The sequence below is a fragment of the Coregonus clupeaformis genome, chromosome 16, assembly GCF_020615455.1.
Source record: "Coregonus clupeaformis isolate EN_2021a chromosome 16, ASM2061545v1, whole genome shotgun sequence".
NCBI lineage: Eukaryota > Metazoa > Chordata > Actinopteri > Salmoniformes > Salmonidae > Coregonus > Coregonus clupeaformis.
The window spans coordinates 56,238,888-56,383,066 of record NC_059207.1 but is presented as its reverse complement, the minus strand read 5'-3'; the positions used below and the strand labels follow the sequence as shown (position 1 = coordinate 56,383,066).

The following is a 144,179-nucleotide window of genomic DNA, read 5'->3' as shown; positions in this document are numbered from 1 at the left end:
AAGAAGATAGTGTGCAAAATCCAGACATAAGAGATTGCCGCGAAAGAAACAAAGTGTTGTAGAGGAGACAAATGTCCACACAGGTGAGAGAAGGTACCATGCAATTTGTTTTACTTTTGGATACAGTATAATGCTAGCTGGATAACACCACAACTAGGTAGCTAGGCCTAGCTATAGGCCTAAACCCTAAATGCTAGAAATCATGATAGTGATGATAGCACAGTGGACCTCTGTAGCTCAATTGGTAGAGTATGGCGCTTGTAACGCCAGGGTAGTGGGTTCGATCCCCGGGACCACCCAAACGTAAAAATGTATACGCACATGACTGTAAGGCGCTTTGGATAAAAGCGTCTGCTAAATGGCTTATTATTATAGCACAGATATTGCAGGAAGGTTTCTATACCGTCTCTGATGATAGCTAACTAGTAGGCTTATTGTAGAGTTTCTTTGCTAAATTATCATACATTCTGCTTCTCTACCACAGATTCCCACAAGGTCTCAGACGCCAGGATGGGAAATGCTTAGAAGAAAGAAACAGATGAAGACACAGACGTTGTCGATTTCCATTGTTACTTGTAATGTTAAAAAGGGGAGAAAAAGGCAATCCTGTTTTCTCTGAATTGGCTAGCTAACTGCATCTTCGAATCACCTAATTATTTTATGTTATTGTATCACAATGCAGACACAGGAGGTGGACTAACACCAAAGGGCAGATCGAGGGCAGGCAGAGGTTTGTAATCCAAGGCAGAGTCAATAAGGGACGTAACGGCAGGCAGGTTCAGGGTCAGGACAGGCAGAAAGGTTGGAACCGGGAAGATTAGAAAACAAGAACTTGAGAACTGGAGAAACGGGAAACACGCTGGTAAGACCTGACAAAACAAGATGAACTGGCAACCGTCAAACAGAAAACGCAGGTATAAATACACAGGGGATAATGGGGAAGAATAGCAGACACCTGGTGGGGGGTGGAGACAAGCACAAGACAGGTGAAACAGATCAGGGTGTGATAATACCCACCCACCCCTCCTCTAGGGGCGCCACCTGGCGTCCTACCCGGGCACACACCTGGTTGACCGGGGTGAGAGCTGGGTCAGGATGTTCCTAGCGGGGACCCAGCACCTCTCCTCCGGGCCATAACCCTCCCAGTCAACCAGGTACTGGAATCCCCTGCCCCGAGGTCGAACATTCAGGAGGCGCCTCACCGTGTACGCCGGATGGCCGTCGATGAGACGGGGGAGAGGGGTGGGAATGTAAACAGGAGACAAAGGGCTGTGAGACACATGGAAAGTGGGATGTATACAGTGGGTGCGGGGCATCCGAAGACGAACAGCAGTGGGGCCAAGGACTTTAGAGATGGGGAAAGGGCCGATAAAGCGTGGGGAAAGTTTATGGGACTCCACCCGGAGGGGCAGATTTCGAGTGGAGACCCATACCCTCTACCCGAGATGATAGCCGGGGTCCGGTGGCGGGCTCTCTTCCAGGTATGCTGACAGCGGTGGACGAACATCTGGGCAGAGGGTATGCGGACTTCTTCCTCTTGCTCTGGGAAGAGCTGAGGCTGGTAACCCAAGGAACACTCAAAGGGTGAGAGACCAGTGGCCGAGCAGGGAAGGGTGTTGCGGGCGTACTCCACCCACATGAATTGCTGGCTCCAGTTGGTGGGGTTGGCAGAGACGAGGCAACGAAGATTCATCTCCAGGTCCTGATTGGCTCACTCTGACTGGCCGTTAGATTGGGGATGAAACCCGGAGGACAGACTGGCTGATGACCCAATGAGGGTGCAGAACGCCTTCCAGAATCTGGAAGAGGACTGAGGACCACAATCGGCCAGCCTGTCCTCCGGGTTTCGTCCCCAATCTAACGGCCAGGGGGAATGAAATGGGCGGCTTTGGATAACCTATCCACTACCGTAAGGATGGTGGTGTTGCCATCGGACGGAGGGAGACCAGTGGCAAAGTCCAGGGATATTTAGGCCCAGGGGCGGTGAGGAACAGGGAGTGGTTGAAGGAGGCATGCCGCAGCTTGCCACTGAGTCTTACTCTGTGCACAAACAGTGCAGGCGGCGACGAACGTGGAGACATCCGGAACCATAGTGGGCCACCAAAACCGTTGTCGGAGGAAAGCCAGGCTCCGGCGGGAGCCGGGATGGCAGGTGAGGTTAGAGGAATGAGCCCATTCCAGGACCGGGGACCGGGCAGAATCTGGGACAAACAACCGGTTAGCCGATTTCCCATTTCGTAGTTCCTCTCAGCGGGATTAAGACGATGGGGCAGGAAGGCGCAAGGATGCAACTTTTGGTCCTAGGCAGAACGCAGGGACAGGATGGCCCCCACTCCAATGTCAGAGGCATCGACCTCCACCATGAACTGATGGGACGGGTCCGGCTGGATTAAGATGGGGGCTGTGGTTAATCAATGCTTGAGATCCGAAAATGCCCGGTCAGCAGCTGGGGACCACGTTAACAGAACCTTGGGTGAGGTGAGTGCAGAAAGGGGAGAAGCTAGGGTGCTTTAGGCCCGGATGAAGCAGCAGTAGAAATGAGCAAACCCCAGGAAGCATTGAAGCTGCACTCTGGAGGTGGGTTGTGGCCACTCCACCACTGCTCTCACCTTGTTAGGATCCATCTGAATGTTCCCTGCAGTGATGACATATCCCAGAAAATAGATAGTGGAGCAATGGAATTCACATTTTTCAGCTTTAACAAACAACTGGTTCTCCAGGAGGCAGAGAACATGCTGTTGAGCCGAACGGGAAAGATAAGGATGTCGTCGGGGTAGACCAACACGAACCGGTTCAACATGTCACGGAGCATGTCATTGACTAGGGTCTGGAACACTGCGGGAGCGTTGGTCAGTCCGAATGGCATAACCAGGTACTCATAGTGCCCGCTAGCCGTGTTAGCCTCTTAAGGATCTGACCCTTTTTTATCAATTTTTGCCTAAAATGACATACCCAAATCTAACTGCCTGTAGCTCACGACCTGAAGCAAGGATATGCATATTATTGATACCATTTGAAAGGAAACACTTTGAAGTTTGTGGAAATGTGAAATTAATGTAGTAGAATATAACACATTAGATCTGGTAAAAGATAATACAAACAAAAAACATGCATTTTCCTATTTATTTATTTTTAGGATCTTTGAAAGGCCACAATATAATATTGCAACTTAGGCGCAATTTAGAATTTGGCCACTAGATGGCAGCAGTGTGTGTGCAAAGTTTCAGATTGATCCAGTGAAGCGTTGCAATACTGGATTATTTTGTATCAAGTCTGCCCAAATGTGCCGAATTGGTCAATTGATACATTTTCAAGTACATAACTATAAATAACATACATTTTGTATTACCATATCATTTTTGTAAGTTTACACACTACCAGGAATGTCATGCATGACAGATCATTAACTTATACACTAACTTTCACACATCTAGATGGCCGGATGGGGTGGGTGTGGAGCCAGAGACAGCAAGGGTTCAAACTGTAGATCCCAGTTCCTACATTTCAATATAAAAATGGATTTTATCAAACAAAACTATGCTACATTTTATCTCTGGGACCCTTAGGATGACAAATCAGAGCAAGATTACTGAATGTAAGTACTGTGATGTCACGAGAGGCTGTGTCCTGGAGGGACGTTACATTCCCCTGAGATGGCTGCAAACCCAGACAGCTATGGCTCCATCTGCTGGTATGGTCGGGAACTCCACCCCTCTATGGCCAATCTTCCCACGCAGCTGAAACAAATGAGGAGCTGATGAGCTGAAGGTTGGGAAGGGAAGAGACACAGTCTCCAAGCTGGGCTCTCTGGAGGACAAGAGTGCTGCACGTCCACTTCCATGAGGAATATAAGGATTTGGAGATACTTACCTTTGGGAAATACTCACCTTTGGATATATGCACCGGTGGAAATACGTGAGAGACATTTGGAAGGACTTTTTGCTGGGTTGGCCACTAGCTGCAACGTGGACTACAGTAAGGCTGGGGAAAAGTTATCTGAGCGAGTGAGAATTATGATTTTGGATGTGGAAGAGACATCCCTGAACTGTTAACCCTTAAAGAGCCACAAGAGAACAGAATTTTGTTATATTTTCGTTAATTTCCCAAGACCTATAATAAAATCCTTGTTTTGTTGGAACCTTGTCTCCTTGCCCTACTTGAGCAATCCCGCTGAAAGCTGTGTAGCCTCTCGTGACGTCACAGATGGTGGAGAATACGGGCACGCTCAAGCGTTAATAGTGCATGTCAGAGGAGGATACCGAAGGTTTGATCACCCAGTTTTCCAAGTTGGCCGTAGGCTCCCCGCCGACTGAAATGGAGGACATATTGAAAGCCCTTGTTGCTGGCCAGCAAGCCCAGATGCAAGCAAACGTGGCTCTCTTGGAGGAGCAAAAGAAAGCCAACCTTCTGAAGGCAGAGGAATTGCAGTTGCAGAGACAGAGGGTGGTCCAAAATACCCGCCCAATAAAGGCACGTGACTTTATATCTAAGATGGGAGCTACCGATGACATTGAGGCATACCTGCATGCATTTGAGGCCACGGCCACTAGGGAAGCCTGGCCCAAGCAACAGTGGGTTGGTCTGTTAGCCCCCCTTTCTAACCGGGGAATCGCTGAATGCTGTCCGGGACCTGGGCCCTGACCAGGTTACTGACTATGATGCCCTGAAGTCTGAGATCCTCAGCAGATATGGACTCACAAAGTTTGGTATGGCCCAGCGCTTTCACAGCTGGACCTTCCAACCAGACCAACCTCCTCGGGCGCAGATGCATGAACTTGTCCGAATCGCAAGGAAATGGCTGGATCCGCAGAGGAATACAGCAGCGGCGGTGGTGGAGGCCGTTGTGGTGGATCGTTACCTACGCGCCCTGCCTTATGAGGCAAAACGGTTCAGCAGTCAACAGGCCTTGACCACGGCTGATCTGACCGTGGAAGCTGTGGAAAAGTACCAGGCCACAGCGGAGATGCTGAATGCTTCCCGAAAAGACCCCAGGAGTGCGGCCCCACCACAAATGGGAAGAACCCGTCCAAAGGACCCCCAAGGTCTCGAACCCAGCCACGTCAGGACTTATCCCGGCTCCAGGGGGAGCCAGAAACCAGGCGGGTCCAAGAAGAGTACACCAGGAGGGGGAAACTCGACAGTGTTACCGGTGTGGGGAGATGGGACATATCTCCTGGCAGTGTGGGAAACCAGCCGATGAACCTATGCCCACTGCGGAGTCCTCCAGCTCAGCACCCACACACCGTTTTGCCTCGCTCTTGGGAGTCGTAGATGGCGGCCCAGATCGACCCCCCACCTGCCCGGTAACTGTGAATCACCATGATGTGGAGGCCTTACTGGATTCTGGTAGCCGGGCCACCCTGGTGCGTAAGGATTTGGTGGGCCCAACGTGTCTGACCCCCGGGGAAAGTCCTCCCAGTTTCCTGTGTCCATGGGGACACCAGAGAATACCCCATTACTGAACTTACAATGACCAGCACACGGGGAACCATACACACGACGGTGGGGGTGGTTGATTCCCTCCCCGTCCCTGTCCTAATTGGACGAGACTGCCCAGCCTTTTACCCACTCTGGAGAGAGTCTCAGGAGAGGATAACCCGAGTACCTCGGAAACGGAGAGGCAAGACTCATCCTGGGAAGGCTCCGGTGCAATCCTCCGAATTACTCACTCCCGCCCGGGCTCTGATAGGGAGGGCAGGTGCCCAGACCGACACAGAGACGGAGCGACAGAATCTGGACAAAGAACTGTCTGGTCTGGAAGGGGACCGCTGAGAGGTATCGTTTGTTAAAGCAACAGTTAGACATGAAGACAGAAGAGTTAGATATCCTCCAGGCTAAACTCCAACAGAGCTCCTTCCCTAAGCAACAGGAGGAGCTGGAGAGGCTGCGCAGGACCATCGAGGAGTGTGAGGAGACCCTGCGCAGTAGTAAGGAGGTCCAGAAGAAGGCAGAGGAGAAGTACAAGGTGTTGGAGAACAAGATGAAGAATGCGGAGGCAGAGAGAGAGAAGGAACTGAAAGCTGCTCAACAGAAGCTAAACTCTGCTAAAACCAAGGCTGATGCGTTCAGTAAGAAACTCAAGGAGAGACAACAGGAGGCTGAGTCCCTGGTCCTAGAGGTGGAGGAGTTGAAGAGAGAGCAGGCTGGCAAGCACCACGGCAATGCGGACGCCCTCTCCCGGCGTGATGCCTTCTTCGCTGCCTTTACCCCGACGAGGACGTCGGTCCCGAGGAGGGGGATGTGTGATGTCACGAGAGGCTGTGTCCTGGAGGGACGTTACATTCCCCTGAGATGGCTGCAAACCCAGACAGCTATGGCTCCATCTGCTGGTATGGTCGGGAACTCCACCCCTCTATGGCCAATCTTCCCACGCAGCTGAAACAAATGAGGAGCTGATGAGCTGAAGGTTGGGAAGGGAAGAGACACAGTCTCCAAGCTGGGCTCTCTGGAGGACAAGAGTGCTGCACGTCCACTTCCATGAGGAATATAAGGATTTGGAGATACTTACCTTTGGGAAATACTCACCTTTGGATATATGCACCGGTGGAAATACGTGAGAGACATTTGGAAGGACTTTTTGCTGGGTTGGCCACTAGCTGCAACGTGGACTACAGTAAGGCTGGGGAAAAGTTATCTGAGCGAGTGAGAATTATGATTTTGGATGTGGAAGAGACATCCCTGAACTGTTAACCCTTAAAGAGCCACAAGAGAACAGAATTTTGTTATATTTTCGTTAATTTCCCAAGACCTATAATAAAATCCTTGTTTTGTTGGAACCTTGTCTCCTTGCCCTACTTGAGCAATCCCGCTGAAAGCTGTGTAGCCTCTCGTGACGTCACAGTACATTATTTACCTTCAGAGGTGAATGTATCAAACCAGTTGCCGTGACAAGTTTTTTGTTGTTGTGCACTCTCCTCAAACAATAGCATGGTATTTTTTCACTTTAATAGCTACTGTAAATTGGACAGTGCAGTTAGATTAACAAGAATTTAAGCTTTCTGCCCATATAAGCCATGTCTTTCCTGGACAGTTTGCTGTTACTTACAACAGTCATGCTAATCACATTAGTGCACGTTAGCTCAACCGCCACGTATATGGGACACCGATCCCGTAGAGGTTAAAGGCTGTCTTCCACTCATCTCCTTTCAGTATCTGAATGAGATGGTAGGCGTTCCAATGGTCCAACTTCGAGAAAATGGTCGTCCCCTGGAGATGCTCGAAAGCCGAGGAGAGGAGTGGTAGAGCGTAATGTTTTTTTACCGTGATGTCATTAAGGCCCTGGTATTCGATCCATAGGCTCAGGGTTTTGTCCTTCTTCTCCACAAAGAAGAACCCTGCGCCAGCCGGGGAGGCAGAAGGACAAATGAACCCTGCAGCCAGAGAGTCCTCAATGTACCCTTCCATGGTCTTGGTCTCCGGACCAGACAACGAATAAAGCCGCCCCAGAGGCGGTGTAGTGCCCAGGAGGAGGTCACAGTCGTAGGGTCGATGCGGAGGAAGAGATGTGACGCGGGCCTTGTTGAAAACCTCCCGGAGGTCCTGGTACTCCGCGGGAACGGCTGAGAGGTCTGAGGCTTTTGCCAAGCCCACAGGAGAACGCTCAGGGGCAGGCTGCACTACCTTGAGGCAATGTGCTTTACAGAATGGGCTCCAACCTAGGATAGAACCCGTAGCCCAGTCGATCAGGGGGTTGTGCCTCTGGAGCCATGACAATCCCAAAACCACGGGTACATGAGGAGACTCAATGAGCAGAAACTGCATGGACTCACTGTGGTTACCTGACACTCGCAGGTTGATTGGAACTGTACTGTGAGTGACCCTGTCAATAGTGTCCATCCAAGGCTCTGGCGTCCATGGGAATGGAAAGGGGTTGTGTGGAGATGCCCAGCTCCAATACCAGGGTAGCGTCCATAAAGCTCCCGTCGGCCCCAGAGTCCATCAGTAACCGGAGAGATTTAGACCGGTCACCCCACAGCAGGATAGCATGGAGAGGTGTGCGAGTAATGGGAGATGGGAGACTCCCTGTATGGCCCACCAGCGTACTCGTACCTACTGATGAGCGTGGGCTTTTACTGGACAGGTGGATATGTAATGTCCTGAAGTACCACAATAAAGACCATTTTTGGAGCTCAGTCTGCGTAAACGTTCCTCAAGAGACAATCTTGCCCTGTCCAGTTGCATGGGCTCTGGAGGAGGCGAGTCGCAGTCCTCGATGATTCCCTGGGGAACTCTGTTGACATCGGATTCTCTCGGGAATGCAGGCGTCAGGGACTTCCGGGATTCTTCGGAGGAGAAGGGGAACCCGATCTTCCCATGGTGGCTCCTTGGAGGGAGACAGTGTTGCGGAGCTGGTCCCAGTCTGCTGGGTCAGTCAAGGCCAGTTCATACTATCACGACTCAGGATATGACCCATATGCAGACACAGGAGGCGAGTAGTTAGATTCTCAGAATATTTATTAACACTAAGGGGCAGGCAAAGGGCAGGTCGAGGGCAGGCAGAGGTTCGTAATCCAAGGCAGAGACAATAAGGGACAGAACAGCAGGCAGGCTCAGGGTCAGGACAGGCAGAAAGGTCGGAACCGGGAAGACAAGAAAACAAGAACCTGAAAACTGGAGAAACGGGAAACACGCTGGTAAGACCTGACAAAACAAGATGAACTGGAACAGACAAACAGAAAACGCAGGTATAAATACACAAGGGATAATGGGGAAGAATAGGAGACACTTGGTGGGGGGTGGAGACAAGCACAAGACAGGTGAAACAGATCAGGGTGTGACATTGAGTAGGCCTATATCTTTGTTTTTCTAATTAATCAAATTATTCATAAATTTATTTATTTATTATCATGTAAGAAATTAAAGGTATTTTTTTACATGTTCCAATAAAGTTCACTAAAGTAGAAGCTCATCTTTTTGTTTATTTTTACTTGGTAATGACTAGTAAGTAAGTATATCATAATTGCTCATAGGTAACTTTATATTTAGGTAATGTACTATGTAGGTACACAATACTTACAAGTCAGTACCCCTCAAGATACACTTCATTTTAACTAGCTAAATCCTGTGTAACACCTAGTAATTACATTGTATTTAGGCAGATATTACATGTACTCTGTGGTGTACTAGTGGGTTTATCCTCCCACTTGGATGGCAAGGAGGTTCAGGTTGTCATAATGGGCAACATACACATTAATTGTAAGCACATTATTTTATTATAATCTGGGATGACACCAGTATGGTAGACCCCAGTCAGTGAGGTTGACCTACATCTGATCTGTTTTTGTAAACTCAACCAAGTTAACCCAGATGAAACACTTTTGGGGTTAACTTCCTAGCAACAAAATGTGGAGATTCACGCATAGGTAATTAGAGCCTAGTGAGCCTCCAACATTTCTAATCTAGGACACCCAGCGCATCTATCCATGAGAGATCATATCCTTGACCGAGCACGCCTCCATTCTCATCGACAGGACTGTAGTGGAGCAGGTTGAGAGCTTCAAGTTCCTTGGTGTCCACATCACCAACAAACTATCATGGTCCAAACACACCAAGACAGTCGTGAAGAGGGCACGACAAAGCCTATTCCCCCTCAGGAGACTGAAAAGATTTGGCATGGGTCCTCAGATCCTCAAAAGTTTCTGCAGCTGCACCATCGAGAGCATCCTGACTGGTTACATCACTGCCTGGTATGGCAACTGCTCGGCCTCAGACAGCAAGGCACTACAGAGGGTAGTGCGTACGGCCCAGTCCATCACTGGGGCCAAGCTTCCTGCCATCCAGGACCTCTATACCAGGCAGTGTCAGAGGAAGGCCCTAAAAATTGTCAAATACTCCAGCCACCCTAGACATAGACTGTTCTTTCTTCTACCACATGGCAAGCGGTACCGGAGCGCCAAGTCTAGGTCCAAAAGGCTTCTCAACAGCTTCTACCCCCAAGCCATAAGACTCCTGAACAGCTAATCAAATGGCTACCCGGACTATTTGCATTGTCCCCCCACCACCCTTAGTTTTTACACTGCTGCTACTCGCTGTTTATTATCTATGCATAGTCACTTTACCCCTACCTACATGTACAAATTACCTTGACTAACCTGTACTCCCGCACATTGACTCCGTACCGGTACCCTATGTATATAGCCTCGTTATTGATATTTTATTGTGTTACTTTTTTTTTTAGATATATTTATTTTTTACTTCAGTTTATTTAGTAGATATTTTCTTAAGTCTATTTCTTGAACTGCATTGTAGGTTAAGGGTTTGTAAGTAAGCATTTCACTGTAAGGTCTACACCTGTTGTATTCGGCGCATGTGACAAATAACATTTGATTAGAAAATTTGATTTAATTATTATTTGTAATCATGCTAAAATGGATCATTAGATGTGCCAGTTCTACTGTGGCTGTTTCATGAGGTGAAAACTGCCAAATCCTTTTTGATATCAGCCTAATATACTGCAAATGCTCTGCAGCCTCATACTGCAGCTTTTCAGTGGTTGCTGTGTCCCTAACTAGTAGGAATGGCTCTAAAATAGTCTATTAATCTAGGGAATTGGGATAGAGAATAAATTGCCACTCTACATTCCATAATCCTAACTGATTGTGAAATTATGAGCAGCTCATCTCTCTATAAATGGTTCATGGGATTATCCCTGTTGGATACTACACCTCCCCTGTCCAATGAGTGGAGTAATGTTGTTTCATAACGTACATGGATACCGTATACAGATAAATGCAGTCATACCAGATCTAGGTAAAGACTGGTTTGAGAAATTTGTTGGAGGTTTCTAATCCTTTAAAATCCCATATGAGATTTCTCATAGGGGGCACCAACATATGTAGGGTTAGGTTAGGACTAGCTTTCTGTTTCTACAATCCCACCTGGATGTCTCCTATATTGTCCTACAGCAACAGAAGCCATATTGTTGTTGTTGTTTTTGTTCTTACTGTCTTACCTGTAAACCACATTGTGAAGGAGATGGTGGATAGATGGTCTCCGATGTCACAACCTCTAAAATATGCTCCTAGGAATCTGCCCCCATTTCCCTTTACAGTTTTGTTTTTCAATCGCTTTGGTGCAATTTTCACAAGTAATTTATGTGGTACATTTTGACAACCTTTTATATACAAAACTCAAAACAGATCATCAAAAAGGCAGTTGTTTCAAAACTGTAAGCACATTTTCAATTGACTAAGCACAACACACAAAGTCATACAGTCACTTTTTCACCTAACTTAGTGAAATACATGTTTCACATTGCAATACATGTTTATGTTAAGTAATTGCCTTTTACATTACATTATTGATGCGATTCTCTTCTCATCTGTTAAAACATTTTATGATTACTTAATCCGACTACTCTTAATCATTTAACAGTTTTGAGAAAAACCTGCTGATTTTAGTCCCACTAAGCCCAAACCAGATGGGATGGCGTATCACAGCAGAATGCTGTGGTAGCCATGCTGGTTAAGTGTGCCTTGAATTCTAAATAAATCACAGACGGTGTCACCAGCAAAGCACCCCCACACCATAACACCTCCTCCATGCTTTACGGTGGGAAATACACATGCAGAGATCATCCGTTCACCCACACCGCGTCTCTTAAATCCACAGCGGTTGGAACCAAAAATCTCCAATTTGGACTCTAGACCAAAGGACAAATTTCCACCGGTCTAATGTCCATTGCTCGTGTTTTTTGGCCAAAGAAATCTCTTCTTCTTATTGGTGTCCTTTAGTATTGGTTTCTTTGCAGCAATTTGACCATGAAGGCCTGATTCACACAGTCTCCTATGAACAGTTGATGTTGATGTGTCTGTTACTTGAACTCTTTGAAGCATTTATTTGGGCTGCAATTTCTGAGGCTGGTAACTCTAATGAACTTATCCTCTGCAGCAGAGGTAACTCTGGGTCTTCCATTCCTGTGGCGGTCCTCATGAGAGCCAGTTTCATCATAGCGCTTGATGGTTTTTGTGACTGACTGCACTTGAAGAAACGTTCAAAGTTCTTGAAATGTTCCGTATTGACTGACCTTCATGTCTTAAAGTAATGTTGGGCTGTTTCTCTTTGCTTATTTGAGCTTTTCTTGCCATAATATGGACTTGGTCTTTTACCAAATAGGGCTATCTTCTTGTCACGACACAACTGATTGGCTCAAATGCATTAAGAAGGAAAGAAATTCCACAAATTAACTTTTAACAAGGCACACCTGTTAATTGAAATGCATTCCAGGTGACTACCTTATGAAGCTGGTTGAAAGAATGCCAAGAGTGTGCAAAGCTCTCATCAAGGCAAAGGGTGGCTATTTGAAGAATCTCAAATACAGTGGGGAAAAAAAGTATTTAGTCAGCCACCAATTGTGCAAGTTCTCCCACTTAAAAAGATGAGAGAGGCCTGTAATTTTCATCATAGGTACACGTCAACTATGACAGACAAAATGAGAAAAAAAATTCCAGAAAATCACATTATAGGATTTTTTATGAATTTATTGGCATATGATGGTGGAAAATAAGTATTTGGTCAATAACAAAAGTTTCTCAATACTTTGTTATATACCCTTTGTTGGCAATGACACAGGTCAAACGTTTTCTGTAAGTCTTCACAAGGTTTTCACACACTGTTGCTGGTATTTTGGCCCATTCCTCCATGCAGATCTCCTCTAGAGCAGTGATGTTTTGGGGCTGTCGCTGGGCAACACAGACTTTCAACTCCCTCCAAAGATTTTCTATGGGGTTGAGATCTGGAGACTGGCTAGGCCACTCCAGGACCTTGAAATGCTTCTTACGAAGCCACTCCTTCGTTGCCCGGGCGGTGTGTTTGGGATCATTGTCATGCTGAAAGACCCAGCCACGTTTCATCTTCAATGCCCTTGCTGATGGAAGGAGGATTTCACTCAAAATCTCACGATACATGGCCCCATTCATTCTTTCCTTTACACGGATTAGTCGTCCTGGTCCCTTTGCAGAAAAACAGCCCCAAAGCATGATGTTTCCAACCCCATGCTTCACAGTAGGTATGGTGTTCTTTGGATGCAACTCAGCATTCTTTGTCCTCCAAACATGACGAGTTGAGTTTTTACCAAAAAGTTATATTTTGGTTTCATCTGACCGTATGACATTCTCCCAATCATCTTCTGGATCATCCAAATGCACTTCAGACGGGCCTGGACATGTACTGGCTTAAGCAGGGGGACACGTCTCGCACTGCATGATTTGAGTCCCTGGCGGCGTAGTGTGTTACTGATGGTAGGCTTTGTTACTTTGGTCCCAGCTCTCTGCAGGTCATTCACTAGGTCCCCCCGTGTGGTTCTGGGATTTTTGCTCACCGTTCTTGTGATCATTTCGACCCCACGGGGTGAGATCTTGCGTGGAGCCCCAGATCGAGGGAGATTATCAGTGGTCTTGTATGTCTTCCATTTCCTAATAATTGCTCCCACAGTTGATTTCTTCAAACCAAGCTGCTTACCTATTGCAGATTCAGTCTTCCCAGCCTGGTGCAGGTCTACAATTTTGTTTTTGGTGTCCTTTGACAGCTCTTTGGTTTTGGCCATTGTGGAGTTTGGAGTGTGACTGTTTGAGGTTGTGGACAGGTGTCTTTTATACTGATAAAAAGTTCAAACAGGTGCCATTAATACAGGTAACGAGTGGAGGACAGAGGAGCCTCTTAAAGAAGAAGTTACAGGTCTGTGAGAGCCAGAAATCTTGCTTGTTTGTAGGTGACCAAATACTTATTTTCCACCATAATTTGCAAATAAATTCATTAAAAATCCTACAATGGGATTTTCTGGAATTTTTTTTCTCAATTTGTCTGTCATAGTTGACGTGTACCTATGATGAAAATTACAGGCCTCTCTCATCTTTTTAAGTGGGAGAACTTGCACAATTGGTGGCCGACTAAATACTTTTTTTCCCCACTGTATATAAAATATATTTGATTTGTTTTGGTTACTACATGATTCCAAATGTGTTATTTCATAGTTTTGATGTCTTCACTATTATTCTACAATGTAGAAAATAGTAAAAATAAAGAAAAACCCTGGAATGAGTAGGTGTGTCCAAACTTTTGACTGGTACTGTATGTCTGTAATGTAAAAACATACAGTATGATGTATACTGTAATGTACTATTATGATGATCACTATTATGATTTGACTACACAGTAAGTGAAAGATAAATAATAGTATTGACATGATCAGAGATGTAGTTTACTCTATGTAACAAATGAATCCCCTATATAGTAAACATTTATCCAACATGAAGTTGATGGGAGGGGGTGGGGTGGGGTGGGGGGTTAAAACTGCTTTACTAAAATTGCATTGGTCAGTACAGTACTGTAATACTGTTATATATTAAATTTACATAGCAGTAGCTTATATCCAAAATAACAGTATTTCTTTGTATGTGACCCCAGTGGACATCAAACCCACGACTCTGGTGTTGCTAGTGCCATGCTCTTATGAACTGAGCCAAGTACAGGACCACTACAATAGATAAGTATGACGGAGTCATTACACGGGGCGCGATTCTTCACAAAATTGGATCTCAGGAGCGCGTACAACCTGGTGCGCATTAGGGAGGGAGATGAGTGGAAGACAGCATTCAGTACCACCTCAGGTCACTATGAGTACCTCGTCATGCCATACGGGTTAATGAATGCTCCTTCAGTCTTCCAATCGTTTGTGGACGAAATTTTCCGGGACTTGCGTGGACAGGGTGTAGTGGTGTATATTGATGACATTCTAATATACTCCGCTAGACGAGCCGAGCATGTGTCCCTGGTGCGTCGAGTGCTTGGTAGACTGTTGGAGCATGACCTGTATGCGAAGGCGGAGAAATGTCTGTTCTTCCAGGAGTCCATCTCCTTCCTGGGACATCGGTTGTCCGCGTCAGGGGTGGAGATGGAGATTGACCGCGTTTCAGCCGTGCGTAATTGGCAGACCCCCACCACGGTGAAGGAAGTGCAGCGGTTCTTGGGTTTTGCCAATTACTACCGGAGGTTTATCCGGGGCTTTGGACAGGTAGCAGCTCCCATTACCTCCCTGCTAAAGGGGGGTCCGGTGCGTCTGCAGTGGTCGGCTGAGGCGGACAGGGCTTTTAGACATCTGAAGGACCTGTTTACCTCGGCTCCAGTGCTGGCACATCCGGATCCCTCTTTGTCGTTCCAAGTGGAAGTGGATGCGTTCGGTGCTGTACTGTCTCAGCGCTCGGGTACGCCACCAAAACTCCGCCCCTGTGCTTTCTATTCTAAGAAGCTCAGTCCGGCGGAGAGCAATTATGACGTGGGGGACAGGGAGCTGTTAGCTGTGGTTCAAGCCCTGAAGGTGTGGAGGCATTGGCTTGAGGGGGCTAAACACCCTTTTCTCATTCTGACTGACCATCGTAACCTGGAGTACATCCGGGCAGTGAGGAGGCTGAACCCTTGCCAGGCAAGGTGGGCTATGTTTTTTACCCGATTTGTATTTAAGCTCACCTATAGACCAGGGTCACCGAACGCTAAGGCAGACGCCCTGTCCCGACTATATGACACAGAGGAGAGGTCCATTGAGCCCACTCCCATACTTCCGGAGTCTTGTCTGGTGGCACCGGTAGTGTGGGAGGTTGATGCGGACATCGAGCGGGCGTTACGTACCGATCCTACTCCCCCACAGTGTCCAGAGGGTTGTAAGTATGTGCCGCTCGAGGTTCGTGATCGATTTATATATTGGGCTCACATGTCATCCTGGTATTGGTCGGACAGTGCACTGCCTTAGTGGGAAGTACTGGTGGCCCACTTTAGCTAAGGACGTGAGGGTTTATGTTTCCTCCTGCTTGGTGTGCGCCCAGTGTAAGGCGCCTAGACACCTGCCCAGAGGGAAGTTACAACCCCTACCCGTTCCACAACGGCCGTGGTCTCGCCTATCGGTGGATTTTGTCACGGACCTTCCCCCTTCCCAGGGGAACACGACGATCTTGGTCGTTGTGGATCGGTTTTCGAAGGCCTGCCATCTCATTCCTATGCCAGGTCTCCCTACAGCCCTACAAACTGCTGACGCCCTGTTTACACACGTCTTCCGGCACTACGGGGTACCTTAGGATATAGTGTCTGATCGGGGTCCTCAGTTCACCTCTAGAGTCTGGAGGGCGTTTAGCCGTCACGGATTCAGCCGAGGCTGCTCCTCCTCCTTGCTCGGGCAGGCTTCGGCGTTCGTCGTCCCCGGAGTACTAGCTACTACCGATCGATGTTTCGGTGTTTGTCTTGTTTGGTCTTTATTGTTTACACCTGTTTCCCATTATGTTACATGGTATTCCCTTTTAAGTACCCCTGTCTCTCATTGTTTGTTGTGTGTGATTGTTTTCCGTGAGGTCGGCAGTTGCTCTTTGTATGCACGTATTGTTCCTCCCTGTTAGGAGGTTTTGTATGTTCCTTTACTGTGCTAGTTAAGTACGTCTGCCTGTAGCTCGGTGTCCTGCGCTTGACTTCGTTCACCGCATACACGTCACCTTGACATGGATTTAACAAGTGACATCAATAAAGGATCATAGCCTTCACCTGGATTCACCTGGTCAGTCTATGTCAATGAAATGGCAGGTGTCCTTAATGTTTTGTGTACTCAGTGTATGTCAGGCTTGAATTCGCCATGCCAAAAGGTTTTTCCCCAGGTGCATGAACAATGAGGACATTTACTGCGATGTCGATGGGAACCTATGGCCAAATGCTCAAGAATACCTGCTAAACATTGTTTCTTTCATTTATTTTATTTGATTACAATACACCTATGTTGTAATTATATCTCAACAATTGTCACGACTTCGGCCGAGGCTGCCTCCCCTCCTTGTTCGGGCAGGTTTCGGCGTTCGTCGTCAACAGCTTACTAGCTACTGCCGCTCCTATTCTCATCACTCCACTTGTCTTGTCAATCACACACACCTGGTGCTCATCCCCTAATTAGTCTGTGTATAAGTGTTCCCTCTGCCTCCTTGTCTTTGTGAGTGATTGTTCTATGTGGGCGGAGAGTAGCTCGGTTGAAAAACGCTCTCATTTATTTTGCCAGGGTTGATTTTCCCCTGTGTCATTACATTTATTGTATTTTCTGAGACTGTGTTTGGTCAGGGAGGATTGTTTCCCCTGTACCTGTTTCGATTGCAGATGTAGGCGCATTGTATGTCTGGAATGAATAAATCTGCATCCGGTTATTTTACTCCTGCCCCTGACTCCGTCCATCATTCACCACAGAATCACTCAACCGCTGATATGGAGTCAGCAGGAGAAGACCGCATTCCTGGAGTCGTGGCAAGGGTCCAGGAGCATTCCACGATGTTGGCCAGCTTGGGGGAAGCGATGGATCGGGTTCTTCAGGTCGTCCAATGCCTGGAGAGGAGAGGACCCGATCTGTCGAAACCAGCTGGCCAACCGGATCCAGCCACCTATACCCGGAGGGATCCAGATATCCCGGCCACCGGCGTTTGATGGGACGGCAGCGCGCTGTAAAGGATTCCTTCTCCAACTGGAACTGTATTTCTCCAGCATCAGGCCAGCGCCATTGGAGCGGGCGACGGTATCCGTCCTCGTTTCCTGCCTCTGCGGAAAAGCCCTGGAGTGGGCCAGTGCGGTGTAGAACGAAGGAGGAGCCGCGTTGGAGGACTACAGGGAGTTCGCTCGCCTCTTTCGGGCGGTTTTCGATCAGACGGGTGAGCGGCTGGTCCAGCTGAGGCAGGGGACGAGGACCGCACAGGACTATGCGCTGGACCTCCGGACGTTGGCAGCGGTGACCGGGTGGAACGAGCGGGCCCTGATCGACCATTTCCGGTGCCACCTACGGGAGGACGTCCGACGGGAGCTAGCCTGCTGGGATGCCATGTTATCGTTCTCCCAACTGGTGGACATGGCCATCCGGCTGGACAATCTGCTGGCAGCCAGAGGACGTCCTGGTAGGGGTCTGCCCGTTCCCACCCCGGACGACTCGAATCCCGAGCAGATGGAGCTGGGTGGAGCCGCCGGTCGAGAGAGCGGAGGAGGACAGCGACAGTGCCACTCTGGTCGCACGAAGGGACAATACACCTCACGTCGCAGTCAAAGTTATTTTGGGTCTGGAGGCGGTAGGCAGGGCACTCACGCATCACCCCAGGTATCGAACACCCACACTTGTTCAGAACCATTTGCGGCGCAGTGTACCCTATCTCCTTTCCTGATCACATGGTAGTTCCCCAGTGTAAGGCGCTAGTCGATTCAGGCGCAGCTGGGAACTTTATGGACAGGGCATTTGCACACCGTCAAGGCATTTCATTTGTTCCCCTATCCATTCCACTCCCCATCAGAGCCCTTGATAGTCGACCATTAGGGTCCGGGTTAGTTAAGGAGGTTACTGTACCAGTCACCATGATCACCCAGGAGACTCATTTTGAGCAGATCACCTTTTTGATTATTGAATCTCCTGCTTACCCCGTGGTTAGCCCTTCACAACCCCAATTTCTCATGGCCGCAGAGGGTTCTTACGGGGTGGTCGCGAGAGTGTCCGGGTAGGTGTCTAGGTGTTTCCGTTGGTGCAACCACGGTGGAAAGTCCAGACGGTAACCCCACCGTGCGCATTCCCCCCGAATACCATGATCTGGCGCTCGCGTTTTCCATGACTCAGGCGACTAAATTACCACCTCATCAGAATGGGGATTGCGCGATAAACCTTTGGGTAGACTCTGTACCTCCCAGGAGTCATGTGTATCCCCTGTCGCAGGATGAAACGGAGGCTATGGAGACATACGTCACCGAGTCCCTGGGCCAGGGGTATATACGTCCCTCCACTTCACCTGCTTCCTCATATTTCTTCTTTGTGAAGAAGAAAGATGGCGGTTTATGCCCGTTCATTGATTATCGACCACTGAACAAGGTGACGATACAATTTAGTTATCCTCTTCCCCTCATTCCTTCAGTGATTGAGTCAATGCATGGGGCCCGCTTCTTCACCAAATTAGATCTCAGGAGTGCCTACAACCTGGTGCGTATTCGGGAAGGGGATGAGTGGAAAACAGCATTCAGCACAACCTCTGGGCATTATGAATACCTGGTGATGCCCTACGGTTTGATGAATGCTCCATCCGTCTTCCAGTCCTTTGTGAACGAGGTGTTTCGGGACATGCTTGGTCGCGGTGTGGTGGTCTACATCGATGACATCCTGGTGTATTCCACTACGCGCGCCGAGCATGTGTCCCTGGTTCGCAAGGTACTGGTCCGACTGCTGGAGAATGACCTTTATGCTGCTGGGTCTGTTCACCTCAGCCCCGGTACTGGCCCACCCCGATCCATCACTACCGTTCGTAGTGGAGGTGGATGCGTCCGAGGTAGGGATAGGCGCTGTCCTGTCTCAACGCTCGGGCACGCCACCCAAGCTCCGCCCCTGTGCCTTCTTTTCTAAGAAGCTCAGCTCGGCGGAGCAGAACTACGGCGTTGGTGATCGGGAGCTGCTGGCTGTTGTCCGAGCTTTGACCTTGTGGAGGCATTGGCTCGAAGGGGCGAAACACCCTTTCCTCATCTGGACAGACCACCATAACCTGGAGTACATCTGGGTAGCGAGGAGGCTGAATCCTCGCCAGGACAGGTGGGCCCTCTTCTTCACCCGGTTTGATTTCACACTATCATACATTCCGGGTACGAAGAACGTGAAGGCAGACGCACTGTCCCGGCTGTATGACACAGAGGAGAGGCCCAGAGACAACACCCCCATACTCCCGGCCTCTTGCATCGTGGCGCCAGTAGTGTGGGCGATGGACGTGGATATAGAGCGGGCATTACGCACAGATCCATCTCCACCTCAGTGTCCAGCTGGGCTGCGGTACGTGCCTGCTCTTATCCGTGATCGTTTGATCTACTGGGCACACACGTCACCCTCCCTGGTCACCCAGGTATCGGTCGTACTGTGCGCTGCCTGACCGATAAATACTGGTGGCCTACCTTGGCTAAGGACATGAGGGTGTACGTCTCCTCCTGCTCGGTGTGCACCCAGAGTAAGGCACCTCCCAGCGGGTAAGTTGCAACCCTTACCAGTTCCACAACGACCATGGTCTCATCTAAGTATTGATTTTCTACATTTACATTTTAGTCATTTAGCAGACGCTCTTATCCAGAGCGACTTACAGGAGCAATTAGGGTTAAGTGCCTTGCTCAAGGGTACATCGACAGATTTTTCACCTAGTCGGCTCGGGGATTAGAACCAGCGACCTTTCGGTTACTAGCACAACGCTCTTAACCACTAAGCTACCTGCCGTTTCATCTTCTTCATTTTCTTACTGATCTTCCCCTCTCCCAAGGTAACACCACCATCCTGGTCGTTGTGGACCGCTTTTCGAAGTGCTGCCGCCTCCTTCATCTGCCAGGTCTCCCCACGGCCCTACAAACTGCGGAGGCCCTGTTTACTCACGTCTTTCGGCACTACGAGGTACCAGAGGATATAGTGTCCGACCAAGGTCCCCAGTTCACGTCTAGGGTCTGGAAGGCGTTCATGGAACGTCTGGGTGTCTCGGTCAGCCTGACCTCTGGATTCCACCCCGAGAGTAATAGGCAGGTGGAAAGGGTTATTAATCAAGATGTGGGTAGGTTCCTGCGGACCTACTGCCAGGACGGGCCGGGGGAGTGGTCGGTGTTCTTGCCATGGGCAGAATATGCCCAGAACTTTCTCTGCCACTCCTCCACTAACCTAACACCCTTCCAATGTGTTTTAGGTTACCAACCGGTTCTGGCACCAGAGCCAGACCGAGGCTCCTGCGGTGGATGTATTGTCTAATGTGAAAATAGTGTTACAGTACTGTATCAAATTACATTCAAAGGGCAAGTTTTTAACATGTATCTTGCATTTTATTGCTAGTGGATTACCTGGTTGTTAAAATAACTAAATTGAGAAGATATCATTATGTCTTGTTTTGGTATTTAAATCAATGTTCTCATGGTATTTCACAGTAGACATATATTTTGGATCAATGGTTGTGTGGCAAAATATGTCTTCAAAATAAATGAATGCACAATAAAACATTTTGAATATGAGACTTGCTGTGTTACAAGTGATACCAGTTTGGAGTTTTGTACTAAGAGTTTAGAAAATTCACCACATACTTGTGAAAATAGTAATATTTGAAAAAACTGTAATATTACCTTCCTGTCTATTCTGAGCAGACTGAGAACTGGCGAAGGTTAATGGATTTCCCGATTGATTCCAGCAAATGTTCACAAACGTGTCAAATGCTCACAAGGTATTTAAATTAGGCTGCATATTCCATTGTGCTGCGCCGTGTGACCGTCGGAGAGGAGAAGGGTGACATTGATGAACCATCTGCTCGCCGAGGATCACCGTAGGCAGCCGTACTGATGGACAGAGCCCTGTGCCTTCTGACACTCCGTGCTCTTGAAAATGCCAGCTCAGCAAATATTTGGTGTAATAATTATGTACCAACTCTTGTGAACCAGAACCAGCAGAGTACAGTGAGCCCTCTCCTCTCTCTGGATTACATAAAGAAAGGGAGAAAGAACATTTTCGGAAGTCTGAGTGAGAAAAATTGCTTGTGAAGGCTGGAGTATATTTTTGCACTGGTTCATGACAACACTGAACCTTTCAGGGTTGATTGTATGTGTGTGTGCGTGCACATGCATGTGTGGGTGTGCATGTACTGTAGGTGCGTTTTGTCAGAGAAAAAATGTTAGTATGCAGACTGAAAAGCAAGCAACTGTTTTAGCCTTCTTTATAATTTATGTCTGAGGTCCTTCAGTGGTGAGCAGTGAACAGCATAAACCTTCTCATATAAGCCTACGCTGAGAAAAATGTCTTATTACTCATGATCAAAGGGTGCTGTTCTGTGAAGGAGATGTGGAGAGAAACAGAATATGCATGAAGAATTGTAGGCAGGTCACTTTTATTGAATATTGGAGAATTTTCTGTCTGGACTGCGGATATTTATTCTTTGTTGTTGTGACTGCTTGTTCCTGTGTCTTTTAAGCAAGCTGGAGTAAATGAAAATAGGCTAAATATCACCATATTAGGCAATATAAACAACAAATAACTGCTAAAATTAGTTATAATGAAAATGCTATGACAAATGTGACTGAATTCAGGAAGGTGAGCTTATGTCAACATTTCAAGATTTGATTTTTTTTACAGGTATATCACGCTGCAGTTGGAGGAAACATGGGAAAGTTATGCTTCTTTTAAATTTGGTAAACGTGTTATGCCACTTTGCAGACAAGTAGGAGGAAAATTACCTTGAATGATTTTCACACTTTCTAGAGAGCTCTTCTTTATTTACGTCCATTCAGCATCGTTCACGCCCTCTTAATCCTTAACCCATCTCTTAAAAAATGCACATGTACTGAACAAAAATATAAACGCAGCATGTAAAGTGTTTCATGAGCTGAAATGAAAGATCCCAGAAATGTTCCATCCGCACAAAAAGCGTATTTCTCTCAAATGTTGTGCACAAATTTGTTTACATCCCTGTTAGTGAGCATTTCTCATTTGCCAAGATAATCCATCCACCTGACAAGTGTGACATATCAAGAAGCTGATTAAACAGCATGATCATTACACAAGTGCACCTTGTGCTGGGGACAAAAAATGTCACTCTAAAATGTGCAGTTTTGTCACACAACACAATGCCACAGATGTCTAAAGTTTGCAATTGGCATGCTGACTGCAGGAATGTCCACCAGAGCTTTTGCCAGAGTACTGAATGTTCATTTCTCTACCATAAGCCACTTCCAACATCGTTATAGAGAATTTGGCCGTACGTCCAACTGGCTACACAACCACCTACCACGTGTAACCACGCCAGCCCAGAACCTCCACATCCAGCTTCTTCACCTGCAGGATCGTCTGGAACCAGCCACCCAGACAGCTGATGAAACTGAGGAGTATTTCTGTCTGTAATAAAGCCGTTTTGTGGGGAAAAACTAATTCTGATTGGCTGGGCCTGGCTCCCCAGTGGGTTGGCCTGGCGCCAAAGTGGGTGGGCCTATGCCTTCCCCGGCCCACCCATGGCTACGCCCCTGCCCAGTCATGTGAAATCCATTGATTAGGACCTAACAAATGTATTTCAATTGACTGATTTCCTTATATGAACTGTAAATCGTTGAAATTGTTGCATTTATATATTCTTTCAGTATAAATGCATGAGTCAGCATGGCATTGTCCTCCAGAAAGTAGTCCCTCTATTATCCCCCTCCATTATCTCAGCCAGTCATGGATCTCCCTACATACACTGCGTATACAAAACGCCAGGCCCACCCACTATATGGCTAAATAATGTATTGAGTCCTCATGCTGGGCCTCATTGCCTTCAAGTCACTAGTATCACAGTCTCAAATGTGTTCTACTACATTTGTAACAAGTTAGATTTTCTATAACTCTCTCTCGCTTCCGGGTGAGGTAGATCAGGATTGGAGACAAGATCTTCACTTAATTTGCCACAGATTACATGCCCTCGGGCTGTTTAGCTAGAGGCTGTTTTGTCAAAATACTCCATGGATGACATTCAAATTCCACATCATTGTACATACAGTTTATGTGCATTTTGGATGTGTACTGAATATTGTACATAACAATGTTTCTTTATTATAACCACTGTCAAGATTAAAATAGCCATGTGAGTGTCGTTTCATTGAATATTCAGCCAATTTATCATACGCGCTGAAATCATCAGAATTCATAGATTGCAATAGCGCATTCGGAAAGTATTCAGACCTCTTGACTTTTTCCACATTTTGTTACGTTACAGCCTTATTCTAAAATTGATTAAATTGTTTTTTTCCCCGTCATCAATCTACACACAATACCCCATAATGACAAAGCAAAAACAGTTTTTGAAAATTATTTTTTAAAACTGAAATATCACATTAAAATAATTATTCAGAGACTTTACCTTTGGCAACGATGACAACCATGCCCATTCTTGGGTATGACGCTACAAGCTTGGCACACCTGTATTTAGGGAGTTTTTACCCATTCTTCTCTGCAGATCCTCTCAAGCTCTGTCAGGTTGGATGGGGTGCATCACTGCACAGCTATTTTCAAGTCTCTCCAGAAATGTTCGATCGGGATCAAGTCCGGGCTCTGGCTGGGCCACTCAAAGACATTCGGAGACTTCTCCCGAAGCCACTCCTGCGTTGTCTTGGCTGTGTGCTTAGGTTCGTTGTCCTGTTGGAAGGTGAACCTTCACCCCAGTCTGAGGTCCTGAGCGCTCTGGAGCAGGTTTTCATCAAGGATCTCACTGTCCTCCGTTCATCTTTCCCTCAATTCTGACTAGTCTCCCAGTCCCTGCCGCTGAAAAACATCCTCACAGCATGATGCTGCCACCACCATGCTTCACCATAGGGATGGTGCCAGGTTTCCTCTAGAAGTGACACTTGGCATTCAGGCCAAAGAGTTCAATCTTGGTTTCCTCAGACCAGAGAATCTTCTTTCTCATGGTCTGAGAGTCCTTCATGTGCCTTTTGGCAAACTCCAAGCAGGCCGTCATGTGCCTTTTACTGAGGAGTGGCTTCCGTCTGGCCACTCTACCATAAAGGCCTGATTGGTGGAGTGCTGCAGAGATGGTTGTCCTTCTGGAAGGTTCTCCCATCTCCACAGAGCAACTCTGGAGCTCTGTCAGAGTGACCATCGGGTTCTTGTTCACCTCCCTGACCAAGGCCCTTCTCCCCAGATTGCTCAGTTTGGCCGGGCGGCCAGCTCTAGGAAGAGTCTTGGTGGTTCCAAATTTCTTCCATTTAGGAATGATGGAGGCCACTATGTTCTTGGGGACCTTCAATGCTTCAGAATTTTTTGGTACCCTTCCCCAGATCTGTGCCTTGACACAATCCTGTCTCTGAGCTCTACCGACAATTTCTTTGACCTCCTAGTTTGGTTTTTGCTCTGACATGCACTGTCAACTGTGGGACCTTATTTAGACAGGTGTGTGCCTTTCCAAATCATGTCCAATCAATTGAATTTACTACAGGTGGACTCCAATCAAGTTGTAGAAACATCTCAAGGATGATCAATGGAAACAGGATGCACCTGAGCTCAATTTCGTGTCTCATAGCAAATGGTCTGAATACTTATGTAAATAAGGTATTTAAGTTTTTTATACATTTGCAAATTTTTATAAAAACCTGTTTTCGCTTTGTCATGATGGGGTATTGTGTATAGTTTGATGAGGGAAAAAAATAATTTCATCCAATTTAGAATAAGGCTGTAACGTAACAGAATGTGGAAAAAGGGAAGGGCTCTGAATACTTTCCGAATGCACTGTACATAAACCTTATTTGATCTTCCTGTCAGTTGCCCCGAGGCATGTCATACAAGTGGCATAATGTGTCTGCAGTTAATGCTAAAGAAAGATCTTGACGCATGCAGGGCATATGAACAAAGAAACAGTGGTATAGCTATTCCAAATTGGCTTTCAAATCAAATCAAATCACATTTTATTTGTCACATGCACCAAATACAACAGGTGTAGACCTTACAGTGAAATGCTTACTTACAAGCTCTTAACCAACAATGCAGTTTTAAGAAAGAATACCCCAAAAAATCACAACAAAATACAATATAAAATAATACGAAATAAAATAAACAAATAATTAAAGAGCAGCAGTAAAATACCAATAGCGAGGCTATATACAGGGGGTACTGGTACGGAGTCAATGTGCGGGGGCACCGGTTATTCGAGGTAATTGAGGTAATATGTACATGTAGGTAGAGTTATTAAAGTGACTATGCATAGATAATAAACAGAGAGTAGCAGCAGCGTAAAAGAGGGGGGTGGGGGTGGGGGGGGAAATGCAACTAGTCTGGGTAGCCATTTGATTAGATGTTCAGGAGTCTTATGGCTTGGGGGTAGAAGCTCTTTAGAAGCCTCTTGGACCTAGACTTGGCGCTCCGGTACCGCTTGCCGTGCGGTAGCAGAGAGAACAGTCTATGACTAGGGTGGCTGGAGTCTTTGACAATTTGTAGGGCCTTCCTCTGACACCGCCTGGTATAGAGGTCCTGGATGGCAGGAAGCTTGGCCCCAGTGATGGACTGGGCTGTACGCACCACCCTCTGTAGCGCCTTGCCTTGCGGTCGGAGGCCGAGCAGTTGCCATACCAGGCAGTGATGCAACCAGTCAGGATGCTCTCAATGGTGCAGCAGTAGAACCTTTTGAAGATCTGAGGAGCCATGCCAAATCTTTTCAGTCTCCTTAGGGGGAATAGGTTTTGTCGTGCCCTCTTCACGACTGTCTTGGTGTCCTTGGACCATGTTAGTTTGTTGATGATGTGGACACCAAGGAACTTGAAGCTCTCAACCTGCTCCACTACAGCCCCTTCGATGAGAATGGGGGCGTGCTCGGTCCGCTTATTTTTGCTGTAGTCCACAATCATCTCCTTTGTCTTGATCACGTTGAGGGAGAGGTTGTTGTCCTGGCTGTCTCGTCGTTGTCGGTCATCAGGCCTACCACTGTTGTGTCATCTGCATATTTAATGATGGTGTTGGAGTCGTGCCTGGCCATGCAGTCATGAGTGAACAGGGAGAACAGGAGGGGACTGAGCACGCACCCATGAGGGGCCCCCGTGTTGAGGATCAGCGTGGCGGATGTGTTGTTACCTACCCTTATCACCTGGGGGCGGCCCATCAGGAAGTCCAGGATCCAGTTGCAGAGGGAGGTGTTTAGTCCCAGGGTCCTTAGCTTAGTGATGAGCTTTGAGGGCACTATGGATAGCATTCTCACATAGGTGTTCCTTTTGTCCAGGTCTGAAAGGGCAGTGTGGAGCGCAATAGAGATTGCATCCTGTGGATCTGTTGTGGCGGTATGCAAATTGAAGTGGGTCTAGGGTTTCTAGGATAATGGTGTTGATGTGAGCCTTGACCAGCCTTTCAAAGCACTTCATGGCTACAGATGTGAGTGCTACGGGTCAGTAGTCATTTAGGCAGGTTACCTTAGTGTTCTTGGACACAGGAACTATGGTGGACTGCTTGAAACATGTTGGTGTTACAGACTCAGACATGGAGCGGTTGAAAATGTCAGTGAAGACACTTGCCAGTTGGTCAGCACATGCTCGGAGTACACGCCCTGGTAATCCGTCTGGCCCTGCAGCCTTGTGAATGTTGATCTGTTTAAAGGTCTTACTCACTTCGGCTACTATTAGACCTATTAGTCTGTGTAGATCTTTTTCAAATAGCTTGTAGAGGTCACACCAAAAGCATATATTGATGAACGTGCTTAGGGTAGGCCTACTCTTTATAGATATATCAGCTTTGATGACATTAGACCAGATAAACTTAGACCCCCACAAATGTAAAAAGCTAAAAATGAAATAGCTTTTAGAGGTCATCATAAAAGCATGTAGGGCAGGCCTATTTACGAAAGGTGTATGGGCACTCTCTTTAAACATATCAGCATTGGTGACATTAGACCTGGTGCCTTTAGCCCCCCACAGAGTAGAGAAATTAAAAAGAGAAAATAATATGAAAGACATTAGCCCCCCCCCCCCACACACACAGACAAACAAACACAGTGGAGCCAGCATGTCACTCACTCGGGTGGCGGACGCCAGTATCCCGTAGAGGACTGAGAGGAGTAATAACTAAATGTGGAGTACTACTGTACTGGGGCTTGAGATCAGGCCAGGTTTGACAAAGCACTTGGTCATCAGCCACAAACAATGAGCCTGCCTTGACACAGTAGGCCTGGGCCAGAAACGGACTGGCAATAGAGCTGGTCCATCTTTACGCAGTGGGCCTGTCTAAATTGGGGCTCTTGCACAGAACAATCATTATTTGACTAATAATGGGGGCCTCAAGGAAGAAAATGGGCCAGAGCGTGGGCCTGCCATCTGTTTAGAAGAAACTGAGGGAGAGACTACAGTCTACATACAGTGAGGGGGAAAAAAGTATTTGATCCCCTGCTGATTTTGTACGTTTGCCCACTGACAAAGAAATGATCAGTCTATCATTTTAATGGTAGGTTTATTTGAACAGTGAGAGACAGAATAACAAAAACAAAATCCAGAAAAAACGCATTTCAAAAATGTTATAAATTGATTTGCATTTTAATGAGGGAAATAAGTATTTGACCCCCTCTCAATCAGAAAGATTTCTGGCTCCCAGGTGTCTTTTATACAGGTAACGAGCTGAGATTAGGAGCACACTCTTAAAGGGAGTGCTCCTAATCTCAGTTTGTTACCTGTATAAAGGACACCTGTCCACGGAAGCAATCAATCAATCAGATTCCAAACTCTCCACCATGGCCAAGACCAAAGAGCTCTCCAAGGATGTCAGTGTTACGTTCCCCAGTTTCTGTGTTGTAGGTTGTGTATTTTCATGTATGTATTTCAGGAAATGGGTTCCTGAAATTCCCCAACAAGCAGCTGATTGGTCAATGAACATTGATGATTGGAGAGCTGACCCTGCGCCCTCGTCAGGACGCAGCTGTCTCCAATTACCAACTCCTTCTGAAGCTATATAAGCCCCAGTTCTGTTGCTCAGAAGAGGAGAGGGGAACCAGAATTGCTGAGAGTTATAGCATGTTGGTTGTTGCTAAGACATTTGGTATGTACTGTGTAGTTGTTGCTGTGAGAGCTGATTGAAATGTTTTGTGTTAGTTTGTTGCTCAGAGAGTATCTTTAATGTCCTGAGTTAGTTTTTTTTCTCAGGTTTTGTTGTGAGCCAGTTTGTATTATTCTGTTTCATTTGTTCCCAAGGGGGGAAGGGGAAGGCACCTAGGGAGTGCTTAGGAAAGAGGCCCGCGGGCATACATTACCCTTAGAAGTTGACTGTCTATGCACACTAGGAAAGACCTGGGCGGACCATCCCTTGTATTTTGGTTAGTGCACCAGGTGGTGCTAGTTAAGTAAGTAGTGGGTAGGCAGGTAAGGTAGGAGAGGGGGCTTTGATATTTACTTTCTTTGCTTTGGTTCCGTCCAGCCCCTTTTCCCCAAACTTACCGTGCGAAGGAATAAATTCCTGTTAACGGTATTCTCTGCCTTTTGTCATCCTTACTCACACCTACAGTCCCATTCCTCTTTCACACCACGGAGAGTTGAGTTGTAGCAGGGTGTTGCGTTCCCTCTTCCGAGAGGCGTGCGTAACAGTCAGGGACATGATTGTAGACCTACACAAGGCTGGAATGGGCTACAAGACCATCGCCAAGCAGCTTGGTGAGAAGGTGACAACAGTTGGTGCGATTATTCGCAAATGGAAGAAACACAAAAGAACTGTCAATCTCCCTCAGCCTGGGGCTCCATGCAGGATCTCACCTCGTGGAGTTGCAATGATCATGAGAATGGTGAGGAATCAGCCCAGAACTACACTGGAGGATCTTGTCAATGATCTCAAGGCAGCTGGGACCATAGTCACCAAGAAAACAATTGGTAACACACTACGCCGTGAAGGACTGAAATCCTGCAGCGCCCGCAAGGTCCCCCTGCTCAAGAAAGCAAATATACAGGGCCGTCTGAAGTTTGCCAATGAACATCTGAATGATTCAGAGGAGAACTGGGTGAAAGTGTTGTGGTCAGATGAGACCAAAATGGAGCTCTTTGGCATCAACTCAACTCGCCGTGTTTGGAGGAGGAGGAATGCTGCCTATGACCCCAAGAACACCATCCCCAATGTCAAACATGGATGTGGAAACATTATGCTTTGGGGGTGTTTTTCTGCTAAGGGGACAGGACAACTTCACCGCATCAAAGGGACGATGGACGGGGCCATGTACCATCAAATCTTGGGTGAGAACCTCCTTCCCTCAGCCAGGGCATTGAAAATGGGTTGTGGATGGGTATTCCAGCATGACAATGACCCAAAACACACGGCCAAGGCAACAAAGGATGGCTCAAGAAGAAGCACATTAAGGTCCTGGAGTGGCCTAGCCAGTCTCCAGACCTTAATCCCATAGAAAATCTGTGGAGGGAGCTGAAGGTTCGAGTTGCCAAACGTCAGCCTCGAAACCTTAATGACTTGGAAAAGATCTGCAAAGAGGAGTGGAACAAAATCCCTCCTGAGATGTGTGCAAACCTGGTGGCCAACTACAAGAAACGTCTGACCTCTGTGATTGCCAACAAGGGTTTTGCCACCAAGTACTAAGTCATGTTTTGCAGAGGGGTCAAATACTTATTTCCCTCATTAAAATGCAAATCAATTTATAACTTTTTTGTTGTTATTCTGTCTCTCACTGTTCAAATAAACCTACCATTAAAATGATAGACTGATTTATGTCTTTGTCAGTGGGCAAACGTACAACATCAGCAGGGGATCAAATACTATTTTCCCTCACTGTACTGTACACATAGGTGAAGTGTAATGTGAGGTTTCACTAGCTGTTGTTCACTATAGATCTTAAGGCAGTTTTGCTGACAAGATCCGAGGGATCTTTTTGTGGTATTATGGGTCATATATTTTTCACATACCTCATTCAAATAGTATAACAGAATGCTGTTGTACATGTTCATGAATGTTGAAAGTTGATGATGTAATATTTGAGTTGGCAGTGTAAGAGGAAACATGCCTCTGCTATTATTTAGGTTATGAATTATGTCATGGCGTTCATTAGATCATACACAATGTATAATACGGTCTCATATTACTATGTGCGAACGAATTCAGACACGGCCATAGGCCTACTATATGTTTGGACATGTCCATTATTACATTACATTCGTAAGCATTAGTCTGCGGAAGCAATATATGATTGAGTAGTCATGAGTGATTCTGGTTAATGCTGTTGAATTCTGTGTGATTATTAGTTATACTTGAGTGCCTAAAAATACCACATCAATAACCAACCAGCTATACGAAAGGATAACTTTTATTCATAATATATTCATACTTGTACACAAGTAAAATAAAATCCATATCTATGATTCCATTGCAATCTCTGTGAAACATTTAGACAGCATTATTTTTGCTACCCGTACCTATACTGTGATTAAAACATAACTCAAAACTGGGGAGAGAATAAACATTTGTCTTTACTTATAAACATAAAAAACATAACAGTACCCAACAAATGCAACACTTTTTGAATAAATAATGGAGGGGGGGGGGTGAAAATCTATTTTTCAACAAACAGACCCCAAACTTTCTTTGTGTGCGTTCAGACCCTCGGAATTAATGTGTATTTTATTTTACATTTTTTGTGGTCTGTCTCAGCAGTCACTGTCTCTGCAGTAAAAGCTTTTGAGACGGAAAAAGGAATAAGGAAAGTCTCCAAAGTGGTGTAGCTTAGACACGGTACACTACATATAGAACAAACAATTTTGGGCACTGATTTGTAATATACATTAGATCTGACATGTTCTGTAAAGGCATCCATTTTTGTTAACATGTTTATTATCATTAGTCCTTGTTACCCTGGCGACAGGTCCAAACCTGACTTCCTGGGTTATCAGTCTCTGGGCTGTTAGTGGAGGTCAGAGATCACTGCAGATAAATTCTGTATCATTGTCATGAGCATTAATAATAATCTGTGAGTCCCAACAATGTTTATTTAGCATGTGATCCCATCCCAGGCCCTAAGGTTCTAAGACATGACCAACGAGAACCAGAACCAGATTATGGACATGAAGAGAAAACTCAGCGCCGCCTGCATTGTAGATCCATGGCCTTTGAGACATTGTGCATCAGATTTGGGCTTTTTAGTGCACTTCTTTTTCTTCCTGGTTGGGGCTGTAGAAGGTTCCAGATCTTCCAGTTGGACTAAGGACTGGTCAAGGTTGTTGGACAAAGTCCCCAGAGGCCCGTCGTTGAGACTCTGCTTATTCCGGATGGTCTCGTTTTTTGTTCGCTCCTGCTCTCTGAATTTGGTCTTGGATATGTTCTCCTTCTCCTTGAGGGGGTTGTTGGTAATCTGGCGGCTGTTGTAGGATGAGGGGTCAGGGATGGTTTTCCCGGAGATAATAGAGGACTTATCATTATCTGGAAGACAACACCTGGGAATTCCATCTCCAAGAGGATTTTCCGTGGAGGCGAATTTTCCAGACTGCGGCTTGGAGCTGAAGAGCTGGGTTTGGATCTGAGGAGTTTCCACACACCCTTCCAGATCATCACTCTTCAGCCGTTTCAGGTCCTTCCCAAACAACTCCAGTGGGACGTTACACTCGAGCTCTGAGCTGGAGCCCTTGAAGCGTTTGAACCAGTCCCACAGGGTCCTGGCCCGACAGTCACAGACCCACTGGTTCCCGTTGAGACGCAGGTACTGGAGGGACCCCAGCGGGTCCATGGTCTCCCCGGTCAGCACGGTCAGGTTGTTGTAGAACAGGAACAGCGTGGTCAGCTTTCCCAGGTCACTGAATGCCCTTGGTTGGACGTAGATCACCCGGTTCTGGTGCAGCAACAGGCGGTCGAGGTTAATGAGGCCACGCAGCATGTGGTCTGACACGGTCTTGATCTTGTTGTTGTGCAGGAAGAGATAGGTGAGGTTGGCCAGGTCCAGGAAAGTGTCATCGTGCAGGGCCAGTAGGTTATTGTCCTGAAGGTAAAGGTACTGCAGGGAGAACAGTCCCCGGAACGCTCCGACAGGTAACTCCGACAGGCCGCACCTGTGCAGGTGGAGGGTGTGGAGCTTGGACAGGCCCCTGAAGGCCGTGGGGCTGATGATTCTCAGGTTACTGTTGTCCCCAATGTCCAGCTCCTCCAGCCGCTCAAGACCATAGAAGGCCCCGGCCTCAATGTGGCTGATGTTGTTGGAGTACATCCAAAGGACGGTGAGGTTGTGCACAGAGCTGAAGCTGGTGGAGCGGACCACGGTCAGCTTGTTGCTCTGGAGGAATATCCGCTGGCTCCGCTCAGGGATCTCGTTGGGGATGGAGAACAGTCCTTGCTGCTGGCAAGCCACGGTGGGCCGTGGCTCACTGTAACACACACATTTGACCGGGCAGCCCTCAGCTCCTCGAGGCACCAGGTTTAACCACACCACAAGGAACAGGAGTCGGCCCCCTGGAGAGAGAGAGAAGAGAGAAGAAGAGATGAGTGGGTCAGTTCTACAAGTACATAAAAATACTTCATCTTAATTTCAATGTAAATGTGATTTATAAATGGTTTGTAAATGTGTTTTGTAAATGTGAACACCTCTGCCTATCTCTTGATTGGATCTTCATTTTGCTTTCCTCTAAAGCAAAACAACAACTTTACAATATTGTTCCCTAATCTCCCTGGTCATTTTCTGCAATTAGACACGGGCCTAAGATTCAACTTCAATACATATACCTTCTCTCCAATCACCATTACAGCACTTTCCTTTACATTTACAGTAAGTCATCCCCAAATATTCTGCAGCATAAAAGGGCAGTGGAATACCCTCTAGGCCAGGGCTCTCCGACCCTGTTCCTGGAGAGCTACCGTCCTGTAGGTTTTCACTCCAACCCTAATCTAGCACACCTGATTCTAATAATTAGCTGGTTGATAAGCTGAACCAGTTTAGCTACAACTGGGGTTGGAGTGAAAACCTACAGGATGGTAGCTCTCCAGGAACAGGGTTGGAGACCCCTGCTCTATGCTCTCTTCTAGTCCTCTCCTAACTAGTGATGCAGTGTGTCTTTTAAAGAGAAAACCGTCAATAGTTATTTGCCCCTGGAGACCCATTTCCTCCTTGCTGCCAACGCAAGCATGAAGACCCGGACGATTGAGGAGAGGAGTCCCGAGAAGCTGATTAATTAAATATGGGTGTGTAGCTTTTAAGCAGAATTAACCAGCACTAACAGGGCGGACGGAACTAATGTTTGACATTTAGCCTGTCGCATAAAGATAAGTGTAGTGGGAGCCTGGACCCTTTCGTGTCTGGCTGAGATGCTGAGATCTTGGTGCTGGTTTTCAGGGTGGAGAGCAGACCTGGGTTCAAATTGTTTTTGAGATCACTTAAAATAAGTTATCATAGTTGTGTTTCTAATTGTTTCCAGAAGTAATCAATTTCCCCTTGCGTTATAAGAATGCAATGTGTTATCGCTAACCTAACACTGGAACATGCAGATATAGTACAGATACAAGTACAGCGATTTCACTAATTCATCAAATGCTGATCAAGATTTCAAAGTGTGACAGCAGGAGAGGCCAAATCCAATATGTCATGTCAGATGTCAGTGGCAGATATTGTCCAAATCTCCGTGAATCCAGCCCTAGCTCCTGTCCTAACTGAGGATTTCCATCCCCAGCTGCCACAGCCATCACTGGAATCGCAGACTCTCTGCCATGACAGGTAGTGAAGTACTGGAAAATGCATGAGCTTTACCCTCCTTCACTCACTCCCTCCCTCTCTTCACCACTCCGGTTTTTCCTCCCCTGCCTCCCTCCCTATCTCGCTCCATTTCTTTCCTCCCTCCCCTCCCTCCCTCTCCATCTCTCTCTTCATCCTCATCCCTCCATCCCTTCCTGTTCTTCATGCAGCAGTGGTAGCAGCTCATCCCTGGCTGTTGTTAAACGGGGGTTGTGGTGTGGCCTGACAGCAGCCCCCTGCTGCACTTTCCCTCCAATCTCCCTCTTCAGCCTTCAGTCAGACACAGTATGCCACCGGAAAGCTGTTAAGAGTTTCCTTCCACTACTCTTTATTTCTGCATCACAGCACTTTTCCCTCCCAGCTCCCAGCCACCTGCTTCTCTAACAATAGCAATACAAAAATGTTGTCACTGCAGTACGCTTTGTATCTCCTCGCCGTATCTCTGCTCGCTGTCTTACTTCCACCCATGCGTTGTATGTCGGAGACCTGGTTTTCTCAGTTCCTGGTATAATGTTCTCTTCATTAGCAATGTTGTCTTCATTAGCATCTTTTGAATGACAGTATAGTCTAAACCAGTCAGGTGTCAGGTTTTTTTTAAAACTAATTATTTCTTGCCTGCTGACTGGTTTCTTTATATACAGATGTAGGATATTAATTATAGCCAGTTTGCTACAGCAGGAAAATAATCCTGCAGTAATAGGAAATGTGAAGTATTATGTGGATTATAATTAATGGACATTGTTGTAGGGGTTGATACATTTTTCAAGTCTGAAATGTAAAAGTGGAAATTACAAACTTCAGAAGCCTTTTAAACCTCAAATATGCTACAAGTTTTAAGTTTCCTGCATTGCAGTAAAGTTGTCCTGCAACAGGGTGATCAAATTAAGATCCTACATCTGTAGGACTGTGTCAATTGCCTTGCTGTCAAACAGAATTAACAATCCAAAGCCGTTATTGCTCTCATCACGTTGACCCCTTGCACCTTGTTTTTACTGTGCTTACACTTCCATGTAATAACTGTGTTAACAACATAGTAGTTCCATAGGTTTTACTATGTAATTACATGGTAATAGGGTTGTTGAGGAATCAGTTATTACACAATTGAAACAAGGAATGTGTAATTACACATTCACTTGCGGAAGGTTATTTCACATGTGTAACTACTGATGTTATTACATTCTTGTTCCATTATGTAACTAATGTTTTGTAATTACACATTTGAAAGTCACCTGTGAATGACCATGTTAATAACTCGAACCCAAATCTGACCTTGTTACATGTAACTACAAGGTTGCACTACCATTAAATCCACATGTAATACCAGGGTTGATAAATAGGCTAGGCCCTAGTAACAACAATTGTAACAAGGCACGCCCTGTCATTAACTACCGGCCATTTTCAATTAGTTTATTACTATGTTATGGAACAAGCAACAATGTAACGTGAAGTGACATTTGAATTGCTTTGTAGTTACAATGTAACAACTTTTGCAGACAATAGGCAAACCAACAGAAATAAGGATACAGGAAAATGTTTTTTCAGTTTGAATTTTCTTTAATGGATTTGACAAAGATTCATATTCAAACTATTCAAATTCAATTCCCCATTTCAGACTCAAAGCAATAACTATTTTAGTTAGTAAAAATACAGGATGGTAAAGCTAGCTTGCTAGGATTTCCCCATCATTCACTAATGTAGATAGCTAGCTAGATGGCTAACTAGGCACTGGTAGCCTAATGTCAACACGTTTTCCAACTCGGTTAATAAACATTACTAAATCATCATAAAACTCATGAAACATTTCATGAAGTTTTACGATATCACTAATGTTCTCCTGTCTCCTAATTTCTCCTGGTTAGCCTGTTGTCCGCAAAGGTTTTTCATTTTAACTACAAAGGTTGTTACATTGTAACTACATAGTAATTATAAAGCTTATACCCTACTGGGTTTCACTTTACGTTAAGTTGCTTGCTCCTGGTTATGTACATGATGATGACAAGTATATCCTATGTAACTACATTGTTCTTACAATACACTTGATTTGGTATAGCCTTTGAGCCAGGTCATGGCACACATGTGGAATAACCTTCAGCAAGCGAATGTGTAATTACACTTTCCTTGTTCCAATTGTGTATTAACTGATTCCGCAACAACCCTATTACCATGTAGTTACATAGTAAAACCTATGTAAGTACTATGTTGTTAACAGTTATGAATGTGTTAGTTACTTAGTAATAGGGGCAACTTAATGTAAAGTGTTACCTGAATACATATATAGAACATTGTTATTGTTTTGGTGCCAACCTTCATATCACACAATCATAAAATGTAGCATAAATCCACAAAAAAACATTTATCTTAGTTTGTTTTGCCAGCTTTGGTTTCAACATTGAATCTCCCCTATCTGGTGTGTCTAAACACAGTCCAACACAACACAATGTCACAAATCCACATCTCCAGAAACTGGCATCCCACTTAAAAAATCTATTATGGTCCAACATCAATCTTAACTCTGTCTAAGATGAGCCAAGAACCTCTTTGTCTTACGGCGACGAGACAAAGTCGTACATCCTCCCAAGCTATTTGTAAAATGAAGCTCATTGACTTAGGCTCGCTTCTGTGTTTGAGAAGCAATTGTACTCACAAAAGGATGCAGAGGCTGAGTCCCAACTGGCACCCTATTCCCTATATAGTGTACTACTTTTGACCAAAGTGCTATGCCATTTGTGACACAGACAGAGAGGCAGACAGGGAGACAGAGGTGGAGATATGCCCAGACAGTTAACAACCTGGTGATGAACGGCAGACATCAAGCATAATCCTCACTTGTCTAATTGTATTATTTGCCAAAACAAAACAAAAAGACTGAACAATGTGGGAGAACCGAGAACACTCCAGATAATAGCGAGGGGTGAGAAGGGGTAAGGAGGACATAAGTGGGAGCAGCCAGAGAGCGCTGTTTACTTAGCGCAGCAGTGCATGACAAGCCTGACACCCTCCAGCTCATTTGCATACATCCCTGGCTGTGTGTGTGTGTGTGTGTGTGAACTACTTCCCTACTCCTCTACTCTAGCCCCATCCGTGGCTTTCTCTCAGCATGCTAGAGGCATCCTATCCCGACCCTGGCGGCACCTTGAGCACACACAGGGCATGCACACAGGGGATCCAGGGGTTCTGCAATCCATCATGCTGGCTTTACTCTGAAGAGGCCTGTATTGGGCCCGGATGGGTAACATGACAGTATTATCCCTCAGCTGAGAGGAGAGGAGAGTGGAAAGGAAGGGAAGAGAAGTGACATCTCTCTCTGAGATCACACGGTGCATCTCAAGGGATGCAATGGCCTCTTTCTTTCTTTACTCACACAACATTAATGATTGTTGTTTCTGTGTGGATTTCAACATGTTCTTAATATAGTCAAGATGTGTGTAAGTTAGGCTGTTTGTTGTAAATGCATTCATGCATACAAATGCAGCCTTATATCATGTAGAAATGAATAACTTAGATCTGTCATCTAGGGTGATGTGGTGTTATTTTCCCAAAGCACTGTCACAAAGTGGTTGTAAACCCAAGTGATTGTGTATGGTGATAGAGTGCATTAAAACCTCTTCCCTGCTGTCATTTAAGGACCTACATTTTGACTGAATGATGACCAGATTTGGAAAGTTGGTACCACTCCTAAATGCTTCCCCCCAGGAACATACAGGCATGGAACTACTGTTCCTAAATGTTTTCCCACATGAACATATGCAGGGATGGAACAGATGCACTCTTGTAACAGTACATAAAGATATGTGCATCCTGATCAACCAAGGGTGCTTAGGACAAGATGCAGTATAACTAGCATTGGAGTGGGAGTCACTGCCTGCTCTGTGTGTGTTTGTGTGTGCATATGTGAAAGTGTGTGTTTGCATGTGTATCTGTGTATGTGTGTGCCTGCGTGCATGCATGAATGTGTGTGTGTTTCTGGGGGACACCATGGTCTAGCACGCAGGTGTGGACACAATTAGCAGCGGGCAGAGGGACAGATCAGGGCCTGTCTGCCACACATCTGAAAAAAAGAAAGAAAGAAAGAAAGAAAGAAAGAAGGGAGCAACAGTGTGTGTGGCTGGGTGTGTGTGTGAGGGGAGGGGGGATGGGATGGGGAGAGGAGGATGGGCGCTATGTGTGGGAGAAGTGAAAATATGTAGACAATACCAGATTGTGAACTACTTCTGGCCCCAAAGCACTGTCTTTTCAGAGGCACGACTCTTCACTCGTAAAATGGGAAACAATACGAGAAAAAAATAATACAACACTGACACAATATAATCTAGGAAGTCACTGGGTGAAGGCCTCAAAGCACAGCATTTTTAGAATGCTTGTCATCATTTCTAAAATGGTCAACACAACGCCGAGACCAATTTAGAAAAACAGTGAGCAAATCACTTAAAGTCTGGGATGAAGTTATGAAAACCTGAGACCACTTGCCCTGTTTTGTAATTGGCATCCAACCAACATGCCCTCAATACAACCTCATGTCATCATGGTAAAATGGGAAGATAGTCATAGATGACATTGAAGTCCCTATGGGAGGTTTTTAGAGGTTTCTTCCATACAGTTCTCTCTCTGCACCCCCAAACCCAAAGCCCTTGCCACTTCGCACATTAATGCAAGTAATGTGAGCTGACAATAATGTAGGGGCCTCAGCTGAGAAAGTGTGGGGGTTCTAAACAAAAACCACACAGGAGCCATAGCAGAAGAGTTGGCCTACTTTGTGTTATATAATGTGGTTCGTCCAAATCCCTTATAGCCCATAGCATAAGGAGTAACAGCAAGCGTCATTCTGCATGGACATATTTTCTTCAGCTAAAGTAACTTAATTATGCCATGCACATAAGAATAACGTAAATATGCCAAGGGGAATAAGCAGCACAAATGCGAATGTATTTAGTGTGGTTGCCATCTTTCAGATGTTTGTGCATCTAAGAGCATCATTCTGCATGGGTATAGTTTTTTCTGCATACAATTACACTATATATACAAAAGTATGTGGACACCCCTTCAAATTAGTGGATTCTGCTATTTCAGCCACACCCGTTGCTGACAGGTATACAAAATCAAGCCCACAGCCATGCAATCTCTATAGACAAACATTGGCAGTAGAATGGTCTTACTGAAGAGCTCAGTGACTTTCAACGTGGCACCGTCATAGGATGCCACCTTTCCAACAAGTCAGTTTGTCAAATTTCTGCCCTGCTAGAGCTTCCCCGGTCAACTGTAAGGGCTGTTATTGTGAATTGGAAATGTCTAGAACCAACCACGGCTCAGCCACGAAGGGGTAGGCCACACAAGCTCACAGAACGGGACCCCCGAGTGCTGAGCCTAAAATCACCATGCGCAATGCCAAGTGCCGGCTGGAGTGGTGTAAAGCTTGCCACCATTGGACTCTGGAGAAGTGGAAACGCGTTCTCTGGAGTGATGAAACACGCTTCACCATCTGGCAGTTCCGACGGATGATTCTGGGTTTGGCGGATGCCAGGAGAACGCTACCTGCCCCAATTCATAGTGCCAACTGTAAAGTTTGGTGGAGGAGGAATAATGGTCTGGGGCTGTTTTTCATGGTTCGGGCTAGGCCCCTTAGTTCCAGTGAATGCAAATCTTAACACTACAGCATACAATGACATTGTAGACAATTCTGTGCTTCCAACTTTGTGGGAACAGTTTGGGGAAGGCCCTTTCCTGTTTCAGCATGACAATTCCCCCATGCACAAAGCGAGGTCCATACAGAAATGGTTTGTCGAGATCGGTGTGGAAGAACTTGACTGGCCTGCACAGAGCCCTGACCTCAACCCCATCAAACACCTTTGGGATGAATTGGAACGCCGACTGCAAGCCAGGCCTAATTGCCCAACATCAGTGCCCGACCTCACTAATGCTCGTGGCTGAATGGAAGCAAGTCCCTGCAGCAATGTTCCAACATCTAGTGGAAAGCCTTCCCAGAACAGTGGCGGCTGTTATAGCAGCAAAGGGGGACCAACTCCATATTAATGCCCATGATTTTGGAATGTGATGTTCAATGAGCAGGTGTCCACATATCTTTGGTCATGTAGTGTACTTCAATATATCACTTAGCAGTACAGAAGCTATTGTATTTAGATTAGTGTTGCCAGATGCTTAAAATGAGTCACTAGGTAGCTCATAATGGACTAGGCACAGATAATGGTCCTTTTTTATCATGGGACCTCCATTAATCAGAATTTAGATTAAGCCATCATAAGTAAACAGTTTAAAAACCATGCCCCTCCTTCACATTAGAAATGTCATCACTGTCTCGCATTTGGGCATTTTATTAGCAATAAAGCTTCAATTTGAAATCTGTGAAGTTGCCATCCCTGCAGGGTTGAGAGAATGCATTACCCTGAAATAAAAGAGAATGATTCACCACTGCATTTTCAGAGGGCTGTGCCACACTGTTAAGTGTTAGATTTGAGCTGTGATAGGTTAGGATGCTTTCTACCCAGACCTAAACCAAGCAGTTCCAATTAAAGTGGTTATTCACGATAAATGAAACCATGTCAGACCTCTCTCTAACATGATCTACTCTGTACGCAATCGCAACATCAGTCTGACAGGTTCATAATGTTACATTCTGTCACGATCGTCGATGAGAGAGGACCAAGGCGCAGCGTTACGAGCGAACATAGTTATTATTTAAACGTACACACAAACAAAACAACGAAAACGTGACGTCTATGGTACACCATGAAACCACACGAACAAAATCCCACAAACACAAGGTGAACACAGACAGTTTAAATATGGCTCCCAATCAGAGATAACGAGCCGACAGCTGATACTCGTTACCTCCGATTGGGAGTCATTGACCAAATAAGGGAAACACAAAACCAATGACCACCCAACCAAAACAAAACACAACCAAAACGAACACACCCTGGCTCAAAATACAAAGTCCCGGAGCCAGAGCGTGACAGTACCCCCTAAAGGCGCGGACTGCGACCGCGCCTCAAAACCCCAAATAGGGGAGGGCTGGGTGGGTGTTGCTCCTCGGAGGCGGCTCCGGCTCCGGGCTTGACCACCACCCTACTTCAATCCCCGCATAACGGCCCCGATCCGATCTGACCCAGCTGGCTGGATCAGGACTGACGACGCGCACCCCTGGCTTAGCGCGTGAGGCAGGAACGGACCGGACCTGGCTGACGATACGCACCCTAGGCTTGGTGCGTGGAGCCGGAACGGACCTCACCAGGCTGACGACTCACATCCCTGGCTTGGTGCGAGTAGCAGGAATGGGCTGGACCGGGCTGACGACTCGCACCCTTGGCTTGGTGCGATTAGCAGGAACAGACCGGACCAGGCTGACGACTCGCACCCTTGGCTTGGTGCGAGTAGCAGGAACAGACCGGACCAGGCTGACGACTCGCCTCCCTGGCTTGGTGCGAGTAGCAGGAATGGGCTGGACCGGGCTGACGACTCGCACCCTTGGCTTGGTGCGAGTAGCAGGAACAGACCGGACCAGGCTGACGTCTCGCACCCTTGGCTTGGTGCGAGTAGCAGGAACGGGCTGGACCAGGCCGACGACTCGCATCCCTGGTTTGGTGCGAGTAGCAGGAACGGGCTGGACCAGGCTGACGACTCGCACCCCTGGTTTGGTGCGAGTGGCAGGAACAGGCCGGGTCGGGCTGACGACGCACACCGTAGGCTTTGTGCGTGGAGCAGGGACAGGCCGGGCTAGGCTGGCGACGCACACCGCAGGTCTGGTGCGTGGAGCAGGAAGAGGCCGGGCTGGGCTGGCGAAGCGCACCTCAGACTCGGTGCGGAGCGCAGGAACGTGCCGGGCTGGGCTGGCGACGCGCACCACAGACTCGGTGCGGAGCACAGGAACGAACCGGGCTGGGCTGTCGACGCACACCGTAGGTTTGGTGCGGGGAGCAGGAATAGACCGGACCGTACTGGGGACACACACCACTGGCTCTACACCGGGATCTGGAACGGGCCGGACCGGACTGGCAACACACGCCAGTACCTCTCGCCGTGCCTCTACACCTACCATCCCCTCTTCTACCAGTGGCCCCGTAACCTGGCGGCCTCCTCTGCAACCCCGCTGGAACGCTCCATAGCGGCCTCCTGCTGCCCCGACGTCGTGAGCCCCCCCCTAAAAATTTTCTGGGGGTCTCTCCAGGCCTCCAACATTCTCTCCCATCTCTCGCTCCTCTGTCTCCAACCCTCTTCACTCAGCTCCTCCATGGGCTTGACCCAATCGAAGCTGCCACGGAGATCTATTAGCGATGGCTCTTGGACACGCTGCTTGGTCTGGTCTAGGTGGGATTTTCTGTCACGATCGTCGATGAGAGAGGACCAAGGCGCAGCGTTACGAGCGAACATATTTATTATTTAAACGTACACACGAACAAAACAACGAAAACGTGACGTCTATGGTACACCATGAAACCACACGAACAAAATCCCACAAACACAAGGTGAACACAGACAGTTTAAATATGGCTCCCAATCAGAGATAACGAGCCGACAGCTGATACTCGTTACCTCCGATTGGGAGTCATTGACCAAATAAGGGAAACACAAAACCAATGACCACCCAACCAAAACAAAACACAACCAAAACGAACACACCCTGGCTCAAAATACAAAGTCCCGGAGCCAGAGCGTGACACATTCTAGTGTTTTGCAGCAGACTGTTTCAGACTGGTACTTGTTTTATTCTTGTCAGTTAGAGACAGATTTTTTTTGTGTGCCCTAAAAAACCCAGCGGCCCACATTATCTACTCTCTCTGCAATCTCTGCATCCCCATGACAAGTTAATTATGGTACAATTCTAGTGTTTGGCACCATTTTAGATTGGCATTTGTTCTTAGCTTTTTTGTCTTGGGCATAGTTACACAGTTAGTTAGGCAATTTAGAAATGGTTTAAGCCCCAGCAGCCCAATAAAACAGTTGTTTGTGCTTAAAAGGCACTACAGTCTGACCTTTAACGTTATGTACTCCATCCACATCACTTGGACAGGATCATTACCGCAAAATTCTAGTGTTAGGCGTTTGGCACCTAGACTTTTAAGAATGGCACTTGTTTTCTGCTTGTTAACAACAGAGGCAAGTTGAGATGAACTCTGTTTGCAAAGGGTGTTAGAATTGGAGGAAAACAAATCAAACAAGGTTCTCTCTTACTCTCCACCTCTAGACTAAATCCCATCCACTTCTTAAATGATCCATTTACAGAGCATTGTGAGCGATAGACGGTAGTAGAAATTGCCTGGTAACCAAGCTGCTGCAAAGGGGGAACTTATAGGGGATTTTGATTATCTTCTAACACCTCTGGGTTTTTAACTATTTATCTCGAGCTCAATGCGAACTTCCAACCCCTTATAAGTACTTTAAAAGCTTGTACCATTCGCCATTGTCAAAGTTTCTTGCATTTTCCGCACAAGGCAATTAGTCTTCTGTATCATGCTTTTCAATGTGACTAGGGTTGCAAAGCTACCGGCAATTTACCAAAGTTAGTGGAATCTTCAGTAATTTTTTGTAATGAAGAGGTAATCTATGGCAATGTATGGTGACTTTGGTAATTTGTACCTGAATAACTTAGAAATACATATTAATGTACAGAATTCCTTTTTTTTAAATGGGTCCATATAGAATACCACAGTATGAGTCATAATACCTAGTGGTCCCATAGGGGATTTTAGAAATAAAAGAGAATGATTCTGTGAAGTTGTGTTTCGTGTAGGCTTACTCTGTCATGACATTATGATAACCGTGACAATCACTCTAGGACAATGTGACTTTTTTCAATATATTTGCCTGTATTCCCCCCCCCCCCCACCCCCCACCCCCTTCAAAAAAGAAGAAAATAAATGCTAATTAGCTGCCAATGTGGCAATCAGGCAAAGGTAAGAATCTCTGGATTAACTATCTAATGTTAGCTAAATGTAGTAATGAATAAATTGGCTACATTTCTTTAAATGGACAATTCTGTGAACTGTCTTGTGCAAGTTTTAAATTGACACAATACCTGTAAACAAAGGTGTCAGCTAGAGATTACATGCAGAAGCTTGCAGGGATTTGTAGTTTTGCATGATGTCTACTTTGACGCTAATTAGCATTTTTGAATCTGCGAGGAAATAGAGCCAAATGTATTGCTAAGTCACCTTGTCCGAGACAGATTTATATGGTTATCAAAACGTCATGCCAGGGTAAGCCTACATGAAACACAGCCCTTATTTAAAGTGTTTCTAAAGTCCCCTATGGGAAAAATGAATCGTGGAAAAACTATTGGAACCATTTCTCTGTTTGACTGCTAGGTTTTATGGGTATTATGACACCTCCACTGTGGGGCTCTATTGTCCATGAGTTTCTAGTGGATAGACCATATGGTTCAACAGGAAATTATTATTTTTATTCTCTTTGTGCACACTACAGATGCTCAAGAACAATGACGTGATGACATTGTACACAATTCCCGGGAACCCGTTTTGCGGCGTGCACAAAGAGAATAAAATAATAATTGTGGTGTGCATGTGGGCTGATTATGTTGGGCTCACCCCACAACATCATTGAACAATACTGTGCTGACCTGATCCCACCTCACACTTTAATCCTTAAGAGTCGATTGATCTGTGTGTCAATCTAATTAACATAACAAGTCGCCATCAAAATCTGTCCGTGTAGCTCTTTCCTGCAGTCAAATGACCAAATTGCCCTCTTGTGGCTCATGGGTGGAATGTTATTAATATTTTTCATTATTTCATACACAAAATAAAATATAAAGTAGAAAATACAGTGTTTCTACACTACCAATCAAAAGTTTTAGAACACCTACTCTTTCAAGGGTTTTTCTTTATTTGTACTATTTTCTACATTGTAGAATAATAGTGAAGACATCAAAACTATAAAATAACACATATGGAATCATGTAGTAACCAAAAAGGTGTTAAACAAATCAAAATATATTATATATGTGAGATTCTTCAAATAACCACCCTTTGCCTTGATGACAGCTATGCACACTCTTGGCATTCTTTCAACCAGCTTCACCTGGAATGCTTTTCCAACAGTCTTGAAGGAGTTCCCACATATGCTGAGCACTTGTTGGCTGCTTTTCCTTCACTCTGCCGTCCGACTCATCCCAAACCATCTCAATTTGGTTGAGGTCGGGGGATTGTGGAAGCCAGGTCATCTGATGCAGCACTCCATCACTCTCCTTCTTGGTAAAATAGCCCTTACACAGCCTGGAGGTGTGTTGGGTCATTGTCCTGTTGAAAAACAAATTATAGTCCCACTAAGTGCAAAGCAGTTGGGATGGCATATTGCTGCAGAATGCTGTGGTAGACATGCTGGTTAAGTATGCCTTGAATTCTAAATAAATCACAGACAGTGTCACCAGCAAAGCACCCCCACACCATAACACCTCCTCCATGCTTTACGGTAGGAAATACACATGCAGAGATCATCCGTTCACCCACACGCGTCTCACAAAAACACGGCGGTTGGAACCAAAAATCTCAAATTTGGACTCCCATTTCCACCAGTCTAATGTCCATTGCTCGTATTTCTTGGCCCAAGCAGGTCTCTTCTTCTTATTGGTGTCCTTTAGTAGTGGTGTCTTTGCAGCAATTCGACCATGAAGGCCTGATTCACACGGTCTCCTCTGAACAGCTGATGTTGAGATGTGTCTGTTACTTGAACTCTGTGAAGCATTTATTTGGGCTGCAATTTCTGAGGCTGGTAACTCTACTGAACTTATCCTCTGCAGCAGAAGTAACTCTGGCTCTTCCATTCCTGTGGCAGTCCTCATGAGAGCCAGTTTCATCATAGCGCTTGATGGTTTTAGCGACTGCACTTGAAGAAACTTTAAAAGTTCTTGAAATGTTCTGTATTGACTGACCTTCATGTCTTAAAGTAATGATGGATTCTCGTTTCTCTTTGCCGTTTTGAGCTGTTCTTGCTTTAATATGGACTTGGTCTTTTATCAAATAGGGCTATCTTCTGTATACCCCCCTACCTTGTCACAACACATCTGATTGGCTCAAACGCATTAAGAAGGAAAGAAACTCCACAAATTAACTTTTAAGAAGGCACACCTGTTGATTGAAATGCATTCCAGGTGACTACCTCATGAAGCTGGTTTAGTGTGCAAAGCTGTCATCAAGGCAAAGGGTGGCTATTTGAATAATCTCAAATATAAACTATATTTTGATTTGTTTAACACTTTTTTTGGTTACTACACCATTCCATGTGTGTTATTTCATAGTTTTGATGTCTTCACTAATATTCTACAATGTTGAAAATAGTGAAAATAAAGAACGCCCCTTGAATGAGTAGGTGTTCTAAAACCTTTGACCGGTAGTGTGTGTCAAATGTTTTTGTTATATTTCAAACCTCTTTGATGTATATAAAGTGTAATATTGGGATGCAATCTCAAAATGTAATGCAATTGAACTCTATATCTGACATGGTACAGGTGTCTTCTTTTTTTAAGGCCCATAACTATGTGTGTGACGTGTACACTTTTGTTTCAAAGTAGATTTGTTTAAGACTACCAAGAAACACTCTGTGGGGCCCTGATTTAACCCACTAGAGTAAATTAAGCTAGACATATTTTTTTCTGAGCTTTCTTATGTCTTCGCGATATAGAGCGATAAATCTTATGATTTATTTTTGACAGTCTGTTTTGCCATCTATGAACGTGTTATTCAATGTGTTTCTAAGGGCTATGGTAGTACATCCTCTCCTACTACTCCTTGAAAGTATTGATTATATCATATGTCTACGTGATGAATGAAAATCACTGGCAATCAACAGCTGGAGTGTTGCCAACATTGATTACCCCATATCATGGAATATGTGTGTGAAAGTTTATAAAAACAACAGGCGGACACATGCAGTTCTTTGATTGGATGGATGGTTGACACAATATAAAAGTACACCGATATTTTCTTAACTTTCTTATCTAAAAAGTTGGTGAAAGTTTGCAGTATACATTTCTCGAACGCATCAAAGTTGTGTGTTGTGTCGCGATTGAACAGGATAAATGGATGAACGCGCTCCTTGTAAAAACCATATAGCCTATTGCACAATATATTCCAAAATTCTAACAAAATACACCAGCGACACCAATTAGGATATACAGGTTGTGAGCATATTGTTTCTGATCGGGTTGATAATTATCTTTGAATGTATTTGTGTGGCTACAATGCCATCTTTAGCACACAACATTTTCTGGTTTGCTGAGAAATACATTGAAACAGATCAATTTAACTACTACAGCAGTCTAATGGATCTAACTTCTAATTTCAAATGTTTTCTAAGTTATGATGCATGGGTTTGATCGATGTATTCAATGTATTTTTCTGTTATCAAAATAACTACTGGTAAGCCACTCATCCCACTTGCTTCAGCAACTCTTCCAACTGTTGACTTTTTTGACAACTGCTACTAGTTTGCCACCAAAACATTTACAACAAAGACATATTGACATTGTAAAATAAAAAAGTGTGTAAAAAAATGAATATTTCATGCGGAAGCTCTCATATTGAAGATGTCCTCTTGTTGAAAATGTATGTCCCATGTATAAATACAGTAAAGTACACACACTAAAGAGTAAAAAAATAGGTTTTGAGCAAAGGAGTAGGGCATTCAAAGAGTTGGTCTGATGGTCAGATGTGATGTCATCAGCCTCCCTCCCTCTACTAGGTTACTAGTTTGTAGGCCAATGTTTGGACGTTACAGACGTTTTTCATGAGAAGACGATTTCCGGGATGTCTCATGGTCTGCCAAACACCGCTGTAGCTCGGCCACCTTCCTCCGCAGATGCTGTAGGCCGACATAGGCGGATGCGGTGGATTGAGATGCAGCCCAGATATCTCAGTTTAAATTGACGGATTTTGATGGGATTTTTTTTATTATTATGTTACTTAGATTGACGCACGGGTGCGTCAATAGACTTTTAAGGTTAAAATCATTTTAATGGATTATTTTATATATTTTACATGTGATAAAACCACACAGAGGGCCAAAGATAATTACAGACACCTGTGATAATCCGAAGTACCCAAAAAGGCCAGTAGATTTCATCTGATTGAATTCCCCCCCAAAATTGAAAGTTACCAAAATTCTGGTAGTTTACTGGTGAACTTAAAAAATGTCCAGTAATATACCCTCCCTTTGAAACCCTAAATGTGACAGATTGATAGTGCTTTTGCAGGGGGGTAGAAATCTGAACTGTGAATGGTTTGAGAGACAAACCACTATCGACCCCTCTCTTATCTCCTTAATGTGTCATGTAACCTCCCGCTGTCTGCTCTGGTTCTGCAGTCTCTGCACTTTGTTGGAGGGCTGCGCTCTCTCGCTGACTACGCAGGCAGGTGGCAAATGTGTCATCCACAATCATCTCAGGCTTAGCTTGATTGGGAGTGGGCCAAGGGGTATGCTTAAACTGATAAACCAAAGTACGTCAGCAAGTCTAACAAACAGAATGGGCTAATCCTTCAGTGATGCGTTATAGTGTTGTGATGGAGTTCAACTTAGAAGTCACATGAATGACTTGAAAGCACAAATAGAATCAACATGCACGTGCGCACACACACACACACATACACACACACACACACACACAGAGAGAGAGAGTTCCATATGGTTTAGCATTCTGTAGCTTCCACAAGCATCTGCCATTCCAACCTCCACTTCAAGGCAGCAAATGAATGATGCAGACGTTTGTTTCATTTCCAAACAAAAGACGAAACGTTTTTTATTCCTAAAGGAGTTCTGCTATTCCCCTACCAGCCAGTGATAGGTTGGTTGAAACTAGATTCATTGGACTTAAAAGCCTGCAATGCAGTAAAAAAGCTTAAATGAACCTGCACTTGTTCGATCCAGAAATTGAATGCGCTGATTGAAGCTTGATTGACATGAGAGGTGCGTGCGTGCATACGTGTGTGCGTGTGATGTTTCACCCTGAAAGTAGCACCTGGTAGTCCTTGGTCTTGGCATACACAGTATATACATTATGACACAATGCTGACATGCTGATCACTGAGAGGCATGCTTTAGATACACTAGTACACAGTTGACAGATGGGCTGCTTTGTATCTGGAAAAGTAACTGAACTGAGCTGACATCTTAGAGTTCTGTGGCCTGTCTCTGAGCTCAAGTATTGCATCGGTGAATTCAAGATTGCGGGGTATGTAATACTCTGCTTTGTAAGGAGTGTAACGAACGGACACACTACTGGATGAAGATAAATGGATGAGATGGATTGCATAGTGCAGGTGTAGGGACTCAGTTACAAGCTCTTGAGGTGTATGCGTGTAGGGATGAGGTGTGTGTGGTGTGTGTATGCATATATGTGTGAGTAAGAAGAAGGACTATATTGTTGACATATCGACTACAATTGTAGTCGAACCTCGGCCTACAGTAGAGGTCGTTATCCCTCAACTGACTTTTACAACATTATAATTAACAAGGCTCGGCTCACACAACACATTTGTTTACTCAAGTGGCATCTCAAGTGACATCCATTAGCTAGCCATTAACTCACATAATGAGTACTAATCTGAATGCAAAGCACACCTGGACTCATAGCATAACTCATCACTTAAGGGGAAATGGGGAGAGCAAACTATGCAGCTCTGTGATTTGTAGGCTACATCCATTTTTGGTATTTTAAAAGAATAATATATCTATTGATTCTTCAAGAGTATCATCTCATAAATGCCTCATGAGCTAAGGTCAACACCAGTCGACTGCAAACACGCCCGGATAATCACAATAGAGACATGAAGCTGGAGGAGTGATTCACACAAGGCTTAGCCCATACAGATACAGTAAGCTCCCATCACAGAGCAGTCTCTACTAATTCTGACCAAGCTTTTTGCAGATCCATCTATTTTCGATGCTCAGGCACCCTTGAGGCACGTTGACCTGGAAAAGCCAAACCCTCTCTCTACTTTCATCTCTGAAATCTAACGCATTAGGGCCAACTGTACAGTGTGCCTTAGTTCTCTCCTGTGATTCTGCCCAGTAATAAGAGGAGAGCTATTTTCTACTCTCCTCTTCTGTGCTGTTTGGTCAAAAATATTTCCACCCAAGACAATTTGTGACATTTTAACCCAAATATCTACTAATAGACATATATATATATATGCTACACATCTAGCCTAGACGCATTTTTATTCTGAAAATAAATTCACCTTTTCATCTTGTTCTATTCTGTGATTCTGACCAGCAATAAGAGAAGAGCACTGTAACTTCTCCTCTCTGTTACTGTGGTGTTTTCAGTCGGTTTCTCTTTTCAAAAAAGCAATGTCAAAGAGATACATTTACTGCTTAGTGACTGTAAATCCCATTTGCTTTGCCTCCATACTGAGCTGTGTGTGTGTGTGGGTGGAGAGCTGACATCACGGGGGCATGCATTCTCATATCTTACTTTTCTGCTTCCACATATCGCTACGTATCTGTAACTCATTCTACTCTAAACCCATCACATACACTGGATATTACACAAAGTGAAATACACTACTCAACTCTTTTGAGACTCTTTATCCTAAAACTCTGGGTTCATCGTTACCATGCTTAAACTATTTTGAGGAAGTCATAAAAGGGACCACCTAGTGAATCAGATGATAACATCTTTATTATTGTATGATAACAACACTTCAGCGTGACGATAATGAGGGATTTCGGGGGAGAGAAAGAGAAGGGGAGGATAAGACAGTCATGGCATTGGGGAGAAATCCCCCTCTTCGTGCAGAGAGAGATACTGTATAACAGGCAGGCAGAGGGTTTAAGTCCCAAACTTTGAATGCAATCAGGCCTGCTCTGCTCTGAATCCCTTCCAGAGGAGGATGCCTGCACGCCTTCATAGACATACGTCACATTCACCATCTGCTCCTCTGCTTGATGTTTGCTGCTGTCAACACTGTAAGCCAGCAATTACACAGCAAAGAAACAAGCTGGCCTAGCTGGCCTACGATCTGGGAACAAGACCCCATTTGCACCGAGATGGACAAAGGCTGAGGACGAGTGCTGGGGACTCTTCTGTGCTGCATTCTCAACATCTCGCAGTCCATTACAGCAGGGACACAGGGGGGCACTTAGGAGGAGAAATGGGGCTGGAATGTACGGCACTCTGAACCACAGATTCTGATGGAATGAAAAAGTGAGGGGTGTATGCACTAAAAAGGGTTATTTGGCTCGTAACGATAGCGGATCCCTCTATGGTGTTACACTACCGGTCAAATGTTTTAGACCACTTACTCATTCAAGGGTTTTTCTTTATTTTTAATATTTTCTACATTGTAGAATAATAGTGAAGATATCAAAACTATGAAATAACACATAGGGAATCATGTAGTAACCAAAGAAGTGTTAAACAAATCAAAATATATTTTATATTTGAGATTTTTCAACTATCCACCCTTTGCTTTGATGACAGCTTTGCACACTCTTGGCATTCTCTCAACCAGCTTCACCTGGAATGCTTTTCCAACAGTCTAGAAGGAGTTCCCACCTATGCTGAGCACTTGTTGGCTGCTTTTCCTTCACAATGCCATCCGACTCATCCCAAACCATCTCAATTTGGTTGAGGTCGGGGGATTGTGGAGGCCAGGTCATCTGATGCAGCACTCCATCACTCTCCTTCTTGGTAAAATAGCCTTACACAGCCTGGAAGTGGGTTGGGTTATTGTCCTGTTGAAAAATAAATGATAGTCCCACTAAGCCCAAACCAGATAGGATGGCGTATCGCTGCAGAATTCTGTGGTAGCCATGCTGGTTAAGTGTGCCTTGAATTCTAAATAAATCACAGACAGTGTCACCAGCAAAGCACCCCCACACAATAACACCTCCTCATCCATGCTTTACGGTGGGAAATATGCATGCGCAGATCATCTGTTCACCCACAACGCGTCTCACAAAGACACAGCGGTTGGAACCAAAAAACTCAAATTTGGACTCCAGACCAAAGGACAAATTTCCACCGGTCTTATTGTCCATTGCTCGTGGTTCTTGGCCCAAACAAGTCTCTTCTTCTTATTGGTGTCCTTTAGTAGTGGTTTCTTTGCAGCAATTCGACCATGAAGGCCTGATTCATACAGTCTCTGAACAGTTGATGTTGAGATGTGTCTGTTACATGAACTCTGTGAAGCATTTATTTGGGCTGCAATTTCTGAGGCTGGTAACTCTAATGAACTTATCCTTTGCAGCAGAGGTACCTCTGGGTCTTCCATTCCTGAGGCGGTCCTCATGAGAGCCAGCTTCATCATAGAGCTTGATGGTTTTTGCGACTGCACTTGAAGTGACTTTCAAAGTTCTTGAAATGTTCCGTATTGACTGATCTTCATGTCATAAAGTAATTATAGATTGACGTTTCTCTTTGCTTATTTGAGCTGTTCTTGCCATAATATGGACTTGGTCTTCGAACAAATAGGGCTATCTTCTGTATACCACCCCTACCTTGTCACAACACAGGTGATTGGCTCAAAAGCATTAAGAAGGAAAGAAACTCCACAAATTAACTTTGAACAAGGCACACCTGTTAATTGAAATGCATTCCAGGTGACTACCTCATGAAGCTGGTTGAGAGAATGCCAAGAGTGTGCAAAGCTGTCATCAAGGTAAAGGGTGTTTATTTGAAGAATCTCAAATATAAAACATATTTTGATTTGTTTAACACTTTTTTGGTTACTACATGATTCCATATGTGTTATTTCATAGTTTTGATGTCTTCACTATTATCCTACAATGTAGAAAATAGTAACAATAAAGAAAAACCCTTGAATGAGTAGGTGTTCTAAAATGTTTGACCGGTATTGTATATAGAACCCTTTTTTGAAGGTTCTATAAAGAACCATGCTCATACGGTTCTAAATGAAACCTTTATGGTGCTATAAAGCAGGGTTTCTCAAAGTCAGTCCTGGTTAGCCGTATTATATTGTTACAATTCCATAGGTTTTATTATTATGTTAATTGACAGGTTCAATCAGGTGTGCTAGCTGTGGAATGGCTAGAGGGTCCCTGAGGAGAGGTTTGAGAACCACTGATTTAGACATACGTTTTCTCAATTGACACAATGCCATACGTGAGTCTTTCACAAGACACTTTCACTGGCCATAGTCATATTTAACATGTAATGGCATAACACAACAGATTAGATAAACTGGAATGACACTCTTACTCACAGTTGCACAAAAAGAGCTCTGCACAAACCAAATGTTCTAATGAGCCGCTGCCCCTAAATTTTAATGATCACTAAAAGAGCAAAGAACCCTTTTATGAACTGCAAAGAACCATTGAACGTCTCAAAGGGTTATTTGAATTATTATGGTTCCACATAGAACTCTAACCCTTCCCAAAGAACCCTTGAGGAACCCCCTTTTCTTAATGTGTATAATGGCCTCCTTTGGGCCCATGCAGTGTGCACTGGAATTCTGTTGCTACCCTACAAAACAAAAAGAGGAGGAGTGAGAGAGAGAGAGAGAGAGAGAGAGAGAGATGGAGAGGGAAATACAGGTCAAGAGAGAGTGAGTGAGTGTGTGAGAGAGAGACTGAGAGAGAGATTAAAACAATTGGAGGCCCCTCACCCTTCAATGTTGCGACGCAAAATGTATTGCTCATAGAATAAAAAGACAACAGACAACTAACTACAAACAAAAAAATGAGGGTTCCTCAAAGGTTATTTGAGAAGGGTGATGGCTCTATGTGGAACCATACTGACCCAAATAACCCTTTGAGCTCTTCAATGGTTCTTTGCAGTTCAAAAAAGGGTTATTTCCTCTTTTAGTGATAATAAAAATGTAGGGAAGGCTGCTTATAATATTTTGGGGAGTGGTTTGCTCACAGCTTGTGAAAGACTCATATGGCCTTGTGTCAATTAAGAACGGTTGACTAAGTCAGTAGTTCTCAATTTTGGTGCTATACAGAACCTTTTTTAATGGTTATTTATAGAATCTTAGGAAGGGGTTCTTTATAGCACCATACAGGTTATGTACAACAATCCTTTATGTAAAATAATAAATAATGGTTACTTCTCTGAGACCTTTGAATTGTCAAGAGGCGTAAAACAAGGTTGCCCTCCATAACCATACCTATTTATATTGGCCATTTAACTGTTAGATCTAATGATAACATTAAGGGGCAAAACATTTATGAGGACCTGGATAATTTCTCAATTTTCTCTGGACTAAAACCAACTATGATAAGTGTACTATATTACAGATTGGGTCTAAAAAAAGAAACACACTTTAAATTGCCAGGTGGTCTCCCAATTAAATGGGTGGATGGTGAAGTCGATGTGCTTGGTGTACATATCCCAGAAATGTTGAGCGAACTTGCACCTATTAACTTCGATAGAAAACTTTGCAAAATAGATAGAATCTTGAAACTTTCGAGAGGGAAACACCTATCCATTTACGGGAAGATTATCCTGATTTAATTCTCTAGTGATATCACAGTTTACATATTTATTCATGGCTCTACCGACTCCAGGAGAATCCTTTTTGAAAACAATATTACACTTTATTTGGAATGGCAAAACAGATAAAGTTAAACGAGCATATTTATATAACGAACATGTGTTTGGAGGGTTACTATTAAATATGAATGCATTAAACCTCTCTCTCTCTAAGCCTCCATTGTGCCAACATTGTATCTAAATCCACACTGGTTTTCTAGCAACTAAGAGTGGACCATCCTATGTTTAAGAGTGGGCTCTTTGCCTTTTCGCAGATTAAAATCTTACATTTTCGGTGGATTGCCAATGGATCCCTGTTTAAAGTATCCTCCTTTTTAAATTAAGTCAATCACAGTTTAACACAAGCAACTAACAATAGTGTATGGTTGTGTATACTCTATACAATCACGGCTCTGCCAAAAAATTGGAACAGACAATTAGGTAAAGAAGAAATAAAAGAATGAGTCTGTCTGCCACCCATTAAAAATCATAAATGGCTTAAAATGATTAGTATAAATAATTTTTACAAATCTGTTTCACTTAAAGTCAAAAGGGTTGACAGCAATGGCCTATCAAATTCAAGTCAGTTGGGAACAGGTCTTTAATGTCCCAATACCTTGGCATCAGGTCAATGAACTGATATATAAAACAACAATTGACACATCAATCTGTTCATTTCAATTTAAGATATTATATAAAATACTTGCTACAAAAAGAATGCTCAATACAGTATATGGGGAATTGAACAGTCAGCCTTGTGCAGATGCCATGAGGAAACAGAATCAATAGAGCATCTTTTCTGGTACTGTCCATCGGTGGCTCGCTTTCGGTGTCAGTTCCAGGAATGGTTGTTATGTCATAATATCAAATGGATGTGCAAACTGTATTGTTAGGGGATCTGAAATACCTCAATCAGTCAATGAGAAATATCATTATACTCTTGAGTAAAGTATTTATTTTTAAGGGAATATCAGTAGAAATTTTACAAATAGGGAGGTTAAAAACAATCTTAAGATATCACAGTAAAATGGAGGGATGTATTGCGAAAGGAAATAGCAAAATTGCATTATACTAGGAAATATGGGTTAATCTGTTTACATAGGAGAGTTGTAGTTTAGATTACAATGAATGGTGGGTTGGCCGCTGTGGGTGAAAATCCAGCACTTGCAGAAAGAGGAAATTAGGAATATAAATGATGTATAATTATTGAACTACAGGTACCGTACATGTGAGCGAAAATAGCTGTAAGTAGCAGTAGAAGCACTGATGTCCGTTAGTTTACTCCAATCAGGGGAGGAATGGTAGGGTTGGGGGGGGGGGGGAATAATCAAGAAAAACAATTATAAGGGGGAAAAGAAATGATGCAAACAATTAAATTAAACCCACAATCTATCTGCAATATTACAAAATAATTCCCGTCCATTTTCTCTGCAGTTGGACGAATTGACTGATGTCAGTGGGGAAGCCCAGTTGATTGCGTTGTGCGATACACAGACATTTTGGAAATGAATAAGCACATTCTGTTCTGCAAGAAGCTAACGGGGAGAACTACTGTTGAGGAAGTGTTTCACGTTATTGACAGCTTTTTCTCAGAGCACAATCTAGATTAGAAATCCTGTGTTCATGTGTGCACGGAACGTGCCGCATCAATGCCTCGGAGAGATAAAGGATTAATTACCCACATAAAGAAGGTATCATTCACAGAGAGCCATTAGCCAGCAAGAGAATGAGTCCTGAGTTACATTATGTTTTGAAAGATGCAGTGAAAGTGATTCATTTTATCCATCCAGTCCAGGCCTCTAAATCACTGACTGTTTGAAAGGCTCTGTGATGACAGTTGGACTCAGCACCAGCTCCGTTGGCTATCCAGAGGGAAAATGCTACAGAGTAAGTGATTTTCTGTCTGAGCACTCATACCCCGTTGCTGATGTGTTCAGCAAACTGAACAACCTGAATCTAGTTCTGCAAGGTAAAGACACACACATTCTAAACATGTATGACAAAGTGTGTGGATTCATGAAGAATGTGAAGATGGGGATATAAGTAGTTTCCAGCACCTCGATACCTACCTTTCTACAGGTGATGTTCACAGAGCTCCTATGGTGCGCTATAACCTGTTGGTTCATATGCCTTGCGGCCGTGATATATAGGCCTAAAGGCCAAGACAATAAGAAAACACAGTGGTAGAATAAATTCAACCACACCTTTGTTTTATCACAAAACCGTATAGCAACCTCTGTCCAGTGAAGTCCACAAAGCATATTGCATGTACAGTACATACAGTTACATGACCTACAGCATGGTCAAGCAAGTTAATGTTTCTGACATTTTCAAACCACTGAACAACTATTGATTTAGAACCACAGACCGTTACCGCAAGTCGTAAAGAAAACAGGAGCTGCGTGCACTATTCCAGCACCATTTCAATTTCAACATCATCAAATCACCAATGCTTACTCTAACACAGTGATAACTAAAAGATACCAAAAACTATTTAGTCCAATCAACGTAAGCTAAATATGATGTGGCTGTCCATGGTTCTGATTTCTGTGTGTGTGTGTGTGTGTGCGCGTTCGTGCAAGTAGAAAAACATGTTGACTCACCCTACTTGTAGAGAAACGCCAATGCCATCCTCTCTTTCATGTTGACGAAATGGTCTATCACTCTGTCATATAGTACACGCTTTTATTTTTTTGTTGTCCTAGGATACCTGGATAAAATGCTTGCTCGGTAACCTAACTTCCATTCATGGGCAATGTTAGCTGGTTAACATTAGCCTTCTACATCTTTCTAGCTACATATTGAACTTCCATCCTATCAGGCACAACAATGTATGAATTAATGGTTGGATCAGAAACGCTGTTATAATCATTGGCCAGTATGGAGAATTAAGTAAAACCACAAGTCCAAATCCCTATATCAATCCATGGCTAATTTAGGAAAGGGCCAATTTTAGCTAGCTGGCTAGCTAGCCACATGAGGACAACAACACAACGAGATGCAACAATTGTTTCTATCAATGATGTATGCTCTCAGTGGGATTTGATAGGAGTGACGCCAAATCCAAGCTGGCTTCCCTTTACACTTTTTTTTGGTGCGCCAGGACCATTCACAGTTGAGCTCGCTCAGTTTAGCACAAAGCTGATTGGCTAATAAAAAATAAAATAATAATAATTGTCAAGGGAGGCTGGCTTCCCTTGCCTTCAATGCTATGGCCGGCAACAATGTCATACTTGTTTGGACCATACAGCATCACATAGATGGCCTACACGTGGAGAGACAGAGGGGAACTGTTTCGCTCGCTCGGATGCTTTCTCCGTTGAGATACATTCAGCCTCTTGCGAATTGAAGGAAAATTATGAAACACAGAGAGACGAAAGATAAATTATTGTATGTTTTAATTTATTTTTATTGGTAAATTTTTTTGGAAGACGTGCTTCCCTTGGCATCCATGAATACACATCACTGCTTCCCTGACATTGAAAACAAGACTGGCAAACTTGACTGGGTGCGTAAACCACATTTTTGTAAAATGTACACCTAATCTAGGAATCACGCTGGTCGCAGACACATGAGGGGATACTTCAGGCAGGTCAAAGTGTTTTAGGGGTACAGTACCCAAAAAAGGTTGGGAACCACTGTTGTAGCGAGCCGAGCTGAGCAGTTGGTCTTCTTTAGAGGAATGAATAGAGAAAGGCCTGTGCATTATTTACCAGCTGTATCAATGTGCCGACAAAGTGCCCTGCAGCAAGAAAATTGATTTTCTGCAGAGGAGACGCTGTGATAAGGAGGAAGGGAAGGAGAGAGAGAGAGAGAGAGAGAGAGAGAGAGAAACAGAGACATAGAGTCTTATTTCCACCTACACCACTAGACTATTCTGTGCTCGGCTATCTCCTCTGCCTCCTCCCGGTCTCCTGATAAGGGTGATAAATGTGTTCTTTACATTAGAGCCCTCCATGGATCAGTCACCTTTTTCATTCCAAAGCTTGAGCCCTGGCCCTCCACACGTCCATACTGGGAAGCTATCATCCCTCCTCTCTTTATCTCCAGCGTGAAGGATGAGCCCAGACCCAGGGTAATGCCACATCACTTCCTCTATCCTATGGAGCGATTTCAGCGCCAACAGAAACTGTATTTGAATTCAATATTTTTGTAATGCACACATTGAATCATTGAATTCATAAATGTAACTTGTATTTCATGATTTGAAACTGAATTGAATGAATATTGCATTCAGTTTTAAAATTCTACTTATATTTAATTGAATCAAATCAAATCAAATTGTATTGGCCACATGCACCGAATACAACAGGTGCAGACATTACAGTGAAATGCTTACTTACAGCCCTTAACCAACAGTGCATGTATTTTTTTTATAAAAAAGTAACATAAAACAACAACAAAAAAGTGTTGAGAAAAAAAGAGCAGAAGTAAAATAAAATAACAGTAGGGAGGCTATATATACAGGGTGGTACCGGTGCAGAGTCAATGTGCGGGGGCACCGGCTAGTTGAGGTAGTTAATAATAATAATAATAATATGCCATTTAGCAGACGCTTTTATCCAAAGCGACTTACAGTCTTGTGCGCATACATTTTTACATATGGGTGGTCCCGGGGATCGAACCCACTACCCTGGCGTTACAAGCGCCGTGCTCTACCAATTGAGCTACAGAGGACCACTAGTTGAAGTAATATGTGGGTAGAGTTAAAGTGACTATGCATAAATAATTAACAGAGTAGCAGCAGCGTAAAAAGATGGGGTGGGGGGGGCAGTGCAAATAGTCCGGGTAGCCATGATTAGCTGTTCAGGAGTCTAATGGCTTGGGGGTAGAAGCTGTTGAGAAGTCTTTTGGACTTAGACTTGGCACTCCGGTACCGCTTGCCGTGCGGTAGTAGAGAGAACAGTCTATGACTAGGGTGGCTGGAGTCTTTGACAATTTTGAGGGCCTTCCTCTGACACCGCCTGGTATAGATGTCCTGGATGGCAGGAAGCTTGGCCCCAGTGATGTACTGGGCCGTACGCACTACCCATGGTAGTGCCTTGCGGTCGGAGGCCGAGCAGTTGCCATACCGGTGATGCAACCAGTCAGGATGCTCTCGATGGTGCAGCTGTAGAATTGTTTGAGGATCTGAGGACCCATGCTAAATCTTTTCAGTCTCCTGAGGGGGAATAGGCTTTGTCGTGCCCTCTTCACGACTGTCTTGGTGTGTTTGGACCATGATAGTTCGTTGGTGATGTGGACACCAAGGAACTTGAAGCTTTCAACCTGTTCCACAGCCCCGTCAATGAGAATGGGGGCGTGCTCAGTCCTCTTTTTTTTCCTGTAGTCCACAATCATCTCCTTTGTCTTGGTCACGGTGAGGGAGAGGTTGTTATCCTGGCACCACACGGCCAGGCCTCTGACCTCCTCCCTATAGGCTGTCTCATCGTTGTCGGTGATCAGGCCTATCACTGTTGTGTCGTCGGCAAACTTAATGATGGTGTTGGAGTCGTGCCTGGCCATGCAGTCATGGGTGAACAGGGAGTACAGGAGGGGACTGAGCACGCACCCCTGAGGGGCCCCGTGTTGAGGATCAGTGTGGCAGATGTGTTGTTACCTACCCTTACCACCTGGGGGCGGCCCGTCAGGAAGTCCAGGATCCAGTTGCAGAGGGAGGTGTTTAGTCCCAGGATCCTTAGCTTAGTGATGAGCTTTGAGGGCACTATGGTGTTGAATGCTGAGCTGGAGTCATTTAATAGCATTCTCACGTACGTGTTCCTCTTGTCCAGGTGGGAAAGGGCAGTGTGGAGTGCAATAGAGATTGCATCATCTGTGGATCTGTTGGAGCGCTATGCAAATTGGAGTGGGTCTAGGGTTTCTGGGATAATGGTGTTGATGTGAGCCATGACCAGCCTTTCAAAGCACTTCATGGCTACAGAAGTCAGTGCTACGGGTCGGTGTCATTTAGGCAGGTTATCTTAGTGTCCTTGGGCACGGGGACTATGGTGGTGAAAATGTCAGTGAAGACACTTGCCAGTTGGTCAGCACATGCTCGGAGTACACGTCCTGGTAATCCGTCTGTCCCTGCGGCCTTGTGAATGTTGACCTGCTTAAAAGTCTTACTCACATTAGCTACGGAGAGCATGATCACATACTCTTCCGGAACAGCTGGTGCTCTCATGCATGCTTCAGTGTTGCTTGCCTCGAAGCGAGCATAGAAGTGGTTTAGCTCGTCTGGAAGTCTTATGTCACTGGGCAGCTCGCGGCTGTGCTTCCCTTTGTATGATGCTCACAGGCTGCGCATGAGGGAGTGTGGAAATAAACGACATTTGGCCCCCACAAGAATATAGTTGTCGCTTTCCACTCCCTATTTGATCTTGCTCTTGTGACTGGGTTCGAATCAGGTCACCTGCATGTCACAAGACTGTTAGCCCACTCAGCTAAAGCCTATAGGGATAAGGTCAGGAAGTGAATGTAAAGGACAACACACTGCTTGCTTAGCGAGTACCACTTCCCTCTGATTCAGCTCATGCGGAGAGTAGAACTCAAGACCTCTGCCTCACAGACACACGTGACCACCCTTCTGAGGCATTCCAACCCACCCTGCTATTGAAAAAGGCCTTCTTCAATTGCACAAGGGGCGACACTTCAGGCAAAAAAAAAGAGAACGAAACATGTAAAGAATAAAAAATATTCCAAAACATGCATCCTGTTTGCAATAAGGCACTAAAGTAAAACTGCAAAAAATTGTGGCAAAGAAATTAACTTTATGTCCTGAATACAAAGCATTATATTTGGGGCAAATCGAACACAACACATCACTGAGTACCACTCTTCATATTTTCAAGCTTGATGTTGGCTGCATCATGTTATGGGTATGCTTGTCATCGGCAAGAACTAGGGAGTTTTTTTGGGGGGATGAAAATAAATGGAAAAAAGCTAAGCACAGGCAAAATCCTAGAGGAAAACCTGGGTCAGTCTACTTTCCAACAGACACTGGGAGACAAATTCACCTTTCAGCAGGACAATAACCTAAAACACAAGGTTAAATCTACTCTGTAGTTGCTTAAGGAGACATTTAATATTCCTGAGTGGCCTAGTTACAGTTTTGACTTAAATCGGCTTGAGAATCTATGGCAAGACTTGAAAATGACTGTCTGTCAATTATCAACAACCAACTTGAAGAATAAAAATAAAATAAAAATGTGCAAATATTTTACAATCCAGGTATGCAAAGCTCTTAGAGACTTACCCAGAAAATCTCACAGCTGTAATTGCTGCCAAAGGTGACACTAACATGTATTGACTTAGGGGTGTGAATACTTATGTAAATTAGATATTTCTGTGTTTCATTTTCAATACATTAGCTAATATTTCAGGCTGTAACACAACAAAATGTGGTCAAGGGGTATGAATACTTTCTGAAGGCAGTGTAGTCCTGAATAGCATTATTGATGATGTGAGTCATAAAGCAGGTCACATTTAATTTGCTCTTTTAAACCTACCCTTTGGAATGACTTCGATAGCAACAGTAAATCTATTTAGTTTTTAAGTGGAGAATGCTGAACAATCATTCTCACGATAGCACATTGGTAATAGTCAGTGACAAATATCAAAGCTAAGCTGGGCTTGGTTAAAACCCTGGATGGGAGACCAAAGGGTAGCTGTAGATAGATCAATTCTCCAGTAGGAGGTGCTGCCCAGCCTATAGATTTTTTCCTCTGATAGTGGATATAACATTGAAGATCTGATGTTGTTTTAAAGGTACAAATTCAACATATTTTATACAAGGTTTGTCGAATGTTGGTATGTTGACATTTGGTTACTATGCTGACATAATCCTGTGGTATAAATGTTACCCTCAAAACAACAATTGATGACTTTTTTCCAATCCAATGTATTTTCCACGTAGATTCCACGTCACAATATGTTGACAAGTTACGTTGAAACAATGTTGAATCAACCAGTTTGTGCCCAGCGGTTTGTCTGAAACCTAAAAAGTTGCATTGTCGTTGAACCAATTCCTCTCCTACTTAATTATTTACGCAGCTGAATGAGAAACAGTGTAAGGTTTGACTGGCTGGGTTGACTTCTGCCCAAAAACATATTTTTCAGCTATGGTTACCACCATATGACCTTCATTTTAGAAAATGATTGGCACAATTTCAGGATGTGGTTATGCTGGAGTTATCCACTGGCCGCATTAACAAAGCTGACCACTTTCGAGATATGGAAAATGGCTGCCTCCAAAATTTCAAAACTCTAGGTGTGAGGAAATAATGCTTTCGTGGTGTTGATAGGCAAACAATGTTATGGTTTGTACTTATTGTAATGTATTTATTGATTTTATTGTATTTGATCTAATATAAATATATTATTTACAAAGAAAGAAAAGTTGCATTGTATGGAGCACAGGAGACCTGGGTTAGAACCCCAATAGTCAAACTAAGACATGTCTTCAGGTCTCAGGCAAGGTTGCTCATCACACGGATCACCAAACCACCTCTGTTGAAATCTCTTAAATGGGGGGTGCAGATCCTTCTGTTTTTGTTTGCCACACCTTCTGATTAAAAAAAACAGCATTTGCTGGTGACAAGTGCTGGTTTTGCTAGTGACCAGCCCTTTGATGCTGGTATTCTGGTGACCATCTTATGCTGGTGATGCTGGTATGATGGTGCAATACAATACATTTAATTTTTATTTATTTATTTATTTATTTAACCTTTATTTAACTAGGCAAGTCAGTTATGAACAAATTCTTATTTACAATGACGGCCTACACCGGCCAAACCCGGACGACGCTGGGCCAATTGTGCGCCGCCCTATGGGACTCCCAATCACAGTACCAGTCAAAAGTTTGGACACACCTACTCATTCAAGGGTTTTTCTTTATTTTTACTATTTTCTACACTGTAGAATAATAGTGAAGCTATCAAAATATGAAATAACACACATGGAATCATGTAGTAACCAAAAAAGTGTTAAACAAAACAAAATATATTTGATATTTTATATTCTTCAAAGTAGCCACCCTTTGCATTGATGACAGCTTTGCACACTCTTGGCATTCTCTCAACCAGCTTCATGAGGTAGTCACCTGGAATGCATTTCAATTAACAGGTGTGCCTTGTTCAAAGTTAATTTGGGGAATTTCTTTCCTTCTTAACGCTTTTGAGCCAGTCACTTGTGTTGTGACAAGGTAGGGGTGGTATACAGAAGATAGCCCTATTTGGTAAAATACCAAGTCCATATTATGGCAAGAACAGCTCAAATAAGCAAAGAGAAATGACAGTCCCATCATTACTTTAAGACATGAAGGTCAGTCAATCCGGAAGATTTCACGAACTTTTCAAGTTTCTTCAAGTGCAGTCGCAAAAACTATCAAGTGCTATGATGAAACTGGCTCTCATGATGACCGCCACAGGAAAAGAAGACCCAGAGTTACCTCTGCTGCAGAGGATAAGTTCATTAGAGTTAACTGCACCTCAGATTGCAGCCCAAATAAATGCTTCGCAGAGTTCAAGTAACAGACACATCTCAACATCAACTGTTCAGAGGAGACTACGTGAATCAGGCCTTCATGGTCGAATTGCTGCAAAGAAACCGCTCCTAAAGGACACCAATAATAAGAAGAGACTTGCTTGGGCCAAGAAACACGAGCAATGGACATTAGACCGGTATAAATCTGTCCTTTGGTCTGATGAGATCAAATTTGAGATTTTTGGTTCCAACCCCCGTGTGTTATATATATATATATTTTTTAGGGGGTAGATCAGCTTTAATATTGCAGATAGATTGTAACTTCCATCAATGTAATTGTCTGCATCACTTCCAATCCCCCATATGTTTTTTTTCTTCTCGCAAATATATATATATACATACATACATACATACATACATACCTACATACATATATATACATACACAGACATACACATATACATATCCTTTAAAAAATATATATTTCCCTTCATTACTTTCCAACCCCACCACCCCTTCCCTAATTGGAGTAAACTAGTGAACAACAATGCTTAGGCTTCTACTTCCAGCTTATACATACTACATACATTTTATGGACACAGTCAATTTTACAATAATTATATTTTGTTTGTTTTTACTCCAGAACTTCCTCTACCCTCAACCTCTCCGATCATTTTCATGATTTCCATCCGGTTTGCTTCTATATGCCATATCTTTCTAACTGTGCTCTTTCACAAAAGCTCTCAACCTATAACCTATATACTTATTATGGACACAGTATGCTTACATTATTAGTTATCTTGTTGTTATTAGTTGTTGTTAGTTGTTATTAGACTACCGTGTCTTTGTGAGACGCAGAGTAGGTGAACGGATGATCTCGGCATGTGTGGTTCCCACCGTGAAGCCTGGAGCAGGAGGTGTTATGGTGTGGGGGTGCTTTGCTGGTGACACTGTCGGTGATTTATTTAGAATTCAAGGCACACTTAACCAGCATGGCTACCACAGCATTATGCAGCGATACACCATCCCATCTGGTTTGCGCTTATGGGGACTATCATTCGTTTTTCAACAGGACAATGACCCAAAACACACCTCCAGGCTGTGTAAGGGCTATTTGACCAAGAAGGAGAGTGATCGAGTGCTGCATCAGATGACCTGGCCTCCACAATCACCCAACCTCAACCCAATTGAGATGGTTTGGGATGAGCAGGAAAAGCAGCCAACAAGTGCTCAGCATATGTGGGAACTCCTTCAAAACTGTTGGAAAAGCATTCCTCATGAAGCTTGTTGAGAGAATGCCAAGAGTGTGCAAAGCTGTCATGAAAATATATTTTGATTTGTTTAACACTTTTTTGGTTACTAAATGATTCCATATGTGTTATTTCATAGTTTTGATGTCTTCACTATTATTCTACAATGTAGAAAATAGTAAAAATAAAGAAAAACCCTTGAATGAGTAGGTGTGTCCAAACTTTTGACTGGTACTGTGTATACAGTATTAAGGGCTTACTTTTACGGCCTAGTTTTTCCCCTAATACAGTGCCCACATCAGGCCTGCAAGTCGCATTATGCTGGCTTGCAAAGTGATGTTCAATTCCTATTGGAGTCCAGCCAGAGTGGGGATATCCAACAATTTGAATTTGTTCAACCAGCATAACCAGCTAGACCATGCTGGTCAGACCAGCTTGACCAGCTAGACAATGCTGGTCAAGCATTGTCTAGCTGGTCAAGCATTGTCAACCTGGGAAGGGGCCAGCCTTGACTTCAAAGTGTCAATGGAAACAAAGCTTAGGGCAATTCCGTCACTTTTCAACCTCATATTCATCATCTCAGCACCAAACCAGTGTCTATATACATGTGAAAACAGCGTGTTTTTATGATCAATGGTTAAAAAGATAAGAAGAAAGGTCCTTAAAAAATGCTTCTCTGTGACATCACAGGGTAGGATTAAAAGTAAAAAACTGCAACCTTCTTGCTCTCCATGTCACTTCGACTCTCATAGCATTTTAAAATCACTGATGATGTCATCGGGTAGAACTTTTTCACGCAATATTTTTTTTTTCTTTAAATGCGTCATTTTCACTTATGTTGACTCTGGTATTTTGCTGGAGAAAATAAACACGAAGTTGCCCTATACAGTGCCTTGCAAAAGTATTTCCTATTTTGTTGCATTACAACCTGTAATTTAAATGGATTTTTATTTGGATTTCATGTAATGGACATACACAAAATAGTCCAAATTGATGAAGTGAAAGTAAAAAAATAACTTGTTTAAAAAAATTGGTGTGTGCATATGTATTCACCTTCTTTGCTATGAAGCCCCTAGATAAGATCTGGTGCAACCAATTACCTTCAGAAGTCACATAATTAGTTAAATAAAGTCCACCTGTGTGCAATCTAAGTGTCACATGATCTCAGTATATATACACCTGTTCTGAAAGGCCCCAGAGTCTGCAACACCACTAAGCAAGGGGCACCACCAAGCAAGTGGCACCATGAAGACCAAAGAGCTCTCCAAACAGGTCAGGGACAAAGTTGTGGAGAAGTACAGATCAGGGTTGGGTTATAAAAAAATATCAGAAACGTTGAACATCCCACGCAGCACCATTAAATCCATTATTAAAAAATGGAAAGAATATGGCACCACAACAAACTTGCCAAGAGAGGGCCGCCCACCAAAACTCACGGACCAGGCAAGGAGGGCATTAATCATAGAGGCAACAAAGAGACCAAAGATAACCCTGAAGGAGCTGCAAAGCTCCACAGCGGAGATTGGAGTATCTGTCCATAGGACCACTTTAAGCCATACACTCCACAGAGCTGGGCTTTACGGAAGAGTGGCCAGAAAAAAAGCCATTGCTTAAAGAAAAAAATAAGCAAACACATTTGGTGTTCGACAAAAGGCATGTGGGAGACTCCCCAAACATATGGAAGAAGGTAATCTGGTCAGATGAGACTAAAATTGAGCTTTTTGGCCATCAAGGAAAACGCTATGTCTGGCGCAAACCCAACACCTCTCATCACCCCGAGAACACCATCCCCACAGTGAAGCATGGTGTTGGCAGCATCTTGCTGTGGGGATGTTTTTGTGAATAGTTATGCACGCTCAAGTTTTCAGTTTTGTTGTCTTATTTCTTGTTTGTTTCACAATCAAATATATATTTGCATCTTCAAAGTGGTAGGCATGTTGTGTAAATCAAATGATACAAACCCCCAAAAATCAATTTTAATTCCAGGTTGTAAGGCAACAAAATAGGAAAAATGCCAAGGGGGTGAATACTTTCGCAAGCCACTGTAGATCTCTCTGTTCAATATCACTTACCCTTGCATTTCTTGACCAGTTGTCTGAGACAGGGATGTATTTTTCAATGTAGGGCTGGGGTCAATTCGAATTGAAGGCAGTCAATTCAGGAAGTAAACTTAACTTAAATAACAATTCAAAATGTGAAATAACAGCATCTATTTTCAATGACTTCTTAATAAATTGGAGTAGAAGCTATTTATTTCAAATGTTTTTCCATTATATTTTATTTTAAATTAAAATGACTCCCGGAATTGACTGCCTTCAATTCGAATTGACCCCAACCCTGTTTAGATGTGCCAATTCGCGGGCAAGTTCTCTGCATTTGAGGCTACTAAGCCCATGAAACTGGTCCGCTAGATTATTGGATATGTTTAGCAAGCTCAGACTTCATGTAATCAAATAAGATTATAGATTACTGTACCTCTTCAGTGACATTCAGTCTATTTTTCCATCCCTTCCTGCAGTTCGAATAGACTTCTTCCCCTTTCTCACTTCTTTGGCTGCTTTCTTAAGAACCTCAAGGGGGGCTAGTCCCTGCTTATTTTATGTTTGTGTACACGGGGTATGATGATGTCTGCTCTGTAACAATAAAAATGCACTATCTTGAGTTCATATGCATGACACATTGCAAAAATACTATGCATATTATGCATAAAACTGACAAAATGTAATCATAATTTGTATGGGGTGGTGGCCATTGGCTCAACTTACCCCAACATTTTGACTATATTAGCCCACACAGCTACAAGGATGCACTTTCATGCTAGGTTTATGACCTCATATTGTAGCTTATAGAGACCCCAACAGATGTATAAAACAATCATAAAACTATCTACTTTGGTTTAGATACAAGCATCATGAAACCTATAACACATTAAATTCATTTGACTTTGTGAAAATCTGTTTTTCTTTGTACATATCTTGCTTACCACTTCTATGTGGTTTCTTCCTTCACAGACTCTATGACATTATGACCACTTCCTAAATATTTAGTCAACTGATTAATTTTATGTATGGTTTCCTAGAAACAAGGGGTGGTGGCTCAACTCATCCTTTGGCTCAACTTACCCCACTCTCCCCTACAGTAAAGATGGATGAGATACAGTACTGTCCGTAAGCAGTAGTTTAATGTGCAGAGGTGCATGTGAATCAAATTCCAAAGTCATTAGAACTGTCATCTGACTTCTGAATTCAATACTTTGAAGTTAATGGCACCCCATGCTCTTGTTTGATTGTGTGTGCATGCTTACGTGCCTGTATACCTGCGTGCATTCATGAGATATGAAGCCAGCAGCAGAGGTCACACAGATCGACAAAGCTCACTTGATCTCCCCTCTGCTGAGAATTCTGCTTACTAAGACAGTCTGCCTGCCCGCCTCATCACCTGAGCAGACATCACCTGTAGGGCTGAACCCATTTAGTCGACTGGTCGATTGTTTGGTCGATAGGCTGTTGGTCAACCGAGATTTCTTTGACGAGCAGTAGCAAAAATATATATATATATATATATCATGGTGTACAAGACACCTGTCTGATTTGCGCTGAGTGGACTGATCCATTGTGGAGGCCGTGGGGATGGCACAGTCCATCAGTCTAAGACATGTGCTACTGAAATTGTATATGGTTATATTGCATAAGAACAATGGTGCAACACTAATACAAAAGTTTTTATTTTTAAATAAATGAGCTTTCTACCTCATTGGATAGCGGTCGCTTTCAACGGTTCTGAAACAAATCAGTGTGGTGTTGAATTGGTGCCTTTTCCTAGACCATGTTGCTATGTGCATAATAGCAAAGTTAACCAGCATATTGCTGTTGAGAACAATGTCGGGGAGGCAGCAGCAGAATGAGGAGATGAGAAAACAGCCCTAGCCTTATTGTCTAAGAAAAGTGAGGAGAGAGGAAACCCCAACTTAATTAGGTCTATAATCAAAAGCCTAACTGTTCAATGTACCTGGTTATACAAGTCATAAATGTATCTACCGAAATAAGACAGATCCTGCTTCTGTTGCCTGTTTGAGTGTTTGTTTAATAGCCTACTGATTCCGTGAGCACCAAGCCTCACGCAACGACATGTCAAGTAAACAATTTCATAAATTAGGCTCTTTTTGCTTTGTTGTAATAAATACTTTATACATTTTTTTTCGTTAGAACAGCCTCTTTGGCAGGGGCACAACTTTGGTTTTAGAAGAAGGGGGGACATTAAATAAATGTTTTATCCGGTCGGATAAACACTCCAAACAGCCTACCCGACCGCTCAGAGGCGTCCGTATGGTCCTAAAGCACACCGTTGCCTCGTTTTGTATCACATTCCAATGATAAAACTGGGGGGGGGGACGACAAAACTGCAATTTCAGAATGTGGGGGGGACATGTCCCCCCGTCCCCAGTGAAAGTTGCGCACCTGCACTCTGGTATTATTTCTAAACCATCCCCGTCACGCTAACTCAATACCTGCAATGTGTCTACTTAAGATGTAGAGTTTTCCCAGTGCCCCCATCACAAACATGCAATTAAGGGATCTGCATGGATTGAAACTTGCTCAAAGGGATAATTTCTATCCCTCATCAAAACCTTGTTAAGAAGTCTTTCTTGGGTATGTTATTTATGCATGTTCTTCTTTGCAGGAAATAGTTTCTTGACCAAATCAGGGACAATATGAGGGATACTTATACAGTTAGGACCTGCTTTATAACACTTCCATACCATTCAACTGTATGTCTGTGTATGAAAAGAGCAACCTTGCAGTATCTGGTGTTAATAATATAATGCATTGGTTGGCTATCTGGGGGAATAGGGATGCATATTATTCACCTGATAAGCTTGAATAAGATAAGAAACAAAAGAGTTTTGCATTCAACTGTATATCTATAAGAGCAGCCTCGCTGTACAGTATCTTGGGCTAACAATAGAACATCATAATTCCCTTTTCCTTACTACATTCATTATCTTTGATTGAGGATTCTCACCGCAAACTTACGATAAACAAGCAAAGATGGTCCAAGAGATAGTACATTACAGCGTGCACAAATCTCATAAATGATTGTGCATCAGCGTACAGACAAACAACAAAAACGAACACTTTAAAATGTGCATTTGCATAGGCACAAAAAAAGCTGATAGCCAACGATACAAACAACATACATATTGTGATCAGCTAAATAGTTCCTATTCCAACTTCTGTTAGCTTAGTAGCCTGCTGCTAGCATAGCATTAATATCTCACATTTGCCTATGAAGCTAACAACTGTTAAATAGTTCCCATGCCAACAAAATGTCTGTTGTTGATTATCTTTTTTTAATAAGCAAAACAACTGAGATAATAAATATGCCACAGTACTGCTTTGCTACAGCCTATACTTTCAAAATGTGCTATACTGCTTTATTACTTCAGAAAATCCATAGTCATACTTTATAATCACAGTGATGACCTGGGTAACCTCGATACATAAAGGAGCCTGACAAGCAAGTTATGATTAATGAGACCTTACCCTCTGGGCCTGGATAAGATTAGCCGCCGGGGCTAGCAGGGCTAAGACCTTGACTTCAGCTCCACAGGCTAATCCCAAGTATTTTGTTAGACTTAGTAATGTCTTGTCCTGGAGGCAGAACTGAGCAATTTCCCCTTAGATAGGCCAGCTGCAAATTCAAATTGATTATAATGTAAACATTAATGAAAACAAAAGTTAGTATTTTGGTCTTAATTTAAGGTTAAGGTTAGGTTTACAATTTGATCACTTTGTGGCTGTGCCAGCTATAGTGACCACTCTGCAGAGCTGCCTCCAGAACAAGATTCATGATGAAAAATGTTAACCTGCCTTAGTTAGCAGCAGGGGGTTAGAACATTATCATTGCTGTTGTCCAACGTCAGTTAAATACATAGACTAACCTACTTCTTATATTAACAATTATTCAACAACATATGATCTGATTTCGTAGCACAATCCTTGTAGTTGTAGTTTCCATTTATATGATGGTGGACTGACTGTGTGAAGCCAATTTTGACCAATCTTTCCCATCTGGCATTGCTCTCCTTTGCCCTTGAGGGCTGCCTGCCTGTGACAACACTCATTGAGAGGAATTAAATTAAACTCTTTTAAGTTAAATTAATTCCTCCATGGTGTTAATATTTGATGGGGGTTGGGCCTCCGTGGCCTCCTGCGAGGAATCAGACATGCTTAAAGGTAGACTCAGAAATGTGACGTAGATGCAGAAATTAAACAGCATAGTGGGTAGATTTCTGCAACAACTAAGAGTGTTGAAGCGCGAGGCTCAACTTCTCCATTGTTTTGGTGCCCTGGCTACCACGCTGTGAACAGCGTGAAGCGAACCATACCCATGCAGAGATACTGTGTGTGAATGTGTAAGAGTGAAGTCTCACTCATCTCAATATCTGTGGTGCTGCTCGTGGCAATGTCATTTCGCTGAGCCTACCTTTAACCCACACTCCTCCTCCCTGTGGTCACGCTGATTTAAGTAATTTAATACTTTTATCATCTTCTTATCAGGCCGGTGGCTGAACACTTCATATACAGTTGCTACAGTCCTCTAAAGCATGCATACAAGGACATCTACATCACATCACTGGGGGCCAGTATACAGTACAGGGACCACTGGTTGAAGACTTCATATACAGTCAAAGTCATGCATATATTTAGATATGGCTCTGACTACAGTGCTCAAAGGCAGCTATACAAGGACATCTAGTACATCACAGAGAGCGTGCTAATAGTACAGTACAGTAGTTACAGTACAGTGTGTGCTGTTCTCTCTAGTGAGAACCATGCCCTCGATGGGCAAACTTGGGTCGCCATCTGTTCTACCTGCCTCAGTGGAAACGAAAGACGGATAGAAGGAGAGAGAGAGAGAGAGAGAGAGAGAGAGAGAGAACCACTCCCATCCCAGACCAGTCGGGAACAGATAGTAGTGGCACAGTTACAAGGCAGATAGCTAAATGCAGGATGAAAAGAGCTGTCAATGGGAGAGGAGAAGAGTTGATCGGGGGGGCTAACACTTCAGACCCACGACTGATACAAATTAAGGAAGGCACTGCAAAGGAGCCGCCACGCGATGGGGGAAAGAGCAGAGGCATCGGATACAATACATTTTTAATTCGAGAGGAGAGACACCAGAAAAAAGTCCACACTACTTGCCTCAATCAGAATACTAAGAAGCCTGCTGACATTATTTATAGATTTAAATTAATGTGGGCGGACTGACTCGATTCACACATTGCCGTCCATGCATGCACACACACATGCACACACACACACACACACACATTACATAGATAGCAGGACAGTATTAGAAACAGTGAAAGAGATCCAAGCTTCTCAATATGTCATGTAGTGTAGTTGCATGAGAAAAGCTTGCCCCCTAGTGTTCATCCCAGTCCCACATGGCACCAGATCAACTCTAAAATGCTGTTACTAGTTTATACTTAAATACCCAAAGTATGTCTGTGCTCACAAACTGATTGAACCCTTATTAAGCATTCTGTCTTCTGCAGACCCAAATCCCCACTCTCCAAACCCTTATATCAGTTAACATCTTGTATGATTTCATATGAGACACCATTCCATAACTGTAGTATACAGTAGATAATAAGTCCTCCCTGGCCCAGAAAATCTGTGCAGTAGTACAAGATGTCTGAGAGCCGCTGTGACTGTGCAATCATACCGTCTCTCTGCCCTAGTCTCTGTAGCTCGTCTAAAAACAGGCTGCTCTGTCGGGAGGAAGGTAGGAGTTTGTATGTATGTGTGTGTGTATTTGTGTGTGTGTGTGTGTGTGTGGAGGAGGAGGTGCAGGGAGGGATTCACCAGAAATGTCCAAAGCTCATTAAATGGTCTGCGATGAATCCTTTAGAGACGGTAGTCATTGAACTCATGATTTGCATGACATATCTCTATGAATACATTTCTGCAATAAATGGGGCTAGCAACAGCACTAAAACACAAACACACACACACACAAATGTGTGCATGCTGGCACACAGGCACACAAACACACATGTAGGCACAAAAATGTTCTGGCATCAAAAGGTATTAAAATAGAGGACAGAATATGCTAGACTACAATATTTAACAACAGTAGAAATATACAATAAACTGTCAAGACAGTGCCATTGGTAATAATAGTGTATGCTCATTTATTGTGCTACATCAAAGTCTAGCAGATTGCATTAAGAGGAAGATGAATCCTATGACAAATAGACGTGATCTACTCTATTAATAAGGAACACCAGTATTGTTTTGAAAATTCTCCATATTTCAACAACACATTGTTTGTTGGCTACTGAAATGGTGTTATATAGTCATTTGCAGCAGACCACTAAAATACTCAAATGAATAAATAAGGAATCTCACCCCAACATCTCTTCCCACTGATATATAGGGATTATGGCCCTCACGTCCGTTTCTTCCCACCGGACAGTAATCCGACAGGATAAGGTAAACACTGCTTGTCTCAACCATCAGCAGTACGTACGGTCAAGGTCTCTTTGTTTAAGAATCCAAGCTAGTAGATACCTGACAGCTCAAATCCCAGCAGCCAATGGACTGAATAACAAACAGCATCAACACACCGTCCAACCGTCGTTATGCAGAAAGAATGTCTTCGCTAGCTGCCATGGAAATGATTTCCCTGTCAATGAAAGCTTCCGATTGTCAATAGAGGGTGTCAATAGCTATAATCAAGCTGAGATATATATAATCAACATGTCAACAGTAAAAAATAAATAATAATCATGCTGTTTGTTGACAAGGGCATTAACTGAAACCCAGACATGTTTAATTTAGATCTAAACCAAGCCTCAGTGAATGGCTGTCATGGTAGGAACTCTTCTGTCAACAGCTGTGTAAATTGTCATTACCTGCAGTCAAAATATAAACCAGTAATCAAAGATACAAGAGGGAAAAGAGAAAACATACAGTCAAATGGTGATATTTGGCAGAGTTGGGGACTTGAAGTCAGGACACAGCCTAAAGTGAAGTCTGATATTTGGTAACTGAGCCTGAAGTTGGACTATTACTGTGCAAGTGTGCCATGTTTCACCTCAGTCCCCAAGCAGTACCGTGCATAAGCCTTACAGATGGAAATCACCTCCAATTTGGAGACCTGGCTGTCTACGACATTGGCTTCAAGTCAAAGTCTGCCTCAGAGGCCAAGTCTTGGCAGGGGTGGAGAATAGCTACAGTATGTTCAACAGAAACCTTAGCTTGTTGGTTTGTTGTTTTATTCAATTGACTTTAAGGGTTGACGAGAGGCTTACATATTTTTGGTATTTGGTATTTTATTAGAATCCCCATTCGCTAAATACTTCTCTTTCTTGTTTCCATGAGTCTAATGGGGTATAAAAAGTATAGGGCCAAAAGTATTTCCTAACCACAGGATATTGACCCCAGTTTTCAGTCCAACAAGGGCCCAGAGTTCTCCCCTGGCCAGGTCATGTAATAAAAAATATAAATAAAATTCTTACAAGATTCTTATTTCAAGTCCAATGTTTTCTTATCTTCTCATGTGGAAAACAAGCAGTGACTAATGGATATGAATCAGAACCCAATGGTCTGATTGCCGCCTCCCTCGGAATCCCTCTCCTAAACTTTAAGAGTTCTCCTCCTGCTTCGCCTCCTTCTCATTATGATTTAATAAGGCATGGCAAACAATGCTGACTGACAAACCCCCTGATACTTCAACCCATTATCTTAACATTTCTTCTTCCCTTGGCGTAACAAATTGATTGTCTTAGACCACCACACTCATACAGAATGGAGGATAAAAGGGGACAAAAAGGTATAGGGGAAAAAAAACATGTTTCGTGAAAGGAAGCAGCAGTTCCATCCATTTGACCAATTTGTTTTCATGGATTTTTTCCTCAGACAACAGCACTGTGCATACATCCACCCATCGCAACAATTACGTGTTTATCAGACAGGCACCATTCTAGAAATGACCAATTTACATAGTGGCCTACCAGACATGAAGGTCATGAACATATGTCTACACGCAACTCAACACCTGCTTAATATTCGGTCAGACAGGGATCAAATCGTATGGAAACAAATAGGATCAGCACCTGCCCTTTACAGTTGAAGTGCCCCATTATACAAGGTTCCTACCCAGATAGCACATAACATTCTGAGAACCATATGTTTCTTAGGGCTTGGTGAGTGCGTGTAGCTCAGTTGGTAGAGCATGGCGCTTGCAACGCCAGTGTTGTGGGTTTGATTCCCACGGGGGGCCAGTATGAAAAAAAAAATAATGTATGCACTCACTAACTGTAAGTTGCTCTGGATAAGAGCATCTGCTAGATGACTAAAATGTAAATGCGTGGTTGTCCTATGGTAATTTTGCATACAACCTTCCCACAACTTTCTGGGAATGGTGCAGGATAGTTGCCTAGATTTGGAACATTCTCAGCACATTTAAGGAACTTGACAAAAAAAAAAAACGTATTTTCTTGGTATTTCATTACTTTATCAGAATGTTTCCTAAAAGTTCAAACATGGTTACATTTCATTTAAATTTTGGTAATATTCTAGGAACGTTCGCCAACTGGTTTGACATTGGGAATGTTCTCAAATTGTTCCGAGAACGTTAATAAAACGTTCCATAAAAACCATAAGAAAACTTTAGTAATGTTCAGAGAATGTTCTAAGAATGTTATTTAAAAACATATACATTCCGTTCTCAGCATCAAGAAAACGCTCTCTATCCTTATCTTGTTAAGTGTGTTCAGGTGTGTTGGCCACGCCCACTAATTGGTCACACGTGATCTTAATGAGTGCTTGTTTCTTTCGAAATGGGGTCTGTTTGAATAGGCAAAAATTAACAGCTTTGTAAGCATAAAAAAAACATGGCATGCTAGCTCCATCCTGGTTCCGCAGTGAACTAGTTCCATGCATAGAGAACAAAGGATTATAGGTTCGAATCTCAAATAAATCTCAAATAAATAAATAAATAAATAAATGTGTTTGCATGATTAATGCCTAAGGAAATGAATTTCCATGTGTTTTATCTGTGCTTGTTAACCCAAAATAAGCTAGCAGTGTTTCAAGTCGTATTGAAACATTCAGTGAAAGTTTTAAGGAAGTTATTAAAAAACCTCAAACTAACCTATAATTTCTGTTCTCAGAGCGTTAAAGGGATACTTTGGGATATTGGCAATGAAGCCCTTTATCTACTTCCCCATATTCTGATGAACTCGTGGATATAATTTTTATGTCTCTGTGTCCAGCATGAAGGAAGTTCATAGTTTTGCGAGCCAACGCTAACTAGCATTAGTGCAATGACTGGAAGTCTATGATATGCTAGCAGTGGATACAGGGCCTCATTATCAAAATCCTGAAGGGAAACGTTCCCAGAATGTCCTTGCAACCTAAAAATAAAAGTTCCCAGAACAGGCAAAGTTTTCAGGAAACGTATGGCTTCACTCCAACACCAATGTGAATCCAAAAACACAAGTTCCCACAACTACCAAGGAACCAAATGTGCTAGCTGGGTATCGACCTCATGCAGCAGCCTGCTGCTGCTCTACCATTGAGCAAACAGGGCTTAGTGGGGGGAAAGCAAAGTTAGCTATCGCATTATTGGGAGGAAAGAAAGGACTTTAGGGATTAAAGTTTTTATTTTTTGAATTGAATATCAGAACGTCGGAGCAAGCCGGGATAAATAAACAAAGGCAATGCAATCCGATGAAATCCTCTTGTACCTTTGAATATATTATATTATCGTGTCTGCTTATGTGTAAAACAGATTTATTTGTTTTGTTTAGTGTCGTTGTGTGTGTATGTGAGTGTGCCTGACAAGGGATTTAGTTCTTGGAAGGTTTATAAGATGGATGTTTCCGGTATAAACTGACCAGGTTGATCATATTGGGCGAGAGAGAGCGGGAGAGAGAGAGAAAGACAGAGACAGAGAAATCATGAGAGAAAGAGAGAGGTATTAAGCATAAACATAAAGGGAGACGGGTCATAGAGCGATAAACAGTTAGAGAAAGGGATACATTGTGAGTAGGACTGCATTACGGTGAATAAAAATAAAAAGGTCTGTATAGGTCCTCTAAACAAAACGAGGCTATTCAAACATGAGTATTTGCCTTTAAGCCTGGGTAAATGTCCGTTGGGATAGAACACCACCATGCAGAACTATGAGACGACATGATGAATCTCAGACAGTCTCTCTCCTCTATCTTTAAGATAGAGATCCTATCAGGACGACAGAGGACTTAAAGTAAACTTATCCTTAAAGATGTAACACTTAAATCAATACTTTGAATGTGAAGGCTTGCACGATGCCAATGGGAGTCAGCCAGGCCTGCTACTTCAGTCAGTCCCCTAGAGGTGCAAGAAGGGCCCAGGCCCCCAAACCTGAACAGATAAGATATATCCTCTCCTCTTCAGAAGGAGGGGACAGCTTGAAGAGATAAAGTGACATCAATCAGCCAGACCTCAATGGTGGCTGTGGTCAGCGGCTCAGATAAGAGGCCGAATGGAGCTGTGCATTTGGAGTGGTGACTGGCAGCTCCTTGAGTAGGCAGCTAAGGAGGTCTGGAGACATTAGCTGTCTCTCATGTTTGGGGAGAGGTTGAAAACGTCCCCTTATACACTCCAAGCAATCCAAGCAGTGTTAAGCTGTCTGAGGAGAGAGTGATATAACACTGAATACATTTAAAGATGTCTCTCAGACTATGCTTTAGCATTTCCTTTGCAGCTGTATTGCTTTCTTAGTGATTGCTCCAAGCAATATGTACAAACTCACACAAGCACAATTTCAAATAGCATTTTCAAACAAGATGAATCATTTTCCGAATTCAATGAGAAACTCATGGTCCGTTCTCTGCACCCTCTGTATTGCCATTACCACAGCAACATACAGTACATCTGAGGGATTACAAAATGGAGGGAAGCAAAAGTACAGCAGTATGGATCCAAACCAACGGGAGCTCCAGCGACTCTAGGGCAACATTTGAGTGGCGAGTCACAGCAGCAGCTGTTGCGTTTTGGCAACCACTGAACCCAACATGTGTCAGAGTTATTTCAGAACAGTATGATGATCCTGAATGTCTCTGAACTTGCCTCCGTGTTCATTGGTGTTTTGACTTATTTGACTTACTCCTTTTAGCTCCTGGAGTAAATGCACCAATGAAGTTCTAAGGAGTCAAAACCTTTCTGTTCTGAGGGTAGAAAGATTATGAAGCTACCTCATCGGCTTAGTTTTGATCTCATCTCATAACAGCAATGTGTGTAGCAATGTGTGTTGCTACTCAAGCATTCACTGAAGTACAGTAGTAACTAATGACATGATGCTACCTCTGACAGCTTTTCATTCATCATGCCATTCCAATTACTTGAAAGTCAATTAGCTGAGCTAATTAGTTGTGTTAGTTATCACTAGGGTTGCAAAGCATCCGGTAATTTAACAAAGTTACTGTTATCTTTGGTCATTTTTAACATTAATAATTATTCCTTTAGAACCCAAAACGGCCGCCGACGGCCTTTCTTTATATTACTATGCATCCGCGAACTGCCTTGTTTTTCTAACAATAATATCTGTGTCAATATCGCAAAATTAACTTGCTAACAACCTCTTATTGTATTCGCGTGGCTGTTGTCATCAACCAGAAACCGGAAACATGGTATGCTGTCATTTGACTTTTCAACGTTTTTTTTTACTTCACTACTCAAAATGACAGCGCCGAAGCAGACACGACTTTTACCCGGGAAATAGGCTTTATTTATGTTGGTTGGTGATACGGATACGCACACGTCCTTGCACTTTGAAAAGTGATGATATCGAGGTGAGTGAAATAAGTAAACAGCAGATATATGTTTGGTGTTGTCGATGTTTGATGCTTTGAAACTTGAGGAATAGCTCACAGATAAGCAAGTCCTGTCATGTCATGATAACTTGGTTGGTACAGGCTAGCACATCAGCGGTGTTGTCTCATGGAAATAGTTGCAGTGTTTAGCTGTATATAGTCAGCTAACTAGTTGGTTGTTTTGTCTTGTTTGTACCAATGCATTTCATATAGAAATGGCCCAAGCTGCTTGCTATAGATAGCTAGCTAACTAGTTAGTCTGTCAGGCAAGAAAAGTTGTGTGTTATGGTAATTTTGGGCTGCGCTCACAAAGCGTCAACCTCAGCTGTCACTTTCACTAGCTTGCCATACAGACAACCAGCTAACTAGCCACCAAAATCAAGGCTAGAGTAATTTGTGTTTAGCTGTTGGGCTTAGGTTATGGTTGGTCATGTTTGCTAGGTGCAGATATTCATAGACCTAATTTTCCTATTATTTGACAGCTTAGCTGTCGCGTTAGGGTAGTAGATGCCAGCACAGTGGAGCTCATATGATGAGTTGAATATTTGTTTACATAGACAGCTAACAAGTTGCTTGTTTTGTCCTGTTTCTACTAATGCAATTCATTTGGAAACTGTCCCAGCTTTGTAACTAATCAACTCTGTAGTTAGTCGGTCAGGCAAGGTAGCAAGAGTTTATTGGAGGAGAGAGAGAGAGAGTGTGAGTGTGTGTGTGGTCTGTACTAAATCTTATTGAGAGATTAACTTGTAATTGTCATTTGATCTTTGTTTTTGAGCTACACTACCAGTCAAAATCTTTGCACACTCTTGGCATTCCCTCAACCAGCTTCATGAGGTAGTCACCTGGAATGCATTTCAATTAACAGGTGTGCCTTCTTAAAAGTTAATTTGTGGAATTTCTTTCCTTCTTAATGCGTTTGCGTCGACCAGTTGTGTTGTGACAAGGTAGGGGGGTACACAGAAGATGATGAAACTGATGAAACTGGCTCTCATGAGGACCGCCACAGGAATGGAAGACCCAGAGTTACCTCTGCTGCAGAAGATAAGCTCATTAGAGTTACCAGCCTCAGAAATTGCAGCCCAAGTAAATGCTTCACAGAGTTCAAGTCACAGACACATCTCAACATCAACTGTTCAGAGGGGACTGTGTGAATCAGGCCTTCAAGGTCGAATTGCTGCAAAGAAACCACTACTAAAGGACACCAATAAGAAGAAGAGACCTGCTTTGGACCAAGAAACACGAGCAATGGACATTAGACCGGTGGAAATGTGTCCTTTGGTCTGGAGTCCTAATTTGAGATTTTTGGTTCCAACCGCCGGGTCTTTGTGAGACGAGGTGTAGGTGAACGGATTATCTCCGCATGTGTATTTCCCACTGTAAAGCATGGAGGAGGAGGTGTTATGGTGTGGGGCGCTTTGCTGGTGACACTGTCTGTGATTTATTTAGAATTCAAGGCACACTTAACCAGCATGGCTACCACAGCATTCTGCAGCGATACGCCATCCCATCTGGTTTGGGTTTAGTGGGACTATAATTTGTTTTTCAACAGGACAATGACCCAACACACCTCCAGGCTGTGTAAGGGCCATTTTACCAAGAAAGATAGTGATGGAGTGCTGCATCAGATGACCTGGCCTCCACAATCCCCCGACCTCAACCCAATTGAGATGGTTTGGGATGAGTTTGACAGCAGAGTGAAGGAAAAGCAGCCAACAAGTGCTCGGCATAAGTGGGAACTCCTTTAAGACTGTGGGAAAAGCATTCCAGGTGAAGCTGGTTGAGAGTATGCCAAAGTGTGCAAAGCTGTCATCAAGGCAAAGGGTGGCTATTTGAAGAATCTCAAATTGAAAATATATTTGTTTAACACTTTTTTGGTTACTACATGATTCCATATGTGTTATTTCATTGTTTTGATGTCTTCACTATTATTCTACAATGTAGAAAATAGTAAAAATAAAGAAACCCCTGGAATGAGTAGGTGTGTCCAAACTTTTGATTGGTACTGTTTATACAAAAGTATGTGGACACCCTTTCAAATTAGTGGATTCGACTATTTCAGCCATACCCGTCGCTCACAGGTGTATAAAATCGAGCACATAGCCATGCAATCTTTTTCCAAACTTTTGATTGGTACTGGATACATTGGGCTTCTGCTACTGGGCGGTGAGAGAGGGAGAGAGGTTTTTGTATGTGGAAGGCGGAGATGGGATGTGTGTTTTGCTGTATTGGGGCAAACGATAGAATAACTGAAATAGATTATATTCCCATCTCCCTGATGCTGTGGGAGGGAGGCACGGCACACTGTATCACAGTTTGTGTTATTCTCATGCCACTTTTAGTTCTGATCCTAACAGCCCTCCATTGGCAGCTCAACCCACTGAACTGAACTGAGCTGAGCTGAGGAAGTCAGGCAGGCAGGCAGGCAGGCAGGCAGGCAGGCAGGCAGGCAGGCAGGCAGGCAGGCAGGCAGGCAGGAGGCAGCAGGCAGGACACCGTTCTCAGCCTAACGGTACTGTTGCTGCTTACAGAGAATATGATTATCATTAATGTATTATTATCATAGAGTAGGGTGCTGCTCATGGAGATGATAGTGGTACAATGACGCACTAACGATCCCACCTGGGAATATAATTCAAATCACAAACCAGGAAGTTGTCCTTCCTGCCAAACACTACATTCCAGTTCTTTCAATATGGTTACACCTGTGTCCTTAAGACTGTATGGCACCTGTATACTACAGCTGACATAGTGACGGTTGTGAGAGCGTCTGTCTGCCTTTCCGACGGTAGACGATGCAGTTAATTAATGAGAATGCATTTTCATTCCTCCCAGCTGTCTGTCCTCAACCTGTTTTACTCTCCTCTTTTTTCACTTCCTCTCTTTTTTTCATTATTTTTTCCATCTGATATTTTTAGTCCCTTTTATTTTCACAGAATTTAAATTTGGGCTGACATCCTTGAAATTAACGGAAGATAAAAGGGATCCGGCACTATGTTAATATCTCTTTGAAGAGGCAGTCAAATTGCCAGTAGAATGCCTGGCCCTTTTTCCTCTCCTCCTGTGTTGAACATGTTGAGGAGAGGCGATACTGCAGACTCAGCGAGGCAACACAGCTCCCCGTGGCTTATGTTGAACAGGACTCACATCTCGCTCACACACACACTCACATACTCTCTCTGTCTCTCTCTCTCGCACATACTCTCTCTTGGTCCCACCCTCTCTCTGTCTGCCTTTCTTTCTCACGTCTCTACCTCTCTCTCGCAGCCTCTCTGTACTACAGTATTCTCTCCCTTTCTCTCTCAGCCTCTCTGTACTATAGTATTCTCTCCCTCTCTCTTTCTCGCAGCCTCTCTGTACTACATTATTCTCTCCCTCTCTCTCACAGCCTCTCTGTACTATAGTATTCTCTCCCTCTCTCTCGCAGCCTCTCTGTACTATAGTATTCTCTCCCTCTCTCTCGCAGCCTCTCTGTACTACAGTATTCTCTCCCTCTCTCTCACAGCCTCTCTGTACTACAGTATTCTCTCCCTCTCTCTCGCAGCCTCTCTGTACTATAGTATTCTCTCCCTCTCTCTCGCAGCCTCTCTGTACTACAGTATTCTCTCCCTCTCTCTCACAGCCTCTCTGTACTATAGTATTCTCTCCCTCTCTCTCGCAGCCTCTCTGTACTACAGTATTCTCTCCCTCTCTCTCGCAGCCTCTCTGTACTATAGTATTCTCTTCCTCTCTCTCTCAGCCTCTCTGTACTATAGTTCTCTCCCTCTCTCTTGCAGCCTCTCTGTACTATAGTATTCTCCCTCTCTATCTCTCTTTCTCTCCTCTAGCCTGACACATGGAAATAATATGTATTATTCTGTTTATCTATACATTTATTTGTGTGTTTATCCAGTTAACCTGTGGCCATTCGTATTCTGTTTTACTTACTGCATTTATCTAGCTGGCTTTTTAAAGGTACAGTTTAACTCCATATACTGTAACCTTGCCCACACAAGTCACAAATTGCACATTTATCATACTGTGAAATGTGTAGGATGGCCATGGCCACACTCTATGGGGCTAAAGATAATAAAAACCCTTTGATATTTTCTTTTGACACCCATTTCCCCGTTTCCTCCTCTTCTCTCTCTCTCCCACATGTTGTATTTATTCTTGAGTGTTGTGTCATGTCACCTCACCGATTGTCTGTGTTAAATCTCTAAAACCCAGATAAGAAGTCTCAGAAAACGGCACAAATGTGACACTCTGGCTCCACGGACCTTGATATTTGAGCCAGGGTTGTTTATTTTCATTGGTTGGGTGTATTTCTATGCTGGGGATTTCTGGTTGTGCATTTCTATGTTTGGGTTAATTGTTCTTTATGTTGATTAGTCATATGACTCCCAATCGGAGGTAACGAGTGTCAGCTGTCGGCTCGTTATCTCTGATTGGGAGCCATATTTATACGGTGTGGTTTCACCTTGGTTTTGTGGGTTTTTGTTTCCTTGTTGCTGTTAGTGTATATCAGTATTTGGACTTCACTTTCGTCCTATTTGGTTTGTTGTTTTTGATCGTGGTTTCTTTAATTAAATAAAGTCTACGATGTTCGCTCAACACGCTGCGCTTTGGTCTCCTCCTTTCGACGATCGTGACAGAAAAACCCACCAAAGAAAGACCAAGCAGCGTGTCCAGGAGCAAGGAGACTGGACATGGGAGGAGGCGCCGGGCAAGGAGATGGAGAGGCTGGCGATGGCCCAGGTGGGCACATCGTGGTCCTGGGAGGACATGCTCGGAGGCAAGGGACCTTGGGGAAGGATCAAGGCCCTGGCGAGAGAGGAGCAACGGCGGCAGCAGGGCCATCGTCGGAGGGTCGTGAGTCAACCCCAGAAAATTTTTAGGGGGGGGCACACGGCATGGACGACGGGGCTGACGGAGGAGAAAAGGGGGAGTATCCAGGAGGCCACCAGGCCAGGGGTACACCGCCCTGTACGTCCTGTGCTGATGCCTCACACAGAGTGTGTGAGGGTAGGCATTCAGCCAGGACGGGTGGTGGCCGCTGTTCACTCCAGGCCTCCTGTCCGTCTCCACAGCCCGGTCCGGCCTGTTCCTGCCACCCGCACCAAGTCTACGGTGCGCGTCGCCAGCCCGACCCGGCTTGTTCCTGCCACCCGCACCAAGTCTACGGTGCGCGGCGCCAGCCCGGTCCGGCCTGTTCCCGCCACCCGCACCAAGCCTACGGTGCGCGTCGCCAGCCCGACCCGGCCTGTTCCTGCCACCCGCACCAAGTCTACGGTGCGCGTCGCCAGCCCGGTCCGGCCTGTTCCTGCCACCCGCACCAAGACTACGGTGCGCGTCGCCAGCCCGACCCGGCCTGTTCCTGCCACCCGCACCAAGTCTACGGTGCGCGTCGCCAGCCCGGTCCGGCCTGTTCCTGCCACCCGCACCAAGACTACGGTGCGCGTCGCCAGCCCGACCCGGCCTGTTCCTGCCACCCGCACCAAGACTACGGTGCGCGTCGCCAGCCCGGTCCGGCCTGTTCGGCCACCCGCACCAAGTCTACGGTGCGCCTCAGACGGCCAGAGTCTGCCGTCTGCCCAACGGGGCCTGAACTGTCCGTCTGCCCAACGCCGTCTGAACTGCCCGTCTGCCTAACGGCGCCTGAACTGCCCGTCTGCCCAACGCCGTCTGAACTGTCCGTCTGCCAAGCGCCGCAGGGAGCTGCCCGTCGGTACTGAGCCTGCAAAGCCGCCCGTCTGCCATGAGCCTTCAGAGCCGTCCGCCAGACCGGAGCCGCTAGAGCTCTCCGCCAGACAGGAGCAGCCAGAGCCTTCCGCCAGACAGGATCAGCCAGAGCCTTCCGCCAGACAGGAGCAGCCAGAGCCTTCCGCCAGACAGGATCAGCCAGAGCCTTCTGCCAGACAGGATCAGCCAGAGCCTTCTGCCAGACAGGATCAGCCAGAGCCTTCTGCCAGACAGGATCAGCCAGAGCCTTCTGCCAGACAGGATCAGCCAGAGCCTTCTGCCAGACAGGATCAGCCAGAGCCTTCTGCCAGACAGGATCAGCCAGAGCCTTCTGCCAGACAGGATCAGCCAGAGCCTTCCGCCAGCCAGGATCCGCCAGAGCCGTCCAGCCAGGATCCGCCAGAGCCGTCCAGCCAGGATCCGCCAGAGCCGTCCAGCCAGGATCCGCCAGAGCCAGCTAGTCAGGTACTGTCCCTTAGCCCGGTGCGGCCCCTTAGTCCAGGGCTGCCCCTTAGTCCGGTGCTGCCCCTTAGTCCGGTGCCGCCCCTTAATCCAGTGGGGGTTTAGTTGGGGGGTGGTCATGTGGAGGGGAATACGGAAGCGGATAGTGACTAAGGTGGGGTGGGGACCACGACCTGGGCCAGAGCCGCCACCTGGACAGACGCCCACCCAGACCCTCCCCTAGACTGTATGCTGGTGCGCCCGGAGGTCGCACCTTTAGGGGGTACTGTGACACTCTGGCTCCACGGACCTTGATATTTGAGCCAGGGTTGTTTATTTTCATTGGTTGGGTGTATTTCTATGCTGGGGATTTCTGGTTGTGCATTTCTATGTTTGGGTTAATTGTTCTTTATGTTGATTAGTCATATGACTCCCAATCGGAGGTAACGAGTGTCAGCTGTCGGCTCGTTATCTCTGATTGGGAGCCATATTTATACGGTGTGGTTTCACCTTGGTTTTGTGGGGTTTTTGTTTCCTTGTTGCTGTTAGTGTATATCAGTATTTGGACTTCACTTTCGTCCTATTTGGTTTGTTGTTTTTGATCGTGGTTTCTTTAATTAAATAAAGTCTACGATGTTCGCTCAACACGCTGCGCTTTGGTCTCCTCCTTTCGACGATCGTGACAACAAACTAACATATGGAGTTCATGGATGGTTCAACAGATGTGCTAAATACACATCCTCTCATGTGGTGTGATGTCCCGCTACCAGTTTAAAGTCAACAAATTGAAAATTGCAGAATCTCTTCTTCCTGTAAACCCTGTTCCTCTGGTAATCTCTCTCTCCCGCTCTCTTCAGTAGCTAAATGCTTTATACACGCATTTGTTTCATTACGGAGTCGGCCAACAGAGTCAGACACAGACCGAGAAAGAGACATGCGTGCCTGATTTTTATTTAAGGATCCTCAAGTAGAGCTTGGAATTAAAGTGTAGAAACCACTCCAGAAGACTCTCCTCCTCTTCTCTGGTCAAAAGAAGTGCACTGCATAGGGAATAAGGTTCCATTTGAGACGCAGTCTCTCTCTCTATCAGCCTAACCCGTCCTCAAGCTCCTCCAGTCTGAGAGAGAGAACTTTTGGACCAACCAATGCAGCGTCGGACCACGCTGCGACTTTAACACTCAGTTAATTACTCTCATCTTGACCTGGGAGTAAAACTAAATGCTGTGTTTCAGTTATCTAGCATAGAAAACGCATTAGCTCACGCACTCTTTAATAGCTTTAATTAGCTGTTAAAGGAAGCTGGTTCGCCGCAAAGTGACCGATGAAGTCGATACTGTAATATGTTTCTAATATGCATAGCTATGGCCCTCGATGCCTGTTTAAAGAGGTGGTGCATTGGGAATGTATTTCGTATGGAGATACCGGTGACGATATGCCGGATGAATCTAACCAATTATAACAAACTAATAAGCCTATCCTGTCGGAGCAGCGAGGCAGCAACCCAGACAGGCTATATCAAATGAGCATTCATTCTTAGCAGAGATAATGGAATGGAATTAATCCGCCAAACTATTGACAATGGAATCCTTTTCAAAGGAGCTGTTTCAATGTCAGTTTCATTTTGATGAGGAAAAGTTACCCTCTCATTAAAGCGAGATGAAACATAGACATTATCTGTCGATGGGGAGATTTGTTTTTCTTTCATAGCAGATTAAACAGAAAGGACAGGGCCTGTATTCACAAAGTTTCTCAGAGTAGGTGTGCTGATCTAGGATCAGTTTTGCTTTTCAGATCATAATGAATAAGACAGGGGGGACCTTTTGCTCTTGCTTCAACAAAACCCCTTTCAGATTGTGTGGTGTTGATAGCAGAACCACTACTGCCCTAGCCTTCATTAGTAATATAGTTCCTAGTCTATAATTTATCAATTTGCTGAACAACCACCTGCCTCAGCCCAGTCAGTGGTGAGCTGCCCCTCACAGTGGAGCATGGACCTAATGGATACTCATGGTTTTTAATGTAGTCATATTCCACTCAATACAGGCCAGAAGCACCACTGTTATTATTACAGGGTTGGGCCTCTGAAACTGATTCAGGGAAAAACAATAAGCGTTGAATGATGGGAAATTAAAACAGCACTTGTCAATTTCTGTCTCCACCCACAGTGAAGCATAACTGCTACAGAATAATTTCAATTGTGCGGTAACCGCCCCAAAAACCAGCCAAGCTTTGGTTTGGAGACGGTTAACACAGAAGTAAAAACAAAAACTCCCACCCCTCAGTTTATAAACACAAATATCAGGGCCACAGTGTGGGCAGAAACAGAGCTTTAGGAAAATGATGCTCTAAATGATGATGTCCTCTTACGTAATAAGTAGCGTACCTGCTGCCCAGAAAACAGAGAGAGAAGCCTAGAAGTAAACTGAAGAATGAGTCATAACACCTTTATCACACAGAGGAGGGTGCACCTCATTCATGGGCGTTTCTCCTGAGCAGTCAACACACACACACACACTCAAGCACACACGCATGCACGCACAAACAGATACGAGGGTGCTCCTATTTCTGGCAGTTTTTTGTGACTCTGAGGAGGCAGTAGGAGATGCCAACATCATGCACAATAGTATTTACAATACACCTCCTTCTCACAATATGCTCTCTCTGTCGCCTAACCCGTGTGTGAGTCAGTGTGCAGCGGGGAGTGTGACAGTTGGTGTGTGTGTGTGCTTCCTTGTGCATGAATGTGAGTGAGTGTGTGAACGTGAAAGAAGGGAGCAAAGCACTGAGAGAGTAAGGAAGACAAGAGAGGAGGAGCATGCATGCTCTCTCTCCGGGCTCATATTTCTCTGCGGTGTAGAATAGTGTGGCGACCGGCAGGCTGCCTTTTCAAGCGCTGCCTTTTAAAGGCATGGTGGGAATCGCTTCACAGTCAGGCACGGAACTCAATATGCTAAGCCGTCCCAGGGAGTGATGGAGAGAGAGAAAACATAACCTGTCAATTACCACAGCACAACTGCTGAAAGATTAATTGGAAACCGCCAGAATTTTCCAAAAGATGAAGGAAGTCTCGGAACAGAGCGTAAAGATCAGCACTATTGTAAGGCTGGGGTCGCTAGCTGACTAACTACAATGTTAAAGCAGAGATCCGCATTAGGAGAAACAGCAACACTGGCCGCCCCAGGCACATTTGTTATTGTTTTTGTTTTGTTTATTGAACTACGGAGAGGAGCTCCGGCATCGAGGCAAAAATCTAGTACATACAGTGCCTTGCAAAAGTATTCATGCCCCCTTGGCGTTTTTCCTATTCTGTTGCATTACAACCTGTAATTTAAATGGATTGTTATTTGGATTTCATGTAATGGACATACACAAAATAGTCCAAATTGGTGAAGTGAAATGAAAAAAATAACTAACTTCTAAAGAATAAATAACGGAAAAGTGGTGCGTGCATATGTATTCACCCCCTTTGCTATGAAGCCCCTAAATAAGATCTGGTGCAACTAATTACCTTCAGAAGTCACATAATTAGTTAAATAAAGTCCACCTGTGTGCAATCTAAGTGTCACATGATCTGTCACATGATCTCAATATATATACACCTGTTCTGAAATGCCCCAGAGTCTGCAACACCACTAAGCAAGGGGCACCACCAAGCAAGCGGCACCATGAAGACCAAGGAGCTCTCCAAACAAGACAGGAACAGAGTTGTGGAGAAGTACAGATCAGGGTTAGGTTATTAAAAAACATCAGAAACTTTGAACATCCCACGGAACACCATTCAATCCATTATTAAAAATGGAAAGAATATGGCACCACAACAAACCTGCCAAGAGAGGGCCGCCCACCAAAACTCACGGACCAGGCAAGGAGGGCATTAATCATAGAGGCCACAAAGAGACCAAAGATAACCCTGAAGGAGCTGCAAAGCTCCACAGCGGAGATTGGAGTATCTGTCTATAGGACCACTTTAAACCGTACACTCTATAGAGCTGGGCTTTACGGAAGAGTGGCCAGTAAAAAGCCATTGCTTACAGAAAAAAATAAGCAAACACATTTGGTGTTCGCCAAAAGGCATGTGGGAGACTCTCCAAACATATAGAAGAAGGTACTCTGGTCAGATGAGACTAAAATTGAGCTTTTTGGCCATCAAGGAAAACGCTATGTCTGGTGCAAACCCAACACCTCTCATCACCACGAGAACACGATCCCCACAGTGAAGCATGTTGGTGGCAGCATCATGCTGTGGATGTTTTTCCATCGGCAGGGACTGGAAAACTGGTCAGAATTGAAGGAATGATGGATGGGATTCTTGAGGGAAACCTGTTTCAGTCTTCCAGAGATTTGAGACTGGGACGGAGGTTCACCTTCCAGCAGGACAATGATCCTAAGCATACTGCTAAAGCAACACTTGAGTGCTTTAAGGGGAAACATTTAAATGTCTTGGAATGGCCTAGTCAAAGCCCAGACCAACTTTAAGTCAATGGCATTAACTTTAGATCTAACATAATAATAGTTTGGGTGAACTATATATAATAGAATTAAGTTGAGATCTTGAATTATACATATACATACAGTACCAGTCAAAAGTTTGGACACACCTACTCATTCCAGGGTTTTTCTTTATTTTTACTATTTTCTACATTGTAGAGTAATAGTGAAGACATCAAAACTATAAAATAACACATATGGAATCATATAGTAATCAAAAAAGTGTTAAACAATTCAAAATATATTTTATATTTGAGATTCTTCAAATAACACCCTTTGGCTTGATGACAGCTTTGCACGCTCTTGACCTTCTCTCAACCAGCTTCAGGAGGTATTCACCTGGAATGCATTTCAATTAACAGGTGTGCCTTGTTAAAAGTTAATTTGTGGAATTTATTTCCTTCTTAATGCGTTTGAGCCATTCAGGTGTGTTGTGACAAGATAGGGTTGATATACAGAAGATAGCCCTGTTTGGTAAAATACCAAATCCATATTATGGCAAGAACAGCTCAAATAAGCAAAGAGAAACGACAGTCCATCATTACTTTAAGACATGAAGGACAGTCAATACGGAAAATGTCAAGAACTTTTAAAGTTTCTTCAAGAGCAGTTGCAAAAACCATCAAGCGCTATGATGAAACTGGCTCTCATGAGGACCGCCACAGGAAGACCCAGAGTTACCTCTGCTGCAGAGGATAAGTTCGTTAGAGTTACCAGCATCAGCAATTAGAGCCCAAATAAATGCTTCACAGAGTTCAAGTAACAGACACATCTCAACATCAACTGTTCAGAGGAGATTGCGTGAATCAGGCCTTCATGGTCGAATTACTGCAAAGAAACCACTACTAAAGGACACCAATAAGAAGAATAGACTTGCTTGGGCCAAGAAACATGAGCAATGGACATTAGACCGGTGGAAATCTGTCCTTTGGTCTGATGAGATCAAATTTGAGATGTTTGGTTCCAACCGGCGTGTCTTTGTGAGACACAGCGTAGGTGAACGGATGATCTCCGCATGTGTGGTTCCCACCGTGAAGCATGGAGGAGGAGGTGTGATTGTGTGGGGGTGCTTTGCTGGTAACACTGTCTGTGATTTATTTAGAATTCAAGGCACACTTAACCAGCATGGCTACCACAGCATTCTGCAGCGATATGCCATTCCAACTGCTTTGCGCTTAGTGGAAGTATAATTTGTTTTTCAACAGGACAATGACCCAACACACCTCCAGGCTGGGTAAGGGCTATTTAAACAAAAAGGAGAGTGATGGAGTGCTGTATCAGATGACCTGGCCTCCACAATCACCCGACCTCAACCCAATTGAGATGGTTTGGGATGAGTTGGACCGCAGAGTGAAGGAAAAGCAGCCAACAAGTGCTCAGTATATGTGGGCACTCCTTCAAGACTGTTGGAAAAGCATTCCAGGTGAAGCTGGTTGAGAGAATGCCAAGAGTGTGCAAAGCTGTCATCAAGGAAAAGGGTGGCAATTTGTAGAATCTCAAATATAAAACATATTTTGATTTGTTGAACACTTTTTTGGTTACTACATGATTCCATATGTGTTATTTCATAGTTTTGATGTCTTCACTATTATTCTTCAATGTAAAAAATAGTAAAAAATAAAGAAAAACCCTGGAATGAATAGGTGTGTCCAACCTTTTGACTAGTAGTGTATATATATATATAAATATGACAGAGGTAGTCAATTGTTAAAACACTGGTATTATTCTATGAATAAGTCATAGCTGCAATCATTCCTTGAGTTTCTGGGAATCCAGAATGTTTAGGGATCCCTACCATCCAACATCAGAATTAATTTCTGAGAATTGAAATGTTTCCCCTATACTTGAAGCCTCCATAGTAATTTGCTTACTGGGAGGAGATTAGGTGTCGGCAGGGCTTGTCTCTCTCACTGATGTTAATTGCTGCGATGATTGGGTTTACTGAACAGACAAGCAAAAACAAGTTCAGATTCTGATTAGCGATATGAATATCTGAGCAAGGCACCCAGACATCTCTGAATCTCTGCTCTCATTAGATCAATTCTCCCAGCGTAATCATCACAGCACAGAACCCAAAATGGATGTCAGAATAATCCCACACAGCATGTCATCAAGCCCACACATGCACACACATACACACGCACACACACACATACTCACACACGGAAATGGCTTGAAATGGACACACAAGATCATGTTCATAATAGTGTTCCAACAAAGCTGTTGACCTGGACCCAGGCTTTGGATCAGGAGGACCTGGGCATTGGTTTCCATGTAGAGGGCAAAACTGGATGAAATGATGTCATTACAACCAGATTTGCCTGCTGGGTTGGAAGTGATGTTGGATGCGATCTGACTCTGGCCAGGGCATGGATGGGATCAATGGGTGAGGTAAGGACATGAGGTCAGTGTGAACACAACACACACGCATGCATATGCACGCACGTACGTGCATACACACACACACACAAGCACATGCACACGCACACACACACTCCATCTCATCTGCTGAGGGAAAAGCCATAGCTCTGGTTGGTTGCTCTGCTGCCAGCCAACCCAGGCCATCAGGACAGGCCTCCTACTGAAAGAGATCCATATTCAATCCCCTATGATCCCTCCTAGTCCCCACCGCTACTCCTGAGCACACCAGATTACTGATGTCATTATAATTGATGGCCTGGCAGGGTGGCTCCGGTCACATTTATTGTCCTGATATCTACACTAGATTGTCCACCTTTACACCTGAGAGAGATGGAGCAGGAGAGGGCTAGAGAGAGAGAGATGGAGAGAGAGAAAGAAAAAGAGAGAGTGTTAAGAGAGAGAGAGAGCAGGAGCGAGAGAGAGAGAGACAGTGAAGGAGAGAGAGAAGGAGAGAAAGAGAGAGATGGAAAGAGAGAAGAAGAGAGAGTCACTGTATTTGGATAGTTTGGATAGTCAACCTGTAGAAGCTCTACAGATGGTCATAGTATCAACAAACTATCTGTTAATAAGCAACTGCTTGCTAAGGTTAGGGCTAGGTTTAGAATAAGGGTAAGGGTTAAGGTTAGGGCTAGGGTTAGGATAAGAGTTAAGATTAGGGTTAGGGCTAGGGTTAGTAAATTGTTAGTTCAATTGTTACTGATAGTCTGTAGATAGTCTGTAGAGCATCTACAGATGGACTATCCAAATAAAGTCTTACTGAAGAGAGACAGTGTGTATGAGGAGAGAGCATACATACAGCAGGGACAAAGGGAGTCTGGCGACAGAGCTGCACTTGTCAGATTTGCATTTTAATAAGTGTAACCTACTGTACTTTAAGCTGCTCAGAAGACGCAATAGAACCTGATTCACTTGGACATCTCTCAACACTGTTGTAACATTTAAAAGGTACATTCTGCAATATATTACACCTGCTCAATAGTCATTTCAAATCAACGATATACACCTGTAGATTTTTGAAGAATATAATTTAGAAATACCTCATGAACTTAGTGAAACTGACTTGCAATACCTTATAACAATATGGTTACAACTAATTTATTATACAGCTTATACTGCTCAAACACACCAAGACAGTCGTAAAGAGGGCACGACAAAGCCTATTCCCCCTCAGGAGACTGAAAAGATTTGGCATGGGTCCTCAGATACTCAAAAGGTTCCACAGCTGCACCATCGAGAGCATCCTGACTGGTTGCATCACCGCCTGGCAAGGCGCTACAGAGGGTAGTGCGTACAGCCCAGTACATCACTGGGGCCAAGTTTGCTGCCATCCAGGACCTCTATACCAGGCGGTGTCAGAGGAAGGCCCTAAAAATTGCCAAAGACTCCAGCCACCCTAGTCATAGACTGTTCTCTCTGCTACCGCACGGCAAGCGGTACCAGAGCGCCAAGTCTAGGTCTAAAAGGCTTCTTAACAGCTTCTACCCCCAAGCCATAAGACTGCTGAACAGCTACTCAAATGGCTACCCGGACTATTTGCAAGACGAATTATGGATTGTGTATTTAAAGGGGGGCTGGTGTTTGCTTCCAGTGATATTGCATCTGTTCAGAAGGAGGTATCCAAGTACCAACACAAATATCCTATAAATATGTAATTAAATACTGTAGGTACCAATATCACACAAACATATAAAATCAGATTTCATATGTGATGTTTGGGCTGGATGTATTACTGTTTACATAATCTGACTTCATTCAATATAGTTCAATACTTGGACTTGATAGTCTTTTTATCAACAAAATAAGTATTCAGTCGTCCCTGCTGAGGCTAATAGAATTGAAGCTATCTTGTTTGTAGATGTGAGGGGAACATTGCATTCCTATCAACTGCACCAAGATTTTCTCCCCCGCAGGCTGCTCTTTTGCAGAAACCTCTTGGATGTCGAGGCTACTTGAACTGCATGAGTAGCATTTCAATCACCACTTGATGTGTAGTGGCATTGTTGTGAAGAAGTGCCACAAAACTTCCAGGATCGTATATTTAGTTTTTGCATTTAGTCAACTCCATCTATTTCATTCTCCATCTAAACTATTCCTCAAATCCCTCTGAAAGAGTTTTATTGAAGACATTCAGCCCGGCTAAAAAAAGTTATTTCACCAACCATGAGTCAGTCGGTGGTAATGGGAATTCTTGTTAGAAAAATACTGGCGTCTACGTATTGCTGTTAGGCTCCCTTGCAGGGAATGGGCTTTCAGATCAATTTCCCCAGAGCAGCCGAGTGACGGCCTGAAATGCTATTTCCTTTGAAGGGCTTAGCATTAAATAAATTGAGTAGTGGATACTTAAACATCTCCAACGGTTAGTAGAACTCAAATCATAAAAGTGCTACGAACTCAGATGTCAGTAACATTTCTTATCACTTAATGTTTTTGAGTACTGTTAACAAATATTAGGTTATTGAGTAAATGCACCTTTATTTATTTGTGTTCTACTGATATAAAGTTATTGAGTTTTTACAAGTTATGATTATTTAATATTTGTATTCAATCTAACATTTATTAAAGATGCAGAAATCACTCCGCCATTTCCTGGTTGTTAAAATTCGAATAGTTCGCCTCATTTCAGTTTGTGTGACAAAACCAGCAATTATAGTCTAGAGAATCATTGTACCATCTAAACCGCTGTGAAATATATTTTCCATAAGCAAAAATATTGTATTTTCAGCTGTTTGAAGCTGGTGTACAAAACCAAAAGTAATTAACGGGAAGCATAGAAATAGCGCACATAGAACAGATCAGATGTACTTGTTGTGTGTATGTACTGATAGCTTCACACACACACTACATGTTAATGTTTTTAAATGTATGTAAATTGTAAAGTATTTTGTCTGTAATGTGTTTTTCGTTATATGTCGGACCCCGTAAGACTAGCTGTCGCCTTTGGCGTCGGCTAATGGGGATCCTAATAAATCAAATCAAATCAACCACTTCTTAGACTTGCTTTCAATGAGAATGACATTTCTGTAACACACTTTTCTATGTCAATTTGGTCAGGGCGCCCAAAAAGTTACATATTGCAGCTTTAAATAAGTTATTCTTACTATTATGTTTTATGTCTTTAGGTAAAATAATAAAAATGGCCAATTATAATAAATGTTCTACCACAGCGACCATGTTATTTTTGGGAAGCATAATTGATTCTGAGTTAGGACAAATCAAGTTTCTATGTGAAAACTACCTCTAAGACGCATACATTTAGATGTTCCAAACTCCCTTACTCACACTAAAGATGGAGGCTCGCTCGGCTGGTGCTAGCAGATGCACACAGATCAAATACATCGCTTGAAAGCCGATCAAGGTGTTTACATGTCTTAATAATTAGACAGATTGCTCAGAAAACCAGGTGTTTTAAGCGGCGTACACTTACGTCAATTTTGACCTTACGACGATTAAGATAAGCAGAGTAAGGTGTTTACATGACTATTGCATAATCTGCTTTCTGCCATAATCAGTTGAATTTGGAATTATTACTGTGCATGTAAACATACTCATTGTGTATTGCTGGCTAACATACTACTGTTGTAGAAAAGGCCCATGGAGTTGGTGGAATCGCCCTTTAATTCATGGCCACTTGCGCAGCTGGGCCAGAGCGCTTTAATTAGGTCAGGTGGAAATGTCAGACAGATCTCAACTCATTAAAAGGAGGAAATCGCCACCGCCCGAGCTCGCTGATTTATTTTTCCCAACTCTGTCTAATCCAGACATTCTGTGCGTCCACGAATCAACCACAGACAAACTACCCAGTACATATACCACTTTGTGGTTAAAGGAATTCCTGCCTCAGTCTCCTCCATTCCTCTCAGTCACCTGACCCGTGACCACCTGTTCACCTTCAATATTGTCAGTCATCCTACACTACCAGTCAAAAGTTTGGACACACCTACTCATTCAAGGCTTTTTCTTTATTTCTTACTATTTTTACATTGTAGAATATTAGTGAAGACATCAAAACTATGAAATAACACACATGGAATCATGTAGCAACCAAAAAAGTGTTAAACAATTCAAAATATATTTTACATTTGAGATTCTTCAAATAGTCACCGTTTGCCTTGATGACAGCTTTGCACACTCTTGGCATTCTCTCAACCAGCTTCATGAGGTATTCACCTGGAATGCATTTCAAATAACAGGTGTGCCTTCTTAAAAGTTGATTTGTGGAATTTCTTTCCTCCTTAATGCGTTTGAGCCAATCAGTTGTGTTGTGACAAGGTGGAGGGGTGTGTGGGGGGGGATACAGAACATAGCCCTATTTGGTAAAAGACCAAGTCCATATTACGGCAACAACAGCTCAAATAGGCAAAGAGAAACAACAGTCCATCATTACTTTAAGACGTGAAGGTCAGTCAATCTGGAATATTGTGCAGTCGCAAAAACCATCAAGCGCTATGATGAAACTGGCTCTCATTAGGACCAACACAGGAATGGAAGACCCAGAGTTACCTCTGCAGCAGAGGGTAAGTTCATTAGTGTTATCATCCTCAGAAATTGCAGCCCAAATAAATGCTTCACAGAGTTCAAGTCACAGACACATCTCAACATCAACTGTTCAGAGGAGAATGTGTGAATCAGGCTTTCAAGGTCGAATTGCTGCAAAGAAAACACTACTAAAGGACACCAATAAGAAGAAGAGACCTGCTTGGGCCAAGAAACACGAGCAATGGACATTAGACCGGTGGAAATTTGTCCGTTGGTCTGATGAGTCAACATTTTGGTTCAAACCGTCGTATCTTTGTGAGACGCGGTGTGGGTGAATGGATGATCTCCGCATGTGTGGTTCCCACTGTAAAGCATGGAGGAGGATGTGTTATGGTGTGGGGGTGCTTTGCTGGTGACACTGTCTGTGATTTATTTAGAATTCAAGGCACACTTAACCAGCATGGCTACCACAGCATTCTGCAGCGATACGCCATCCCATCTGGTTTGGGCTTAGTGGGACTATCATTTGTTTTTCAACAGAACAATGACCCAACACACCTCCAGGCTGTGTAAGGGCTATTTTACCAAGAAGGAGAGTGATCGAGTGCTGCATCAGATGACCTGGCCTCCACAATCACCCGACCTCAACCAAATTGAGGGAACTCCTTCAAGACTGTTGGAAAAGCCTTCCAGGTGAAGCTGGTTGAGAGAATGCCAAGAGTGTGCAAAGCTGTCATCAAGGCAAAGGGCAGCTATTTGAACCATCTCAAATATAAATTATATTTTGATTTGTTTAACACTTTTTTGGTTACTACATGTGTTATTTCATAGTTTTGATGTCTTCACTATTATTCTATAATGTAGAAAATATTAAAAATATAGAAAAACCCTTGAATGAGTAGGTGTGTCAACTTTTGACTGGTACTGTACCTGTCCAGCTACCCACACAGATTCCAATAATCTTTCAATGGTTCTTCGAGCCGGATGATGACTGAACCAAAGACAGGTGAAAAAGGAAATGGAGGAGAAGGAAGAACCAGACAACCACCTGGTTATCTTAAGGATTATGTGGTGGAGTTTCCCCCACCAAAGGGCAAGCCCACTAGGGATCAAAGCAGCAACGGATCAACTGTACGTTTCAGCCATCAACCATCCCGTCCGAGCCAAGGACTGGAAACTGCTTTGGAATGGGAGAGTGGTCCACAGGAATAACCCATGGAAGAGGTAACTCCCACAGCACAGGTCGACCAGCTCCCCAAGGTGGGCTCCGCTCATCCCCTTAAGTCATGGGAAATCATTGAGGCACTCTAGACGGAGTGAGAGTTCGACCGGTGGATACCCCTTTGGAAGTGGCCATGGCAGCCGCCATTCCCTAGCCCTCAGCGATTCACAGACCACTGTCCTACGAGAGAGGATGAAACTACTAGCGTTGGAGGAAATTGAGCGTCAGCTTGAGGAGGAACAACAGGCTGATGAACGATGTAATCTATTGGATGTGCAGGCCCGTAGAGCTCTACAGGAACAGGAATTCATTGCCAAAGACCTGGCACAGCAGCGGAAGCCGTCAAGCAAGAAGGGAATTGGAGGAGGCACGGATGGTCTCATCCTTCCTGGAGAAGAACGAACAGGGAGTTGACCTGACCACCACTCCACATGGACCTGACCTGTCTGCCTTTCTTTCCCAATCTGCTCCTCTGGTACAGCATGGCACACAGTCCCCGGAGGCTCCAAGGTCAACAGCCAGCACGGACCACAGGGGATAGGCCGCTCCGCCAACGCACTCTATGCCAGTGACACAAGTTAGCATTCCTCCTCCATCTAGCCAAAGCACCTCTCCTTCGCCTTTCCGCCAATTACCAACAACGGAAAATCGTTCCTCTCGTCCAGGGCCTGGGCCAGGCCAGTCATCAACCATCAGGGGGGAGAGCTCTCACTCAATTCAGGCTGCCACCAATGGAGGGTCTGGGCTGGTAGGGGAAAAGCCAAGCGAGGCCAGAGTGAGCTCCTCAGCAGTCCCGGGTTTATCTTTCATGCAACCAGAAGAGGGATCCAACATCATGAAACTGCTAGTAGCCTCAGCCTATGGAATTCCCAGACCCAGACTGCCATACTTTGAGAGCAGGAAAGGAGAGTGATTTTGTCCTCTTGGAAATGGCATTGGAGAGCCTACTGGGTATTCACAGTCATCTGTCAGAACGCTACAAATACCAAGTGCTGATGGATCACTTGCGGTTTCCCAGTGCATACAAGCTGGCCAAATCCTTTATGCACTCCGCAACACCATACACTGCCACTCTCCAGGCCCTGAAAGCAAGATATGGTGAGCCACACCACCTAGTCCAGAATGAACTAAACAACATCCTGAACACGTCTCCAATCAAAACAGGAGACCGTGCTGCCTTCCAGGAGTTCTCCCTTGCTGTCCAATCCCTGACCCCGATGCTCCAATCCGTTGAAGGAGAGGACGGGAATGAGCTGAAATGTGGCTCCCACATGGACAGGCTCTTTGGCAAGCTTCCAGCCTACCTCAGAGAAAGTTTCATCTAACATTGTTTGAACAAAGGCATCCTGAAAGATGGCTCGAGAGGCACCTTTGCCTTCAAAGACATGGCATCATGGTTGCAGGTGAAGGCGAGGGTGATGAGCATCGCTCACTAGGCCACAATCTCAGCCTCAACCTCTGGGGTAAGGAAGGAGTTTGAACGCAAGGAGGGTCATACATTGCAGAATCCCACTACCATGTACTTAAATAGTGAAGCCGGGGAGGAACCCGGAAGGGAGGAACCCGGAAAGAAGACCTCTCTCAAGAGCAAGAACGTCAAATTCCAGCCTTACTGCCCCTATTGCAATAGAAAGGGACACTTCCTGGGCAGGGTCCAGCCCATCTACTTCTCTCTACCCAAGCTGTACAGTCACAGCAAGTCACAGCAACCTCTTTACCAGAAGCAGTATATCTCCATCTACCTGTCCAGCCACTGACCTCCTTCGGAATGTGGAGATGCTCTGGAAGATGGACACCTTCTCCAACCGGAAGCTACAGGAGGTCACCCACTCGAAACATGACTCCTATGCATTAGACCTCCTGGAGAAGCACACCACCACCACTGAAATGGATGGTGTTCAGAGGTACACGACCCCACTGCTACGGGTGCCCAACTATCCTCCTCTGGCAACCACAACACGAGTTGTACTCCCACTACTGCGCGGAATGGAGTGGCGACTGGTGAAGAATCCTGAGCTTGCTCATAACCGAGAGATTCATAACCTTGTGAAGGCAGGCTATGTCACCAAGGTGCCAGTTCATGAAGAGGGAAACCCACTCAGCGAATCCTGGTATCTCCCTCACCATGTTATCCAGCAACACAGTGGGAAGTACAGACTTGTCTTCAAATGTTCATTCCAAGCCGCTGGTCAAAGCCTGAATGACTGTCTGCTCCCCGGACCAACCTTAGGTCCTTCTTTGCTTGGTGTCCTTCTCCGGTTCCGGCAGCACTCCACAGCCATCAGTGGTGACATCAAAGCCATGTTTCATCAGATTCGTCTGCTGTCTTCCGACACCACACTTCTCCGGTTCATTTGGCGAGATATGGAACAAGACGCAGAGCCCACAATCTATGAATGGCAAGTACTCCCATTTGGCACCACGTGCAGTCCTTGCTGTGCCATAGAGACACAGAGACACGCCCGAGAGCACCCAGACAGTGACCCAGAAGTCTGGGATTCAGTGGAGAATGCCTTCTACGTGGATAACTGCTTACAGAGCGTCCCATCCACTGCTGAAGCGAAAGCACTCCTCGATAAAGTCCGGAATCTCCTGTCCAAAGGGGGATTCGAGGTCAGACCGTGGGCGAGTAACACAGCGGAGGTTGTACAGCACCCACGCCACAAGCCAGGTCAAGTAGCAGTGGCTGTCGCAGTCTGGCGCTATCCCACAAGAGCCCACTCTAGGACTGAGATGGAGTTGCATACCGGATACCCTGGGGTACAAGCACCGCTCAGCCCTGAGTACCGAAACCCCCACTCTGCGCACCATCTATCAGACCCTGGCCAGTCAATACGATCCCCTCGGGTATATCCTGCCATACACAGCCCGGGCAAAAGTCTTAGTCCAGGACCTGTGGCGACCAAGAGGGACTGGGATGAACCAATCCACCAGGCTGACCTAGTGGAACGATGGATCTGTTGGGAAACAGAGATGTCGGAGCTCTCTAAAGTCCAGATAACAAGGTGTTATGTGCCACCCTGTGCTGACCAACTGGGATCAAGCCGGGAACTTCATGTGTTCTGTGACGCTTCAGAGCGGGCTTATAGAGCAGTTTCCTATCTCTGAGTGGAGGATGTGGCAGGCCACACCCATGTCTCCTTTGTTATGGCCAGGTCCAGGGTCGCACCCAAGAAGCAGTTGTCAATGCCTAGGCTGGAACGCAACGCTGCCCTTTCCGGAGCCCAGTTGGCCTCCACCTTAAGAGCCGAGCTCACCATGCCAATCCAAAGGGTCATCTACTGGAGTGATTCGACCACTGTACTGACCTGGCTCAGGTCGGAGTCCTGCAGGTATAAGGTGTTCGTCGGAACTCGCATTGCGGAAATCCAAGACCTAACGGAAGGCAATGACTGGAGGTATGTTGACTGCGTAAACAATCCTGCTGGTGACGTCACTCATGGTAAAACACTTAAGGAATTGGCTCAACCTCATCGCTGGAGCTTGGGACCACCATTCTTGTCCCAACCAGAGAACGAGTGGCAGACAGTTAAGGAAGTCTGCCCAATGCTACAACATCTCTACAGAGCCAACCACAGCTCTCCCTGACCCAGCACAATCCCAAACACTGCAGGATCTGATGGGGTGGCTTCCATACCCACCTCCCTCGCTGCGGAGACACTCCTCCTACAGCATGAACAAGCAGTCAGCTTCCCTGAGGAGCTAAAAGCTCTGAAAGCCGGTAAGGAAGTGGTTAAGGAAAGCCGTCTTCTCTCTCTTGCCCCAGAGTACGACCAAATACTTGGAGTGATCAGTGTCGGAGGGAGGCTGAGCCAAGCAGAAGACTTGGATCCCGATGCTATCCATCCAATTATCCTTGACTCCAGACACTCTCTCACCAGCCTCCTCATCAAGAGTTATGATGAGAGGCTTCTCCACCCAGGGCCAGAGAGGGTCTATGGGGAGATGAGGCGAAAGTATTGGATACTTGGAAAAATTGCTGATTTGCACCCCGCTCGCTTGCGCCTCCTCAAACCCCCCTTCTGGTCAGCCGGAGTAGATTGCTTTGGGCCCTTTACGATAAGCTAGGTCATCGAGTGGAGAAACACTTGGGCATTCTGTTCAAGTGTTTGACAAGTAGACGTGTCCACCTGGACCTACTGGAGAGTTTGGACACTGAAGCCTTCTTCATGGCCCTACGGCGGTTTATCTCACAACGGGGGAAACCCTACGAGATCCTGGCGGACAGGGGCCCAAACTTCAAGGCAGGAGAGAACAGGTTGGAGGAAGCCTTCCAAGCAATGGAACCAACCCTCCAGGTTCAACTGATGGACCAACAAATCTCCTTCAAATTCAACCCTCCAGGGGCTCCTCATTTTGGAGGAACATGGGAGCGAGTGATCAAATCTGTGAAGATGGCCTTACGAGTCATCCTGGGAGACCAAACTGTCACTTACGGACCGTCCTGATAGAGGTGGAAGGGATACTGAACTCCAAACCCTTGTGATATCTCTCTGCAGATATCGCTGACCCAGATCCGGTGACACCGAATCTGCTCTTGATGGGGCGCCGAGATGCCTCACTTCCTCAAGCCATGTATGCTGATACCAACCTCGTTGGCCGACGCCGGTGGCGACACAGCCAGAACATGGCTGACAATGACTGGACCCGATTCATTCGGGATTACCTACCAAGCCTACAGCACAGAGGGACATGGCGGAAAGAAACGGCCAGCCTGGACACTGGCCAAGTAGTAATGATAGTGGACCCTCAACTGCCTCGAGCCTCCTGGCTGGTGGGCCATTAAACCAAGACCATGCCTGGGACTGATGGTCGTGTTAGATCAGTGGAGATCCAGGTAAAGAACCGGACATATATCCGGCCAGTTGCCCGACTAATTCCTCTCCCCGAGATGACAGAGGACGGGGAGCGATGGTCCTTTTGAGGAGTGTGGAATTTAACACATTTCCGGGGTGGCTGTAGAAAAGGCCCATGGAGTTGGTGGGATCACCCTTTAATTCATGGCCACTTGAGCAGCTGGGCCAGAGCGCTTTAATTAGGTCAGGTGGAAATGTCAGACAGATCTCAACTCATTAAATGGAGGAAATCGCCACCGCCCGAGCTCGCTGCTTTATTTTCCCCAACTCTGTCTAATCCAGACATTCTATGCGTCCACGAATCAACCACAGACAAACTACCCAGTAAATATACCACTTTGTGGTTAAAGGAATTCCTGCCTCAGTCTCCTCCATTCCTCTCAGTCACCTGACCCGTGACCACCTGTTCACCTTCAATATTGTCAGTCATCCTACCTGTCCAGCTACCCACACAGATTCCAATAATCTTTTAACTGTGTTACAGTGGGGGGAAATCAAAATATTTTTCAGTTTGCTAACTTAGCTAGCTAAGCTAGTCTAGCGAGCTAGCTAAGTTAGCTAAACAACTACCAGTAGCCATTTCTATGACTAAAAAGAGAAGGAAGTTTTCAGTCTGAGATCTATAGTATTGTATGGAACACTAAGTGTACAAAACATTAAGAACACCTTCCTAATATTGAGTTGCACCCACCCTTTTGCCCTCAGAACAGCCTCAATTCGTTAGGGCATGGACTTTACAGGTGTCGAAAGCGTTGACTCCAATGCTTCCCACAGTTGTGTCAAGTTGAATGGATGTCTTTGGTGGTGGACCATTCTTGATACACACGGAAGACTGTTGAGTGTGAACAACCCAGCAGCATTGCAGTTCTTGGCACAAACTGGTGCACCTGGCACCTACTACCATACCCCGTTCAAAGGCACTTACATTTGTCTTGCCCATTCACCCTCTGAATGCACACATACACAATCCATTTCTCAAATGTCTCAAGGATTAAAATCCTTCTTTAACCTGTCTCCCCCCCTTCATTTACACTGATTGAAGTGGATTTACCAAGTGATATCAATAAGGGATCATAGCTTTCACCTGGATTCACCTGGTTAGTCTATGTCATGGAAACAGCCGGTGTCCTTAATGTTTTGTACAAAACAGCAAGCTACAACCAGCCACCTAAAGCTAGGTTTACCAGCTTTAGCAAATGACTGGAGTTGGCTAGCTAGTTAGCCTGGCGCTTGCTAACTTGCTATGCGCCATGCCTCACGTTTGTAACTTGTTAGCAAGCATGTGTAACATCAGCAATTGTAAATAGCTATGCTATGTAAAGAACAGAAAGGCCAGCACATTCTTTAAGCTCCCAATTCACTCCTTTATTGACTACGTAACATAATTAACGAGGGTTGACATTGGTTATGATTATGACAGTGGATGCATTTCAGTCTCACAAAATGATAGGCAAGATAGGATTCCAAACAGATGGAAATGACAATTATTGTCTACCCAGCAAGCTAGCTAGCTAAGTTCACTAACAGTGAGGAGAAATAATAATGCAACAACTTACTGTTATAAATCTCTAAAACTGCTGAGTTGGTTTTACTAGAAAAATATTTGCCTAAGCATGCCTGTTATACATGGCTGTAGCTAGATACTGTCTGCCTACCTAGGTACATTTGTACAGTCTGGTCACTGTTCAAAGGTTGAGGGTTATGCCATATTGATTCATATTAGGCTAGATATTGTTCTAAATGTAATCTCTGTGCCTGTGCACATGTATGCATGTTCAACTAGCTTACCCTAATGTTGATGTTATGCTGGCACAGTTCAACTGTAGCTCAAACTGTACAGTATCATTTATTATCTTTTTTTGTCTTACAAAAATATATCTGAAGGTCTAACATCTGTTGGATGCTACAGAGCCCTGTACAGCTTATATAAATATATTCTGTGAATCTAGAAAGGCAAACAATTTAGAAGATTGATAGAAAATATCCATATTTATCTTATGGTGGTTCTACATGGTCTTATGCTGAGCCACACTGTTCTTTATCCGGCTTCGGTACACTGGGAATGGTGTTTGTCATGGTGGGTTCGGAAAGCTGAGACTCTTTGTGCTTGTGGAGAATGGTGTTGTCCTGTCTGCGGTGTACGGCCAGCTGGAAAAGAATCTGACGGAAGTGGTGAAGGAATCGTAGACCTTCTTAACCACCAACTGTTCAGACCTCTTGCAGAAGATTTGCTGGTACTGCACATCTCCTGGAAAGACATGGTTGTGGTATTTGCATTTCACACTTTTTGTGGAAGGGATGTAAGGCAACATGCCTTTGTTGGTAATGGTATCAACCAAAAGGGACCTAAGTGTTTAGAGACAGGCTAGTGTGTTGTTTAGGGACAATGAGGGGAAAGATCAGTGCTTTTGAGAGGAAAGATCAGTCAACAAAGTGAATTGGCTGGGGGGCTACAAGCAAACATGTTTAATCTGCTTAAGGTAGCTACTAGTCTGGCAGTGACTACCATGGCATAGGTGAAATTGATTGGCAGTGTGTAGCCAAAAGATTAGCTAGCTATATGATTTAGCTTGTGGCTTTCGAGACCGATACAGGACTGTAATGTTAGCTAGCTAGCTAACTTACCTAGTCCAGCTAGGCAAGCAAGCTAGCTAACGTAAGTTACCTCTAATCGAGAACGTTCCGTTTTGTTGTGAAGGAAAAATGGATGGAATCACATCACTTCTCAGTTGTCATCAAAATGGATTCCCCATCAGTTCAGCCTGAAAATCCCTCTGATAATCTTTGGTCACCGTAAGCATCATTCTTGATAGCCGCAAGCCACTGGCAGCATCAGGGGTAAATCTCTGGTAGGTAGAACAGTGAAAGATAACTCATTTTTGCGCTTGTTTGTAATTAGCACAGAACACCACACGGGCATAATGACAAACGTTAGTGAAAAACAAACATTTTCAAAAAATACATTGACTAGAGAAGTTCTGAGGTTACTATGTGGTGTTAGTTCGAAGTAAACAACACCGTCAAGTTTGTGGGCACGCCCCATCTACCTACTGGGGAGGTATCTGCATTCGCTATGAATGACGGACTTCGTGGTTCACAATGAGCAGATGAATACACGGGAAGTCGATACTTCCTGATTCTACCAGTGAAATGAAAATGCGCTCGTTCTAGCTTTTGGTTTAGATGATTTTTATGTTTATGACAAAAACGTAATGTTGTTAATATAGTAATGACTATATGCCGTGGCAGAGACATTGACATATTTTCATGGTTGTGCATTTTATCTGTGCAATGTGGTCATTTTTATGTTCACTACAACAAATATTCATGTTCAAGTAACTTTAATTGTTATAGTTCAGAATAAATAATGCAATTTAGTGTCAAAAAGTTCATATAACACAAAACAGTTAAGTATTTACAACTTAAAAAGATAACCATATGGGTGGTGATGTCACTTTATTACTTTAGGTATTGAACACCGAAAAACTTTGAGTTGGGTTATTTGAATGGTTCTAGGCAACAGGTTTTCACAAAAAATGTATTTAGCGGAACTAATTACTTTTTACAGTGAATGTGATTCTATTCATTCAAGCTGAGTATCTATTCATCTTTCGATTAATCTATTTACAGTGTATCTCTGTATCTGTCTGTGTGCTCATCTGTCAGAGTTTAGGTCTAAAGACTTGAAAGCTACCTTTTTATATATGTGATAGAAGATGCAGTCACTGAAATCAGCAAACAATACAGCTGCAATATATGCAAGTCAAGAATTCCTTCTGAATCTTTTAAAATTCAGCTTGAATGAAGATTAATAGAACAGAATGCGGAAAAGGAACTAAGAATGAATAGAATAGAACCACTAGAACAGTGCAGAGTTCCACACACAAAGAGCACATACAGGATTCTAAAATACTTAATTTTTCATATCCAACTCCCTTCAGTCTCTTTATTTTCCAGTAACTACTAGTAACAATCGATGCAGAATAGAGGACACAGATCAGAGGAATTCATCGAGAGACCAATATCTTCCCTCAAACACTAATGAGATAAACATTTCCAAAAATATATTAATATCTATCTGTCTGAATTTTGTTGTTGTTGAGATATTTCTCTTAATCCCTTTCCTATCAGATCTAGGCTGATAATCAAGTCACAGCCGCCTTGTTGCTGGAAACATCACAGCTAATAAAATACAACCACCATTCAAAGACTGTCACGCCCTGACTCAGAGGACGCTTATATGTTGAGTCAGGGTGTGTATATTCCTTGTTGTGTTTTTCTATGTTGTATTTTCTATGTTTAGTTCTAGTATGTCTAGATCTATGTTGGCCGGTGTGGTTCCCAATCAGAGGCAGCTGTCGCTCGTTGTCTCTGATTGGGGACCATACTTAGGCAGCCTATTGGCACTAGTGGGTTGTGGGATCGTGTTCCGTGTGAGGTTTGTCGTGTGTACCTTAGGATGGCACGTATCGTTAGTTTATTGTTGTGTTTGTTCGTTTAATAAACATGTTGGCATATCACGCTGCGCCTTGGTCCTTCTCGTTCATGAACGAACGTGACAAAGACCCAGGACTGCCTGGGCTACAAAACCTGTCAAAGCAGGTCAACTCTGATATTAGAAATGGAAATTCTCTCCAGCTGACCACTAACACTCATCCAATAACATATCTTTCCATCATAACAAACAGAGATTGACACATCTAAACCATGTTTGGTATCGGGAAGATAGATCAATAAACATGATCGATTGGATATGAAGGGCACTATATACTCTGTATGGATGCTCTACAGCACATATGTCAGAGTCAAGGCCCGCGGGCCACATCCGGCCCGCGAGAAGGTTTTTTACGGCCCCTGGGATGATCTTGATTTATTATTAGAACCGGCCCGCAGACCGCAGCAAGCCGGCAGCCCGCAGATCTTTTACACGCACCAATACTACATTTCCCACAATGCAACGGTGACGCACCGAGCAGTAGGCTGCTTCATTTCAATATTTATTGGCACAGCAGTCGTCAGCATCACAGTAAAATTAACTTTCAGATACCCATCAAAAATGGCAAAACGGAAGGTGGACACTGAGAACCGGGGTTTCAAACAAGGTGGGAGTCGGAGTATATGTTCACGGAGGTAGCTGGAAAACCTGTGTGTCTTCTGTGTGGAGAAAGTGTGGCGGTACTGAAAGAGTATAATCTGAGACGACATTATGAAACGAAACACGCGGACAAAAACAAGAATATGGACATGGAACAAAGGCTACAAAAGGCAGAGGAATTAAAACGAGGCCTCAAATCTCGACAGGCTCTGTTCAAAAAAGCCAAATCACAAGGCCAGGCTGCTGTCAAGGCCAGTTTTATTTTGGCAGAAGAGATCGCTAAATCAGCCCGGCCATTTACGGAGGGGGATTTCATCAAAAACTGCATGATTAAAGTTTAATTAATTTCATTTAATGTTCATGTTATGGGGATTTTTATATAAAGGAAATTTGTCTTTTGTGTCTGTTGAAAATTAAAGATTACTGACAGAGCCATAAGAAAATATTGCTTTATTTATCTGATCATATTGGAATATATTTGTTAGGTTTTCAGTAGGTTCAATTAGGTTCACTAGACTATATGCGTCATTTAAAAAATTTTCAATGAACATTCGAACAGTCCGGCCCTCGGCTTGTAGCTAAATTTTTTATTTGGCCCTCCGTCCATTTGACTTTGACACCCCTGCTCTACAGTCTATACAGGACCAAACACCACGGTAGAGCAGGAATATTCATACCTGGTTCCACAGCCTTTCTAGTTTTAATTCCTCCCTGGTGCTTAATTGATTGATTACTGTAAAGTTATTGATTGGCCATGCAGAGGGTCCAGTCACTAGCACCTGATCAGAGGGAAAGGTGTTTCAGACCTCCTTGCTGTAGAGTATGGGTTGAAGTTACACTCTGGTTACTACTCTTAACAACTAACTTGTCCTAATTGAAAGTACCAACCCAGGCCCTGAACTAGCAGCTACAGTAAGGGCATTTTCACATATGAAATGTGGTACCCTGGTTCGGTTTCTTGGAGCGTTTGTGAGAATTCTACAGAATAAGTTTTGCTTTCACAAGACCTGAAAATAAAAATTTCAGCGTGTGATTAGCAAGACACACATCCGTTAGCGAGCTAGCTTGTTTACAAAGTGCAAAAAAGTTCCAGGCCACTCGCGCTGCCGTGTCACAATACCTGGTATTTTGGTCCTGTATCTTGGACCCGCTACTCACGATGGTCCACGATTCATTTCAGCCAGGGTTAGTTTGCGTTTCACACATGCTTTATAGCGTGGATCAGGGTACCGAACGCTCCAGGACCTGGATCATAAGTGGATATGTGAAAGCGCACTAAGAGCAGAGCAGTATACCCAGGCTGACAAGAGAAAGAGCAGCGCTAGGCCATGTGCCTGACTTATAAGCCTGACAAAGGCTCTGTTCTACCGTCTAATTTTAGAGCTACTTCTGCTCTGTCTTATTAACAATTTACTAGACATCAGTCAGCCGTCCATTGTGGCATAATCAGCGTCACAAACTGAACCGAACGTACCGGCGCTCTGAAACGCACCCTTTCATGTCTGAGCACTTATACATTAAACCATACCACTTTCACATGAGGAAAATCAGGACATGCACCGTTCAGTCTAGATAGGGTTGACTTGACTTGTTATACTGTAGCATTAACCTCTGTGTCAGAAGAACAGGTCCCGATAGGCCTGGTTGACTTGACTTACCCTGGTATTATTGGTTTGAGTTGGTTGACATGGCAATGTACTATATGTGCCTTGTGCCAGCACAGAGTACCAAGAACAGAGCATTAACCCTCTCTGTCAGATAGATACAGACTGATTTACCTCAGATAGATTAAACCATGCAACTTTCATGGGAAGCACATACACCAGGATATGCACCGGGCGGTCCCGACTCCCGGTAGTCCTGGTTGACTTTACGTGCCTTTTGGCAGATAGGGTTAATTTACTGGACATTGTACTGTATTGATAATGCCATTAGAGAGACTTGTACAGATGACACCGCATGAACTCTTTGTGTCAGCTCTGCCAGATAGGCCTCTGTATGCTGAAGCCTACCTGAGAGTGGCTGTGCGTGTGAGAGAGAACAGGATGGGCAGTCCCATAAATTAGCTAGTTCAAAGAGCCATCCACCAATGATAGGGCTAAAGAGGTAAACTATACAGAACCAGTCAAAAGTTTGGACACACCTAGTCATTCCAGGGTTTTTCTTTATTTTTACTATTTTCTACATTGTAAAATAATAGTGAAGACATCAAAACTATGAAATAACACAAATATATTTATTTTGAGATTCTTCAAATAGCCTTGATGACAGCTTTGCACACTCTTGGCATTCTCTCAACCAGCTTCATGAGGTGCCTGGAATACATTTCAATTAAAAGGAGTGCCTTGTTGAAAGTTAATGTGTGGAATTTATTTCCTTCTTAATGCGTTTGAGCCAATCAGTTGTGTTGTGACAAGGTAGGGGTGGTATACAGAAGATAACCCTATTTGGTAAAAGACCAAGTCCATATTATGGCAAGAACAGCTCAAATAAGCAAAGAGAAACAACAGTCCATCATTACTTTAAGACATGAAAGTCAGTCAATCTCGAAAATTTCAAGAACTTTGAAAGTTTCGTCAAGTGCAGTCGCAAAAACCATGAAGTGCTATGATGAAATCGGCTCTCATGAGGACCGCCACAGGAAAGAAAGACCCAGAGTCACCTCTGCTGCAGAAGACATGTTTGTTAGAGTTACCAGCCTCAGAAATTGCTGCCCAAATAAATGCTTCACAGAGTTCAAGTAACAGACACATCTCAACATCAACTGTTCAGAGGAGACTGCGTAAATCACGCCTTCATGGTCGAATTGTTGCAAAGAAACCACTACTAAAGGACACCAATAGGACACCTGTGTATCTATGCCCTCACTTCCCTTTGTTCCCTTGGTCAGTTTTCTCTGTTAGTTTCTCTATGTCCAGCAGTACTACTCAGTGTCTGATCAGAGACCTATGTACAGGTACTTGAGAAGTGTTCTCCCTGTTTCGTTATTTGTTTCAGTCGTAGGTAGTATTTCGTATTTTGGCTGTCATCCGGTTTTTGGAGACTTATTTACTCCGCCTTTCTTTTATCGTGATAACTCCGTTATTTTGTATTTTGGCTTCGGGACCACCAGTAAAGATCCTTGTTTCACCATCTCTGCCTACTGTATATCCTGCACTGCACCTGGGTCACACCTCACACCAACCCTTACAGAAAATTGAGCCAATATGGACCCTGTGGAGGCAGCACAGTATCGGAGCGCATTAGCAACACAGGGAGCTATGCTGAACCAACACGACCGCAGCCTGCAGCAGATCATCGAGTATCTCCGCCAGCTGACGATCGCCGTGCAGAGCCGGGTGGACACCCGACCAGCCACGGCAGCCGGCGGAGCGGAAGCCACGGAAGCGGCGTCTCCAGTCTCGCCTGCAACATTGCGGGAACCCCACCTACCACCTCCGGAGAGGTATGACGGACGTCCAGAGGGCTGCAGGGAATTCTTCACCCAGTGTTCCCTGGTATTCAGCCTACAACCCTCTTTCTTCCCGACGGAGCAGGGCCAGGTGGCCTACATCATCACTCTGTTGATGGGTCGGGCTCTTTCCTGGGCTACCGCAGAGTGGGAGAGGGGGGGGCTATGGGAGGATATCCAGTTTTTCATTGTGGACTCTCCGGAGTGTCCCCTCGTCCTCAGGCACCCCTGGCTGGTTGCCCACAAACCCTGGATAGACTGGTCCACTGGGCGGCTCATCCTGGATGGAGGCTCCGCCCCTGTCCTGTTCCTGTCTCCACCGGCCACTCATCGGCCCAAACCACCGTCCCAGACCACCTACCAGTCCTCACTTCTTCCCCAAGTTACGCACTCCAAACCGCCTACCGTCCTAGCGGCGGTTGCCACCGGGAGGACGACGGCTACAGACTCCGTCACCGGCCCAGACCTGGCAGGCATTCCCCGGGAGTATTGGGATCTGGGGGAGGTGTTTAGTAAGAGGTGTGCCAATGGCCTACCTCCTCACAGGCCTTACGTCTGCACTATTGATCTCCTGCCGGGCGCCATGCCCACACGAGGGCGATTGTTTTCCTTGTCCCAGCCGGAGACGCTGGCCATGAGGGAGTATATCGACGAGGTACTCACATCCGTCCCTCTACCTCACCCGCGGGCGTGGGCTTCTTCTTCGTGGGGAAAAAGTACGGTGGGCAGCGGCCACGCTTTGATTACCGGGTGCTCAACGACATCATGGTTAAGAACCGCTATCCACTCCCCCTGATGATGATAGCATTCGAGTTGTTGCAGAGAGGCCGGGTATTCACCAAGCTGGACTTACGCAATGCCTACAACCTGGTGAGGATTCGGGAGGGGGACGAGTGGAAGAGGGCCAAGAGGCTCAACTCGCACCAGGCCAGGTGGGCATTGTTCTTCACTAGGTTCCGGTTCACCATCTCATACCGTCCGGGGTCTCCCGGCCTGAAGTGCTCTCCCGGCAGTTCGACCCCGTGGACCTGGTGGAGAGGGACGACCCCATTGTTCCCAACGCCCTGATTGCTGCACCAGTTTCGTGGGGAATCAATAGGCTGGTCAGAGCTGCGCTACAGCGGGAGCCCGATCCGGGCGGAGGTCCATCGGGGAGGATGCACGTACCCAAGGCAGCGCGCTCGCGACTGCTTCAGTTGGCGCACGCGTCCGACCTCAACAGCCATCTGGGGGGCACCAGGACGATGGAGTTCCTGCGTAGGAAGTTCTGGTGGCCATTTGCTGAGGGGGATATGCGCGCCTTCGTGGCTGCTTGCCCGGTGTGCGTGCGCAAGAAGAGCTCACGTCAGCCCGCGGCAGGGCTGCGCCGACCCCTGCCTATCCCCAAGCGTCCCTGGTCCCACATCTCTCTGGATTTCATTTCCGCCCTACCCCCTCAGATGGATACATAGTCATCCTGGTCATTGTGGACCGGTTCATGAAGGCTGCCCACTTCATTCCCCTTCCCAAACTCCCATCGGCCCAGGAGACAGCTAAGTTTGTGGTGCAGCACGTTTTCCGGGTCCACGGCCTTCCCCAAGATGTGGTGTCGGATTGGGGCCCTCAGTTCTCCTCCAGGTTCTGGAAGGCGTTCGCCACCTGCCTCGGCACCTCCGTCAGCTTGTCTTCCGGCTTCCATCCCCAGTCGAACGGGCGAACGGAGGGCGTCATCCAGGATCTGGAAGGGGTGCTGAGGTGCTATGCCTCCAGCAGCCCAGCTACGTGGAGTCAGCGACTGGTGTGGACAGAGTACGCCCACAACACCCTTCTCTGCTCGTCCACCGGCCTGTCCCCCTTCCAGTGCCAATACAGGTACCAACCCCCCCTATTCCCCGAGAAAGAGGAGGAGGCGGCGGTCCCGTCGGTCCAGGATCACATCAGTCGCTGTCGCCGCACCTGGAGGAAGGTACGGCCGGCGCTTAAGCGGGCCTCGGTCAGGTCTCAATATCAGGCCAACCGCAGGCGTTGACCGGTCCACGCGGGATCTTCCCCTCCGTGTGGAGTCCAGGAAGCTGTCCCCCCGGTTCGTCGGGCCATTCAGAGTGGTCCGGCGAGTCAACCCAGTGGCCTACCGCCTGCAACTTCCCCCCACCATGCAGGTGCATCCCACATTCCATGTGTCCCTCCTCAAGCCCGTCACCACTGTCCCCTGGCTCCCCCTCCTCATCCTGTTCCCCCGCTGTGCCTCGTCGGAGGACAGCCGGCTTTTACTGTGGACTTGATCCTGGACTACCGGCGGGTGGGGAGGGGTCTAGAATTTCTGATGGACTGGGAGGGTTATGGGCCGGAGGAGAGGTCCTGGGTGCCCAGGAGGGACATTCTGGACCCAGGGCTGATAACAACATTCCGTCGCCGAGGTGAACGGCTGGGGCCGTTCGTCGGGGTGGGGTACAGGAGGGGGTCGCAGTTCCGGAGCGACCAACTAGGTGTCATCCTCCAACAACCTTAGGCACCTCCTCACTCACAGACTGGACTAATCATGATCCTATTGGTGTCACCTGTGCCTACCTGTTCACCTGTGTATTTATGCCCTCACTCCCCTGTGTTCCCTTGCTCAGTTTTCTCTTTTTGTTTCAGTCGTAGGTATTATTTCATATTTTGGCTGTCAGACGGTTTTTGGAGACTTATTTGCTCCGCCTTTCTTTTATCGTGATAAGTCCGTTATTTTCTATTTTGGCTTCGGGACCACCAGTAAAGATCCTTGTTTCACCATCTCTGCCTACTGTATATCCTGCACCGCACCTGGGTCACACCTCACACCAACCCTTACAATTCTGTGCTTCCAACTTTGTGGCAACTGTGAAGACCCTTTCCTGTTTCAGCATGACAATGCCCCCGTGCACAAAGCGAGGTCCATACAGAAATGGTTTGTTAAGATCGGTGTGGAAGAACTTGACTGGCCTGCACAGAGCCCTGACCTCAACCCCATTGAACACCTTTGGAATGAATTGGAACGCCGACTGCGAGCCAGGCCTAATCGCCCAACATGAGTGCCCGACCTCACTAATGCTCTTGTGGCTGAATGGAAGCAAGTCCCAGCAGCAATGTTCCAACATCTAGTGGAAAGCATTCCCAGAATAGTGGAGGCTGTTATAGCAGCAAAGGGGTGACCAACTCCATATTAATGCACATGATTCTGGAATGAGATATTCGACAAGCAGGTGTCCACATTCTTTTGGTCATGTCATGTATTTCTGATACAGTATTACCATGATAGGAGCATCAGATGCAACAGATGTGATGGATAGCGGAGATAAGGAGATAATGGATACCCCCGGGGGCTTTTGTGGGGTTGGTCGGATGGTTAGCTGTATGATGTATCATATCTGGCGTGTGAAGTAAACTGAGCCTCTGATCTGCATATTGCTCCACATACTTCCCTTGCATGTGACCTGAGTCATAATATTGCATGATGTTGCTGTGAGCACATTGGTGAGGTTTTGATCTTGCCTGCCATGCGTAGGCTTCTTTAAAGGATTATGATACCGTTTATATTAGAGTGGATTTTTTAAGCACATAAATAAATCTGTTGCGTAACTCAAATTTCATTCCGGTTCTTGGAGGGGATATAGGCCCTACCCGTCGGTCGGTCGAGGGAGGAACTACATTTTGCGTAGGCTGTCGCTGTAGCATCCCAGAACCTTGTCCCTTCCAAATGTAAAATTCCAACAGTCAGGCGATAACCCAGAGGGGATTAGAACCCTATAATCTAAATGACATATTACATTTTCTCAGCAGGCATTGTTTTTTCTCTACTTATTTTCTGTATAAACAAGTAGAATTTTCTTCATTTATCCACTTAGTCTATTGATCAGTAATGACAGGTTTGGAAGACATGGGCTAACCTGCGGGGATAGTTCTGAGGCCTTTCTTGCTTTCTCTCTCTCTCTGTAAACAAGAACACAGCGCTTCATGAGGGCTAGCCTGCCGAGCCAATTAAAAAGGGTTCCCCTGAAGAACTGGGGGTTAATCAGGATTCACTGAACATGCTTTGTCTCAAATGGTACCCTATTCCTTATTTAGTGCACTACTTTTCACCAGGGGATAGGGTGCCATTTATGATGCAACTATTACCCTGAAGATTCACAATCAGTGGAGAGTTCCTTCCAATGCAATCCAATACTATCCACTAACTAACACCTCCAGCACCCCCTTGCAGTATTCTCTATGGAACCTGTGGTTGATTCCTTTGAGAGGGTATCACCTTTCTGGTCATTTAGGCACTTGGTGTGAAGGATGTCTCTGGTGTCCAATGTGTTGCTGTTCCTTAGAATTTTGGTCAGGTTTAAAGATACTTGACCTTCATTTTTAGACATCGCTAAGACGAACAAGCTATCACCTGATGGTGGCGACAAACAGTGACGATTCAACATGTAGAATCATCTGGAAATTAACAGAAACAGGACCCGGTGCTTTTAACTGTTCGTCGTCAGTGTGTTTTGTCTATTATAGCCATCAGAGACGTTGATTGAATTACTCAGACTGTCAATTTAGGAGCTATAAAACCTGTTGTATACTGTACTTGAAAAAATAAAAGAAGAATACTTGACGTTACCTTACTTTCAAGACAAGGTGCACAAACACAAGAGCAAACTGAAGAAAGGAAAATACTCAGCCACTCTTGGATAACAATGAAAGTTCACTTCAAAAGAGCTTCTTTATTGTTGAAACCAACACACATTTGGCATTTAGCCTTCATCAGGGTTGACTTCACGTATACTGTAATTGTACATGGTGGTTGTATTCTCCTCTAACTGTTGTAGATGACATACAGTGAGGGAAAAAGTATTTGATCCCCTGCTGATTTTGTACGTTTGCCCACTGACAAAGACATGATCAGTCTATAATTTTAATGGTAGGTTTATTTGAACAGTGAGAGACAGAATAACAACAACAAAATCCAGAAAAACGCATGTCAAAAATTGTATAAATTGATTTGCATTTTAATTAGGGAAATAAGTATTTGACCCCTCTGCAAAACATGACTTAGTACTTGGTGGCAAAACCCTTGTTGGCAATCACAGAGGTCAGATGTTTCTTGTATTTGGCCACCAGGTTTGCACACACCTCAGGAGGGATTTTGTCCCACTCCTCTTTGCAGATCTTCTCCAAGTCATTAAAGGTTTCGAGCCTGACGTTTGGCAACTCGAACCTTCAGCTCCCTCCACAGAATTTCTATGGGATTAAGGTCTGGAGACTGGCTAGGCCACTCCAGGACCTTAATGTGCTTCTTCTTGAGCCACTCCTTTGTTGCCTTGGCCGTATGTTTTGGGTCATTGTCATGCTGGAATACCCATCCACAACCCATTTTCAAAGCCCTGGCTGAGGGAAGGAGGTTCTCACCCAAGATTTGACGGTACATGGCCCCGTCCATCGTCCCTTTGATGTGGTGAAGTTTTCCTGTCCCCTTAGCAGAAAAACACCCCCAAAGCATAATGTTTCCACCTCCATGTTTGACGGTGGGGATGGTGTTCTTGGGGTCATAGGCAGCACTCCTCCTCCTCCAAACACGGCGAGTTGAGTTGATGCCAAAGAGCTCCATTTTCACCCAGTTCTCCTCTGAATCATTCAGATGTTCATTGGCAAACTTCAGACGGGCCTGTATATGTGCTTTCTTGAGCAGGGGGACCTTGCGGGCGCTGCAGGATTTCAGTCCTTCACGGCGTAGTGTGTTACCAATTGTTTTCTTGGTGACTATGGTCCCAGCTGCCTTGAGATCATTGACAAGATCCTCCCGTGTAGTTCTGGGCTGATTCCTCACCGTTCTCATGATCATTGCAACTCCACGAGGTGAGATCTTGCATGGAGCCCCAGGCCGAGGGAGATTGACAGATATTTTGTGTTTCTCACCAAGCTGCCCACTCCAGCCTTGTGTAGGTCTACAATCTTGTCCCTGACATCCTTGGAGAGCTCTTTGGTCTTGGCCATGGTGGAGAGTTTGGAATCTGATTGATTGATTGCTTCTGTGAACAGGTGTCTTTTATACAGGTAACAAATTGAGATTAGGAGCACTCCCTTTAAGAGTGTGCTCCTAATCTCAGCTCATTACCTGTATACAAGACACCTGGGAGCCAGAAATCTTTCTGATTGATAGGGGGTCAAATACCTATTTCCCTCATTAAAATGCAAATCAATTTATAACATTTTTGACATGCGTTTTTCTGGATTTTTTTGTTGTTATTCTGTCTCTCACTGTTCAAATAAACCTACCATTAAAATTATAGACTGATCATTTATTTGTCAGTGGGCAAACGTACAAAATCAGCAGGGGATCAAATACTTTTTTTCCCTCACTGTACTTCCCGCTATGCCAAGGCGTCATATCAACCTCAAATTTTGGCAAATATGACTTCAATTTGAAATCAACCAAACCTTGAAAAATGCTGTTGTGGAGTTTTGCTGGAAACCAACGATAAAAAAACATGTTTGTTGATGCGTTTTAACAAATTAAATCAAAAGGCACATTGATGCATTGCAATTCCGTTAGAAAAACTCTGAAGAAATAACGTGGGAAGTAGTAACACAATGTTGACTCAACCAATCTTTCCCCGGCAGGTTTGCTTATGTTCTTTTAATTGCGTACAGTTGGAATCCCTCTACAGGTCTAAAGTGTTTCCTTCCTCTATCTTTAATTGGGTCTTGGGTTGCGTATCAGCTTAACGCCAAAACATATGTTGTGCTGACTGCAATTGACCCCTGGGAGGTTTATCTTAAACCTCATGGGAAGAGTTCTGCCACTGTTTTATTGGCCCAATGCCAGTCACAGCCAATCCAGTTTAGCATGCGGCCTTATCTGGAGAACCTCAATTAGAGCACCCTGGGTAGGAGCACACGCATGCAACACCATTTATCTACGCCCCTTTGTCAGTGATTGGTCAACAGTACTACTCCTAGTAGGAGTGGGAATTATGGACGGGATTCTTCAATGAAGTGTTTGTTGTCATTCAACAAGAGACGACTCGTTTTTCACTTGAGAAATACTGCACCAAACATCTTATTTAGATGTAAAATTGCGTGACTAAGACCTCCTCTGCAAAAACATTTATTACAGATTTCTTGATTTATCTTAGATTCGTTCAGACTCTGTGGCTATGTTGTTGCTACAGTGTCTCAAAAGTCATATTAATATTGTTATATTGTAATATTGCTGCTTTTTTTGTTTTCAAGCAAAGGTCTTTTAAGAGAGTATGCGAGGCACAGACGTTCGCTTCGCATAGCCGAGTTCTGCTAGGAGCAAACCAAACCTAGTATGCGGTGGGGAAGTCAGTCGGGGTCTCAATTTACTGTTAGTTAAGATCGTACAATTTCTACATTTAGTAGTGCATTAGCCCATGTCAGTCAATTAGCCCATGTCAGCTAACATTTTCTAGATTGCCAACTATCTAAACGTTGTAGTAATCATGGCCGAATTACTGACCGGGCATGCAAGGCACATGCCCAGGGGCCCTGACCTCCAGGGGGCCCACATTGATTTCTCACACAGATATCATATGAACATGGCAAAATGTGTAGAATTGCAGGAAATTAGCTTTTAAACTGCAAATGTTTCTCTCAACCCCATGGCAAAATGTGTAGAACTGCAGGAAATTACGTAGGATCTTAATTTGATCACACTTTTGTTGCTGAGAATTTTCCTGCACCACAGGAAATGCAGATGAGCTTTGTGATTTACATAAATTCACTGAAAACTTGCACTAACACAAGGTTATATTAACACTATTGCATTTTTCATGTAGGATCATTTTGGCCAGCTAATAGCCTAACCACCGATTAAGCAACATTATGGACTAAATGTTCAAATCCTGTTGCTGCAGTATTATTTTGCTGCGACAATACTGGTCAAATTAAGATCCATGTCTATAAAAAACTGTAATATTTTCTCTCCTTCCCATGGCAAAATGTGTAGAATTGCAGAAAACGTGCATATTTACACCCCATGGCAAAATGTGTAGGACAGTAATTTTAAAGCTGCACATTTTTCTCTCTGCCGCCAAGAGGGGGGCCACTAAATGTTTTTGCCCCCCAACCAAATCTCGCTTAGAAACGTCCCTGCACATGGAACTGCATTGCATGGTGTGGAAGCTGCTCTTCTCTCTCTCTCTCTCTCTCTCTCTCTCTCTCTCTCTCTCTCTCTAAAATACTCCTGTACTCTCATTCAGCCCGCTCTCTCTCGCTCTACTTCTTCATCTTGTCTCTCTTCCTCCTCCTCCCACTTTCACTCCTTCCCTCTTACTACCTTCTCCTCTCAACCTCATCTTTCATAATATGCACACTCTAAAGCTTTTAGATGCATGACTAATACATTGGCAGTATGTATTGTCTTCTAATAGGAAACAATTGAGGAGAATTCACTCAAATAGAAGTTGAGCTTGGAAATAATAATTATCTCTCACACACACACTCTAACTGCCTTTCCCTCGAGGCTCTCTATCTCTATAACCTCTCTCTCGTCTCTTGCCTCTTTCTCCTACCTCTCTCCCAGTACCTCTCAAACATGGCCATACAGAAATCTATTTCAAATTCCCTCTTAGAATACAGAAGCTGCCATGTCTCAGTGTGAATTTATACCCATGTGATGATTGATCATACCTAATGCAGCGTATATGCTATTCAAGCTTTGATATTCATGTTTCTCTTCCATCATTCTTTCAGCTCTAATATTCCAAACATGCTGCTACCTCATATCTTGTCACTTCATGCAGCCTATTTACAAAAATAGAGCAAAAGGCTGCTGAAAAAGGCAGATTTTCTTTGCACATTTTTGCCAAAACAATAGCAGAGTCAACTCATGGAAAAAGCCCTCATTATTTGGGTTTAAAAGCTCATGAAATTAAAGCATTCAGCTCCATATAATGGCTTTATTCATTAGTTTGTCCTACATTGGTTTTGACTGGCAATTGACAGGAAATAAAAGAAAGAAGCCCCAGAGCAACAGCTACTCCAGGGGAGGTGGCTGGTATTTGATCATATGCTGGCTGAATGAGAAATAGCATACATTAAACCTGCTTTAGCTGTGACAGTTTAAACACGACACAGCAGCCTATTTGATGTATCAATTCACAGTAAAGGCATTTGAGGTGTACAAATTACAAATGTACAACCCACTGAGATATCAGCACATTTGGTGGTGTGTGTCATTAAGCATAATACTAAATCACAACAGAAAGTGAATGATGAACATTTGCTTACAGAGCACTGGGGAGCCATTCCATATTGCATGCCAATGAAATGGGATACAAATTAATTTACATCAGCTGTGGACAAATCAAAGGGAATACACAAATAGATGTTGGCCGTTTGATTTGGAGTTGTGAAACACAAACACACTATAGGCTACTGTAATCTGATGCTTTCTTACTATAATCCTGTGTTTTTAGCCAGGCTCTGTCGTAGCCGGCCGCGACCGGGAGACCCACGGGGCGTCGCGCAATTGGCCCAGCGTCGTCCAGGGTAGGGAAGGGAATGGCCGGCAGGGATGTAGCTCAGTTGGTAGAGCATGGCGTTTGCAACGCCAGGGTTGTGGGTATGAAAAAATAAATAATGTATGCACTCACTAACTGTAAGTCGCTCTGGATAAGAGCGTCTGCTAAATGACTAAAATGTAAATGTAAAATGTTAGCCCAGTAATGAACAACATCAGGCCATAGGAGTGTACATGACATATTGTGTGAGCAGAGTCCCGCATCCACATCGACAGGCCTGTAGTGGAGCGGGTCGAGAGCTTCAAGTTCTTCATGTCCACATCACTAAGGAATTACCATGGTCCACACACACCAACACAGTCGTGAAGAAGACACAACAACACCTCTTACCCCTAAGGAGGCAAAAAAACTATTTGGCATGTGCCCTCAGATTCTCAAAAAGTTATACAGCTGCACCATTGAGCATCTTGACTGGCTACATCACTGCTTGGTATGGCAACTGCTTAGCATAAAATTGCAAGGCGGTACAGAGGGTAGTGTGTACGGCCCAGTACATCACTGGGGCCAAGCTTCCTGCCATCCAGGACCTCTGTACCAGGCGGTGTCAGAGGAAGGCCCTAACAATTGTCAAAGACTCCAGCCACCCAAGTCATAGACTGTTCTTTCTGCTACCACACGGCAAGCGGCACCGATGCACCAAGTCTGGAACCACCAGGAAACCTGAACAGCTTCTACCCCCAAGCCATAAGACTGCTGAAGAGTTAACCAAATAGCTACCCAGACTATCTGCATTGACCCTTTTTCCACTAACTATTTTGACTCATCACATACACTGCTGCTACTGTACATCGACTTGGTACTGGTACTCCGTGTATATATCCAAGTTATTGTTACTCATTGTGTATGTATTCCTTGTGTTTTTGTTTTTCTATGTTTCTCTCTGCATTGTTGGGAAGGGCCCGTAAGTAACCATTTCACTGTTACTCTACACCTGTTCTTTATGAAGCATGTGACAAATAAAATGTGATTTGACACACACACACACAATCCAGTCATCACATACCAAATTATACCCTTTACCCTGCTACAAGATCACCAACACAAATCTGGATCACTCCCGACCCATAATCATTAGAATCACCCTCCCTGCAAACCCCAGTGCCCTCTTTTGTCACTCGGGTTACAGCCTTAGCCCGTCATTACACAAAAATAACACGTCAAATTTGCAGTTTCATGTGAAAATTGCGTGAAATCGCTGTTTTCACATGTTAACCATATTTTCACATGCATTACATTTTGAGGTCACATGTTAAGACCACCTTTTCACCTCACATGTGAATTGCAATTTCACATGTGAAAAACATTAATCGTTTCACATGTTTAATAAAAATCCATTTGAAAATCTCTCTTTGACATGAATTGCAAGTTCACGTGAAAATCAATCGCATGTGAAAAAATCAAATTTGCAGGTTCACATGTAAGACAACTCCACATGTGGAAATCTCACTTTCACATGTGGAATTGCAAGTTCACATGTGAAAAACAATCACATGTACAAATCTAATTTGCAGTTTCATATGTTTCATATATGTCAAGGTCCTCTGTAGCTCAATTGGTAGAGCATGGCGCTTGTAACGCCAGGGTAGTGGGTTCATTCCCCGGGACCACCCATATGTAAAAATGTATGCGCACATGACTAAGTCACTTTGGATAAAAGTGTCTGCTAAATGGCTTATTATTATTATTATTATTATTATTATTATTATTATTATTATAAAAACTTTCACGTGTTTGTTTTCACATGTGAAAGTGAGATTTTCACATGTGAATGTTTTTCACATATGACACTGCAAATTAGATTTTTACATGTGAACTTCCAATTCCACATTTGAAAGTGAAAGTCAAACTTGCAGTTTCACATGTAAGAAAACTCCACATTTACTCCAATGTGTGTAAACAAAGTAAATGTAAATAAACACTGTTTAGCCTAGAAACATGGTTAAAACGATCATTTTTATATCATGGATGATCAGTCCTTGCATCCATAGCGTAGAGTGGTTGCATTTCTCCAACTCCTTCCATCAGCTTTTTACCGAAACTATGGCAGGGAGAACACTTTGTTAATGTTTCAATTAGGATTGCCACTTCAAACACCTTTAACAGAGTATTAGTGTTATTATATGGTGCAATCCTCTAGTGAGCGAGTTACTTTTGTGCCATTAATATCAAGCAAAACGTATTAAGTTGAGAACAACATTCTTAGTATTGCAAAACAAAAATAATGATATTGAAAGCAAAACATAAACCCAAAAGTATTGATAGCAAAACAAAATATTGCAAGGAAATAATTTTAAAATGTAGGCACAAATGAATTTTAAATGGTTTCACATTTTTTTAAATGATAATGCAATTAAATAAAATGGCTACCCTTTTTCTGCAATTTTCCCTATCTTTTGTTATGTTACTCTGGCCTTCGCTTTCACTGCCTTTTTTCCAGTTGCAAATTGGGCACATTCATTCCAGCAACATAGCACCCTGCATATCACTGCTGGTTTGCCTCTGAAGCTAAGCCTGGTCTGTCCATGGATGGGTGACCAGATGTAGCTGGAAGTGGTGAAATAACCATTTGAAAAATAAACGTATGAAAAAAAAATCACATGTGATACTTTAACATGTGTCCAAAAACCAAATGTCTGACTTGTGTGAACATTTTACGTGATTTATTATTATTTATGTTTTACATCTGAAATTGTTGATGTTGTTTTTTTATAAGGGCGGGCCACCAATACACAATCAATCATGGGTAAAGAAGCAGTTAGAGAGCGATATCATCCGATCGGTCTGAGCAGCCAAGCAGACCATCTGCAGACTTCATCAAAGAGCAGCTCCTAATGGCCATGGCAGCGACGGGCCAAAATAGAAGGTGTGAACTAAGTTGCGAAATCCGATTGGCACATTGTTATTCCAAGCTTTGTCTAAATATACTGATGCAACTGTCCCTTGGTCAAATAGGCTAGTGGTAGAATGTCAGATAGATCATCATTATTGTACCATCAAAGTCACTCGGTGTGAGGTTGTTTGTTACAGCATTGAATGAATGACTATAATAATAATATAATATGCCATTTAGCAGACGCTTTTATCCAAAGCGACTTACAGTCATGCGTGCATACATTTTTTTTTTTTGTGTATGGGTGGTCCCGGGGTTCTAACCCACTACCTTGGCGTTACAAGCGCCGTGCTCTACCAGCTGAGCTACAGAGGACCACTATCCATTACAGGAGATATACAAATCAATTGTCCCACTCAAATTTCATTTTCAACATTATTGATCCAATAGTGAACAGAGACTATTATTATATTTTGTACATATTTTTTATGAAGGTAAGAGGCAGCCTAAACAGAATGATAACTTTGTTTTCACAAAACACTGGGTGAAATTTCATTATGTTTTGTATGCTAGGTTGAAATTCAATAAGAAACATTTGATATTAGTCCAAATGGTCCCATCCACGTTACCTTCTCAAGGTAGCAGCAGCATGCGGAGCGCAATGACGTTGCTCGACTTACATTTTGTTTAAATGTTATTAGTCCATAGCCTAATTTACAATCATGCACCTGCACCATCCTTGTCAATGTAGCCTATAATCAACTTTCTGGGGGGTTGGTTGTCTGTGTACTTACCCTCAAAAACACTGGTCTTCATGATTTATGAATAAATCCAGTAGTTGAATAAATCCAGCAGAGGGAACTCTGTTTGCGGAGACTGTATATCCGCTCTCGGTTGCAATCGATAGATAATTGCAAATCCAGTTCACTGTGTAGTCACGGAGCCCCTCAGCCACCGTTACATTAAAACTTTAGCCGGAGGTTTTCCTGCTTAAGCCGACAGAAGGCTGGAACCGCGCTCAGCCATTTGGACCAGTGTGAGCGAAGACAAAAACTAGAGTGTAATATCCAAACTGGGACCTTTCAACCAACACACAACGTACGCCAGCGCAGAGCAGCCTTCCAAAAGGATGCACAAACAAGCAACAAAAAACACACAGAGAGCTCAAAGTTACAGAATTGGGAAAATCAAAAAGAGACAGAAAAACGAAAAAAGAAATCCATGGATACTGTGGTACACATCCTGTCTGATTTCTACCCGGTTGTAATCCGAACGAGGTAGGCCTACATGAGAAGAAGCCCCTGTGTATGGTTGTATTTTGGCCGCACTGCCATGCACGATACAGTATGCGTTTGCATGGAGTGGTGAAAAAAGAGAGAGTGGTGAAAAAAGAGAGGGCGGGGCGGTAAGAGAGGGGCGCTCGACCGAGAGAGAGTCCAAAGATGAATGTTTTATGGGTCTGGATCGGGGACTGCACGCTAATGAATGTATTATAAGATTCGGGTGGTTTGACGTGCTGCGAATCTATTTGGATCAGACATGTTCAAGCATACACATGCATACGAAAACACACACACAAAAAAGAAACTGTGCAGGTGAATGGCTTTATGGGACCAGGCATAATAAACTATGGTGGGGAAGGGGCAACGCAGTTCTGACTGTCAAGCATTCTAGACGGAATGGATCTGGACGACTCGCCAATCAGGACTGCATTGAGAATGACCTTTTGACTGAACATAATTATATAGCCTACCTGTACAAATATAAGTTTTTGTTATTACAGTAAAAAGTAGTACACAATTATATTCTGATATAAATATCCCAAATCTTCATCACCGTTTAGCATTCGCCAAGTGAACCATCGAGGTCTTATTCTTTAATTGAGACAGTAAGATTACTGTCAGATTAATTTGCGCACCGTCATTGTGTGTACACTACAGTAACCTACACACAAGTGCACAAAAAAAGCTTCTGGGGATCATGCGAAACGTTTGGGTGGATGCGCCCAACAGCTATTTGATGTAATAAAGACTGCAGTTAAAAAGTGATTGAATATTGAGCACCATCGACGCATGCTGCTGAGACTGATTGGACCGAGAGAGAACCAATTCCCTGTGCTGTGTGCAGGCCTACTGAAACCCAAGGGATTTTGATCAGTAAAGACGCACTGTTTTTTTTAAGTACCATGCGCCACCTAGCGGTAGGCCGAGTTATAATGTGGTCCTTTCAGCACTATGGACAACACCAGAGATGCTGTGGTAGAACATGTTCTCTCTCACCTTTTAGTCTTGGGGCAACACACTGGATATAGTGCAATTGAAGCTACCAGATGTCGTAACATACAATATTTATTTAAAAACAACCAAGTACATATTATAAAGGAGACCGAATTCAATAGAAGATACAACAGAGAATAGCATCTGATTTGAGTCAGTCAGACTGAGCAAGGGACTTCTGATGCCTGTGTTCTAGCATCAGCCATAATGCAAACATATGTGGTTTTAGTTTACTCCTGCCCACAGTACAGGTCAAGGTGTATTTTAAGCAACAGACACTGAAACCAAGAGATTAAATAATATTATATCTGACAGGTGAGGTGATGCAATGATGGATTGCTGAATACAATTTAAGTGGGTAGATTGGGCTTATCCCCGGTTTACAATCACCTTTGGTATTGAATCACACTAATAGAATACCCTGCAGAGCCTTCCCTGAAACTCTTTACAGTACAGGGCAGATGGGTCGGAAGTTGGCATGGTAACATTACTTTTGTAACCTGGAAGAGCAAAGGTCTTCCATTGTACAGAAGCAAGGAGAGACTTCAACCTCAGTTAACACCTGGCTGGGGCTACATTCATACCCACATTACAGTTTTAACACTGTAGCTCTTTTTCCCATGGTCAAATAAAATCACAGAATGGCAGTGGGTAGCTAGTGTAGCCTCCAGGTAGTGTAGTCTCCCCGCACATATACAGTGCCTTTAGAAAGTATTCACACCCCTTGACTTTTTCCACATTTCGTTGTGTTACAGCCTGAATTTCAAATTGATTAAATTGAGATGTTGTGTCACTGATCTACACACAATACCCCATAATATCAAAGTGGAATTATGTTTAAACAAATGTTTACAAATTAATAAAAAATGAAAAGCTGAAATGTCTTGAGTCAATAAGTATTCAAACCTTTTGTTATGGCAAGCCCAAATAAGTTCAGGAGTAAAAATGTGCTTAACAAGTCACATAATAAGTAGTATGGACTCTGTGTGCAATAATAGTGTTTAACATGATTTTTAAATGACTACCCCATCTCATTACCCCACACATACAATCATCTTTAAGGTCCCTCAGTCGAGCCATGAATTTCAAGCAGAGATTCAACCACAAAGACTAGGGAGATATTCCAATGGTTCCAACGAAGGGCAGCTATTGATAGCTAAAAACAGACACTGAATATATGCCTTTGAGCATGGTGCAGTTATTAATGACACGTTGGATGGTGTATCAATACACACAGTCACTACAAAGATACAGACACCCTTCCTAACTAAGTTGCTGAAGAGGAAGGAAACCGCTTAGGGATTTCACCATGAGGCCAATGGTGATTTTAAAACAGTTACACAGTTTAATGGCTGTGATAGGAGATAACTGAGGATGGATCAACAACATTGTAGTTACTTCACAATACTAACATAAATGACAGAGTGAAAAGAAGGAAGCCTGTACAGAATACAAATATTTAAAAAAAATGCATCCTGTTTGCAATAAGGCACTACAGTAATGCTGCAAGCAATGTGGCAAAGAAATTAACTTTTTGTCCTGAATACAAAGTGTTTCGTTTGGAACTAATCCAACACAACACATCACTGAGTACCACTCTTCATATTTTCAAGCATGGTGGTGGCTGCATCATGTTATGCGTATGCTTGTCATCGGCAAGGACTAGGGAGTTTTTTTAGGATAAAAATAAACGGAATAGAGCTAAGCACAGGCAAAATCATAGAGGAAACCTGGTTCAGTCTGCTTTCCAAAAGACACTTGGAGACAAATGTATCTTTCAGCAGGACAATAACCTAAAACATAATGTAAAATATACACTGGAGTCACTTACCAAGACAACATTGAATATTCCTGAGTGACCTAGTTACAGTTTTAACTTAAATTGTCTTGAAAATCTATGGCAAGACTTGAAAATGGCTGTCTAGCAATGATCAACAACCAACTTGACAGAGCTTGAAGAATTTGTAAAATAATAAATGGCCAAATATTGTACAATCCAGGTGTGCAAAGCTCATGCAGACTTACCAGCAATACTCACAGCTGTCATCGCTGCCAAAGGTAATTCTAACATGTATTGACTCATGGGGTTGAACACTTATCTAATCAAAATATATTGGTGTTTTATTTTTATTAATGTTTTTAAGATTTTAGACATTTTCTCCCACTTTGACATTAGAGTGTTTTATGTAGATCGTTGACAAACTTTTAAATTTCAATCCATTTTTATCCCACTTTGTAACACAACAACATGTGGATAAAGTAAAGGGGTGTGAATACTTTCTGAAGGCACTGTAGATGCTTTCAGTTTTCAGAATTAATTCCAGCCTCCTTTTATGTCCATATGTCTGTGTGTGGGTGGGGGATATATCATTACTGATTCTACTGCTTCCTCTCACCTCATTATAGAGTACGGTCTCTAATCTCCAAGACACCCACATTACCACTGCAGTGCATTATTCACAAATATGCATCCCAAATGACACCCTATTTCCTTTATAATGCAGTACTTTTGACCAGAGCCATATGGGCCCTGGTCAAAAGTAGTGCACTATATACAGTAGGTAATAGGGTGTCATTTGGGACACGAACACTGATATACAGGACTGAAAAGGATAGGTATATTGTGTGGGAGGTTGGAGGCTGTAGTCTTCTCCGTACAATAAGAGACTGCAAATTACTGCAGGTGATCGCCATCACCATACGAATGAACTTTAAGAACAGAATCTAAAAATCTTTAATTTATGACTGTAATGAAATGAGTGAGTCAAGCTGTTGGAGTTTCAAAGCCGAAAGCTCTGGTTTCTATACTATCCTTTCATCAGGAACCAGAAGGATCAAACATGGGAGCTGGATCAGATCAATTACATCCTTTGGTGCTGCCATTGGAGGGATATCATTCATTAAATGACCTGAGCAGTACTAGCCTACATTCAGAACCAGAATGATTAGTGTCCCGTGTATAAGTACTAGCTAAGCAACAGTGGTAAGTTGTATTTGGACACTGTCGTTCCCTACCGCCATCAAAAGCATCACAGGTGCATCTTAAATGAACGATGGCTGTTAATTCCATCAATATCAATATTTTACAAGGTACCCTGAATGTATTACATACCAGGCTTCATAAAGAAACACTCTACATTGCATTGAGGAAAACCAATCAAGATTCCCTTCATCCAATCCCTCTCTCCACAGCTGCTGTCATCATTAGGAACAGAATGTGAGACAGATTTCACATATTTTTTTCAACTTATAGGACATAGTGTTCACTCACACTTTTTACCAGACCCCTAGCTGGACAAAAGAAGTGCACTAAATAGAGAATAGGGTGCTATTTGAGATGCACTCCTAGTCAGATATCACTCCTGCCCCTGCAGACCTCATGACAGGTAATTTTCCCTCAGTGGCCTGGAGAAGACAATAGCAGTGATGGAATTGTTTTCACACTCTGTCCAGAACCTCATTAACTCATTGGAATAAAGACAATGTGGACTTGTTCACATGAAATTGTAATTACGCTGATTCCTTCTTTCCTTGCCTACACTTTCTCTCTCGTCTCCCACTTTTTCCATTTGCCGTTTCAATTAGATTCCCCTTCTAAGTCATCGGGACCGTGTGGATTGGATTGGCTTTTCTGACTCACAAATTAACGCATGGTCGTCCGCTGTATGTACCTTAGTGTGGCTGGCGGCCAGCGGGGAAAGGTGTGTGTCCCAATTGGCACCCTATTCCCTATCCAGTGCACTACCTTTGATCAAGGGCCCATAAGCTCTGGTCAAAAGTAGTCCATTATGTAGGGAATAGGGTGTCAGATGACACCTAACGGCCACTACTTCTTGAAGGAAGGGATATGCAAACATGTCATGTCATCCTCAACAGCGGTGAAGTCATACGTTATCGGCCCACAAGGCTATATTCCTTGAAACTGTCACTTGGTTTTAAAGGAAAAGTAGATGGGAAATAATTCTCTCTCTCTCTCTCTCTCTCTCTCTCTCTCTCTCTCTCTCTCTCTCTCTCTCTCTCTCTCTCTCTCTCTCTCTCTCTCTCTCTCTCTCTCTCTCTCTCTCTCTCTCTCTCTCTCTCTCTCTCTCTCTCTCTCTCTCTCTCTCTCTCTCTCTCTCTCTCTCTCTCTCTCTCTCTCTCTCTCTCTCTCTCTCTCTCTCTGTCTCTCTCTGTCTCTCTCTCTGCATCTTAACGTGCTCTGTCTGTCTGTTGACCCTGGGTTTCCTAGACAGAGTAGAGGATGCTTGGGTGAGCAGTACGGATCCAGATCATCAGTCTCATGGTAGAGCTTTGGTTTGATGCTGTCTTCTGGGGGATGTGGGGACACAATGACAGATGTCAGTGGGTGGATTTCTCCCACAGTAGCAAAATCAATTAAACTTTTTATAAATCTGTCTGTAAGTTGGGAGTTATACAGTGTACTTAAGGACTTATGATCCACTGTATAGGCCGACTGTGTGTATGCACATCACATTATCCACATTTATTGGATATCATCATGAATTGGTTCTATAAATTGTTTATTGAGACTTTTTGTGATTATAGGTCAGATGGAATATAAAGCCTATTTGATGTTAGTTTCAGTGTAACAGATGGAACACAACAAGAGTAAAAAAGATTACATTGGACAATCAACTCCGCTACAGCACAGTATAAGAACCTTACATAATCAAGTATTTGTTTGTACCTGGGATTTACAGCCCCCGTTCTGCACTGACGGATGCTGTTGATACTATTTCTGAATATTCAAAACCTTTTCTGTCATCTGAATTAATCATTTTATGAGATTTTAACCTGGATTGGCTTACGCCGGCCTCTGATCATTTGAAGAATATTTGTCTTGACATTAGCCTGACTCAACTAAGCTTCAAACCTACACTGGATTAATGAAAGAAACCCATCATACTCCTCACTGATTGACCTAATTTTGACAAATTGCCCCCACAAGTACTTATTGAGTGGTGTCTTTGCTAATGAGACCAGAGATCACTGTCCTACTGCATGTATGGTATGGCAACTGCTCGGCCTCCGACCGCAAGGCACTACAGAGGGTAGTGCGTACGGCCCAGTACATCACTGGGGCCAAGCTTCCTGCCATCCAGGACCTCTATACCAGGCGGTGTCAGAGGAAGGCCCTCAAAATTGTAAAAGACTCCAGCCACCCTAGTCATAGACTGTTCTCTCTGCTACCGCACGGCAAGCGGTACCGGAGCGCCAAGTCTAGGTCCAAAAGGCTTCTCAACAGCTTCTACCCCCAAGCCATAAGACTCCTGAACAGCTAATCATGGCTACCCGGACTATTTGCACTGCCCACCCAATCCCACCCCATCCTTTTACGCTGCTGCTACTCTGTTAATTATTTATGCATAGTCACTTTAACTCTACCCACATGTACATATTACCTCAACTACCTCAACTAGCCGGTGCCCCCGCACACTGACTCTGCACCGGTTCCCCCCTGTATATAGCCTCCCTACTGTTACTTTATTTTACTTCTGCTCTTTTTTTCTCAACACTTTTTTGTTGTTGTTGTTTTATTTTACTTTTTTATAAAAAAATTAATGTATTGTTGGTTAAGGGCTGTAAGTAAGCATTTCACGGTAATGTCTACACCTGTTGTATTCGGCGCAAGTGGCAAATAAAATGTGATTTGATTTGATTTGTATTAGAGATACCAAACCGAAAAATATTGATCCTCACATAATTATGAAGAGTAATTTAAAAAAATTGTAAAAATAAAAACTCCCCAGATGTTTCTTCATGATATGCATTGCTCTGAGCTTTCCTCTATCAGCTGCATGCCTGACCCTGAATAGGCTCTTGATGTCACGCCTGCTCCCGCTCCCCCTCCCTGGCACTCGAGGGCGCCAGGCTGCCCATCATTATGCACACCTGTCACCATCGTTACGCGATGCCGGCTCGTCAGGTTTCCACGCCTCAGCCGGCTCGTCAGGTTTCCACGCCTCAGCCGGCTCGTCAGGTTTCCACGCCTCAGCCGGCTCGTCAGGTTTCCTCGCCTCAGCCGGCTCGTCAGGTTTCCACGCCTCAGCCGGCTCATCAGGCTTCCACACCTCAGCTGGCCCGTCAGGCTCCCACACCTCAGCTGGCCCGTCAGGCTCGACAGGTTCCCGCACCTCGGCCAGCTCGTCCGGCTCTCATGCCTCGGCCAGCCCGTCAGGATCGCCCAGGTGGGACGCCGGGTGGCGTCCATAGAGGGGGGGGTACTGTCACGCCTGCTACCGCTCCAACTCCCTGGCTCTCGAGGGCGCCAGGCTGCCCATCATTAAGCACACCTGTCACCATAGTTACGCGCATCAGCGCTTCATCGGACTCACCTGGATACCATCACGTCATTTGACTGCCTCCCCTAAATCTGTCACTTCCTCAGTTTCATTCCAGTGTCTGCATTGATGTTGTTTAGTTTCCCCTGTCCAGATGCTGTCCGTGTTTTGTTCCATGTCTTTTATTTATTAAATCATCATCCTGTACTTGCTTGCCGTCTCCCAGCGTCTGTCGAACCGCTGTCGTTACACTTGAACAAATCCTTGGTTCTCTATACAACTTTCAGATCTCATTATGATGAGATATCCGGCCTGTGCCAAGGCTAGAAAAACTGACCCGGTAGCTGATTGGCCGTGCTTTAGGCAATTGAGAAATAGATGTACTTCCTCAATTAAGAAAATGAAATCAAGCTACTTTCTATGTTCTATCTCAGACTCTGCTGGTGATCAGTCTACATTTTGGAAAACAGTTAATGCACTGAAACATGGAAATTCCTCACCTTCCCTCCCTAAGCATGTTGTCAGAGTCTGGCATCATTACTGAGAACATTTTTTATAAGGGATGCTTTTAATCAGCATTTTATCTTGCAAGGCTTTTTATTTTTAAGAAATAGTGGTTTAATTGACCCTGGTCAGTCAGTCGACTGCTGTTCCCTCTCCCAACCTCCAGTTGGCTCGATGGAAGATCAGTCAACTACTAGTGAAGCTTTGTTTTCATTTCAACATCTTTCTTCTTGTGATGTGCTAGATGCCTTGCTTAAGATTTATGCTTTAAACAATCCACTGGGGCTGATTTGCTTGATCCTTTCTTGCTGCAGCTTTATGCTCTCCTGATTGCTGAGTCATTGACGCATATTTTTAATCTGACGATGATCTCGAGTGCTATCCCCAGAGTTTGGAATGCGGCCCATGTGCTCCCTCTCCACAAAGGTGCTGACAACCTCCTACCTAAATAATTAGCGCCCTTTCACAAAATCATTGCCTAGCAAAAAAAATTGAATCATTAATCCACTATCATCTTAGATCCTTCCTAGCTACGAGATTTATTCTAAATGTTCACCAGTCTGGCTTCAGGAAACACAGGATAGGAAGAAACACTGTGCTGCCCTCTTTATTCACATATCAAAGGCTTTTGATACAGTTAACCACTCTTTAGTGATTAAAAGTTTGTCTGCGATCAGTATGGGTCAGGCGTCATGTAATTGGTTAGACAATTACTTGACAGACAGGACATAATGTGTTTTTTCTGATGGTGTTTCCTTGATATTACGAAAGGTGTCCCACAGGGATCGATTTTAGGTCCTGTACTTTTTACTCTCTATATAAATAATGTTGCTCAATCAAATGTATTTTTTTACATGTCACTGTTGTGTATGCTATTGCCCCCACGGTTGAACAGGCTTCAGTCTGCCTTCATGGCTTTGCAGAAATTGGTACTTAATGCAGGTAAAACCAAATATATGTTATTCTTCAAATCACATAAAAATGTATCTGATGATTTATGCATATGTGCATTGGATGGTGCCCTCATTGATCATGTCCCAGAAAATCACATTGTATGATTTTTAAGTAATTCATTTGCATTTTATTGCATGACATATGTATTTGATACATCAGAAAAGCAGAACTTAATATTTGGTACAGAAACCTTTGTTTGCAATTACAGAGATCATACGTTTCCTGTAGGTCTTGACCAGGTTTGCACACACTGCAGCAGGGATTTTGGCCCACTCCTCCATACAGACCTTCTCCAGATCCTTCAGGTTTCGGGGCTGTCGCTGGGCAATACGGACTTTCAGCTCCCCTTCAAAGATTTTCTATTGGGTTCAGGTCTGGAGACTGGCTAGGCCACTCCAGGACCTTGAGATGCTTCTTACGGAGCCACTCCTTAGTTGCCCTGGCTGTGTGTTTCGGGTCGTTGTCATGCTGGAAGACCCAGCCACGACCCATCTTCAATGCTCTTACTGAGGGAAGGAGGTTGTTGGCCAAGATCTCGCGATACATGGCCCCATCCATCCTCCCCCTCAATACGGTGCAGTCGTCCTGTCCCCTTTGCAGAAAAGCATCCCCAAAGAATGATGTTTCCACCTCCATGCTTCACGGTTGGGATGGTGTTCTTGGGGTTGTACTCATCCTTCTTCTTCCTCCAAACACGGCGAATGGAGTTTAGACCAAAAATCTCTATTTTTGTCTCATCAGACAACATGACCTTCTCCCATTCCTCCTCTGGATCATCCAGATGGTCATTGGCAAACTTCAGACGGGCCCGGACATGCGCTGGCTTGAGCAGGGGGACCTTGTGTGTGCTGCAGGATTTTAATCCATGACGGCGTAGTGTGTTACTAATGGTTTTCTTTGAGACTGTGGTCCCAGCTCTCTTCAGGTCATTGACCAGGTCCTGCCGTGTAGTTCTGGGCTGATCCCTCACCTTCCTCATGATCAATGATGCCCCACGAGGTGAGATCTTGCATGGAGCCCCAGACCGAGGGTGATTGACCATCATCTTGAACTTCTTCCATTTTCTAATTATTGCGCCAACAGTTGTTGCCTTCTCACCAAGCTGCTTGCCTATTGTCCTGTAGCCCATCCCAGCCTTGTGCAGGTCTACAATTTTATCCCTGATGTCCTTACACAGCTCTCTGGTCTTGGCCATTGTGGAGAGGTTGGAGTCTGTTTGATTGAGTGTGTGGACAGGTGTCTTTTATACAGGTAACGAGTTCAAACAGGTGCAGGAGGGCTTCTTAAAGAAAAACTAACAGGTCTGTGAGAGCCGGAATTCTTACTGGTTGGTAGGTGATCAAATACTTATGTCATGCAATAAAATTACAGACCTCTACATGCTTTGTAAGTAGGAAAACCTGCAAAATCACCAGTGTATCAAATACTTGTTCTCCCTACTGAATTTCAAAAAGCATGTTGATGAGTTAGTTAAGAAATGATTTCTTAAAATGGGCTTATTTTATAGGAATAGGTCATTTGTTTCATTAAATAGCAGAAAACAAATAATTTAGTAGACATTTATACTGGTTATAGACAATGGCGAAGTTGTTTATATGAATCCAGCTGCCACTGTATTGAAGCCAATAGACGCAGTTCATCATAGCGCACTATGCTTTTTTTATGGGCAATAAGTTCAGTACACATTACTGCATTCTGTATCAGAAAGTAGGCTGGCCCTCTTTGAAGTCTTGTAGATCTTTCTGTTCATAAAGCCCTCCGGCATAAACTACCACCGTACCTTACTTCATTGTTAACTTACAGACGTACGAGATACCAGGCCCGGTCTCAGGAATTGCTAACTCTGGAGATTCCTTTGATCTCCAATGAGTGAGGTAAATCTGCCTTTAGTTTTTTTTGCACCTTACTTGTGGAATAATCTCCAAGGTTGGATGAATTGGTTGATTACCTTTTTACTGAAGAATGTGTTCTATGATTGTGTTTTGCTTTTTGTGAATTGATGTAACTATTTATGTGTATAATGATGTGCATATTGATGTGTATAGTGTATATTGATGTGTATTGATGTGTGTACGGGGCTCATCTGTAAAAGAGACATTGTGTTTCTCTTGGATGTTGTGGACAGGGGTGGTGAATAGGCATAATCTTATGACTCTGGATCAGAAGGATGGGTCTTCGATCCCAGTCGTGGTTTTTTATTTTAACCCTATCCCAAACCTTAACCCTTACCTTAACCATTCGGAATCAGGCCCAGCTCCAGGATGACATGCCGGGGGGGGTGATGTTAATTCCATGGGGCAGCCCTAATAAAACAAGGTAGATTGATCCTACTACTGTTCAAATGTACAAAAATGTATCTGAAATGTAGCCGTACACATCAACAACTGACACAACAACTAACAGAAGAAAGATATGCGCCCCACTAAGACATGTAAGTGTATTTTAAATGCAGCTATAATTTGTGCCTATCAACATGCACAGATCAGCTCGACAGAATGAACACCACTCGGCTATCAAAAGATTCTTACAGGCTTCATAGCTTACACTTCAATAATTAGAACTATAGGCTACATTGCTGTCGGATTTGTGACACTACGCAATGAACGTAACCAAGCCACCACTTCTCCAGGTGCGTTTCTGTGTGGGAGAGTTTCACACACACATACAGAGTGAACGTTTGCCTACTTCTTTTAGTAAGCTACACACGGTATTGGTCGTACTACTGCGACATACAAAATGTATAACATTTTTAATGTAGGCCTATCTGAAATGCAGCCATATACACAACAACTGTCATTTTGCACACAAAAAAGCATGCAATGTTGTAGAGAAGCCCCACAAAGACTGGAAGCCCAAGATGCGCTCATTAGAACAGGACACACCGCACACCATAACCATCGATTCAGGACCATAGACAGAAGGCTACCTACCGCCAATCAGCGCAATGAAAGGATAATGTTAGATGTGCTGCCAATTTCAGCACCACTGGAGTTGACAGCCAGGACAACAGGAACATGGCGCCAGGGATCGCTTCAGAGCACAACCAATTAGGCTACATTGGTCATTGTCACTATACCCATCAAATAACGCAAAGCTGTATATCTATCAATTGCAATTAGACCCGCAAAAGCTCATGGCAGTGCCCAGCCATTTCCGGACATTCATGCTGATCAAAGCTTAGCCAGCTAGCTATAAATATTAATCAGCTGCTACGAAACTTAACAAAGCAAGTAGCTACTAGCTAGCCAATTATTAGCAGTAACTGTCTGCAAAGGTGAACAACTTATTCCCCTCTCTGAGAAAGAAACCCCGCCTGGGATCCATTGAGCTTCCTAAACAAGGTAATGAAGGCGGTACTCAATTATTCAATGGCTAGGTGCCCAATCAGAATGCATTTTTGGATTTTAACCACTAAATAATACATTTTTACATCACTCCTCCCTCACCCCTCCTCAGATCATGAGCACATCCCTGACATATAGCCTCTGTCCCAGTCTGCGCTACTGGCAGGCCCGGCAGCGTTGCATTGGCAAAACCGGGCAAGGTAATTCATATACCATTTGTTATATTTATGGGGTAACAAAACTGGGGGGGCACAAATTCTGTCTGGGGGGTCTATGCCCTGCTTTGCTACCCCAAAGAGCCGGCCCTGTTTGGAATGAGTGCCAAAACTTAACCCTTAACTTCTAAATTTGAAGTTTGGAAAAATGGAGCGATACAGAGCATCAGCAAAAACACTTTGAAATTTGAAGTTTGGAACAACTTAGACATTTGACATTTGGGGAACGTGGATGAATGTCTAATTCTGCAGTGAGACTGTGAGAGCATGTCATCTCCTTAAATCGCTCTCATTCCAGATTATTTGGGGTCTAAAACGTCCTCCTTGGTAGATAGACAATTACATGCTGTCTCCAAATGGAATTAGGTAATTTGCTTAATTCTATTTGTATTTGTATTTATTATGGATCCCCATTAGCTGCTACCAGGGCATCAGCTACTATTCCTGGTGTCCAGCAAAATTAAGGGCAGTTATACAATTTTAAAAACATTACAATACATTCATAACAGATTTCACAACACACTAAGGTGTGCCCTAAGGCACATATCTACAACACAAAATCCATGTGTACGTGTGTGTATAGTGTGTATGTTATTGTGTGTGTGTATGCATGCGTCTGTGCCTATGTTTGTGTTGCTTCACAGTCCCCGTTGTTCCATAAGGTGTATTTTTATCTGTTTTTTAAATCTGATTATACTGCTTGCATCAGTTACCTGATGTGGAATAGAGTTCCATGTAGTCATGGCTCTATGTAGTACTGTGTGCCTCCCATAGTCTGTTCTGTACTTGGGGACTGTGAAGAGACCTCTGGTGGCATGTCTTGTGGGGTATGCATGGGTGTCTGAGCTGTGTGCTTGTCGTTTAAACAAACAGCTCGGTGCTTTCAACATGTCAATACCTCTCACAAATACAAGTAGAGATGAAGTCGATCTCTCCTCCACTTTGAGCCAGGAGAGATTGACATGCATATTATTAATGTTAGCTCTCTGTGTACATCCAAGGGCCAGCTGTGAAGCCCTGTTCTGATGCAATTGCTTTACTCAAAGCCAGTGGCATGTCATAAGTAAAGATTGAAAAAAGTAAGGGGCCTAGACAGCTGCCTTGGGGAATTCCTAATCCTACCTGGATTATGTTGGAGAGGCTTCCATTAATTAAAGAACACCCTCTGTGTTCTGTTAGACAGGTAACTCTTTATCCACAATATAGCAGGGGATGTAAAGCCATAACACATACGTTTATCCAGCAGCAGATCATGATCAAGAATGTCAAAAGCCGCACTGAAGTCTAACAAAACATTCACCGCAAGTTCTTCAACCCTCACCTCAGTCACCATGACAGTAGCAGACTTGATGTTTCAACTCACCATTAACACTGGCAAATGGTTGAAAACAAGTCAGGATTATAAAAAATATGTAATTATTTTAAGATACAGTGAGGTCCATAATTATTGGCTCCCTTGAAAAGGATGAGCAAAAATGACTGTATAAAATAAATAATACAAATACTGAGCTATATTGCATGCTCAAAAAATGGGGAAATTATATTATTTTATACTAATACCAGGGATGGGCAACTTTGATGGGGGTGGGGGCCACAAAAAATCTGAACTCATCATGAGGACCCGCAGTGGCTCGCGGGTCTGCATACCAACATCCATATGCAGTCAGAGCTGTCCTTAGCCTTTTGGGGGCCCTAAGCGAAATGTTGTCATGAAAATAGAGCTCTTTGATCACACAGACCAGTGCAGTGGTGGGTTTGACTTTGAAAAACAGACGCATATGCAGAAAATTACCTCATACATACAGTAGAATATGGTGGTGGATCTTTGATGTTATGGGGCTATTTTGCATCCACTGGACCTGGGCCCCTTGTTAAGGTCAACGGCATCATGAACTTTACCAAGTGCCAGGACATTTTAGCCAAAAACCTGGTTGCCTCTGCCAGGAGGATGACACTTGGCCACAAGTGGATCTTCCAGCAAGACAATAACCCCAAGCATTCCAAGATAATATACAGTATGCTGGTTTTAATCTCATTATAGTTTATATTCAGATAGGATTTTGAGGATTATGCTACATTTATAATATTCTATTTAGTTGTTTTATTGGTTTCTGTCACATTTGTCTTAACTCTAGAAATCATTCGGGACAGAGCCAAGATCTGTTCCACTCCAGGTAGTACAACAGTACATTCTGCCTCCACCCATAAAGAACTCCTTCCGTCTCCATCCTTCTCCCCTTCCTCCCCTTCCCTCTCCTCTCCTTCCCTCTCATTCCTTCTCTCTCATTCCTTCTATTTCCTCTCCTTCCCTCTCATCACATAACAATGCTGAGACAACCTCCCCTTTGATTCCAGGAACATGCCTATGTCAACGAGCACTGATCAAGCAACTCTTACATCTTAACGAGCAGGCGGCAACTCTGTGCTGGATATGAAAGAGAAGCAGAGAAGCCCCAGTCCAGTCTGCCAAGGCATTCTCTTTATCTCTTCGCTTTGCCAGCTTTGCATATGAAGTTGATGTGAGGTCAGAAGAGAATGGGTGAAGCCTGAGGATTTGGGCTTTTTAGACCTCCGAGACAAGGACCCAGGGGATTTTAGCTCCTGACACTATCTAATGTATATTCTACATAGGGGTTACCGTGGGTATCCACTTTGTAATCTACAACAATCCATTTTGTTATGAGTTATATTGTGTTGAGAGAAGTTTTGGTTTCTGTGTTATTAACTTGAATGAAACAGCTTTATGGGCTCTAATCAGTGATTAGTTTAATTCCATTGCAATTGTATTCATTATTTTCCACCCCAAAGATTTAGCCCTATACATGTAGCCCTATGCAGTGACACATGGTATTATATCATATGAACGTGAGCTTTGGATGTGAAGCTTATGAGCTTAGCACTTAACAGGAATGAATTAACAATGTGACATAGACATAGATTAAATTACTTTAGTTCAGATAGGAAACACTGTTGAACCATTTATTAGGAAAGATTACAATGCATAATATTGGCGTTAGGCTCTGCTCCTTCAGGGTAGCTGCTGAAAAAAACTGCATAGACCAGCATGGTCTGGAGACCAGCCTTCGTTGTGTTTTCGCTGGAGACCAGCATTCGTTGTGTTTTTGCTGGAGACCAGCCTTTGTTGCATTTTCGGCTGGAGACCAGCTTTCATTGTGTTTTGGACACATAAACTGGTCACCAGCATACCAGAATATACTTGCAAAACCAGCTTCAAGTCACATTATGCTGGCTTGCAAAGTGATGTCTAATTACTATTGGAATCCAGCCTGACTGGGGCTAATTAAAAAAAAATATTCACCCACAATCTTGTAGTCAGAATGACTGCCAGGGTTAGAAATATGAATAAAGGAGACTACCTAAACCATCTAAACTGGAACAACCATTTCAGTAACGGGTGCAATAAGTCCAACTAACAGATAGGATTAGTTTAGAAAAATATATGCTATTTATCTTTGTGTCGCATGAAAGGTGAAATTAATACATGTGTAAATGTCTAGTAGTTATGTCTAGCCCTGGCTAGCCTACATATACTATAAACAGCATCCCTTGTGGACCACAATTGCTTTGCAGAATGTTCAGGATTTCTTTCAAAAGCGAGTCAGTATACCGAATAAACTACATAGTGTGTTGTATATGCATTGGCTCAAATAGGCTATACAGCACTAACTCAGCCAGCCAGGAGTACCTGTAGGTGAGGATGGGGGAGAGTGACTGATCAATTGTTTCATCCAGGAGAGAGGTTTCATCTGAGCAGGGGTTCAAAATCATCAGTAAAATAGAAAAAATGAATTATTCAAAAAGTTATAAAAATGCAATAAATCCAGCACAGGTCTACACAATATGTGCAGGATAACTTCCATGAATGTGTGGTAGCGTTAGCCAGCCCTAAGCCAGATAATATTATTATAACAACATGATATGGGGCAGAGAGAAACATTTGCAGTTTTATAGCAAATTCTCATGCTATTTTACACATTTTGCTATGAGATTGAGAGCAAATTCTACTGTTTTAGAGCTAATTTCCTGCTATTCTACACATTGAAATGAGGCTGAGAGAAAACTTTTCAGTTTTAAAATGAAATTCCTATAAATTAATAAAAATGATCATGGCTTATGAAATGTTTGTTACAGGTCCCAGGAGTGAGTCCAGGAAAACAGATATGTTTCCTGTAAAACAGGAGAAATTGATACAAGAGAAAGTTTCAGGAAAATCAGAAGTCGGAAGTTTACATACACTTAGGATGGAGTCATTAAAACTTGTTTTTCAAACACTCCACAAATTTCTTGTTAACAAACTATAGTTCTGGCAAGTCGGTTAGGATATCTACTTTGCGCATGACACAAGTAATTTTTCCAACAATTGTTTACAGACTTATAATTCACTGTATCACAATTCCAGTTGGTCAGAAGTTTACATACACTAAGTTGACTGTGCCTTTAAACAGCTTGGAAAATTCCAGAAAATGATGTCATGGCTTTAGAAGCTTCTGATAGGCTAATTGACATAATTTGAGTCAATTGGAGGTGTACCTGTGGATGTATTTCAAGGCCTACCTTCAAACTCAGTGCCTCTTTGCTTGACATCATGGGAAAATCAAAAGAAATCAGCCAAGACCTCAGAAAAACAAGTGTAGACCTCCACAAGTCTGGTTCATCCTTGGGAGCAATTTCCAAATGCCTGAAGGTACCACGTTCATCCGTACAAACAATAGTATGCAAGTATAAACACCATGGGACCACACACCCGTCATACAGCTCAGGAAGGAGACGCATTCTGTCTCCTAGAGATGAACGTACCTTGGTGCGAAAAGTGCAAATCAATCCCAGAACAACAGTAAAGGACCTTGTGAAGATGCTGGAGGAAACATGTACAAAATTATCTATATCCACAGTAGAACGAGTCCTATATCGACATAACCTGAAAGGCCGCTCCGCAAGGAAGAAGCCACTGCTCCAAAACCGCCAAAACAAAGCCAGACTACGGTTTGCAACTGCACATGGGGACAAAATAACATACTTTTTGGAGAAATGTCCTCTGGTCTGATGAAACAAAAAACATAACTGTTTGGCCATAATGACCATCGTTATTTTTGGATCTAAAAAAAGGGGGATGCTTGCAAGCCGAAGAACACCATCCCAACCGTGAACCACGGGGGTGGCAGCATCATGCTGTGGGGGTGCTTTGCTGCAGGAGGGACTGGTGCACTTCACAAAATAGATGGCATCATGAGGAAGGAAAATTATGTGGATATATTGAACCAACATCTCAAGACATCAGTCAGGAAGTTAAAGCTTGGTCGTAAATGGTCTTCCAAATGGACAATGACCCCAAGCATACTTCCAAAGTTGTGGCAAAATGGCTTAAGGACAACAAAGTCAAGGTATTGGAGTGGCCATAACAAAGCCCTGACCTCGATCCTATAGAAAATGTGTGGGCAAAACTGAAAAAGCGTGTGCGACCAAGGAGGCCTACAAACCTGACTCAGTTACACCAGCTCTGTCAGGAGGAATGGGCGAAATTCACCGAACTTATTGTGGGAAGCTTGTGGAAGGCTACCCGAAACATTTGACCCAAGTTTAACAATTTAAAGGCAATACTACCAAATACTAATTGAGTGTATGTAAACTTCTGACCCACTGGGAATGTGATGAAAGAAATAAAAGCTGAAATAAATCATTCTCTCTACTATTATTCTGACATTTCACATTCTTAAAATAAAGTGGTGATCCTAACTGACCTAAGACAGGGACTTTTTACTAGGATTAAATGTCAGGAATTGTGAAAAACTGAGTTTAAATGTATTTGGCTAAGGTGTATGTAAACTTCCAACTTCAACTGTACCTCTCAATAGAATGTAAAAAACATATTTCTTCCAAAAGTGTCAAGGGTCAATTATCTGGTTCATTACAATTGCTTTGTAGAAAAATATAAATTCAGTTGTCATTATCAGTAGAAAAAAGATCTACATAAAAAATTAACACATTCACATACTATATGTGACCGACCGGCTCAATTCGGTCTTATGTATCAAAATTTTAAAATTGTGTTTTTTACATTGGATAAAAGTAGAGACTCAGAGCTAGAAAATTGTATATCATACACTACAGTTGAGGAACAATGGGAAAGTAATTATGCTTTGAAAGTTGATAAACTTGTAACCTCACTTTTGAGAAAATGGCCCTTGAATGTTTTGGTACACCTAGTGAGAGCTCTTCTTTGTCTACACCCACTCAGCATCGTTCAAAGCCCCACCCATCTCTTTAAGGATTCACATGTGAGGCCATGTACTAAACAACCAAATATTTCAAGACTAAAGGCTTGTTTATTTTTATTTATTTTTTATTTATTTCACCTTTATTTAACCAGGTAAGCCAGTTGAGAACAGGTTCTCATTTACAACTGCGACCTGGCCAAGATAAAGCAAAGCAGTGCAATAGGATTGTTTATACTACGGGTGTGTCGTACATTTAATCTGGAGTGCCAGAGTGTGCTCAGAGTGCGCTCTGAGGGCGTTCGTAAACTCAGAGCTTTGTCAGATTGTCCGTTCTCTCTCGGAGCGTTCAGAGTGCACACTGGTAGGGTTGATCCGAGCGTTCTGACCCTAACAACAGCAGTCAAGCACCCAAGCTAACTGGCTAACATTGGCTAGCTTGCTAGCTACTTCCAGACACCAATGAGAGAACAGCTCACTCTGACCATTTTATTCGCCCTAGCAGAGCTGGTTAGGCTGTTTTTATGTTATCCAGAGCGTTGGTGACTGCAACTGTGCTGCTGGCAAAAATTATACTACGCTTTTTGCCCAACGTTTTCTGACACTGGCCATATTCAACGGGTGTTGAGCGTTCTTAAATTTGTCAG

General features: G+C 44.0%; 1 protein-coding gene across 1 annotated transcript; it reads right to left on the bottom strand.

Moving 5' to 3' along the window:
* Window positions 1-30,686: 30,686 nt before the first annotated feature.
* On the bottom strand, window positions 30,687-125,124 carry LOC121585227 (reticulon-4 receptor-like). Its single transcript, XM_041901670.2, has 2 exons — window positions 124,520-125,124; window positions 30,687-32,890 (listed from the first exon to the last, which is right to left on the bottom strand). Exons 1-2 carry the CDS (start codon window positions 124,539-124,541, stop codon window positions 31,476-31,478), a joined length of 1,437 nt encoding a protein of 478 aa, XP_041757604.1. The 5' UTR covers window positions 124,542-125,124; the 3' UTR covers window positions 30,687-31,475.
* Between the last annotated feature and the right edge of the window lie 19,055 nt (window positions 125,125-144,179).

Bases quoted from the DNA above. Each gene is read 5' to 3' on its own strand.
- LOC121585227 (XM_041901670.2), bottom strand. From the start codon at position 124,541: ATGAAGACCAGTGTTTTTGAGG. The intron at 32,891-124,519 runs GTAAGTACACAG...CTCTCTCTCCAG, and splicing joins GAAGACCAGTGTTTTTGAGG to GGGGCCGACTCCTGTTCCTT.